The sequence below is a fragment of the Zalophus californianus genome, chromosome 13, assembly GCF_009762305.2.
Source record: "Zalophus californianus isolate mZalCal1 chromosome 13, mZalCal1.pri.v2, whole genome shotgun sequence".
Classification (NCBI taxonomy): Eukaryota; Metazoa; Chordata; class Mammalia; order Carnivora; family Otariidae; genus Zalophus; species Zalophus californianus.
In genome coordinates, this window is record NC_045607.1 from 44,773,814 (window position 1) to 44,917,992 (window position 144,179).

Here is a 144,179-nt window from a genome sequence, read left to right on the forward strand (position 1 = left end):
CAGTGAGTACAGTTGGAGCTCAGAATAGGGGAAGTAGTTAAAAGTACAGAATTGCAGTTTTAAGAAAACCTGGCTCTGTAAATAGGGGTTAGCACCATCTGAGTTACATGGCTTGGATATAATGCTTCCTTAACCTAAATTCCTCTTGATAACTTGTTGTAAAGACAAAACAGCATAACCCATGCAAAGCAATTAACATAGAGCTTTACACATTGTTGGTACCCAGTATATGCTACCTTATTATTTTATTAACCAAGTGGAGATAGAACAAGGGTAGTTCTGACTTGAATGAAATATGTGTTGAGGGCGCCTGGGTGGCTCAGTCGTTAGGCATCTGTCTTCAGCTCAGGTCATGATCCCAGGGTCCTGGGACCGAGCCCTGCATCAGGCTCCCTGCTCAGCGGGAAGCCTGCTTCTCCCTCTGCCACTCCCCCTGCTTGTGTTCCTGCTCTTGCTATCTCTCTCTGTCAAATAAATAAATAAAATCTTAAAAAAAAATGTCTTGAATTGGTCATTGAAGACTTGAGAGGATCTTAAAAAGTAACCTGAGTATGACAGCTAAAGGAGAGGTATTTCAAATGGAAGGAAGAGAACAAACAAAGGCATGGAAGTAGGAATGCATGTGTTTCCCCAAGAGATAACAGAGAAAATTGTCCAATTAGCAAGAGATTCTTGGAGGGAACACAAACTTGATAATAAATTTGGATGTCAAATAGACCACCTAATAAAGATCATGTAAAATAATTATTTCCCCCAAATTATCTAAATCTTTTGTCAAACACAATTATATTCATAGAGTCACTAATCTTAGAGAAAGTTCTTGCAATAAATTTCACTTTTAGGTTATCTGACATGACTAATCCTAGAGAAACTTCTTGCAATAAATTTCACTTTCAGGTTATCTGACATGTTGCAATAACAAATTACACACCCCCCAAAATCTCAGTGGCTTCACACAACAAAAGTTTATTCTCACTAACAGTACATATGTAATATATTAGTTAAGGTCTCTGAATATCATGGTCACTCAGAAACAAAGATGAAGACTCAGTCTCTACACACATTTCCATTAATGCTAAGTCAGAAAAAGGGGTCTGGAAGACCACACACTGTCTTATAAAATTATAGCTGAATCTGAAACATGCCATTCTGTTACAACTGATTGGCTAAAGTAAGACGCAAGGCTTCCTGACAAAGGGAGTAGGTAAGTACAATTCTACTCAAAAGGAGAACAGAATATTTTTGAGCCAGCCTTAATTACTCCATGATTATAAATAATCATTTTGAGTCAATACTGCCTTTTACACTAAAAGCAAATTTATAATTTAAATTTATCTTCTCATCTGGGAAAATAGTTGCTATCTATTTATATTGTATGTTATATACATCCTTTTTAAGTTAATATCTTAGTGGTTACTGTGGGGATTACAATTAACCTTTCAATTTGTAACAATGTAGTTCAGATAAATATCACCATAATTAGAAGAGATACCAAATTTTTCCTTTTACATAACTCCCTTCCTTCCTCAAATCTTTGTGTTGTTATCATATAAATTGCATCTTTGTACATAATAACCTCATCAACATAATTTTATAATTATCACTTTGTACAGTTGGGTTTTTTTTTTAAATCATGTAAGAAAAAAATTACAAATAAAAAATACATATACACTATCTTTTATATTAAGTTATATAGTTATCTTCACTAGTGTTATTTCTTTGTGTGGAACCAAATTAGTGTCTAGTGGTACTTCAGGTTAGCCTGAGGATTCCTTTCAGTATTTCATGTAGAGCAGGTCTGCTAGAGAAAAATTTGCTTAGTTTTTCTTTATTTGAGTATGTCTTAATTTCTCCTTCATTTTTGAAAGATGGTTTTGCTGGATATAAAATTCTTGATTAACAATTTTTTTCTTTCAGGACTTTGAATAGGTAATCCCACTGCCTCCTGGCCTCATAATTTCTGATGGTAATGCAACTCTTCATCATGCATATGTGTTGAGTCACCTCTGTTGATGCTTTGAAGATTCTTTGTCTTTTCACAGTTTAATTTTGATGTGCCTAGGTATGAATTTCTGAGTTTTCTTTCCTAAAGTTTGTTGAGCTTTTTCAGTGTAGATCAGTATTTTTCATATTACTTCAAATATTCTTTTTGCCTCTCTTTTCTGCTCTTATTTTCCCTTCCTCTGCCTCTCTCCATTATGAGTATGTTTGTTTGATTTATGGTGTCCCACAGTTCTCTGAGGTTCTGCTCATTTCTCTTCATTCTTTCTTCTTTCTGTTCCTCAGATTGTATAATATCAATTGACCTGTCTTCAAGTTCTTGGATTCTTTCTTCTGCCAGCTACAATTTTCTTTGGGCCTTCTAATGAATATCAAATTTCAGTTATTTTATTTTCAATTGCATAATTTCTATTTGCTTCCTATCTTTAAAATTATAATTTCAAAAAATATAATTTCAATCTCTTTACTGATACTCTCTATTTGGTGAGACATCATTCTCATGTTTTCCTTTATTTCTTTAAACATTATTTCCCTCAGTTCTTTGAACCTTTATAATAGGTGACTTAAGGTCTTTATCTCTTAGTAAATCTGATGCCTGAGGTCTCTCAGGGACAGTTCTTATGGAATGCTTTTCTTCCTGTACATAAGCCATACTTTCCTGTTTTTTTGCATGTCTCATAATTTTTGTGGAAAATGGAATAGTTTAAAATATATGTTCAATGTCGGGGAACCTGGGTGGCTCAGTCGGTTAAGCATCTGCCTTCGGCTCAGGTCATGATCCCAGGGTCCTGGGATCAAGCCCCACATTGAGCTCCCTGCTCCGCGGGAAGCCTGCTTCTCCCTCTCCCACTCCCCCTGCTTGTGTTCCCTCTCTTGCTGTGTCTCTCTCTATCAAATAAATAAATAAAATCTTTAAAAAAAATGTATGTTCAATGTCAAATTCTCAATACTTAGAAGAGTAAAAAGCCGACAGAAGCTTGATATTTCTTGCAAGAGTCAGTGCATGAAAGAATATTTTCTGAGTGACTTTTGACTTTCTTTTAGCTCCCTCTGTGTCTTCTGTACATTCTTTTATTCCATAGCTCTGAACCTGACACCATCATTTCTTATGAACCATTCCAAAGCCGAAAAAAAGAGTTATTCAAGAGGGAAAGCATTACTGAGCCAGATGTCACACAGCCTCAGTTCTAGCCCCAAATCTCTCTCATGATACTGGAAAGTCACTTTAAGTTCTCTGAGTCTCTTTTTGTCACTTATGTAAAATAAATTGGCAAATAATTCTTAGGTCACAGAATTGCGGTAAGGCTAAATAAGGTTATGGGTAAGCACTTTCTGAAATACAACATGGACACGAATGAAGTATGCTACTGAGCATAGTACTACTAGTTTTTCAGTTTAGGATAAAACTTTGATGATTCACAGCAAGCAGTAACTATTAGGATACCTACTCATTTTGCAAACAGGTAACCAGGGCATTTTCACATTGTACCATTGGTAAATTAAATCCTATACAGATAATACTGATATTCATGAAGAATTTAGGCTTGCTGAATTGTGCTGTTATATAAAATAAAATTGCATTAATAAAATTATTTCTATGCTTTAATCTTCAAAGCAGCTCCTAGGAGAAATTCTTTGTACTGTACAATTGGAAGAAAATTGGACTGTGATAGCTAATCACAATTACAAAGAAAGGCCATATGTAATAAAATAAAAAAGCTTTCAGTGTGCAATCTAAGGGAGGTAACTTTCTTTAAAAATATAACTTACATTAGGTGAAATTTATTAGGATTATACTGGTAATACTAAGCATTTCAAAAATTTGTCCAAACTGCTATGGATTTTTAAAATGAATCTACTAATTATGAGATTAAACCAGATGGATTAATAAAATGTTTTTTATGAGGTTATGTTTCTAAAATCATAATTCCCTTTGAGGTCTTTTGGCACTCAGTCCTCACATGAGTCTTTCTCCTATTAGACTCTTCTTAACATTGGATTCTCACCCACTTCTATTGTTAGCTCCATTTTTAAGTTAATTTTGGGAGACCACAATTCATTGTGCATCTGGTACTCACAGAGTGTCCATTTATAAGGGGCTCACAGTTGAAAAGGCAAAACTGAACAAAATATAGTCTCCATCTTCTATGTTGGAGCTAATCAACATTTAAGAAATTATTTGGAGGGTTTTGAGAATTATTATCATACTGTCAACAGAGTTTGGCTTAAAATACAGATGGTCCATAGAAAATAGGGTGAATCACCTGTTCTGTGGTCTTGGAGAGGTGTTCAGAGGGGAAGAAACACTAAGTTTGAACTTAAAAGGTTTCATGCAATTTCACCAAGAAAGAAAGAAAGATTTAGATTGGTTCTCCATGCAGGAAGACTTGCTTGTGCAAAGACGTAGAGACACAGAGTGCAAGAACACGACATGAAGGGAAATGGAAAGACATTCTGGGTAACCAGACCATACTGTGTATAGGAGAACAGTGAGGATGTTACTCAAAAAGAGGGTGGACAGGGATGCCTGGGTGGCTCAGTCAATTAAGCATCCGACTCTTGATTTTGGCTCAGGTCATGGTCTCAGGGTCGTGAGATCAAGTCCTGCATCAAACCCTCCATCAAACTCAATGCTCTGCAGGGAATCTACTTGAGATTCTTTCTCTCTGCCCCTCCCTCCACTTGCATACTCTCTCTCTCTCTCTCAGAATAATAAATCTTAAAAAAAAAAGAGGGTGGACACTATGATGCAAAAGACTTTTTATGCCATATAATAGCATTTGGTGAACCTCTGAGGATTTTTTTAATGAAAAACTTCTATATGAATTATGTAAAAGTAATAGTTATAATAATAAATTTTTTACTAAGTCAGACCTGTCTTAGTTTATTTATTGACAATTTCCAAAGTATATGAGGAAATGTGTGATATGTATTTGAAATTCTGCTTTTCCTTATGAGTTTATATTATTTTTGTCTATATATTTATTTCCCTCTGATTTTATTTTTTTATAATGTTATATACATGCATCTTTGTAAATGATCCCAATTCCAGTTTGAAGGAGGTGTAAGATAAATGCATATACAAATAGAATATATGTGTTAGTAACAAGATAGTGCTATGGCCCAATTAATTTTATACATATATAAAACAAAGTTACAACAAATGGAATTCATCTATATCTCTGGTTATATGTCTCACAAATCCAGATGATTGTCTGAACTGCATAGGGAAATGTGAATGATTCAGTGAAACCTATTATTACTTTGAGAGATATAGCCCTGAAGCAATCTATGGTTTGTCTTTTTCTATGGTCTACGAGAAAATACACTGTATTCAACATACATGAATTTTGGGTATTATTCCTTTATTCTAAATTCCTTTTATCTACATCAAGTCAGTAGTCTTATTAGATGTTATATAACACACACTCATGTGCACGCACACACACACACACACGCACACACATATAATGTCTCTTAGAAGTGAGGGAGAGAGGGGGGAGAGGAAAAGATGGTGGAGGAGTAGGGGACCCTATTCCAACTGGTCCCAGGAATTGAGCTGGATATCTACCAGACCACTCTGAACAGCCATGAAATCAGCCTGAGATGTAAGATCTGGATCTCTACAAACAGAATATTGCAGGCGGTTGGTTTCGAGGTACAAATTGGGGAGCTGTGATTCCATGGGCAGATATCGGAGGATAAATGGCAGCGGGAGGGAGCCTGGCCATGGGGATCCTACACTGCCAGTGAGTGATAGCCTCCCGTGCTGGGGACGGGGCACAGACTTGCAGACCAGTAGCGGCAGGGAAAGGACTTTAGGGCAGCCCCTTGGACAGAAAGCCGGAACGGCGGGGCTGCATGTGCAAACTGGGGGCAGCTGGCGGTTTTAGAAGCACAAAGGGCAGAGACATGCCCCAACCTGGAGGTGAGGACTAGGAGCGCTGCTGAGGGGCACACAACCCAGGACTGCAGTTTATAGCAGCACGGACAGAATCGGAGATAGTGTGGCCTGGAGAGCTCACTGAAGAACAGACTGCGATCTCTGTGCTCCAAGGCAGAGGGTTGGAAATGGTCTCTTCTGCTCTGACTCTCGGAAAAGACATGGAAAGCCACCAGGGAAAGCCGCCAGAGAACAAAAGCCCCAAAAAACTGGTTACCACTGAGCCCCTCTCCCACCACAGGGGGGCAGGGCAACTCTGCCCAAACAGGGTTGCCTGAGTAACAGCACAGCAGGCCCCTCCCCCAGAAGGCAGGCTGGGAAAACAAGAGGTGAGCAACCCTAAGATCCCTAGAAGACAGGTCCATCTTGCTTGGGTTCTGGTCAATAATTTGGACTCTATACATTCCCTCAAACACCCATCAACAGAATGACTAGGAGAAGGAGCCCCCCAAATAGAAAAGACTCAGAGATTATGACTTATGCAGCAGATTTACAGATGGATGCAGATATAACCAAGATGTCGGAGATGGAATTCAGGCTAGGAATTGTGAAGACAATGGCTAGAATGGAGAAATCAATTAATGGCAACAAAGAGTCTCTAAGGGCAGAAATGAAAGCTGAATTGGCAGAACTTAAAAATGCTATCAGTGAAATCCAATCCAATCTAGATAATCTAACAGCTAGGGTAAGTGAGGCAGAAGAACGAATAAGTGACCTGGAAGACAATTTAATAGATAAAAAGGGAAAAGAGGAGGCCAGGGAAAAACAATGCAGAATCCATGAAAATAGAATCAGAGAAATAAGTGATACCATGATGTGGTGTCAGAATTTTTGGAATCCCGGAAGGGGTGGAGAGAGAGAGAGGACTAGAAGATTTATTTAAGCAAATCGTAGCTGAGAACTTCCCTAATCTGGGGAATGAAACAAACATTTGTGTCCTCGAGGCAGAGAGGACCCCTCCCAAGATCAAGGAAAACAGGCCAACACCCTGGTATGTAATAGTAAAACTCGCAAATCTTAGAACCAAGGAAACCATCTTAAGGGCAGTTAGGGGGAAGAGATTCCTTATGTACAGAGGGAGGAACATCAGAATAATGTCAGACCTATCCACAGAGACCTGGCAAGGCAGAAAGGCCTGGCAAGACATATTCAGCGTACTAAACGAGAAGAACATGCAGCCAAGAATACTTTATCTGGCAAGGCTGTCATTTAGAATGGATGGAGAGATGCAGAGCTTCCAAGACCGGCAGAAACTGAAAGAATATGTGACCACTAAGCCAGCCCTGCAAGAAATATTAAGGGGGGTTCTATAAAAGGAGAAAGACCCCAAGAGTGATATACAACAGAAATTTACCGGGACAATCTACAAAAACAATGTCTTCACAGGCAACATGATGACAATTAATTCATATCTTTCAATAATCACTCTCAACGTGAATGGCCTAAATGCTCCCATAAAATGGCACAGGGTTGCAGATTGGATAAAAAGACAGGACCCATCCATACGCTGCCTACAAGAGACTCATTTTGAACCTAAAGATACATCCAGACTGAAAGTGAAGAGATGGAGATCCATCTTCCATGACAGCGGACCTCAAAAGAAAGCTGGGGTAGCAATTCTTATATCAGACAAATTAGATTTTAAACTAAAGACTGTAGTTAAGAGACACAGAAGGACACTATATCATTCTTAAAAGGTCTATCCAACAAGAAGATCTAACAATTGTAAATATCTATGCCCCCAACATGGGAGCAGCCATCTACATAAGCCAACTGTTAACCAAAATAAAGATTAATATTGATAACAATACGTTAATTGTAGGAGACCTTAATACTCCACTCTCAGCAATAGACAGATCTTCTAAGCAGAAAAATCAACAAAGAAACAAGTGCTTTGAATGACACACTGGACCTCATGGACCTCATAGATATATAGAGAACATTCCACCATAAAACAACAGAATAGTCATTCTTCTCGAGCGCACATAGAACTTTCTCCAGAATAGACCACATATTGGGTCACAAATCAGGTCTCAACTGATACCAAAAGATTGAGATTATTCCCTGCATATTCTCAGACCATAATGCTTTAAAACTGGAACTCAATCACAAGAAAAAATTTGGCAGAAATTCAAACACTTGGAAGCTAAAGACCTCTCTGCTCAAGAATGTTTGGGTCAACCAGGAAATCAAAGAAGAACTTAAACAATTCATGGAAACCAAGGAGAACGAAAACACATTGGTCCAAAACCTATGGGATACCGCAAACGCAGTCCTAAGGGGGAAATACATAGGCATCCAAGCCTCACTCAAAAAAATAGAAAAATCCCGAATTCACCAACTAACTCTACACCTTAAAGAACTAGAGAAAAAGCAACAAACGATGCCTAAGCCATGCATTAGAAGAGAAATAATTAAGATTAGAGCAGAGATCAATGAATTAGAAGCCAGAAACACAGTAGATCAGATCAACGAAACTAGAAGCTGGTTCTTTGAAAGAATTAATAAGATCGATAAACCACTGGCCAGACTTATCCAAAAGAAAAGAGAAAGGACCCAAATTAATAAAATAATGAATGAAAGGGGAGAGATCATGACTAACACCAAGGAAATAGAAACAATTATTAGAAATTATTATCAACAACTATATGCTAATAAACTGAGCAATCTGGATGAAACGGATGCCTTCCTAAAAACCTATAAGGGGCCAAGACTGAAACAGGAAGAAATTGACAACCTGAATAGACCAATAACCAGTAACGAGATTGTAGCAGTGATCAAAAACCTCCCAAAAAACAAAAGTCCAGGGCCTGATGGATTCCCTGGGGAATTCTACCAAACATTCAAAGAAGAAATAATACCTATTCTCCTGAAGCTCTTTCAAAAAATAGAAACAGAAGGAAAGCTTCCAGACTCATTCTATGAGGCCAGCATTACCTTAATCCCCAAACCAGGCAAAGACCCCATCAAAAAGGAGAATTTCAGATATCCCTGATGAATATGGATTCCAAAATCCTCAACACAATCCTAGCTAATAGGATCCAACAATATGTTAAAAGGATCATCCACCATGACCAAGTGGGATTTATCCCCGGGTTACAAGGGTGGTTCAACATTTGCAAATCAATCAATGTGATAAAACACATTAATAAGAGGAGAGAGAAGAACCATATGGTCCTCTCAATTGATGCAGAAAAAGCATTTGACAAAATACAACATCCTTTCCTGATTAAAACTCTTCAGAGTATAAGGATAGAGGGAACATTCCTCAAGTTCTTAAAATCCATCTATGAAAAACCCACAGTGAATATCATCCTCAATGGGGAAAAGCTGGGAGCCTTTCCCTTAAGATCAGAAACACATCAAGGATGCCCACTCTCGCCACTATTGTTCAACATAGTACTAGAAGTCCTAGCAACAGCAATCAGACAACAAAAAGAAATAAAATGTATTCAAATTGGCAAAGAAGAAGTCAAACTCTCTCTTTTTTCAGATGACATGATACTTTATGTGAAAAACCCAAAGGACTCCACCCCAAAATTACTAGGACTCATACAGCAATTCATACTGTGGCAGGATACAAAATCAATGCCCAGAAATCAGTTGCTTTCTTATACAATAACAATGCAACTGTAGAAAGAGAAATTAGAGAAACGATTCCATTTACAATAGCACCAAAAACCATAAGATACCTTGGAATAAACCTAACCAAAGTGGTAAAGGATCTTTACTCCAGGAACTACAGAACACTCATGAAAGAAATTGAAGAAGACACAAAAAGATGGAAAAACATTCTGTGCTCATGGATTGGAAGAATAAACATTGTTAAAATGTCTATGCTACCCAGAGCAATCTATACCTTCAATGCCATCCCGATCAAAATTCCAATGACATTTTTCAAAGTGCTGGAACAAACAATCCTAAAATTTGTATGGAATCAGAAAAGACCCCGAATTGCCAAGGAAATGTTGAAAAAGAAAAACAAAGCTGGGGGCATCACGTTGCCCGATTTCAAGCTATATTACAAAGCAGTGATCACCAAGACAGCATGGTACTGGCACAAAAACAGACATATAGACCAATGGAACAGAATAGAGAGTCCAGATACAGATCCTCAACTCTATGGTCAAATAATCTTCGACAAAGCAGGAAAAAATATGCAACGGAAAAAAGACAGTCTCTTCAATCAATGGTGCTGGGAAAATTGGACAGCCACATGCAGAGGAATGAAACTCGACCATTCTATAATACAATACACAAAGATAAACTCAAAATGGATGAAAGACTCAATGTGAGACAGGAATCCATCAAAATCCTAGAGGAGAATATAGGCAGTAACCTCTTTGACATCGGCCACAGCAACTTCTTTCAAGAAAGTCTAGGGAAACAAAAGCTAGGGAAACAAAAGCAAAAATGAACTTTTGGGACTTCATCAAGATAAAGAGCTTCTGCACAGCAAAGGAAACAGTCAACAAAACAAAGAGGCAGTCCACAGAATGGGAGAAGATATTTGCAAATGACATTACAGATAAAGGGCTGGTATCCAAGATCTATAAAGAACTTCTCAAACTCAACACCCAAAAAACAAATAATCAAGTCAAAAAATGGGCAGAAGACATGAAAAGACACTTCTCTGAAGAAGACATACAAACGGCTAACAGACACATGAAAAAATGTTCATCATCATTAGCCATCAGGGAAATTCAAACCAAACCACATTGAGATACCACCTTACACTAGTTAGAATGGAAAAAATTGACAGGGCAAGAAACAAGAAAAATTGACAGGGCAAGAAACAACAAATATTGGAGAGGTTGTGGAGAGAAGGGAACTCTCTTACCCTGTTGGTGGGAATGCAAGTTGGTACAGCCACTTTGGAAAACAGTGTGGAGGTGCTTCAGAAAATTAAAAATAGAGCTATGGTCTATTTTGGTCACTACTATGACCCAGCAATTGCACTCCTGGGTATTTACCCCAAAGACACAGATGTAGTGAAAAGAAGGGCCATATGCACCCTAATGTTCATAGCAGCAATGTCCACAATAGCCAAACTGTGGAAAGAGCCGAGATGCCCTTCAACAGAGGAATGGATAAAGAAGATGTGGTCCATATATACAATGGAATATTACTCAGCCATCAGAAAGCACTTCTACATCAACATGGATGGGACTGGAGGAGATTATGCTAAGTGAAATAAGTCAAACAGAGAAAGTCAATTATCATATGGTTTCACTTATTTGTGGAACATAAAGAATGGCATGGAGGACATTAGGAGAAAGAAGGGAAAAATGAAGGACAGGGGGAAATCGGAGGGAGAGATTAACCATGAGAGACTATGGACCCTGAGAAACAGGATTTTAGAGGGCAGGGGGGTGGGGGGATGGGTTAGCCCAGTTATAGGTATTAAGGAGGGCATGTACTGCATGGAGCACTGGATGTTACACGAAAACAATGAATCATGGATCACCACATCAAAAACTAATGGTGTACTGTATGGTGACTAACATAATTTAATAAAATAATTTAAAAAAAAGTGAGGGAGAGAGAAAAAAAAAATCACCCTCTAGTCGTGATTTGCATTGTTGCTACAACTAATCAGATATTTGCATGAACCATGTGTAATATTATTTTGAAAATACATTGTCATTTTGGAAACCTATTCCTTAGTAGGCAACTTCATTTATACTTCTTTGAATATTTGAAACATGTAAACTTCTAATAATTAGTCAAGCTGAAGTAAATAACTAAATAAATAGGAAATCATATTAACTGTTCTGTCCTCATGAAAATTATAACTCTATTCATCATAAATCAAACCAACTTGAATACTTGGAGAAAATTCAATGCCAGGCTTCAAAGAGATTTATTCAAAATGCATATGAATTCTCAGAGTAAGAGTTGAATATCTGTGAATATTCTCCCTCATACAAACCAAATACAGTGGTCATAACTACTGATGGACTATTTAGTGTGAATTCATCACTATTGGTCTTTATTATAGTTTCATTTTATAACTCTGTGTATATATGATGTTTATTTCAACCTTCCTAAGTTTCTCTAAGTACTTATTGTGCCCTAAATACATAAGTTAGAACAGAGATGGCATTTTATAAATATTTTCTTTATTATTCTGGTCTGAACATGTAACCCTGAGAAAAGGGATATAAATAAGGTGAGCCCTACCACCGCCCCAATTTACTTCCTGGAAACACTTTTCAGGCAACAGTAGAGAAGGCTAGAATCTGTGAAACAGAATACCAGAGAAAAGGTACCTTCACAGAATAGAGTGACCTTCAGTTTTCTGACATCTGAAGAGGAGTACTCTTCAAGACTTTTGTTGAATACTAATCTGTGCATGCATGACAGGTAACTACCTGAGGCTGGGGGGAAAGAACTACCAGAAAGCAAGAGGGCAAAGAATCATTAAAGCTTACAGAGGCCTTGGAATAGTTAGTGTTCCTACCTGACAGTTGCTTGGAATCAGTTTGATATTTTGAGGTGTGTTTTAAAACATTTTTTTAAAGAATAAGTTTAGAACAGACTTTAGTAGAAGTATTTTAGTCCTACTAGTAAGGCAATATCCTTCTGAAGAGTCTACCTGATGCCTGTATTAGAAAGTCTTTCTACTTGCTAAAGTCTACAAAATAAATGAGTCTTGACCCTTGTCTCATAACATATATAAAAACTGACATAAAATGATTCATTTACCTACATACAAGATCTAGAACTATAAAACTTCTAGGAAAAAAATATAAGAGAAAATATCTGTGACCTTGGATTAGGCAAAGATTTCTTGAATAAGACACAAAAGCATGAATCGTAAAAGTAAAATTTGTTAAATTTCATTCCATCAAGATTAAAAATGTTTGCTTTTCATAAGACACAATTAAGAAAATGAAAAGTCAAGACACAGTTTGGATGAAACTATTTGTAAACATGGATCTAACACAGATTTAACATGTAGAGTATATAAAGAAGTCTTACAATATGATAAAATAAGGAAGCAAACAACTTGATTTAAAAGTGGGATAAACCTGAAAGTAATGAAGGTTCAAAAACAAAAGGACGAAGTCATATCAAAAGGACACTGTAAATATTATAAAAGAATACAACAGAAATAAGATCAAGTACCTCGACTATGATGACTGTGTTAAATACTATTAAAAGAAAGAATTTCAGATCAGGTTTTAAAAATCCAGCTATGTCTTGCTAGCAAAGAGTAAAATCCAGGTTTGATGGACTTGATGCTTGTAAAAGTTTGTGGCTGTTTTTAAGAAAATGAATACACCATTATAAATACAATCTGTCACACAGTTTTGGAAAGTCCTAAAACTGGTATTTTATTAGTTTGATATTAAAGCTGCCTCCAATCTCAAGATTTGCATATAAAACAAAATGAATAGGAATGCTAAAACTAGAGATTATCAAAGGCAAAACTGAAACAAAAAGAATAACACTTCTTATAGATAAAATTCAATACAAAAATAATTAACAAAAACTAGAGGGGCAGTTTATATTCACAAAGTCATGATAACAATCAGGAATAGTGTTGTACTGAATGAGGCAACATATATTTGGCAAAATGTGTCTGGAACAAAAAAAAGACTTGGGAGAAAAAATATTTTAATATGGAAGTATCAATCTATTAGAGTTTAAGGACATACACATATAATTAGGAGGTTAAAAATTTGAATGATATAATTTGATTTATGTATATTATTGAATGATACAATATATGCTATAGAGATACTAAATTTGAGTATAATATTAAGTATATATATATGTCTAATGTTCATACAACCTTTACTACACATGACCCAAGGCTAGGTTTTACTTATTCTTAAAATCTTTAAAAGGCCAAACCTTTTATCTAGAGGTAGTAGTTATCCAGTTTCTTAATGTTTTTATATTTATTTCTCCTCTACACTTTTATTTTCTTCCAAACTTTACAGGAGACATTTTCTTTTTTAAAAATTTTATGTATGTATGTATGTATGTATGTATGTATGTATGTATTTTATTTTATTTTATTTTATTTTATTGAGAGAGAGAGAGAGAGAAAGCGAGCATGTGCCAGTGTGCATGGGGTGGGGGAGTGGCAAAAGGAGAGGGAGAGAGAGAATGTTATCTTAAGCAGGCTCCATGCTGGGCATGGAGTTAACCCAGCCTGAGATCATGATCTGAGCTGAAATCAAGAGTCCAATGCTTAACCAACCGAGCCAACCAGGTGCCCCAACAGGAGACATTTTCCATTGTCCTTCTGTGATGGGTTAGAGATGACCTCGCCCCCTTTTCAATTCTGGACCACTACAAAGTGGCTTTCTCTATTACCCATTATGGAGCTTACATAGTTATTTGGCAGAAGTCAGCCAACATGTGGCCTTAGGTAAAACCTATCTCTGAACTGAATGTATAGGTACCCACTCAAAGCAACTCATAAAAACACCTGACACGTTAAATTATGAGAGTCTGAAAATTTTAACCATCCCAAAAGTGCTGTTCAAGTAGGAGTCTATGACTGTAATTGTTCCTATTTCGTTCTCTGCTGTCATATTCATCTTTTCCTGATATACACTGAAAGGGAGGACTCCTTTCTTTTCTGATATATCTGCAAGATCGTACATTTCTAACCACTATGTACTACTTCACAGCTTGTCATATAAATGAGGCCTTATCTCATTATGAAATATGAATCAATTGTTTAAACACTCAGTGGTCTTCAAAATCTCTCAGTCCCATTTCTCCACTGAAAGTTGGAGAAACTTTTGGGATCCCAGAGACTTAAGCATCACAAAGAGATATTCCTGTTTCCAAATGCCTCATTGTTGATAAAATCCTGGCATTAACACTAATAATTCAAAAGAGGAAACCACATTTTCTACTATTGTTACTGCAATTTCTGCCACACATTGTCCCTCTTAAAAACAGATGCAGTAAGAGGTATACTTACTGACTGCTAAGATGATCCCAGTACTGCTCCAGATTCTTACAGAGCCACTGGGGCAGTCCTCTTAAGACAGGATGATCCCACTCCTTTTGAGTTATACTCCTAGGCTTTGCAAATGTTTATATCTTCTTATCTTCCAGAGGCAAGCCCAAAAAGCTATTTGATATTGGGGAAGATAATCCTCTTTAATATATAGAAATGATTTTGTTGTATGCTGTCCCCAGGTAATTGGTGGACTTACAATTAAGTAACAAAAGATGCCACAAAGGTGTTCTAAAAGAAGTTTAATTGATTTCTCACAGCTTCTTTCCGTGAAATTTCAAATTCTATCAACTAGACACTGCTCTATGTAAGCTCTTTGAAAGACACCTGGTTTACTTGGTCCTAGTATCTATCTGGACAAAACAGTAAAACCACTCAGGAATATGTAGATTTATCAAGTCAAGAATGATCTATTTTATCAAGAGGAATAAATCTCATAGGAGAGTATATGGTACTAAATTTAAATTAATCCATTTATTACCACAACTCTTAATATCAATTAAGATATAGAGATTTTATTGAGAACAGCACCTTTACCCTCAAATATCTAGTCCAGGACTAGTAAAATTATCGATCATTAATTAGTACTTAATATAGTCAGGAGCTTACTTATATGTAGTACATACATAAAACTTCAAAAAAAATTCTAAGAGATTGTCCGAACATGTCAATAATCAAAATAAATGTCAATCTATTAAACTCACCTACAAATAATAGAGATGGGCTTTGTTCACGACAATATGTTGAACGAAAATTGAAAGACTGCTTCCTTCAAAGCACTGAATATGCTTTTAAAAATATAACAAACAGTAATTAAAATGCCCAGTTTAATAAAAAAAAAGTTAGGAGAAATCCACAGAGGGAAGAGAAAATAGAAAGCAAGTATGAAAATAATGATATGTTTATACTTTCTGGGGTATATTTGTCAGTCTTAATAACTATAGTTTTGAGCTTTAACAGGGGTTAAAGCATTTTGTCTACAAAAGTGAGGGAGTTAGAACTGAGGTATATAAAAAAAGCTGCAACTCTTAAAGTACTACAGTTTCTATTAAAGAACAGACAAGATAAAATCTGTCCTTCGGCAAATGAAGGCTATACAGAAATTTCTAAGCCTCAGCTTGACCTCTGGGTAAAAAATGAATAATAATTTAATAAGTTTTTCTTGAAAACTTGAACTTTAGGCCTGCCCTCACATTAACTTCAAGATAGCATTCAGGTTAACTTTCTAATGTGGAAAGTTAAAAGTGGTGTCTAGCTGGGTCACCTGGAAAAGCTAAATATAAAATTTTCTAGAGGGATTCCCACAGATAAAGCTAATCTAAAATGAATTTACAAGCGAAAATTATATAATACAGTAGAAAACAATTTTTTTTTTTTCAAGAATGATTAGAAATCACAGACAAAAGAATAAAAACCCTAGGGGTGCCTGGATGGCTCAGTCGGTTAAGCATCTTCCTTCAGCTCAGGTCATGATCCCAGTGTACTGGGATGGAGCCCCACATCCAATTCCCTGCTCAATGGGGAGTCTGCTTCTCAGTCTCTGTCTGCCCCTCCCCCCCAATTTGTGCTCTCTCTTTCTCTCTCAAAATAAATAAATAAAATCTTAAAAAAAAAAGGAATAAAACCCCTGGAAATAGAAATCTCCTTAAACTGGGGCACCTGGGTGGCTCAGTCGTTAAGCGTCTGCCTTCAGCTCAGGCCGTGATCCCGGGGTTCTGGGATCGAGCCCCATATTGGGCTCCCTGCTCAGCAGGAAGCCTGCTTCTCCCTCTCCCACTTCCCTTGCTCCTGTTCCCTCTCTCGCTGTCTCTCTCTCTGTCAAATAAATAAATAAAATATTAAAAAAAAAAAAAAAAAAGAAATCTCCTTAAACTGATAATGGATGTTAACCAAAATGAGAAAATAGTATACTTAATAGGGAAATTATAGAATTTCCCTTATAAATCAAAATACCAAGACAAATTTTCTACTGTTTGTTACTCCTAATATATCCACTGGAGTCATAATCTAAATGATAAAGCCATAGACAGTAGTAAGAGGCATAGGACCAGATATATGGAAGATGAATGAAAACCTGTCATTCTTTACATATAAAATTCAAGAAATTTGTTTGGACTTTAAAACAGAAATAAAGTTTACTAGATACAAATACAAGTAGTGTTCTCATATTCTTGCAATAACCAAGCCAAACTGGAAAGAAAATTAAAACGATTCAAAAATTTCCAAAGGCATATAAGAACCATAGGTAGTTAGAATAAATGGCAAAACTATGGAAATAACTATAAATTTTTTTGAATGATATAAAGTAGAATTTAACCTGAACAAGCAGAAAAATAAACAATGTTTCTGCATTTAAAAAATATATAAAGATAACACATACTTCTAAATTAATCTGCAAGCACAATACAACTCTACACAAAGTTTCAAGAGAATATTTTATAGAACTTGACACATTCATTCTAAAATGCACTTGGAATGAATTGTGCTGAAAACCCTTAAAAAGAAGACAGAGAAAGAAATTGCCCTACCATAAACAAAGAATATTTACAGTCATAGCAATGAAAATTGTGTATAATATGCAGGAATAAACCATTTGAATAGGCAGCAGATTGGAGAGCACAAAAAGAGATCTACATCTCAAACAGATATGTAAATAAGTCAGAGGTAGTACACTACAGGTCACTGAGAAGAGGATTACTCTGTAATTAGTAACATTAGGAAACTTAGTATCTATCAAAAAATTAGATCTTTTCCTCACACCATACAGAATTAAATCCAAGTATCTAAATATATGACCAAAGGGATAAACAACAACAACAACAACAACAACAACAGCTTTTAGATTTTTTTTTTAATCTGTTTGACAGAGAGAGATACAGGAATGATCTCGGTGATAAAAAATTGCAAACAAGGCCAAAATAGAATACAAAGTACAAAGGGAAAGACTGATATATTTAATAAAATTAGAGTAAAAACCTTTATGACAAAGACACCAAAAATAAACTGGCGAGCTTCAGACAAAAATATAAGGAAGACATATAATCTGTGTGCTCTTAGATTTCACTGGGTAGTTTTGAAACTTGTCAAACAGTTGGAAGCTGGTAAAGCCATTTTATGTCTGTTAAGGGTGCTGGCCTTACAGTGATGATGACAAAGCAAAGGATGGAAGAAATGTGAGTTCTTAATGTTGCCAAGATGCTGGTTTAAGCAATCTTTGAGACTCACTGTCACGGGTGCTTTTGAGGGATGCGTTGTTTACTATGGCTATTGTAACAAATTACCACAAATGTAGTGGTTTCACAGGACAAATATTTGGTATTTTATACTTCTGGAGTATATTCAGAATCCAAAATGGGTGTCAGTGGGCTAATAGCTGCCCTACTTTCTGAAGATTCCAGGGGGATTAATCCATTTCCTTACCCTTTCCTGTTTCCAAAGACTGACCATATTCTTTGGCTTGTGGCCCCCTTTCACCTTCAAAGTCAGCAATCACACCTTTCCAACTTCCACTTCCATTTTCACCGATCTTTCACCCTGATTCTCCAGCTTTCTTCTTTCACTTAAAAGAATCCCTGTGATAAAATTGGGCCCACCTGGATAATCTAGAGTAATCTCCTCATCTCAAGGTCAGTCAATTAGCCACCTTAATTCAATCTGCAACCTGAATTCCCTTTGGCCATGTAAATAGCCTATTTATAAATTTTTAGGATTAGAACAAAGACATCTTTGGAGAGCCATTATGTTGCCTAGTGAGAACAAATTTCCCTTATCATTTAAACTAAATAGTTGGTATCACTTCTTAAGTCCTTTGTGAAAGTGAGCACTTTAATCCATTTAACTGTGAGCTAGGAATTAACATCATCCTTTCCCTCTGTAGAGGGAAAATTGAGGGGTAGAGAGAGTAGGCCACTTGCTGAAGGTCCCCAGAATTTGGGGCTTTAGTAACTATGCTACACTGGTTTGTTATGTGTTTGAAATTTACATAAAGAAAAAGAAACATAAATGAAGTTCAAAACCTACAATGATAATAAAAAACTAAAATATAAAACCTCAGTAAAAAAATAAATTAAATTAAAAAAAGATATATTTAAAAAAAGCCCTCACTGATATAACTCTTGTCATTTTAAAAATATGGCCTGAACTCATCATCACAGGAGTCCACACATGTACATGTTGGTGTGAAAATAACTGTCACAGAGTTCCCTTTGTTTTCTTTTCTGCATTGTCGAAAGAGACTCCTCTTAATTGTCAGTGAGCCTGTCAAGAAGAGTTCTTGTTTGAAGATCTCATTCCTTTGCATTTTCAGTGTGCTATCATGGTTCTGCTTGTCTGGCCATCCTGATGGATGTGTTATGTTTTGCATTTAGTCAACAGTATGTTTCATTTGCTAGGTGTCAACTTCAGTTCCTTAGAAGATCCATGTTTTCCTCAACTTGTGCTTGCATTTCAATCTCTTTGATTATTTCCTTCATTTGAGGTTCTTTTTTAAAACCCATTTTCAGGCATCATCCATCTCAGTTATTTAATTAATGTATTCTAAGAGGTCAATTTATAATTGGGTGTCTCTTGACTATTAAGAGAAGTCAAGAAAAAAATTGTAAATGATTTAACATTAGAAATGATTACTAAATATACCAGGCTCCTTAATTTTTGCAACACAATGTCACTGGGATTTAATTTATAGTAAGCGTTATATTAATATGTTTTATATATTAGAAATGATGAATAAATGAAGTTATCCTACATTTAGTTAAAACTTGTCTTTTAAACAAATTATAGCTTTTGCATCTCTTTGACTGTGGAGGGAAGACTATGCAGAGCATGTGTAATGATGCCACTCAACAAACATTATTTGTAAGACATTGTGCTCTATTATGGTGAATCCAAAATCTGACCCAAACTCATTTCCAACTCTTAAGGGGGTACAATTTCATAGTAGAGTTAGTCTTTACACATAAAAGTGAATTTTATTTTTTTTAAAGATTTATTTGAGAGAGAGAGAAAGAGAGAGAGCATGCTAGGGAGAGGGAAAGGGAGAGAGAGAATCTCAAGCAGACTCCCTGCTCAATGTGGACCCTGACACAGGGCTTCATCTCATGACCCTGAGATCATGACCTGAGCCAAAATCAAGAGTCAAAAGCTTAACCAACTAAGCCACCCAGGCACCCCCTAAAAATGAATCTTAATTAATTAATTAATTAATTTTTTATTTATTCATTTATTTTTAGAGAGAGAGAAAGAGAGCAGGGGAGGGTCACAGGGAGAAGGAGAGAGAGAATCCTAAGCCGACTCCACACTGAGTCAAGGAGCCCCATTCAGGGCTCAATCTCATGACCATGAGATCATGACCTGAGACTAAATCAAGAGTCTGACGCTTAATTGACCACCCAGGTGCCCCTAAAAGTGCATTTTAAATTAGAATGCTAGAAGTACTCTAAAAAAGTTACAAAACTATTGGAGAAGAATATTTTTCATTGGCATGTATAGATTTCATGCAATTCAACTTTTCTGAAAAGTGCTTGGTCACAAGACTCATCTGGTATGCTTGTAAAAAGTACAGAATCCCCACCTTTTCTTGGAAATTCTAATTTGGTACCTTCAGAAGGACTTGAGAATTTTTTTCTCTTAAGAAATCATTGTAACTCTTATGCCCAGTCAAGTTAGGTAATCACGGAATATAGAAGAAAACCTTTGCGCTAACCTTGAAGGATGGACAGTTATTCAAGGAAGTTACTGAGGGAAAAAGTATTTCAAGTACAAAACTTCTTGAACAAATGGGGTCAAAACGGCAGGATGGCTTCAAGCAATATTCATTCCTCCATCTATCCATTCATTCATCAAACAATGCAGGTTAGAGAGAATACGAATATCAATAAGACACAGAAACTCCTTATGAATCTTCTGTAAAGACTGAGAAATATATATATAAATAGTTATGCAAATATTCATCCAAGTCTACAGGCAGATATGGAAGAGCTAAAAGATCCCTTAGCTGGGGAGAATGACAGACTAAGTGATCAATAAAGTTTTGTTCATGAACTTCAAAGCTATGTATATCTTGCAGAGTGTCAGATTTCAAAGAAAAGCTGCCAGTACTAGTAAAATGGTAGTTCAAAAAGACAGACTGTTGAAAATTCTCGATATGATGACAATTTAAACATACACATCTCACTACTCCTGCTGCAGGCTCCAATAGAAATGAATATTGGAATATAAAAACAGCTATATATAGGAGAAGAAGGAAAAGACAAATGTAAAAGCTGGTGCAGTCATTTCTCACATTCTTGATGGCTGCAGTTGGAATTGGGTTCTTTGCTGAGTAAGAAAGACAGAATCATATGACAGCTGGGGTTGAAAGAGGAAAAAAATGTCCTTTTTAAGAAAATTGCTTTGATAAACATTTTGGTTATGAAAAGCAAATTAGGCCTGGTTCTGGAATGAAAAGATTAAGACAAAGGGAGCTGTTACATGAATGTTCTACCTAGATGGAGGTAATGTGAGATGGGTTTTGGTATCCTAAAGACAGTTTCTGGATAGGGTTTCATTGTTAGGAATTCTGGAACATGAAAGGGCAGGTGTTTCCGTGGGGATGCTCACTACTTTGTTTCTCTCTACATCAGACTTCCAAAGAATGGAATTGGTAATGTACCTCTTCATTACCAGGTCTTCCAATGAAATGACAATATGTTAAGGAAACACCAAAGTACATAGCATATGATCAACTAACTGCCTGAGGTCAAACCCCCCTTTGTGTGGTCTCAATGTGTGGGACTTCTAATAAATCTCTGAACCCTCTGTACTTCAGTTTCCTCATCTAACAAAAATGGAGAATAATTTCCACTATCTAGTTTATAGAGTTATTGAGATAATTGAACAGCTGTATAATGTACTTAGAAAGTTGACTATTGCTTTTGCAAATAAAATGAGGAGACACATGAAAAATCCACTCAGGCTGTTTAGAGCCAGATAACTTTTTTTCCCTTATTCAATGACAGTTAATAGAATAAAACATTAACATGGAATTAATAAATGATTCTGCAATAAGGAGGTAATCATAATACAAGAACCAAATGAAAAATTTATATTTGAGTAAAAACTGAAATGGAAAGATGAAATAAACTTTAGACATTACGCTTAGTACTCTCAATGAAATTTAAAATAAAAATAACTTGCGATAACAGATAAGAAAGATAGAATGATATGGCAACTGGATCAGTGAATGAAGTTAACAAATTCAAAGGACAAATGTAAGGGAAGAAGAGCAGAATAGCAATAAAAATCCCTTCTGGACAAGTACAACAGAAATGGTGGTGTAGTGAATAGGCTTGAGAGCTTAAGCAGAAACCGCAAGAACTAGAAGAAAATGAAATTGAATAATACTCTCCTGGCTGCTGGTGTATTTCTAAGATGGGTAGCAAAGGGAAGAACTTTATAGAAAAACAATGATGGGTTTCGTTAGATAACACCGAGAGGTGTATTTTACAAAATGAAGAAGCTTAAAAGGCAAATAAACTGGAAAAAATGATCCCCTCCTATATGAGGTTGAGATTTCTTGGCATGCTCCTAAACCTCTCTAGACAAATTCAGTAATGCCAATCAAGTTACAGTCAAGTTATTATTGGTTCATACTATTCATTTCATTAAGTAGTGGGCCAGATGAAAAGATAAAGTGTTTGTCAGATGTGTTAGTTTCCTAGGACTGCCATAACAAGCGATCACATACCTGGTAGCTTATAAACAACAGAAATTTGTTTCCATACAGTTCTGAAAGCCAGAAGCCTGAGATCAAGTTATAGGCAAGGCCACACACCCTCTGCAAGCTTGAGAGAACTGTTTGAGTTGGCGAGCTTCTGGTGGCCCCGGCTATTCATTCTTGGTTTGGGGCGGCTCACTTGCAATCTCCTACCCATTCTTCACAGGGCCTTCTCTTTCTCCCTGTCGGTTTCTCCTGTCAGTAGATTTAGATCATCTCATCCAGAGATCCTTAACTTAATTACATCTGCAAAGACTTTTGAAATGAGGTCACATTTTTTGACATGAGGTCATGGCGATGTGGCTATATATTTTTGGCAGCTACCATTCAACCCATTATACCAGCGCTGTTATTTACTGAACGAGAGGAATATTTTTCCATTATGGTAGATTATTCTATTCAAAGGAACGTGTGTTTTTTAATCCCAAACTTAGAGTATCCTACTTCTGTTCTTTCTTCTCTAACTAAATTATTTCCAGAATGTGTGCACATGTGTGTGCGCGTGTGTGCGTGCGTGCGTGTGTGTGCGCGTGCGCACACGCGCGCATGCGCACTTAAGGGAGGGAGTGGATACTGTCAGTTTTAACTACTGTATTTTAAAATTCAATATTAGTTCCAGGAAAGGAGAGTTGTTTACTTTTTGGCTTTGACATTTATATAATTCTATGAGTCTCCTTGTGCACTGGCATTTTTAATAAATCAGAACTGGATCACTTTATTTATAACAGAAAATTTAACATAACACTGTTTTGGCCAGCAATTTTGTTTATGAATTTTCCCTCCAAAATGTACTTATTTTTATGTTTAAAATCTCTTTCCTACTCTATGGATCACATTGTACATATCTTATATCCTATTTATATTTGATAAGTGGGCCCTGATGTCAAAAAACAATAAAAACTGACCTCAACTGGGCCAGAAACATAGTAAATATTCAGTTAATAGTCATCGAATGAATGACTGAGTGCTTTATTACAGGTTTGTATAAATATCAGAGCAAGTTCAGAGCTTCTAAATGTCGCCCAATTTTCCACTCACAGAGGAGAACTGAAGCAGGTTCTGGCATAGACCTTTAAGAGCTTGGAAATTCTTAATGTGATTTTGATTATAATGAAGAAAAATATCAGTGGCAAGTCAGACCATCAGACCAACACGTTGCAAGAATCCTATGGAGAGCTACTCAGTCATTTCAGAAAGTTGTAGGGTCTGCCATGCAGCTGCTCCCCTCAGGTACCGCAAGCACATTTTCCCCATACAAACCATCTCAAAGTCTATACCTCTACCCCTTCTACCTATAATGGCCTTAGGTCACAAACACACACGAAGTTTATTTTATCATGTAGCTCCAGGAAGGAAATCCCTTTTATTTGGAAAAAGGAAGTAAGCACAGACAGATTAAGTGATTTAATGAAGACCACACAGCATGCCTGCCACTGAATTAGGACTCAAAACTGTGTCTTTTAGTCTACTGATAATTTTTATGGAAAATACTAGGGAAACTCAGTACATATGCGGTGTGAAACTGTGCCTAATGGTAACTACTGCTTTGTTGAAAATTCCCTTTTTCTTATAATTGACAGAAATGGTAATGTAGAGCCAGACCACAAAATATATTATAGCCAGCAATTCATTAAGTGATGTTGCAGATTCAAGGAAAGAACATGTTAAAATTTATGAAAAGCAGAGGTCCAAGAAGATGTAGGTATCTAAATTCTGACAGTGCTCAAATGTTTCAGTGCCTTATTAATCTGCTCAGTCTACACTATCTTTGAGACTGCAGAAAAAAACATATATATATATATGTGTGTGTGTGTATGATTGATTGTGCTGCAGGATATGTGCTTTCTGCATTTCCGTTAACTATAAAACAAGCACCATTTTAATTAAGCTGCTTCCAAGCAATTCAGGTGCTCTATAAAAATATAATGAAGCAATTAAGATGTGTTACAAGTGACTGAGATATCCTTTCCATTTGAAAATGTGAAAGTGGAAGCCAAGACTTTTTTTTTTAACCCCACCCTCAAAGCCAGGAGGCCATTTAATCTCAAGAAAAAGAATATTGAATTTAAGTGAAATATACATTTATTTAATATATATAATTAACTTTTCCTAAATTTAGCACTAACTAAATACAAAGGAATTATTTTTACTATTATTTGAGGTTTGAAGACATGTAGGTGTTGCAAATCACATTAGGGCTATAAAAATACCCTTATATTATTCCCAAGGAAAGATTAATTGTAGAACCTAAATAGAGCATCATGACTTTTTCTAAATCATATGTAAGAGTGAAGTTGAGACAATGATTAGAAATTATATTTATTTGAATATTTAAAATTTTGAAAGACACGGAACAGTTAGGATCTTTCTTATCCGGTATATTAATTTATTTTGGATGCACCAGTATGACCAATATGTAGAATGATGTACTCTTTGCTTCCATTAGAACAAATGACTTGCTTGTTTCTAAAATGAGATGGTCATATATTAGATTCTATTTTTCATGCAGTCAACCAGCAGTTATCATACCATGGGTGATGTTAGGTTTGAGGAATATAAAGCAATCATTACACACTTAAATTGCCCATGCAGAGCTTAATATTGCAGTGTTCCAGAACTACCAAAAATAATTTAAAAAGTGAAACAAGAAAATAATATAGTCACACACTGTGGTAAAGTATTAAAAGGTGATATAAATCTCAATGCCAACGCTAGGGGCCAGTCAGAGTAGGCCACTCTGAGGAGCTGAGATTATGTAGTCCTAGAGGAAATATCTTTGTAGAAAGCCTTGGAGGAAGGGCAGGAAAAGTTGACATTTGGAATGATGGTCTAGAAGGGAACCAATAAACAAATGCATAAAATATAGATAATAATCTCTAAGAATTACAGAGAGATTCTATAATTCTCTTCTGTATCCTTTTCTATGAGCGTTTCTTTACTTCATTTTGAAAATTTCACTATCATAAAGTTCATGTTTACCTAGCCTCCGTGTCTTATGCTGCAGGTTAGGCTAGTTCCATCTCAAAGGAAATAGATAATTGCACATGATTTCCATAGTGTGCCATTTTTATTACAAGTTAGAGAAAATGCCAACTGAAACAAATACTGGCAGTGATAGAAAGCCAGCAATGAGCAGCACTATCACTGGTACAACAGACATCACCCTTGCAGGTGAGCCTACAGAAACTGGAAAGTTTAAATTAATTGTGTAGTATTTCAGAGGTGACTTATGGTAGAATCAGGATAAAAAAATCCCAAGGTAATATGACCATAGATCTTAGATAGGGAGATAGGTAGGTAGGTAGAGAGCCAGACATAAAATTTAGTGGTTATATTGTCTTTTCTCATTCTTGTTATTTTTCTACCAGTGGCCCAGCATGAATGATAACACTAAAAAACTAGTTTGAGCTGTTAATCGCTGTTGTTCTATAATGCTTTATTTATAATTAATGTGCTAATTCTTTGGTTTATTCCCTAGGGCATTTTCATCAGGAATGCAATTTTATAAAGCAACTGAATAACTAAATAAATGTTACAGCCGCCTTCTAGCTAGCAGGCTGGTCCAGATGGAATTGAATATCATGTTCCTGAACTTCTATCTGCCCAATGGCAAGAACCTGAGCAAAAGCCAAATGAAGATTTTAGTAATTCCATTTCAAGAATTCTCTAAAGGACCATTAACTGCAAATACATCAAGGGCAGGGTAACTGCCAGTGGAAAGTGACAAAATGGCTACTCTTCTGGAAAGGTAAAATGCTTGAACTCGTAAGACCTGAGCTTCCAGGCCTGGATTGAGGGAAGCACAGCAGAATGGACCGTTGAAGGAGCCATTGTGAATTGTGGAGGATGCTAATGCTCAATTTATCACATTTTACTCCCATGAGTTTTCTCCTCCTGCTGTGATAATTCTTAGAGAATGAGAGGGGCCAAGGAAAGATGAAAAATAGTTTGGGGCAGAGAGGGAGAGAAGGAGAGAGGGAGGGAGAGAGGGATGGAGAGAGGGAAACAAGGAGAAGCTTTAAGAGTAACTGGCAAGAAGACTAATATTATGCTGTCCTGCCTTATTAGTACTATAGGAAACCTGAAAAACAGAGATCTTCCTACTTACGTTTCTGCCTTCCTACCTTTCTGTACTGTAGTTCTTGCTGGCCTTCTTATTGAGTAGCATCAATTGTTGATTGTGTACATGGAACTATGCTAGTAAATGTGAATGTGGATACATGAGCCAGATCCTAAAACTAGCAAGAGTCAATTTTTAAAACATTGAAAAGTTTTGCAAGTTGCTGTTAAACGTTAATAGCTTGAAATTGGTCAGGGAGGAGTCTTAACATCACTAACATAGGCAAACACAACGAATCACTGTGTTTCTTCCTTTTTGGAGAGCCAGTTTACTAACATACCACTGTGTATGCATTTATGTGAGAGTGAGTGTGTTGTAAGTGAGGAAGGATCCAAATATTTCCCCTGCCCTCGGGGACTTAGAACTTAGGAGGTGAACATAGTTGAATAAAGGGAAAACTATAATATAAGACAAATTGTGGTTATAGCTGGGCGGCACATGGAGAACTCACATTTAGCTGATAAATAAAATATTGAACAGTAGTTAATATTTGAACCCGACCTTTCAGGGCTAGTAGTACTTCAGTCCATGGAGATATAAGAAGGAAGAAGAGGTAGGGACAGTAGGGACAGTGACAAAGGAAAGGTAAATGAACAGAGTTCCTGGGGCAGGAAAAGTAGCTTTGAATTAGCTACTCTCATTTGGCTGGAGCATACATGATGTTCAGGGAATATATGTAGGATAGGGAAGTGGTAGAGGATTTAGCTCACAGTAACTGTGTGACAAGAGGGTAATAGTCTTGATAGTCTTGGCTTAATCATTCATCTTAAAGAGGCAAAGTGGAAATCCACCTCACTAGATGACTGACCCTGGTCATGTTTTTTAAACTTTCTGCAAAATAGTGATTCTAGTACCTTCCTTGTAGTATCCCTAAAGAATTACAAACACAATCTTAGTTTTAGTATGGAAAATGACTTGCAAGCTTTAAATGCCAAGATATGGAAATGACTCTGGCATTTACTGAGCAGTCCATGGGTTCCACTAAGTCTCAGGAAAGAACCACGTGGAAATGTTAACAGTGTAGAGAAAACCTGATTTCTGTACGCATTGAAGGTATGTGATAACTTCATGAAGTTTTAGCCATTGAGTTCAAATCCCCATCCTTTCCAAAATAAAACAACACACATGTATAAAATGAAAGGACAAGTAATCAGTAGAAATGGTGTTATTCAACAACTTAGAAGGGGAAAAAAATTCATTTGGAGTCATGAAGACATGACTTCACATGAGTTTTATGTTTGCCTTCTGACATAAGATTATTTGGATATACATAGCCATAGCTCAATTAGACTAAGAGACACATGAACTGGCAAATGAGGAAAGGTTTAATGCTGGAGGTTAGCCTTAATCTTGGATTTACAACTATAAATGATGTAGTTTGGGAAAAAGAATGTGAGAAAATAAAGTGTTGATAAAACCAGTGACATGAGAATGATATTCCTTCAAATGAAGTTGCTAGCTCTCATTGACACAAATTGATTTTTTAAGGAGTTGAAATTCCATGCAATATATATAATGTAATTTATATCATGGATCTGGATGATAAGAGCAGAGTATTAAAAAAAATGCCCTCATAAATGTGCAAAGATCACCAATTAAGCTTAATTTGAGATATTTTTATTGTAGATAAATTCACACATGTGAGTGAGCTTCCTGGGGGCAGAGACACACAACGGGACAATCACTCAAAGAACATGAAACCAGTCTCTCTGGCTTCAAGACAGGGTTGGCCATTATTAGTTCCATGACCTTGGGAAATGATTAAACGTGTTTGTCTTTCATGTTCCTCTTCTGGAATACTGAAAGAGAAATACTAGTATCTACCTAGCAGGGTAGATATATTTCAAGGGTTAAATGAGAATACATATGTAAACCAGATAGTAAGCTCTATTCCAAAGACGTCTGTGCTCCTACTGTGTTTTGGATATATTTTAGGCACTTGGGGTACATATGTGATTGAAATAGACTTCTGTCCTAGCATATCTGTATTTTATCACATTTTAGCCAACATTACCATTATTTCCATTGTTATCTTTGTTTTCATAAAACCTAGCACAGTGCCTGACTAGTAGGTGCTCAAAAAAAGTTGCTGAATGAATGTTCAACTAAAGCTGGGTTGAGGGCATATAAACAGCACACATGAGTGAGCAGAATAAAGATAAATACTTGGGGGGGCACCTGGGTGGCTCAGTCAGTTAAAAATCTGCCTTCCGCTCAGGTCATGATCTCAGGGTCCTGGGACTGAGCCCTGCACTGGGCTCCCTGCTCAGCAGGAAGCCAGCTTCTCCCTCTTCCTTTGCTGCTGCCCCCTGCTTTTGTGTGTGTGTGTTTGGTTTGTTTGTTTTTAAAGATTTTATTTATTTATTTGACAGGGAGAGAGAGGAGAGCACAAGCAAGGGGAATTATAAGAGAGCAATCTGTTTACTAGAATGGAAATTCTAGTTGTTCATGCAAATTCTACCTTTGAATCTTTCTTTTTCTAATGGAAACAAACAAACAAAAAAGCCCAAAACCAAAATGAAACAACAACAAAAACAAACAAAAAACTAAGGGAAAATTGAAAATTTACATTATCTATGAGTTATTGTAGAAATACGTTGTTCTTTCAGCTTTATTGGTCTTTGAAATGTATCCTGACTGTTAGAGAATTAGTGGTAATAATTCAAATGTCTGATAGAGTAACAAATGAGACATTGGTTTACTTTTCACTCAATCATAAGGGCTGGAAATAGCTAAATAGGTGAAACCCCCAAATTCAGAATATATTGGTATTAGTCATCTCAAAGCAGACATTTCAGGATGAATTAAGAAATTGTAGCTCATAGAGTTAAGTATGTCTAATACTGTTAGGTGGAAGAGAGAAGCGCTGCTTAATGGTTCAATTCCATTAGGGGAGAAAAAAAGCAAAAATTGCAAGTGGTTTCATTTACAAAAGCAAGCCATAAAAGTCAGCTACCTGCCTGCTGAAGTCCTTTGCCCCTTCAAATGCTGTTTCTGTTCTGTCAGCATTGCTAGTATCTGCAGCTACTGTACTGTGGAAAGTAATTATATTATATGGCAGATAAAACAAGGGGGTATGCATCAGATTATAAATAACTTAATTTTGCAAAGGAATTTTACATCTTAATCTGCTGGACTATCACTTTCATTTAGGCTCTGAAACCAAATTATGTTATTGTGATCTGTGATATAATTTAATAACTCACCCATAAGGAAATGTCAGGTCGCATTTGCAACAATCCAGGGGCCATTAAGCCAGATGGAAGGTCATTCTGTTTGAGGATTGTAAATGAACCTGTCCAACAAAGTTTTGGTTAGGGACAGCCAAGGACTCATTATGTAGTCAATTTACCCAACTGCTCACAAGAACCACGCCAACACCAAGGCTGTTCTGTCCTTTGAAGTTTGAAATGAATTTGAATATATAGGAATTTTTACTTTCATCAGGCCAAAAAGGAAATTGCTTTTGCAAAAAGCAGTCATTTCCATAGATTGCTTAGAACATTAGAATAAAAATTAAATGTACTGTAGAAATGCCACTTGTGGAATTTTTGCTTTTTTCTTATTCATTTTCCTTTTTTTAAATTCTGCCTTTCTTTGGTAGTGGAAGACACACATACACACACACAGACACACTCATCATGTCACATAAACATAAATCATTCAAACAACGTATCAGGAATGAACAAAGAAATGTATGCTTTTGAAAGTAAAAATATTCCGTTAAAATAATTACAATATCTTTCTTCTTTTACTTTTTGAGTTCCTTTTGTATAACATGAAGTTAACGACTTCTGATTATCTACACTAAGTGATTTACTGTGAATACTCCAAAATGGATAGTTCAACACCAGCTTTTATTTAGATTTTTAAAAACACATTTTAAAAAATCTGAATGCCTTTAATGATATTTAAGTTAATCCCTAGAGCAAAGAACACAAAATTAGTTGTTCTATTAAAACATTATTTTACAACTAGTGTATTTCCATTTTAAAGATAAATAGCTAACGTATTTATCCATAACCCCATATCTATGATAAATTTTGACATTTGTCTGTGTTTACATATTGCAAAGCATATTTTACTGACTAGGGTTCACTGACTCAGTTATATAAATATGGGTTTACTGACGGGCTTACTGACCATATTTATTTGATCCTCATTACTCATGGGTTCTGTTTTTGTGAATTTGTCTACCTGCTAAAATTTATTTGTAACCCCCAAATCAATACTGATGGTCCATTCAGTCATTTGTGGGCATGTGCAGAGCAGTGATACATTTGAATTAGCCAGGGCCCAAATTCCCAACTGAGGTGGCACAGAGCCTTCTGCCTCTGCTCTCATAGAAAGATGACCAGAAGATGGAAAAAGTAGGGGGCAGTACAATGTAGTGAACAGAGTCCTGGCTCTGGGGATGGGGGGCAGGGTGTGAACCCACCTCTGGCACCTATCAGTAGAGACACTCTCAGGCAAGTCACTAATACCTCTGAACCTCATTTTCTTTTTTAAAGAAAAATGGAATCTACCGGGGATGAGCTATTTTTAGGATTTAAGATTATTATTTATATGAGCTATATATGAAATGTATTTATTTCTCATAGGAACAATAGTTCAGTAGTAGCTAATTCAGTGTTTACAGTGACTTACAGAACATAGTCACCTGGAATAATGAGAATCAACTATATATGTATATTTTTGTAGGTATTACTGATATGCATATATTTGTTCATGCTATCACATGGATTTAGAACAATCCACATACATATTTCATATAGAACATGAATATTTTCGCATGTTAATACCTTTGCCACTGTAAATTGTAATGAATATCCATACCCATAAATTATTGTACTTTTCAACTTATCTGAAGAAACAGAAATTTTACTTTTTGGTTGATGTCATAATTATGTAGTTTAGATGATATGGTTACAATTTTTCTCTGCTTCAAAGGTTATGAACACTGTTTTTAAAGATTTTATTTATTTATTTGAGAGAGAGAGAATGAAAGATAGAGAGCACGAGAGGGAGGAGGGTCAGAGGGAGAAGCAGACTCCCTGCTGAGCAGGGAGCCTGATGTGGGACTCGATCCCAGGACTCCAGGATCATGACCTGAGCCGAAGGCAGTCGCTTAACCAACTGAGCCACCCAGGCACCCGTGAACACTGTTTTTAAATATATTTTTCCTACAGAGCAGGGAGGAGATAACTATGACTCTTCTTTTGGTATGCCACTAGAGTTGAACTAGAGTCTAGCAAAGTGGTAAGGAGAGTCTTGGGACTGTATCTAGAACATCCATTTGTTTCATGTTAAAGAGAGGAAAGAAGAAGAAATGCAGAAATTTCTCATTCTGGCCTAAGAAAAGCAGTAAGGATGGATGATGGAAATGCTCCCTTGTTTGGGGATTCTAGGGCTTTTCTGCAAACTAGCTGATGAAGATCTTTACTTTGATGTATTTATCCATACAACTCTTAGTGGTAGGCTTAGGCAATCAACCACAGTTAATGCTTGTACAATTTGGAATTTTCATACAAGACCTACACCAGGCAGTACACACCATCAGAACTGCGCCTAATACATAGAAAGCAGAGACACATCAGTCAAATACCCTAGTAAAAGGAAAGCCAACATAGTGCCAGAACACTGGTCAGCCGAGTCCTGGGTTCTGGTCTTAATTCTGAAAATACCTAATTGGATGAAGTTGAGCAGAATTCTTGACTATTTGAATTGAATACTAACTCTAAAGATTACCTTCACGTTATTTTTTAAAAGTATGTTTCTTTGTAAATTCTGAAATAATGCAAGAAACCATGTATTTTTGTCAAAAGATGATTAAAATAAAATGTCTTCTTTCAGTACGAGTTAGTCAACTATTCTATCTTGTCTCACTTTGCTTGTTACTTACATTACAAGGCAACTAAAGAACAGTATCTCTTGATGCAAAAGCAGTTAAGGGTAATCTGCCCTCCCTCTTCCTATTAAGCTTGCTGATTTCCCACCCCCCGGCTCCCATCTTAGACATTTGAGAGAGGTCACTAAATCATTCTAGCTCAAACACCTCTTGCAGAGTCTGCATAGCAGAATAAAATAGAATAAGATGATTAATAGGTTGATATTGTCAGAAGGACCTTGAAAGCATCATTTGTAGATACCAGGCCTGCAGAAAATGGAGATATAAGTATATAATCAAATTACTATTTTGCTCTATAATGTTAAATTTTTATTTATAATGCTCAATAAGTAAATTCCTTCCTAAATTCACACAATGAAACAGAAGTCTGTACTATAGAAACTAAATAGTAATTAGAGATAATAGTATTTCTGAGTGAGACTAGATACCGTTTTGTTACAGAAACAATGAACTTAATCTGTATTGAAGCTTAGATAAATCCATAAAGAACCTATGGTATTTGAGCTTATGAGATTGAAAGATGCATGAAAGAAAGAAAGAAAGAAAGAAAAGAAAAGAAAAGAAAAGAAAGAAAGAAAGAAAGAAAGAAAGAAAGAAAGAAAGAAAGAAAGAAAGAAAGAAAGAAAGAAAGAAAAGGAAAGAAAGAAAGAAGGAAAGAAAGAAAGAAGGAAAGAAAGAAAGAAAAAGAGGGAGAGAGAGGGGGGAAGGAAGGAGAGGGGAGGGGAGGGGAAAGGGAGGGGACGAGAGGGGAGGAGAGAAAAGATAAGAAAACCTGGGTTAATGGGCTTTATGTTGTTGTCCATACTGTTACTTTGTTATCTACAGGACAGCAAAGAAACCACTTAACTACTAGAAACCTTTCTGATCGTTGCTTATATCAGTCAGGATTCAACCTGAGAAGCAGAAAGCAGAATCAGGAGGATATGTATACAGTGTATATACAATACAATACAATTGTGTGAAGTCTTTAGGGTAGACAGTGAGGAAGGGAAGCTCACAGGCAGGGGAGAATTCCAAGCTGAAACTTACTGTCCACATGAAGTATTGTCTTAACTCAGGGAAGGCCTAAGCCCTCTTTTAAAGACTTTCCAACTGATTAAATCAGACCCACCCATGATAATCTCTTTTTTGATTAAAGTCAATTGATTAAAGACTTTAATCACATCTGCACAAGCACTTTGCAGCAGCAACTAAATTACTGTTTGATTGGATAAATACGAGAAGGTGTATGCGTGCCACAAAATGACTCCTTTCCTTCTGTCTTCCAACTCTTCTAAGAGAATATCCCTTGTAGCCCACACAACTGGGAACATACTAGAAAGGGAAATCTGGGAAGTGTAGTACAAACTAGTAAATTTGACACAATGAAAGCCATCACAGTTCACCCCTTGTCAACTTAGCACCCATACACATCTCTTAAAAATCATAATTGCTCTCTCAATAAGATAGTTACAGAGTCATACTCCTGCCTAATATGATACAAATATCCCATGTTCTATCAAAAACATGTAAACTCTTCCCCAGAGAAGGATATGAAGTTTCTGGGTGATACTTATTCTTCTCTTTTGATTTCCTGTGATTTAAATACTTTGATGAATGATAAAGGGTAAGAGAGGGGAAAACACAGTTTTTGGTTAATATATATTCAAACATATTCATTTAAAAGTAAGGAAGAATTACTTGTAACTATTACAACCCTCTTTTCTGAAACTGGTCATATGGTTGCACCCGGTACTTAAAACTACTTTCTTCCAATTCATTTCATATTCCCTTTACCCTCAGCAACTACCTCAGCTGATCATGTTTCCTTGCTCAATGGGGTGACTTGAACATTCATGAATGAAGGGTCTGAGTCATTATCATTTCTCAACACGTAATAAAATTTTAAAAAACAAAAACAAAACAAAAAACACAAGTTTCATTGCCTGGGGAGTACCCTTCCATTGTGAATAAGACAGCCACCATATAACCAATAGTCTCAATCTACAGATTTCTTTGCTTTTACATAAATAAGAGCTGAGACCATGTCTATATTATTATAGGATAATAAATATTAGAAATAATTAAGTTAATTCTGTTTCCTAATATACAGCTTCATTTCTTATTATAGAGAATATGAGCAAGCAGTATAAATGACAATAGAAGTCACCATTAATTCTACAATCCACCACAGCAATCATCATACTAAATGGTGAAAAGTGTAAAGTTTTCCTCTAAGATCAGGAATAAGGCAAGGATGCCCAACTCAACTTTTATTCAATATAGTATTAGAAGTCCTAATCAGATCAATTATGTAAAAAAAAAAAAAAGAAAGAAAGAAAAGGCACTCAGATTGGAAAGGAAGAAGTAAATCTCTATTTGCACATGACGTGATAATAAATATATTATGCACATTGTTAATAAGTATTTAAAAAATAATATATTTTAAAATAAATATTAATAAATATTTTAATAAATATTTCAGCAAAAAAATCCTGTTAGAATAAATGAATTCAGTAAAGTTGCAGGATACAAAATCAAAATATAAAAATCAGTTGCATTTCTACATACTAATAATGAACTGTCAGAAAGAGAAATTAAGAAAATAGTCCCATTTACAATTGCATCAAAAATAATAAAAAATACCTAGGAAAAAAATTTAACTGAGAAGGCAAAAGATCTTTATACTGAAAACTATAAGACATTAATGAAAGAAATTGAAGAAGATACAACAAATGGAAAGATATTCCACACTCATGGATTAGAAAAAATAATATTGTTAAAATGTGCATACTACCCAAAGCAATCTACAGATTTGAAATCCTGATCAAAATTCCAATGGCCTATATCACGAAGTAAAAAAAAAAAAAAATCCTAAAATTTGTATGAAACTACAGAAGACTCTGCATAGCCAAAGCAATCTTGACAAAGAACTAAGATGGAGGCATCCCATGTCCTGATTTCAAACTATATTCACAGCTATAGCAATCAAAGTGGTATGGTATTGGCATAAAAACATACAGATCAATGGAACAGAATAGATAGTGCAAAAATAAACCCATGCACTTATAATCAATTAATTGATGACAAAGGAACCAAGAACATACAATGGAGAAAGGATAGTCTTTTCAATAAATAGTGTGGGGAATACCAGACAGCTACATGCAAGAGAATGAAACTGAACCACTATCTTACACCATACACAAAAATAAATTCAAAGAGATTAAAAACTTGAATGTAAGACTTGAAAACACAAAACTCCTAGAACAAAACATAGAGGCAAGCCCTTTGACATCAGCGTTGACAATAATTTTTTGTATTTGACACTAAAATCAAATGCAACAAAAGCAAAATAAACAAGCAGGACTACATCAAGCTAAAAAGTTCCTGTACAGGGCGCCTGGGTGGCTCAGTTGTTTCGGCAACTGCCTTTGGCTCAGGTCACGATCCTGGAGTCCTGGGATCGAGTCCCGCATCAGGCTCCCTGCTCAGCGGGGAGTCTGCTTCTCCCTCTGACCCTACCCCCTCTCATGCTATCTCTCTCTCTCTCATTCTCGCTTTCTCAAATAAATAAATAAATAAAGTCTTTAAAAAACAAAACAAGTTCCTGTACAACAAAAGAAACCAACAAAATGAAAAGGTAATTTACCAAATAGGAGAAAATATTGGTAAATCATGTATCTGATAAGAGGTTAATACCTAATAAGAGATTCATACATGCCAATAGCAAAAAACCCAAATAATCTAATTAAAAAAGTAGAAATAGGAACTGAATAGACATTTTTCCAAAGAAAACATACCAACAGGTACATGAAAAGATGGTGAACATCACTAATCATCAGGGAAAGGCAAATTAAAACTACAATGAGATATTGCCTCATACATGTTAGAATGGTATCATCAAAAAGATAAGAGATCATGGGATGCCTGGGTGGCTCAGTCAATTAAGCATCCCGCTCTTGATTTTGGCTCAGGTTGTGATCTCAGGTTCGTGAGATCAAGCCCCAGTTTGGGCTCTGTGCTCAGTGCAGAGTCCGCTTCTCTCCCTTTCTCTCTGCCCCTCCCTACTCTTGCATGCTCTCTCTCTCTCTAAAATAAATAAATCTTTAAAAAAAAGTTAAGAGATCACAAGTGTTGGTGACGATGTGGAGAAAAGTTAACCCTTGTGCACTGTAGGTGGGAATGTAAACTGTGCAGCCACTATGGAAAATAATATGGAGCTTCTTCAAAAAATTAAAAAAAAATAAGCTACTATATGATTCAGCATTTCCCCTTTGGGTTTATATCTAAAGGAAATGAAAACAGGATATCAAAGAGATAACTGCATTCCCATGTTGATTGCAGTATTATTCATAGTAGCTGAGATATGGGAACAACCCTAGTGTTCACCAGTGGAGGAATGGATAAAGAAAATGTGGTAAATATATACAATGGAACATTATTAAGCGATGACAAAAAAGGAAATCCTGTCATTTGCAACAACATAGATAAAACTTGAGGGCATTATGCTAAGTGAAATAAGCCAGAGTCAAATACCGCGGGGTTTTACTTACATGTGGAATTTGATGAGGGGGATAAAAAAGTAAGTCAAACTCACAGAAGCAGAAAGTAGAAATATGGTTGTTAGGGCTGGGGGGAAATAGGGAGAGATTGGTAAAAGAGTACAAACTTTCAGTTATAAGATGAATAAGGTTGGGGCACCTGGGTGGCTCAGTCAGTTAAGCATCTGCCTTCAGCTCAGGTCATGATCCCGGGGTCCTGGGATAGAGTCCCTCATCAGGCTTTCTGCTCAGTGGGGAGCCTGTTTCTCTCTCCCTGCACCCCGCCTTTTGTTCTCTCACTATCTCTCTCTCTCAAATAAATAAAATCTTTTTTAAAAAAGATGAATAAGGTCCAAGGAGCTAATATAAAACATACTAATTACAGATAACTTTGTACTGTATAATTGAAATTTCTGAGAGCTTAAATGTTCTTACCAATAAATAAATTAATTAATAAACTAAAATAAAATATGTGAAGTGATGATGTGTTAATTAACTAGATAGGAGATAGCCTTCTACAATGATAATCACCATGATCGATGCACACTTTAAATATCTTACAATTTCATATGTCAATTAAAACTCAATAATTCTGAAATTAAAAATAAAATTCTATAATCCACCTATAAATACCATTAACATTTAATATGTTTCTTCCTAATTTTTGTATGACTCATACTTATAGTTCTATGACTAAGATCATATAACATACATGTTTTATATCCTAATTTTTCATATAATAAGGATTAATGGAGTAATGTAAAGTGAATCTTTTACCCAAGTCATCTATAGGTCCATGATGGTAATATACATGGTAGAGAACAATGACCAGCAAAAGCAAAATCTTTATTTTTATGAGGCTTTTGGCCTCAAAATTCTGTAAATCCAGTTGAGCCATGTGGGAATTGTACAAGCTAATGACTACCTTCAGACTAGAATAGTGGTTATACAGTACGAGATATTAAAAATGCACCACAGTGTATACATACACACACACACACACACACACACACTATACCCTGTTACACTGACCTATTAAAAATACTGAAGCATTTGAGGGGTCCCTGGGTAGCTTGAGCATCCTGAGCACCCTGAGTCGGTTGAGCATCCAACTCTTGATTTCAGCTCGGGTCATGGTCTCAGGGTAAGGAGATTGAGCCCCTGATGGGCTCTAGCACAGAGTCTGCTTGAGATTCTCTCTCTCCCTCTCCCTGTGCCCTTCCCTTGCTCACATGTACTCTCTCTCTCTCTAAACAAATAAATAAAACCTTTAAAAAAATGCTAAAGCATTTGATAACAGAAATTCAGAATTTGGAAAGGATGAAACAATATTTGTTTTGTCTTGGGCACCTGGGTGGCTCAGTCGTTAAGCATCTGCCTTCAGCTCAGGTCATGATCCCAGGGTCCTGGGATCGAGCCCCACATCCGGCTCTCTGTTCCGCGGGAAGCCTGCTTCTCCCTCTCCCACTCCCCCTGCTTGTGTCCTCTCTCGCTGTGTCTCTCTCTGTCGAATAAATACAATCTTTTAAAAAAATATATTTGTTTTGTCTCTACAATATTGTTTTTTAATATATTATTAATGATAATAGTAGTAATGTTAAATAATAATGAAATTATTTGTTCAGCACTTTCTGATATAGCAATCAATGGCCTGGTTCTGAGTTCGGTTCATTTAACTTTAATAGCTCTCATAGCTAAAGTAAGTATTTTATGAAGAAAAGTGGATGCAGATTTAAGAATTGGATCACTGGCTGAATTTCTAAATCATGACACTCACTTTTCAAACTCATTTGCCAGTTATACAATTATTGAGGGAAACTAAATTTCCATTTTTTTAAGAAAATAGTTCTCCTTTTAAATAAACCCAGTGGTGTCATTTTATATATATCTATATATATAATAAATAGGTTCATGACTCACAAAAATTATCTATTTTAAATAATGTCAAATATTTGAAAAATCAGATATCCAATTTTCAAAGTACAGTTAAGAATATGTAAGACTAGTAAATGATTTTGGGCAACAAAAAAAATAATGATGGGTACATTTTGAAGCACTAGTCTTTAAAATGATCTTTCAAAGAGCATTAAGTCCTTGGTATTTTTAAGGCATTGTCTTTATCTTAAATGGGCCCATTAGTGTTGTTTTGTTTTGTTTTGTTTTTTACAAAAAATATCTGCTAGGTGGCTGGCAGTGTTTTTAATTGCAGAAAAAGGTAAGTAAATTTGGAATACTTGCTTTTGGAAAAAGAAGAATGAATACTTCATTCTTAAAGTCAGCAACTCTCTTAAGATTTTTTTTTTTAAGATTTTATTTATTCAATAGAGAGAGAGAGAGAGAGAGGGAGAAAGTGAAAGAGAGCAAAGCAGGGTAAAGGGCCAGGGGAGAAGCAGACTCCCCATTGAGCAGGGAGCCTGATGCAGGACTTGATTCCAGGACTCGAGGATCATGACCTAAGCCGAAGGCAGATGCTTAAGTGACTGAGCCACCTAGGTGCCCCTCTCTTAAGATCTTTACTGTGGGATAATCTAAACATTTATCTGTAGTATGATTTTTATGATCACATTGTATTTCATAACAAATTTATTTTAAAATTCAGCTGCATTTAAAATATCAAAGTGCTCACATCAATGAAATTTTGTAGCATTATTTATTTATTTATTTTTTAAAAAGATTTTATTTATTTATTTGACAGAGAGAGACACAGCGAGAGAGGGAACACAAGCAGGGGGAGTGGGAGAGGGAGAGGCAGGCTCCCCGCAGAGCAGGGAGCCCGATGTGGGGCTCGATCCCAGGACCCCGGGATCATGACCTGAGCCAAAGGCAGATGCTCAACCAGCTGAGCCACCCAGGCACCCCCGCATTTTTTATTTCTTAAACTCTGCTGCAAAAGTTTGCTATTAAGAACTGATGAATTCAACTGAAGTGTTAAATCTGCAAAATATCACAGGTTGTGCGTGTCCAGTAAAAAACAACTACTTCACAGTTTTATCATAACTTACTGTCTTCATTAAGTTAGTTATTTCTTGGTGAACTAGTATTTTTTCTTTGGGCTGTCACAAAAAGTAGTTTGTATGCGTTATAACTGAAAGAGAATAAACGTCTAACATAATACAAGGCACGTAGAAATTTCTTTAATCCATCCGTATAACAAACTTCACCCTACGTAATTGAAATTTGGGTTCGGATGCTTCCATTTTTAAAATCTAGCAGTGATGCTCTATATCTTTAAACACTATTAACTGCATTTCAATTTGTTGTCATACTGTTTTCCATATATAATTTTAGCCAGTTTTACCATACCAGGATGGATATGAATTTCTTACATGGTAGGTTGCTTTTAGTCTTTTGCTTTCAAGAAACCCTCAGAAAGATTTTAAAAAACTTATCATTAGCTTTAGAGTCATTTATAAAGTATTGGGTTATATTTCAATTGACTTAAAACATTAATGAAAAACTAAAGAGGTCTTATTCTATAGAAGCTTGGCAAATCAACCCAATATGGTAACTGCTATTTTACAATTTTGATATTTTTGGATTACTTCTTTTGAAATCTGCTTAGTCATTGCTGCTAACTTAATTGTGACTAAAGGGTTTTTTTTTTTTTTTCTGGTGTTGTTTTTACTAAGAGTAGAAGCTTCTTACATTCTTTGAAAACATAATTTTTGATGACTGGATAATGATGTTTATTTTTATGAATATTCCATTGTTTACTTTGCCATTATAATATTTTTTAACATTTATTTTTTTTAAAGATTTTTATTTATTTGAGAGGGAGAGAAAGAGAGCCAGCAAGAGAAAGAGCACGAGGGGTGAGAGCAGAGGGAGAAAGAGAAGCAGGCTCCCTGCTGAGCAGGGAGCCCGATGCGGGACTCGATCCCAGGACCCCAGGACCATGACCTGAGCCGAAGGCAGACCCTCAACCAACTGAGCCACCCAGGGGCCCCATTTTTTAACATTTAAATATTTTAATAAAAAATGGTAAGCTTGAAAATAAATACCTTCACATTTAAATCTTCATACAAATATCTTACCATTTCTTTATAATGAAGAAAATATTTCTTTAAAATTATGAGTAGTATTGTCAAATTACATCCCAGAGATTTTATTCCAATTTGTATTTCCCAGGAGTGAATAAAATTGAATGTTACATCAAATGCTTGATAATAATATGTACTTATTATTTAAAAATACTTTTTCTAATATTTGAAAATGACATCTCATGGATATATTCCTATTCCTTTGATTATTAGTGAGGTTGAGTCTTTCGTGTGTATTATTTTCCTTTGCTTTGACTATCTACTTGTATTACTTTTTTCTTTTTATTTATTATGTTATATTAATCACCATACATTACATCATTAGTTCTTGATGTAGTGTTCCATGATTCATTGTTTGTGTATAACACCCAGGGCTCCACGCAGAACGTGCCCTCTTTAATACCCATCACCAGGCTAACCCATCCCCCCACCCCCCCTCCCCTCTAGAACCCTCAGTTTGTTTCTCAGAGTCCATCGTCTCTCGTGGTTCGTCTCTCCCGCCGATTTACCCCCCTTCATTCTTCCCTTCCTGCTATTTTCTTCTTCTTCTTCTTCTTTTTTTGTTTAACATATAATGTATTATTTGTTTCAGAGGTACAGGTCTGTGATTCAACAGTCTTAAATCTATTTGTGTGAAATTTTGTACAGTGGGGGCATTAATTTCTTGTCGTATTTGTCACATACAATTCTTTCAGATTTTTTTGTCCTTTTTTCCCCGACATTTACTGATTAATAGAAGTTTTTATTTTTATGAATTCAAATCCAGTATTTTATTTTTCCTTATGATAAGACTCACTAGCTTTATTATAAAATGAAAATTACTCTTTTATAACAGTTGAAAAGTGAAAACAAATAGAAATAAATGATCGAGAAACTACTCCTAATAATTTGACTTGAATATATTTTCTAAGCAAAATTTATATATTTAAAATAACAATATATCTATAATTTTGTATCCTATTTTAGTCACAAAATATCATCTCCATTTTCTATGTCTTTAAGGACTCTTTGAATTTCTTTGTTTCCATTGTGAGGAGATAATTTATAAAGGAAATCACCTTAGAAACTTGTGAATTTAAAAACAAACCTAGGTAGGAAAAGCATTTTTGGATATATCTTTGTTATATATCAATATCAAGTTATTTATTAAAACAGGCATCCACAAATTAAATACTTTTGTCTCAATACAAAAAAAATTTTTTAATGCTGCAAAATGGGGAAATGGAATTTTCCCTACAGTCATCTTATTGCTTTTTTAAAAACTAACAATATTCCCGAATTAAGTCTTTCTAGACTTAATTGAGTTTTGTTTTGTTTTAAATTATCCTTTTCAAATAGATCATGTCCTTCACCCACGTGATTTTGAGTCCTTCAAGAACAAGAATTTCATCTTCTCCATCCATCTTTATATTCCCGTAAGTATGGTATATGGAAGATAACCAGGAAAATTTAATTCAATTCAGTTCTAATTTTAACCCTGATATCATTGAGTTGCAAATTCAGTGACATGAATTATTTTCTACAGCTCAGCCTGATTGCCTCTTTATCTGTCATCTTGATAAATCATTAACTTTAAAACTTAAAGCAAGTAATCTGCTAAATATCACAACCTTCTTTCTATCCACACACCTCAAAACACAACTCTGCATCTGGAACATTGAAATTTTAAATAAATTCCTGTTCTGAACATTTTAAATTATTGTTTAGGATTGTGGTTGTCTGCAGTCATTCAGAAATATCCCACAGTCTTTCTCAGAATTCTATACCACTTAAGCTTCTAACATATCTGGACTTAGAGGTTTGCTTTCCAATATGATAGCTGTTAGGCATATGAGGCTATTAAGCACTTAAAGTGAGTGTGGTCTTCATTGAGATATTCTAAACGTATGAAATATCAATCACCTATTTTTTTAACTGTTGTGAAATATAGCTACTAGAAAATTTAAGATTATATATATGGTTCATATTAACCTGCTACTCGACAGTACTACTCTAGAGGAACAAATCTCTTTGACTACCCGTTGCTCCCTACTAACATATTCAAATAGTGTTTAGACTGTTGAGCTTTGTCTAGAAGATCAAATTAAATCATGAGTATAGATACAACTTTACCGTTTACTCTATAAACATTTCTTGCCAATTATTTGATTTTTGAACAAAGAAAAACAAGTTGGGAACAGAAGTGGGAAAAAACAGTGGATTTTAACTGGGCAAGCTAATTAATATATTAAGTCTCTTTGTCGCTACACATGGCCTGAAGCAGCACACTGGACAAGAGGGGATGGGTCTTGCATCTTAGCAGAAAGTCAGGGCGAGGCCTCTCAAGGAGGTCCCAGAGCAGGCAGGCTGCTGAAAGCAGCAGCATATGCACTTACTTCTTACACCAGCGGTGAAGTCCTTGTTGACAATTTTCCCAGGAAGTTTCTGACAAATAGCACACGCAGTTGTTTACATTTTTGTGATTTAACGTCTCACTTAAATTTCACAGGTGCACATAAATGTGTTCATTTGAGCACGGTAATTCCACTGCTACTAACATCAGTAAGTAAGTGAATACGAGAAACAAGCCAGTACTAAATTTATCACTCTCCTCTCTGGCTAATGTACTTGAATAAAGCTGTAGTGATTGGTAGTTATGGTGAATATCATGTTTCAGCCTTGCAAGGAACAATAGTAGTATAATGCTCCTTTAAGTGCTTTCCTTTTATTTATTTATTTTTTTGTTTTATCAATTTTCTTTAGTTTTTCTTTTTTCCCTCCCCACTTTTTTTTTTTTTTTTTGGTACACCAAGGGCAATCCTAAATAGCTACATTCAGTAGTTATCCATTTATTTATTTTTGACCATTTTATGGCACACCACAAACACATAATTTGTGTTTTAAAATCATGGGCGATGACATCCTTCCATACAAATATCAAATATTCATGAATGAAAATAGATTTATGACACTGAATTTTGAAAACTGCTGTAGTAAAACCACATAAAACATATATCAAGTACCCTAATTCCTGATTTCATTTGCTTCGAGATATATATATATATATATATATATATATATATATATATATTAATATATAAAAATACTCATGCCTTACCGTAGCACCGTGGAACTTAACACCATAAACAGGTGTTTCTAAGCTGGATATCCATGGAATACCAGTCACCAAAGTACTAAAGTGAAATCATATATGGAAGTCTTACCCATAGAGATTAAGAACCTCAGGGCAAGGTGGAATATTAAAAAAACTGAAGGAAGGAAGGATCGCTACACTGTTGTGATCACCATGTACATGTCTCGGGATCACTGCTATCTATTTGATAGCAGTGTTCTCATTTTCATACAAGAAGAATAAAGCTAACAGAGGTAAAGTAACTCCCTGTTTCCATGTTTAGCCGTATAAACACTTGGCTACCAGGCATTCAAGCATTGCTCCTTTTCCTTCTGTTGCTAAGGTGGCAATTTGGGAAATAGCCCTAGAGCAAACAAGTATGGTCAAATGGTTTAGAGAAGCAGGAAGACCCCAAATGACCAAGTCACACCACTGTTACTGATAAGAATCACTGCTGAGAAGAACACAAGAAAACCTGGAACCTTTATTAATATCAATTCCAGGTTGGGTGGTCTGTTAGGGACTTCTAAACATCACTTATTTAATCCTCACAAAAATCTTGTGACACTGATATTATTATCACCCATTTATTCATGAAACAGATGCTCCTAAAATTTGAATAGTTTGCTCAAAATGCAAACAAGCGGTAAATGTCATAGCAAAGAGTGTCTGTTTGACTTCAAAATTTGTTCTATAAACCACTATGCTGTGTTGCTTCCAAATTAGCTGGTTGTTATCACAAAGAATGGCAAGAACAAGCCTGAAGAATTAAACAAATATAAAGAACTGCCTGACTGCCTTAGTCTAGACATTCAAAGAAAACACGCGGTGGGTGAGGGTGGGAACTATAAAAGTTAACGTCTTACTTTCCGGAAAACAAAAACTAAGGGATTAACTGCAATTATCTTTTGGGGGGAAAGCTTCAATCCTAAAGCAGTAAGAATGAAGGAGAAGAGGAAGCTGAGGCAGGAGAAAATAGTAACCAAAGCATGAAGGTATCCTGCCACGCCAGCCACCGGTTTACAGTGAGCCCTAAGACACATAGCAGAATAACCATTTCCTGAGCAGGAAGAGTAAGAGAATTTATCTGCCTAGATTTCATCCATTCTGCGCCTTCCTCCTGTCCCCAACTCCATTTCCAAAGTTTTTCCCCTAGGGAGTAAAACTCCTCTGCATTTCAGGGTTGCATCATGTAATGTTGCATTTCAAAGGGGCCTGGAAGTGGCAGACAAAGGACCAGAGACTCTGGGTATGTGAATGAACTCAGGATGGGAAAGTAGTTGGTTGACTGTGGCTGGCAGGAGACAAAGCATGTTCTTCAAGATTTGGGTGGGAATTAAGACTGAGAAAACCAGTGGAGTGTAAGAAATGGTTGGAGAGATGCTATGTCTGAGAGAAACAGGGAGATGGATGTGGCAAGAAGGGAGACATTAAGAGAAAAGCATCAAGAGAAGGAAAATCACAAAAACAGGGCTAATATTCATAGTATGTTATTTTTAAATTAAACTTTATTTTGAGGGATGCCTGTGTGGCTCAGTCGGTTAAGTGTCTGCCTTCGGCTCAGGTCATGATCCCAGGGCCCTGGGATAGAGCTCCGCATGGGCTCCCTGCTCAGCCGGGAGCCTGCTTCTCCCTCTCCCTCTGTCTGCAGCTCCCCCTGCTTGTGCTCTTTCTCTGACAAATAAATAAAATCTTAAAAAAAAATTCTTTAAACTTTATTTTGAAATGACTGTAGATGCAAATGTACATCTAAGAAATAATACAGAGAGATCCTATTTATCCTTTATCGTTTCCTCCAATGGTAAAATCTTGCAAAGCTCCTATACATTATCACATGAGGATATTGACATTGATACAGTCATTCAATGTTAAAAAAAGATACTTCTTTCCCTACAAGGATACTTCATGTCCCCCTTTTATAGATACACTCACTACCTACTTCCTTCCTTCCTTCCTTCCTTCAGGCTGGGTAACTCATCTGTTTTCCACTTTTATAATTTTGTCATTTCAAGTATTTTATTAAGATGAAATCATACTGGACATAGCTTTCCAGGATTGGATTTTTCACATAATTCCCAGCATAATTCCCTCAAGATTTACCCACCTTGCTGTCAACTTCAATGGTTTATTCCTTTTTATTGGTATGGATGTCCCATAGATTATTTAACCATTCATCTGTAGAAGGACATCTTGATTATTTCTAATTTTTGGCTATTATGAATAAAAGTGCTATAAACTTTCATGTATAGGTTTTTGTGTGAAAACAAATTTTCATTTCCCTGGGATAAATGCCCAAGAGTGCAATAGCTGGTTCAAACAGTAGTTGCAGGTTTAGTTTAGTTTTGTTTAGTTTTGTTTTTTTGAAGAAACTGCCAAACTAACTTTCCAGGGTGGCTGCACCATTTCCATCTGTACCAGGAACATGTGAGTGATTCAGTTTCTCTACATCTTCACCAGCATTCCTTCTCAGAATTTTTAAATTCAGCCATGCTGATAGATGTGTAATGATATCTCCTGTGGTTGGATTTTCAGTTTCCTTATGGCAAATGATGTGTAACTTCTTTTCGTGTGTTTATTTGCAGTCTGTATACTCACTTCAATGCAATGACTGTTCATGTCACAGCAAACAACTCAGAGCAGTAGTAATAATCGTAGCAGCATTGTATTCTCCAATGAGGAGATTTAATGAGAGCAACCATTGGTCTTTATCATTTGTCTCAGACTTGGTAATATCCCTCCAGTTTTTAACCACTTTGATTCAGATCAAGTTTTTGTGTTTTTCAGAATTTATTTCTTAGGATGTTCCATGTTTTCAGGATGAGGTCTCAGGAAAGACTGGATCTGGGAAGGACAAGGGGCAAATGGAGAGCAGGTTCAGAACCTAGTTACACGTTACTGGCTCTTACTTACAAGGGTGAAACCCTAAACCTGCTAAAACTAATTGGCATTTACGGTTTAAGCATCCCTGTTGACAGAGAGCACTGGCAGAAGTTGCTATTACACAACTGTTTGCTTTTGCTCTTGTATCGATTTCAAGAAAGAGGCTTCTTTCTAGAGGTGATTCTTCCTAAATGGATAATTACCACAGGAGATGCGAAGGAAGAGAGGCTAGGCTTTAACACATTTTATTAACATTATTCCTCTCCAAAATAAAATAAAACTGGTTAGAATAAGTTAGTAACCTATGCTTGTATGCAAGCAAATGGCAGAAGGGTCAAAATAAAATAACAGGTAGCTCATAAATTAATAGAAATGTGTTTCCTAGAGCAATATCCAGGGCTGAAGGACAAAGGAGTTCAGGCATTCAATAGTACTATTATACTTTAAAGAATGCGTGTCCTGTGGTTTACATTCTTCTTCTTCTTAAAAAAAAAAAAGAAATAACAATGTAAAAATAAGGATTTCTGCCAGACATTGACCTTCATAAAGAATTTAAAATACAACCTGTACGAAACCAAACTTCACATTTTGCACACATCTGTTCCTTTTCAGGAATCCCTATCTCACTTAATGAGCCTGTCATAAAATCAATTTCTAAGCCAGAAATCTTAGATTAGATGTATCTCCTCATCATCCATTGAATCAAGAGTGTGATGGTACTTGGTCCCCAAGTCTGGTTGATTTCTCTTTTAAACATCTCTTAAATCTGCTGCTGTCCTCTGTCTATGGAGCCAGCAGCTGAGCTCAGGCATTGAACGCTTCTGACCTGGACTACTGCAGTAGTCTCTGCTGCAGATCAGGTCGTTGCCCTGTTATCCTTCTTCCTTTCTGTCTCAGGAGCAATAGAAATCCTGAATTTTAGCATGATATATGACTTCCCAGAATACTAACTGCATTTCTTAGTCTCTTTTACAGCTAGCCGTGGTCATCTCAAGGCTAAATTCTGACCAATAGGACATAATTAGAAATGGTATGAGCAAATTTCGTGACCTGTCCTTCAAGGCAGCAGGGGGACATACTTTTCTCTTTTTCTTTTCTTTCTTTCTGCTGGCTAGAATACATATGTGATAGATGGAAATGGAACAACCATCTTGGACCATAACATAAATACCCAGTGTTGAGGACGATAAAACAACAATAATAGAAAATGCCTAGATCTTTGTCAACTGAGGAACCATTTTGATAACCTTAGACAGACAATGTTTACACTTCCTTTTGTTGGTTACTGTTATATTAGATCTTCTTAATTTGTAGCTAAACCAAATCATGACAATCAGAGCCTCTTAACCATTTCCTTTGCCTTGCTCTTATTTATCTCTACAAGAGGGAAATACTGCCATAAAATCATGCTTTCTGAAATATGTTAACATGTTATTCCTGTGTCTAAAATCTATCATCTACAGAGACAAGGTCTATCATCAAAGAGACAAGGTCCATCATAATCCAGTTCCTACAACCGTTGCACCCACTGCAGCACACTCCTAGAATACCCTTCAGCTACCCTGAATTACATGCTTTCTAAACATACCATGCTCTACTATCTATTCTTAGCTCTGCTGCAAAATGATCCTATTGAAACCTAACTTCAGTGTCCTCATTCTAGCTCAAAACCTCCGGTGGCCTCGTTTCAGAGTCAAAGTCAAAGAACTTACAAAGGCCTGTGGGACCTGAGTGGATTTAGGGAGCCATTATGTTTCTTCTGGTTCTCTTGCTTACTCTCTTCGGATGCTCTTTGCCATGTTGGACCCAAGATACAGTCCAGCTTCAAGGACTCTCCGCTGCCAGCTCTTCTACCTGGAAAGCTCTTTCTTAGGTATCTTTCCTTTCAAAACACCTTTTCAGTGAGCTTTTCCTTGGCCACCCTATCTAAAGTTACAGTCTCCCTTCCCCACACCAGTTCAAACACTCCTTATCTCACTTTGCTTTGTTTTCTCTACAGAACTTATCAGTGTAACATATCATATAATTTATTTCTTTCATTATCTGACTCTCTCAACCCTCCTAAGTAGGAGCCACATATGAAGTAATTTTTTTCTCTTTTGTTCAGTGCTGCTTCTCCAGAGCCAAGAATGGTGTTTGCCATATAGTAAGTGCTCAATAAATATTTGTTAATATTGACTAATGTCTCCCAAATTATGATGAAATGTTGCCTTGAACCCCAAACTGATAACTCTCTGAACACTTCCAGGACTATTTCCTCCCTCACCACAGATTTATAACCACAGTGCTCCTGTAAATCATGGTGTATATGTTTTTCTTGCAGGAACGAAGGTATTTTTATTTTTATTTTTTAATTGTTTTTTAAAAAGATTTTATTTATTTATTTGACAGAGAGAGAGAGCATAAGAAGGCAGAGTGGCAGGCAGAAGGAGAGGGAGAAGCAGGCTCCCCGCTGAGCAGGGAGCCCGATGCGGGGCTTGACCTCAGGACCCTGGGATCGTGACCTGAGCCGAAGGTAGACGGTTAACCAACTGAGCCACCCAGGTACCACAGAACAAGGGTATTTTTAAATAAAAATGAAATTTGGAAACAATTTAAATTAAAATTTATAAAGAGGTACTTATATTTCACAGTAGAGCTCTATGAGGAATAATTTACCTTTGTGTTCAATGATTGCCTATTCAAACTCTTGAGTGTAAGGGAGGTCATGTTCATAGAGGTCAGGTTTCCATATTCACTGATGCTGCTGCTTACTGAAGTCACTAAATGTGCATTTCATGTCTGAAATTGGGCCAGCCATGGTGTGATCATGTAGTCTGGTGTTGTCTTTCATACTTTACCTGCAATGTGATAGGAGAGTGTTTGCTGTCTGAGCATGGTAAACGTCTGCATTAACATTTATCCCATGGTTTTATAATTAAGTATATATTTTATATGATTTCTATATATGTATATTATATATGTGTATATATATCCCATAGTGACTATTTTATCTGAATATAATAATGTATATATCTGTTTGCTTCCTTATAAGCTCTTTGGGAGCTGAAACTCTGTATTTTTTTTTCGTAAAAACTTCAATACGTTGCAGAAAGCAAGTGTATCAGTTAGGATCATTTTGGCTATAAGTGGCAGAAAACATATTTGCAAACTGGCTTAAGCAGTAAAAGGTAAGGTGGATTCCAGATGTGTAAGGTTCTATAGGTAAATGATGTCGTTGAGACCCAAGTTCTTTCCATCTGTATACTTAGCTTACATTAGGAACAGCTTTATACTGAGGCTGACTCACCTGGTAGTTGCAACACAGCTGCCAGTAACATTCAGATTAATGTGATTCACTGTCCCTGTCCTTTAGGAAAGAGAGAGATTCATCCATGGAGGGAGAAAAGAATATTTAAAGGGTATTAAAAATAATACCCTCCTCCTCTAGCCTGGTGAATAAATCCATTCCTTCACAAGCTTGTCCCTGGACCAAAGGGAATGTCATAATCCATTTGATCAGCATATTCCATGGAGATATAGATGAGATAAAAACCTGAGAAAATTTATGTTCTTAAAAGAATAGAATGATGAATGTATGAACAATTAACATTAATTAAGCAATCAACAGTGCTTATTAAGCTTATAGGAGTATTCATTTCTTTTTGTGGTTGAACACTCATTGAATACTGCTTGCTCTTAGAGCTGTGTAAATATTCAATTTAAGGCCTTTACAGAAATTTATCAAACAAATAATATTGATATTATATAACAGCACCTTTCAAAGTCTCCAATTCCTTCATAAATGATACTTCTATTTATTACAATATTCTTTTGAAACTCACATAGGTTGGTTTAATTTTGTGCTATTTGTGATCAATTTTGCTTAGAACCCACCACATCCTACTTCCAAATTAATGTTTAATCTATAACATTTATATAATTTTATCTTGTCCCGTTGTGGAAAACTAAATAATGCTATCTAATTGAAAGCCCTGTCCTTGCATAAATTCAAAACAGTACCTCAGTGTCCAACGATTCCTCCCATTTGAGTCGCCATTAAACCTAATACTGATGTTGGCATCAGAACTGGTATTAGTACATTCTCACTAAGAATGGACTTTGTCCTTAGCACTGATCCTGCCCATGGCTAACTTGCTTGTTTTTGAACTATTCTTATGCAAGTTCAGGCATATACCATTCTATGGCTTCCACCCAGGACCTATAATATGTCACACATTCTTCTAGCCCACATGGTCACCTGGCTGTTGCTGCCTTACCTGTCCTGAGCCCACAGCTCAAGATAATACCAGATTCCACTTAACTTCATGTCCTATGAACTTCTTTAGGATCCCTTAACTCAATTCACCTAGAGAATCTATCTGGTATTATTATTTCTTGGAACTGAATCATGAAACAGCCAATCCACTCTTTTTCAGATTCGTATTGCCTATAAAGGACACTTAAACAACAACAACAACAAAGTTTAAAGATTTATTTATTTAGTTGAGAGAGAGAGAGAGAGGAAAACGCAAGCATGGGGAAGGGGCAGAGAGAGAGGAAGAGAGAAACTTAAGCAGACTCCTCACTGAGCACGGAGCCTAACACAGGTCTCCATCCCATGACCCTGAGATCATGACCTGAGCAAAAACCAAGAGTTGGACGCTTAACTGACTACACCACCCAGGTGCCCCAAAACAGAAACAACAAAATTTTATGCATTTAGAAATAGCCTCTGAATTAGGAGGAACTATATTTCTTTCACACTGAAGGATATGTTCTACCTGAACAATCAATATTACCGAGCAAATCATCTCTATAATTTTAATATTAGAACATAGAATGGTACAGTAAAATAGAATTAGAGACAAAGGCCTAGGTTCGCCTTATCCATGTGACCTTGTGAGTTATGTACTCTTAGGGAGTTCTCCTTTACTAATATTAAAATGGGAATGTAATTATTTTATTGAATGGCTGTGGTAAAGAAAGTCTTTTGGAGGACATAGAATCATGCCTGGCACAGAGGAGGGGATCAAAAAGTCACAAAACTATCACTAAGACAGTTATAATGAAGACTATATCAGGCTCCTCTTGGAGTTTACCCAAGACAAGGCTATTATTGGATGCATAGAGCAGAAGAGTTTCTTTAGCCTAAGGCTTTAAATGTCTATTGTAGATGTCTTCCCATGATAAACCATATAATTTTGGCTCTAAGGATAAAATTATAACACAAATTATTTTATTTTAAATGAAAATATCATGATTTTTACAATGGCAACTACTACTACAGTAGTAAGTTCTAGAAAATAAAGATTGCAAAAAATGTAATACTTTCCTAAAGGTTTCAGAGTATAGGTCAATGACCGAGCACAAAACCAAAAACATCTATTATATGTGTAGAATATGAACACTAAGGATATACCAAAAACAAGACATAACTTTTCATGAAGACAGGGATCAATCATCAAAATAGAGCTCAGTGTGTCAGCTTAAAGCTATGAATAAAATATCAAATCCTTAAGGACTAAGATTCAAAATGACTCCATTTAGAAATAGTGATTGCCAATGTCATCTGTTTACTGGGCTCCTTTTATATGTCAGAAACTGCACTGAGTCCTTCAATCTATGAGATCAATGAATCTATGAGATAGGTGCTCTCCTCACTAGTTGACAGAGGAAGAAACTGAGACTTGAGAAATTTAAATGACTTGTCAAGGTCTGACGAGTTGCTAGCAGCTGGCTGGAAATCAGGAATAAGTAGTTTCTCTGTTATCATACTTTACTGTCTCAAGTCAGAAAACTGAACCAGCCAAACCTCTAGGACGATACACAGGTAGATTATTTGGATAGGCTACCAAACCAGGTTGAATTTCTTAATATTTATTTCATATAATTTGCACACAGTCTCTTTTTCTTTGAAATTCTTATATGTCCTTCAAAGTTAAGTTTTATGATTAAAAGTAAGTTGTTTGATCTTTGGCCAAACACAAAAATAACACCATAATAATTTGCCCCCCTAAGTTTTCCACACTAAATTTCTTTATGTCCAGTTTGCCTGTGAGTTTGTGGGGTGTGTATATGTGTGTGTGCACATACCTTTGCTTAATATAAAAGCATGTGAGTGGAGTGGTAGGAGGGTAAGTCAGGAATCATTCTCCAAGGATGCTTTATTTCTGGAGGAACTAAGTTTGTTCAAAGGAAGTATGGACAAACAATTGAGGAGAAAAGGAAACTAGTTACAAATACATAGCATAGAATGCCCAAAGGGACAGGGCTAGACAAAAACAAAGCAAAACAAATACTACAGAGACATAAGTAGGAAGAATTAAAGACCTTGTCTTTCTTTTTCTCCTCTCCCTTTCCCTGAAACTACTATTAAGCAGTGTACTTCTGTTCAAATTCACCATTATTTCAGGAAACAAATGATATTACATGTTTGCTCTTTATTATTCTTTTTGCATTTAAATAGCACACATTCTTTTTTTTTTTTTTCTTAAACTTCCTGGAACTAAGACCAAGGGTTGACATTTACAGCTATAAGTGATCCAAGTGCTACATTAGCATCTATTTATTAAAGATGATCTTTCATGTACAGTACAACTAAGACATTTGGCCTAATTTACTATACTAACATTTCCAATTTGGCTCCAAGTAGGGAGTTGTGCCAACAGCACTGTGTCCTATAGTGAAATAGTGCCTAATCAGTATTTATGAATAGGGTTTTAGAAGTCACTAAAGAGCACAGGAAGAGATTTTACCTTCTTAAAGCACAAATATTGCTGAGCTCTGGGAATCTTTACAGCATATTACGATGGAATAGCTTTCCTTTTTTTTTTTTTTGAAATTGCGGTTAAAAATGTGTAATGTAATACTGTCAGTAATTTAAATGGAGTGTACCTCTTTCTTTCAGACATTAATGCTATTTGTTAAACTTTGTAATTACTATGCAAATGAAGTGCTGTACTTAAAAAATGGCAGTGCCAAGAGTACAACAGAGAAAAACAGTTTGAAATTCAAACTAACACAAAATAAACTTCAAGTTTTGTAGAACTTAAACACTATATTTTTTTATTCCTTTGAATGCAGCATTTGGGTGAAAGCAATGAGGACTTGTCTTTGTTCTTAACTCGTAGATAGCAAGAGGCTTAGAACCAGAGATTTGAAAGCTTCTGAGACATATTAGCTCCCTGATCTTCACAACAGGTGGCTGGTATTTTTATCTGTCTTTCAGAGATGAAGAAACCGAGTCCCACAGATGCTTAACTCATTTGCTCAGGGTCACTTAAATAAGCCAGTGACAGCCAGGAAAGGATCTGAGTTCTCCCCAACTCAAGGCTGCAATGAGAATCCCCAGACAGCAATCAGAAAGGAGCAGAATTTATGGCTCAAATTATGATTTCAGAATATTAAACACAGACTGAACCAGTGCAATTCAGTTTCATTTCATGCCAGGTAGATATTTTAGAAGAAAATGGACAAGTTTGGTTTGCTGAGAATTACAGGGAAATAGGTGAGAGTACTGAGCACCCGATACATGCAGAAACAAACATGGAGAAAGTGAGTAGGGTTTACACATTTTCGTATCCCCAGGACTTAGTGCTGTGCCTGGCAGCACAGTCACTCCAAAATATTTGGTGCCTCCAAGAATAAATGAATGATTAATGAATGAATGAATGAATGCCCATTTGTTGTTTAGGTGACTTTCTATACACATTGCATTTGTCCCTTTCAGTCACTCTCCCATCTTTACTTTCCACATTTGCAAAACAAACAATTGAACAACAAAAACAGCTTTACGTCCCTCTAGTAATTCTTCTCTTCCTGTCCTCTTTTCCTACCCTTGAAACTAAATTAGCATTTTTTCAAATATCCCATGTCCTTAGAACTTTGATTTAAACTTGAGATAATCGTATAAACGAGAAGGATCTAAGGACACTGCCTATTGATAGCAATGTGTTATCCTCTTTAGGTGATCCTCTTTATATTTTAACAGGAAACTTTCAAATTCTGGAGCCAAAAGAATGAGAAACAAACTGAGATGTAAAGTTGACTTTTCTTAGGGAGAGTGGGAGAGCTGGTAATGATAGCATTTTTGAGTTTGGTAAAAGGCAGCGACAGTCTACCTATGATGATAGAAGCTGAGAAAATCAGATACTCAATATGGCAGTACGTCTCGTGATTGGAGTACAGGTATGGGACATAAGCTCAACTAATCAGACAACCCCCAGCCCCACTTTAACTGTGAATTAGGAAATGGCAGGCAAAGAAAGAGAGGCACTAAAGAACCCATGTTGGTGGAAGGCTGCGGTGGAAGAGGCAAGTCCCTGAGTTTCCAGGGCAGTAATGACCAAGGACAAAGGCAGTATCTGGTGTTTAGCTGGTGCCAGTGGTGATAGGGGAGGTTCAAGCTGTGGCATCAAGTGGATTATGGTGGCAGCAATAGCCTAGTTCTGTGGCCTGATTATGGCTATGGTCTTAGGAGTGGTTCTTGTTCCAATTGTTTTTCCATGTCTCAGTCTGCTGCTCTACTAGTGATTCTTTGAGTTATCTAATGTCCTTTAAAATGAAGGGGTGGGGGAATCGGAGGGGAGATGAACCATGAGAGACTATGGACTCTGAGAAACGAACTGAGGGTTCTAGAGGGGAGGGGGGTGGGGGATGGGTTAGCCTGGTGATGGGTATTAAGGAGGACATGTACTGAATGGAGCACTGGGTGTTATACACAAACAATGAATCATGGAACACTACATCAAAAACTAATGATGTAATATATGGTGATTAACATAACATAATAAAATAAAATTAAAAAAATAAATAAATAAAATAAATTTAAGTGATCAGAGTCAGTTTCTGTTGCTTACAGCTAAGAACCCATGCACCATATCAAGACCAGCAAGGGAAGTGAGATCTGGGCAATATTATTGTGCATGAGGTATTTGAGGATATGAGGAATATAGTCTTGGCTCTACCAATTTACTAGTAAGAGATCTTATTGGGTAAATTACTAAACCTCAGTCTTTCCAAAGGTACAAATGGAAATAACATTACCTTTCTATAAAGACTGAAAAAATATGTGTCCAGAACCATGTTTGGCATAGTTAGCCACTACCTAAATTCTCCTACCTCACCACAGTGGTCTGGCCTAGATGGTAAAAGATGCTAAAAGAAAATGAATATCCAGAAATTGAAATAAAAAATGAACTGCTTGTGCCTTTAAGAAGGCACATGGAAATCAAGAATACATATGAGACATTAAGTTATAGATGAAACTTACCATTGTGAACATTTACTGCTCACACATACTCTAAGACATGACATCACACAATAAAATATCCAGAGATGAGGTCTTACACATGATATGCTTTCTCTCACCTCAGGAATGTTATTTGTGGTGTTTGAAGAAGCAAATGAGCTGTCAACATTCGCTAGTTAGGAAAACTTGATTTCTTAAAGGTTATCTAATTGAGAGAAGCAGCTAATGTGGAGGCCCCGGGCCACTGAATCATTGCCATTATTGCTCCAGTGGCATGATGTAGATCCCTTGATATGGAGGAAAAAGGTGTTTTCTTTTGCTGCATTCTCTGCATAGTCCTCGTTATGCTGTCTTCTGAGACTGATCGAAATTGGAGAAGCTTGACACACTCTCAAGTTAAGACTGTGCCTCTGGGAAAGTCATTAGCTCTTTTAGGTCCCCATTTTCCTTAGTGTTACATGTGGATTATGTTTTCTGTCTCTTAGGTTGTTGTGAGAATTCAATGAGATCATGCATGCAGACAGAGTTCTGAGCACAACACCCGGTTCACTCTTTTTAAAATAGCTGCCTTCACAGAGTGAGAGGCTCCCTCCCCTTTCGGTCTACTATACATATTCATAGAGAATAGGGTCACATTATTTCTGAATGACAGGCTTTTTCAGGGACATGGGTTTGCCAAATCCACCAGCTGTCTTCATGTCTTTCCATTCCCATGAGATTTCTGTACATTTTCCCTGCCCTTTTAGTGGCTCCCCAGAGGCAGGCTCCCTTAGGAAGGAATCAGGATATAGGGGGATGCTCCATTAATTTTCTTGTTGGCATTTTACAGCCAGTGGTGTGGATGACCCAAAGGCACCAGGAAAGGAGACAGCTAGACTGAGCCTGCAGGCCTCTCTAGAGTTCTTTCACTATCAGAACACTGTGAATGATAAACCTTTAAACAGTCCCGTGAGTTACAGAGAAGCCTCCAGTGAAGACAGTGGTATTGGCTGAGTCTAGGGAATGGAAAAGAGAAAAAACAGGACAGCAAGAGCAAAAATTCGGGAAACATCCTAGCATGTTCCCACATGAGTTTTTATTTCTTCCATTTTAAAATCTTAAATATTTAAAAAGTTTAAAGGCTATATAACATTTTAGGATATTTAAGAAATATGATAAATCGATGAATAAATAAATAAAAATCACTCAGATCTCTATCCAAACACATCATTCATTTTGAATTCTGCATAGTTTATCCAGTATTCATCCATATGGAAAACATAATTTGGATATTAATAAAAAAGTTTCATTTTTACTTCATGTGATATTACATAACTTTCAATGGTAACACAGATTTCATTATCATTACTTATAATCAAAGTGTTCATCAAACACATTTCTATTATTTGCTTAATCAAATGTCAATAGTTGGACAGTTTGATTGCTTTCATGTACTTATTATATATGATACATAAAAGAACATCTTTGTTCTTTGGCTATGGCGTGTTCTATCTTTTTGATAATTCTTTAATATAAATGCCTCAGAAAGATATTAGTCAACATACAGGTAAAAATATTTTTAATTTATGTTGAATATGACACGAAGAGATTATACTTATTTCCTATGTGTTCAATTTTCTTTTGGAATGCCTTAAAATTAAAAAGAAATCTTACAAGCCTCTAAAGTATTCTTGGAAGGTAGAGACATAGCAGGTATATAATATCTGTCTTGCACAAATGGAGAGATTCAAGTACAAAATATGAAGTGATTTTCTTCAAGTGATACCTCTAAGCCATTCAGAGTAATGTTCCAGGACCTAAGCCAAGCTTCCATTAGTTTCAGATCACTTCATTTGCCTTGATCCAAAAGACAGCTTTGCAAACAACTTAATTTCACTTCTCTCAAGTCATCCAGAGGATGTTCAGTGCTGTCCCATCATGCACTGCAAAATCCAAAACCTAAAGTGGTGCTTATTCTGATCTTTGTAATAGGAAAATTCAACACTTTTTTCTTGGCTCCATAAAATATGAACAAAGCCTAGAAAAATTAGTCCAAAAATGACTGGTATTTAGCAGCCTGCCTCTGGTTAGCCAATTCATATCTGTTTCTACTTTAAGTAACCTTTTTCTTCTTGTTACTGCATTAGCTTAAATTTGCAAAAATGAGAGAAGCAATTTAGGAATTAATAAGAAAACATGTTTCTATTTGGCATGCTCCCAATTTCATCAATATCACTGAGATCATTTGAAATGAAATGGTTTCAGTCAACATCTTTTTTCCTATTATCTGATAGAGACTTGCAAATTATTACAGATTTTAGTCCTTTGTGACCTCTAGCAACTCCCTTATTGTTTAGTCTTTTCCTAAAATTCGTTGCTGAAGAATTTTCAACAAGAGAGGAACAGTCATCCTTAAGATACAGGGAAGCCCTCTATGGAACTTTCTCTGTGTTATATGAACACTTCTGTCTCAGAAGGTAGAATCTTTCAACTGGACCTGATTTGTACTTGTAAAACCTCGCTAAGTAAATTTTTTATGATTTTAAATTTTGGGTGATTTCTTCTGAGTTTGTATGTAAAGTTCCAGTGGACTCAGCTGAAATGTGAAAATTAGTTTGATTTAGGTTTGAAATTTTGATTAGTTTGATTTAGGCTTCCAAAATTAGTTTGATTCAGCATTGAGTACCCAGTTCCCAGATAATTTGACCTTGAGATAACAGGGCAGTTACTGTGTAAGAAAGAAAAAAACTGTTGCTGACTGGTATTAGTTGGGTATTAATTTTCTTCATGGGTATTTACGGGGATGGTTTCTTGATCAAATCAAAAACTATGCTTTTATTCCCCCCAAGTATTCTAGACAAGACATTTTAAAAGTGTTTCATCCAACTACCATTCTTTGATTGACATATACAGTGTAGCAGGAGGCTCAGTGACACCTAGATTAAGAAACTTTTTATTTTTTATTATAATAATTATTATTATTTTTTTTTCATGGTAGCCTCTCATGTTATTCTTGGTGTGCTAGGCTTAAAAAGGCCACCAAAGATATCCAAGTCCCAGAACCCATGAATATATCACCTTACCTGGAAAAAACACTTTGTAAATGTTATTTAAGGATTTTGAAATGGGGACAATTATTCTGGATTGCCTAGTAGATCTGGTGTAATCACAAGGGTACTTATAAGAGGGAAGAAGGAAGAACCAAAGAGGAGAAAGCCATATGACAATAGATTTAGAGATTAATCTGTAATTAAAGCACAGCAGCTACAAGACAAGTTACACTAGCTGCCTCTAGAATCTGGATGAGGCAGGAAACCCTACAGGCTCCAGAAGGAATTGGCTGTGCTGATACCTTGACTATAGGGTTATAAGACTCATTTTGGAATTATGATCTCCAGGACTGTAATAGAATACATTTTCCAGGGCTTTTTAGCCACTAAGTTTGTGGTAATTTGTTACAGCAGCAATAGAACACTAATACTTTAGTTTTCCAAAAAGTCTGGTAACTACATGATGTTCTCCCATATGTGCTACAAAATCCAAACCCTAAAGCTGTGCTTACTCTGGAAATTCTCTTAATGGATCTTTGTGAGCAACACTTGCTCTCTGCAGTAGTTAAAATAACATATTTTAAATTGTGTAGCACTGTACAAATATGAGGTTTGCATTGCTAGGGCAGAGTGATCAAGAATAATTAAGAGTACAGACTCAGAATTCAGATGGTCAAATTTCAAATCCCAGCTTTTTGATGTGTAGCTCTGTGACTGGGGTAAGTTACTTAACTGGTCAGTACCCCAGTTTTACTCATCTGTGAACTAGAGATAATAATAATTTCTTGTTAGGGTTGTTGTGAAGATTAAATGAATCAATATGTATGAATTAATGAAGGAAATTAAAAGGGTAAAATAATCTAAACCTACTATGTGCAACATAAAGTTTGCTGTAACTGTTACCAGCAAGATTTGATCAGTAAGTTCTTTCATCCAGATCAGTATTTACCAAATTTCCATCATGTTATGTATTGCCCAGGAGTGCTTGCTAGAAATACAAATTCCTTAAGGATATTCCAAGGTGAAAAACTGTAATCTTCAAGACAAATGTCTGGAAAGCTGTATGTTTAATTAATACTCAAGTAATTCTTATCAAGAAGGAAATTTGAGACAAGAGCTAGAGAGTGCTGATTTTCATTCTTTGCTCTACATCAGTTAAATCTCTGGTTTCAAAACAGTTTCACAGAGGAGAGGAGTCAGTGACCCTTTGACTTCAACGATTTAACAGAAAATTTTGTTGACAATTATTAATTCCACAACTCATTCATTTATTCATTCACTTAGTATCTATATGCTTATACATACACTTTCATTTTCAAACATTTATTGACCATCTACTATATATCAGGCTCTGTATTGAACATGTGGGATATAACGATGAATAAAATGGGCTCGTCTACAGAGAAGTTATAAAAGGAAGTAGACAACAAATCAACAGAGAATTACAATTCACTGCAGGATAGAAAATGCCAGAGGATACTAAAGGACCACAAACAAGAGATGAAGAGACAGGAAAGGGGGGCACAAAAACACTTTACTAGGTTTTTTTTCCCTTTTTTAAAAAGATTTTATTAAATTGAGAGAGAGAGAGAACACAAGTTGGGGAGAGGGGCAGAGGGAGAAGCAGACTCGCTGCTGAGCACGGAGCCTGACCCGGGACTTGATCCCAGGACCCTGGAATCATGACCTGAACTGAAGGCAGATGCTTAACTGACTGAGCCACCCAGGCGCCCCTTTACTAGTTTTAAATGCAGATGATGCTAAGGTATTTTCCAAATATTACATATTTGCATGCTCGTTCCACATTTATAATGTAAATACATCATCTTTCATTTTGTAGGTCAGGAAACCAAGAGTGGAGTGCATAGAGCCTTGCCAATATTCACAAAGAGGATCAGGGTGAGACCTGGCATTGGAAACATGTTCTAAGTTCAGAACTCTTTCCATCATATCATGTTGTGTGTCACAGAATTATTTAGAGAATGTGCTTAGGTAGCCCCTTAGGGTTATGGGAAGGCCCAGCAATTCCACACCTTCCAGAAGCCATAGTGGTTTCTCCTATGATTCAGACTTTTTTATTTTATTTTATTTTATTTTATTTTATTTTATTTTATTTTTATTGAGAGAGTTTTTGCCAAGGGGTTGAGAAGCAGAGGGGAGGTAGAGGGAGAGACAATCTGAAGCAACTCCTTGCTGGTCGCAAAGCCCAAAGCCTGGTTGGATTCCACCACTGCGAGATCATGACCTGAGCTGAAACTGAGAGCCTGAGGCTCAACTAAATGAGCCACCCAGGTGCCCCCAGACTTGACTCTTTACAAAGATGCTTCGAATGACTGTATGCTATTCATCTTTGGGTCTCTAACACCGGCATGCAGTTTTACAAATAGTGTAAGCACATGTGACACCAGAGTGAATGGGGTTGACATTCACTCATTCATTAAATAATATTTATTGTACATCTATATGGCATCAGGTGTTCAAAGGTGACAGCATTATGTCTTCATGGGTTTATAGGTATGGAAGAGACTAATATTTGAGAAACTATCAAATATGTTATTCTCTTCTAGACTAGGTTTTCTTACTGAAGTTTTTCAATTCTTACAAAGTGATGTTTTGGGGACTATGGGAAGGAGAAACCGTCAAACTCTCTGTGGAGTACTTTCACTCCCATATCTGGGAAACAAGAGAATCAGAAAAAATTAAGCCCAGACACAACATAGCAGTGAGTTTTTATATATCTTTATCATCTATTTTGCTAACTCTATTATTATCATTTTCTTCAAAATGTATTAAAAGATTAAGACATGCTTGTCTTCCTTTCTATATTCCATTCATTCATTTAACAAACATTATGAAACAACCATGCTGTAGCAAAGCCTGGGCCTTAGTCAACTCTGTCTCTCAAATGCCTATCACACCACCTGACATTTCAATACTATGATTGCCTTATTGCTATCCAGTAATATTTGGTTTCCTGTCTTCTTCCAGGTGTAGAGTAGGCATATGTTAAATGCTTACGCTTCAAAAAGACCAGTAGAAAAACTTAATGATCAAGCAAAGCAAAGTTCCTTTGACCAGCTGTATAAGGAAAATACTGCTTTGAGAGTCTTTATATTGTGTCACAAGGGGGAAGTCAGTGGAGAATATTTATAGGATTTTAGGGCCTGAGCTGAATGATGTTAAGGTGGTCTTGCGAAATGGGAATTAGTTGAGCTCAGGAAGAGTATATGACGTAATAGCTTTGGATTGGTGGACACAACAAGGTGAAGGGCACGGAGCCATGTTGGTAGTGAGTGTTAGATTTGATCAGTAAGTTCTTTTATTAGATTGGTACTCATATCTCTTAGGGGCAAGTATTTTCTGGGATAAGTCACAAAATGATTTGTGTTTGTTTTTTGCATTATTTAACTTAGGGACAGGAAAGTATGCCTAAACACTTGGATAGAAAATTGGGTTTATTGTGTTTTTCATTGATAAACTCAAACTCACATCATATGTCTTGCACTGGCTGATGACATGTGTGTCACAGTGACATGCATCACTTCTGGGTGAAAGCTTTGAGAGACAGTACATACCTCAACACGTTCTCTTTCTGTTCTATCAGTGTGTGGCATGGTATGGCTGCTTCATCAGCCTGGGTCCCAGAGGAGAGGTGTGACATGATAACGAACAGAGATCCTAGTCATTCTGTCACCAACATGTAACTCGTATAGGAAATAAATCTTTTGTTTGTTTGTTTGACGTCAATAAAATAGGGGTTATTTGTTCCTGCAGTAATATCTACTCTACTTTGAACAAAACAGGTGCTAGGTATATGTTTGGTAAACATGTGAGATACAAATGAATGAATGAATGAATTCATTCATTCATTCATCAATGCATTAAACATAAACTCATTTCAATTTTCCATTTAGATCTCATACAGATGTGTTCTACTTTAATAAAACTTAACGTATGACAATCTGAATTTAAAAAATAAATAAGGCCATAATATCCCTCCCAACTTGAACTCATTTAAAATAATAAATCCTTGCCCTTCCATTTGCATGTTTATAATACAGAGCAAAGCACAATACATCCAGATTTATGTTCTCTGTCTTCATCCAGAATATGCTGCAAATCTCTTGCATAATTCCTCTTGGTTTCAAGAAAGGTATTTTAAAACCAAATAGCTTTATGTAGCAACATTTGCTGCTATAGGACACAGTGTTTTCTAGCTAAATTCCATAGGTAGACTTTTAGGAGGGCAACCAGGGTAATTCATTCACTGATGATTAAGTTCAGAATAATAGAAACTTTCATCTTTCCTCTTCTAGAAAAGCAATCCTAACATTTATATGACATTATAATATTGCAGAAAATTACCACCATAATTATGCACCTTACTAATGTCAGTATAATTCTAAAATAAATTAATGTATTACTGCACATGGAGATTGAGTGAAAAGTTCTGAGTGTTATTCATGTCTCTGCCAGCATACTCTTAGCTACTCATGACATAACTAGTACAATAGTTTGTCACCTATAATTGTTTGTTGAATAGCTGGGCACACCTCACAATGGAAAAGAAAAGCTAGAGGAAAAGAACAGGTAGAGGGAAGGGAAATACTTCACTATCATCTTTTACTGTGCTTGGTACACATACTATTTAGGAGTCTATGTGGGTCAATATGACTATAAAAGAATGAGATCACATGGACTCATTCTTCTGTAGTTCTATATTCCTCACCCTCAAAAGTTATGACTCCTACATGAGTTTAAATTAATTATTGTTGAGAAATGATTATCCAGTAAACCAGGGAATGCATCTATAGTAACAACACAGTCCACTAGGCCATTCTCTCTTACCCCATCTCTAAACTGAGCACTCACAAATCACATATTTTCATTCAGATATTTTGCTGTCATAGTAAAGATACTTTGTTAAAGACTCTGAAAGAAGTAGAGGCTATACGTTTATTGCATGTAATAAGTGAGTTGCAGATTTTGTTACAACCAAAATAAACTATACAAAAATAAGGAGTTCTTGAAATATTAACAGATAGTTTTGCTGTGCAAGTTTCTTATGTCAAGACCTTAGACACTTATAAGAAATTTGCCAGGTGTAAAATGTGGCCTTGGTGAAGTCACCAAGAGGAGCTTGCCTTCCACAGTGCCCTCACATCCACATTTAAGTACACCACAGTAACTTCTCAGATGCTGTAATTAGCGTCTTTGCTTATAGTCTGCTTTGGATTCTAAAGAAGACAAAACCGATTTTGAGGTATATGATGTCATATAAGCATGTCCACACCCACTCACCTGCTTTCCCTATATACCTCATTGATTTTGAATAAAATTCAAGGACAGATTAAAACTGGGACATTAACTCATTTTAAGTAGCATCAGTTTTACAGGTAAGGGAACAGAGACCCAGAAAAAGAATTACTTGAGGTCACAAAGCGAGGTTTTGTTATTTTAGACTCTGGTATGCTGGTTTTAATTAAAAATGCTTTTGAGGAACATTAGCTTCTTCCATATTCCTGATAGGCAACTTGTTCAGAGGGTAGTTATGGTCTGTATGCTAAATATAATACCAATTCTAAGACGAACTTTCTAGCTAATTGTTTGCCAAACAGTTACTTTGTATAAAGTCCTCACCAGTGAAATCACTTAAAGTGTTGTTTATAGCCTCTGTGCAATAGTCAAAATCAGTCCTGAAAACCAGCCACATTATATATATATAATATATAATATATATAATTAATATATTAATAATATTAATAATAAATAATAAACATAAATATATTTCCTATATTTAGGAAATCTTTTTGTTTTGTTTTAGTTTGTTTTGGTTTTGCCTGGCATTCCCAGAGAGAGATCTCAGATGCTCCCATAGTCCAGCTACAGGTCCGTCCCTTTATGAGGTAGCGTGCCTTCTGCTTCCAGAGAACTATACATTCAGGCCCACGTTCATTCACTGAACTCTGACAGGGTTTAAGCTGTGCACTGGCAAAAAACGTTAGACAATTACCCCCAAAAGGCAGAAAGAATGGGACTTGTAACTTCATCTGATGAATCTATTCTGTTCTATCCCAGGTTGTGTCATGAGGATGGTAACAGCGATGGTGATGGAGGCTGCAGAAAGCCTCCTGTAAGGTGCCACATAAAGGGATCAGACAACCTTCATAATTCTTTTCCCTAAATAATTTGGCTCCCTCTTCCTGAAGTCACTTTGAAATCAACCAAAAAAGTAATGAGGGTGCATGCTCTTGACAATGGATAGGCCTAGCCATATCAGAATAGAAAGAGGAGTTGGGAGATTGAAATTAGTTAAATTCTGTATCAAGGTTTGTTCCCTCAATAAAATTGCATTTTGGAAAGCCTCAACTATCTCCTAAAATTGAACAAAATGCAGTGGGAGTTATGATTCTAGCCCTTGCTTCATTAATGGTCCATGTATCATTAAATAAAAACTGTAGCAGGATGGTCCTGGAAAATCAGGCTTTTAGACTTGAGAAAATAAGGAAAGTCAAAGGGCAATGGCTGTGTATTTTAACAAACATTTTGAATTCAAGTAAATAAAAAAACCTAGAAAGAGAATTGATTGGCTACACTTTTCTGAGACATAAGCATGCTTTCCCTTACTTGGTCTTGTATCTTGGCCCCTAGGTTTCTTCTCTCTCTCTCCGTCTCTCTCTCTCACTAAGCTTAGCTACAACATTATTTCTCTTTTCATAAATGACAGATTTACTTCAGCATGATCATTATATCTGAGTTTCACTTTGAATCTGGTGTAGAGCACTCAGGAATACCAGTGTGATTTTAAAAAGAGAGAGAGAGAGAGAGAGAGAAAGACAGCACAGGAAACAAAAGAAAAAAAAATAAATAACCTAGACTAACAAATATAAAAATTGTTATGCATTAAAGGACACAATCAACACAGTGAAAAAGCAACTTACAGAATGGGAGAAATTATTTGTAAATCATATATCTGATAAGGGTTTAATATTCAGAATATATTTTAAAAAGTCCTACCATTCAACAACAATAAAACAAACAACTCAATTAAAAAATAAGCAAAGAAAAAAATAAGCAAGAACTTGAATCAACATTTCTCCAAAGAAGATACACAAATGGCCAACAAGCAAATGGAAAGATGCTCAATATCGCTGATCATTAGGAAAATTGAAATCAAAACCATAATGAGACATCATTTTATACCCATTATGATGGCTACCATCAAAAATCCAGAAAATAAAAAGTGTTGGTTAGGTAGAGAAATTAGATCCTATGTGTACTGCTGGTGGAAATATAAAATTGTATAGCTGTTATGGATAACAGTATGGCAGTTCCTCAAAAAAATTAAAGCTAGAATTACCATATGATTCAGCAATTCCACTCCTGGGTAAACACTCAAAAGTAGTGAAAGAAGAGTCATTAAGAAATATTTGTATATTTAGGGGTGCCTAGGTGGCTCAGTCAGTTAAGCGTCTGCCTTCAGTTTAGGTCATGATCCCAGGGTCCTGGAATCAAGACCCATGTTGGGGTCCCTGCTCAGTGGAGAGTCTGCTTCTCCCTTTCCCTCTACCTCTCCTCCCCCACTTGCACTAGCTGTCTCACTCTTTCTCTCAAATAAATAAAATCTTCAAAAAATGAAATATTTTTATATTTATATTTCATTGCAGAGTTATTCACAATAGCCAAAAGGTAGAAGCAACCCACATGTCCATCAACAGATGAATGGATAAACAAATGCAACATATACAATGGAATATTATTAGCCTTAGAAAGGAAAGAAATCCTGTCATATGATACAACATGGATGAACCTTGAGAACATTATGCTAAGTGAAATAAGCTGATAAGAAAAAGACAAATACCGTATGATTCCACTTTTATGAGGTAACCAGAGTAGTCACATTCAGAGACAGAAAGTAGAATGGTGGTTACCTGAGGCTGAGGGGAGGGAAGAATGGGGAGCTGTTGCTTAATGATTATAGAGTTTAAGTTTTGGAGATGAGTTGCACAACGTGAATGTACTTAACACTACCAAACTGTATACTTAGAAAGTTGTTATGATGAATTTTATTTTGCCACAATTAAAAACAAAAATAAATTAAAAAGAAACAACAGAAAATAAAATGTTGAAACAATTAGGTTCTTTGGATAACCAGCCTGATAAGTTTTTTTTTTCCTTTATCCTTCATTATTTTGAATTTGGAGCTTGAGCCTAATTTCACATACTTAGCATTAAATAAGCCCCCATCAGCATAATGGTACTCCAGTGCTAGTAAGGCATCTCAAAAGGTATTAGTGATCCTTAAGCCTAACAATATTCCAAAGAAACCTCCACCTTCACCAAGATATTCTTAATCTGTGAAGACTGATGGTTTTACTTGTATTAGTTCTCTGTGCTGAATAACAAATCATCACAGACTTGGTGACTTAAAAGAACAGATTGCCTTTATTATTTCACAGATTCTTTGGGTCAGGAATCTGGACACAGCTTAGCTGGGTCCTCTGCAAGGCTGAAATCAAGATGTCAGCCAAGACTGGTTTCTTATTTGGAGGATCGATGAGGAGAAGAAGCACTTCCAAGATCACTCTGGTTGTTGGCAGAATTAATGTCCTTGTGACCATACAACTCATTTAAGCTTGCTTCTTCAAAGTCAGGAAGGAGAGCAAGTTGGCTAGCAAGACAAAGTTTTATATAGCATGACTTAGTCAGAGGAGTGACATCTTATCACCTTTGCCATATTCTATTGTTAGAAGCAAGTCACAGGTCTCCCTCACAATCAGAACAGGATAACACAAGGGCAAGAACACCAGTAGTTGGAGTCCTAACACCTGTTCATCACCTTCCTCTAACTATGTTTTTCTCTCATTTATGTTGTTGACATAGGGTGAGAGTATTCCTATGAATTATATCCCCTGGTTAGATTGAAATATGGCTACCATTGATCTCTTGTTAACCTTGGGGATTTAAGTACGTCCATTTTCTTTTCTCTTACTTGCAAGCATACAATTTTTTAAAAACTTTCCTTCCAAAGTTTGGGTCTTTGAATAACCCACAAAGCTCCTGCTTATTTTCTTTAGCAATCTATATTAAACTCAGGACACTGGCTGCTAGAAAACTAATGGTCTATTGTCCTCCCCTTTCAGCTTTCCACATCAGATGACATACTTCATTCTCTAATATAAATTTACATTAATTAATAGGCTGGACTCAAAGGTTATCTTTGAAATAATCAGGGATTTTTAAAAAAAATTATAGTTCTAAATTTTTCTTGTTATAACATATCATGGATACTTCACTTCCTTGGAACAGATTGGCACCCAGAGGTCTAGTAAGTTACTTTTTTTTTTCTCCTCATCTGCCAGTCCAATCCTGGCTGACACCTTTACAATTGAAGAGAAGCCCCACCATTATAGTCACATATAAATCTGTCTGTCACGTGTTAGGGAGTCTTCCTAGTTCTTTGTCCTTTCATCTGTTGGATCCTGTGCTGAAATCACCCAAACTTTTTCATGAGTCAGGTTTGGTTCCTCTTACCATTGAATTCCTTCTTCATAGATTTCTAAACTGATACAGTATGTGTTGTTGCCACTCAACCAAGATGTGTATTTATGACAACTTTTTTGTAAACTTAGGAAAGTTCTTCCTTTTTTTTTTGTCCTCCCGCCCCCCCCCCCCCCAATACGCTCAGTATGTTCTCTGGGAAAAAAATTCAAGTCTTTACATTCTTTCCCTCATACATATTCACTACAAGCTTCTACTTGCCAGACATTTCTGGACCAGTTTAAATGCAATGGTTAAGATAACTATGTACCTTCTTGCAGTCCTAACCCAAAAGATTAGTTCTGATACATTTGCTTTCTAATACAGACTACTTTTTTATAAAGGGATCTTGTTAGTTAGAAGGACACCAGAAGCAATTTCTTTTCAAACAAAATATAATAGGATTTTAAAGCAGAATTATGAAAGGAAACTCCCTTTGTCATCTAAATAACCAGTACTGAGGACTCACATTTTTTTAGGACCACACTCTTAGTAGAAGTGACCCCCTTTTATGTTCTCTTCACTAAGAAATTAATCTGGTTCTATTTTTATATATAATAACCAGATGGAAGTTTGTCAATTCCTGATTCCCTTCTGTTTCCTACTTCCAAAGTATATTTTAAAAAACCTGGAGCTTCGACATAATGTTTGCCTCAGGTTTTGATGAAATATGTATATTTTTTAAATAGGTGAGACTATCAAAGCTACTATTAGCTATTTCCATTGAGTGACTACTAAAGGTTGGTCATGCTACATCATAGACATACGTTGTTTCATTTCATATGGGAAGGAGTGTGGATTTAATGAGCTGGACACTTTTATTTCTTTAATAGAAAAGGAAAGTAAATTCTAGGATTTTAAGAAATTTACCCAAGAATATGACTATTGAGATAGTAGAGCTGGGATTTGAATCCAAATCTATTTCACTCCCCACCCCCCATACTCCAAGAAGATAGGCTAAGATTTGGTGAGCAACAGATGGAGAGGGCAGGTCACCAAACAGGCCCTGTACAAGCAAGGGCATATAAAAGTAGAACTAGTAACATTCTTGGAGCCCTTCCAACAAAAGAGGATGTCACCTCCAGATTATCAACCTATTTCAGACACACCACTGGTCACTTTATAGGCATCACAGTGCGAGCTCAGCATCACATCTGCCCTCTTTACCTCATCTCCAACTATGTGGCAACAGGCCACACGAAATTCAGGAAAGAAATCTAAAGACATATCCAGTAGATAAGGCTTTTTTTTTTTTAAGATTTATTTATTTATTTGGGAGAGAAGAAGAGAGAGAGACTGTGGGGGGTGGGGTGGGCAGAGGGAGAAGGAGAGAGAAACCTAAGCAGACTCCATGCTCAGCGTGGAGCCCAAATTGGGGCTTGATCCCACAACCCTGAGATCACAACATGAGCCAAAACCAAAAGCCGGTCCCTTAACCTATGGTGTCACCCAGGTGCCCCCCAGTAGATAAGGTTTTAATAAGCTCAGACCAACTCCTACCTCTATCCTCTATGACTTAAATTCTCCTGAATTTAAAGCCTCTTTATTTTATAATAACTTGTTAATTTAACAATATAATTTTCTGATACTGTGATCTGCCAAGCTACCATGGTGAACAAAAGAAGCAGCCCTAAAATAGAACAACTAGTTCTGATATAACTGATCAACACTATGTGACGGATAGGCTGGAAATTAACAGTGAATGAAGTTTAATATTTTATGTCCTAAGCACACAGATTCACTTAAAAAATTCCAACTTTACATTTCATGTCAGATAAACAATTCTTTATGCATTGAGGAAAAATTGTGTGTGGGTGTTCATAGGGGTACGGGTGTGAAATTAAATTTCTGAGAGCTTACTATTCAATAGAAACTTTACATATACTATAGCAATTAATTTCACACTAACTCTACAAGACATTTAATATCAGCCCCATTTTGTAGAAAATGATACTGATGTTCAGGGAAGTTAAATGCATGATACAGGCCACAGAAATGTTAAGTAGAACATCTCGTTCCAAATTCTGTACTCTTTTCTTTACAGGTATTAACCAGTTGTGGTGATCATATCCATAATATTAAAATATTTTAGCACAAGTTTCTTCAAACATGCAAACATGATAGATAAATCCATCTAAAACACTCTGTAAAATTAATGTGTATTTCCAAGGAGACTCTTTTCGATTTAGATCTACAAATAAGTATGCAATTCTGACCTAATTAAAATATGTTGTCATGCAAGTAGAATAACATTTTAATTATTTATTAATAATTGATTAATATTTAATTAATTAATATTTAATAATAATTAATATTTAAATATTTACTTTCTTTCTCTTGGGGATGCTGTTGCTTAGTGGGTAAAAGTTAAAAATTTTTAAAGTTTAGATGCTTTTAAGAGATACATATGTAAAACTGGAACTACCAAGATATCCCTGAGTCACTTTAACAGGGACAGATGCCACCCCAGGGTGTCAACACTTCATACAGACCACTCAGTATTTCACAGACATCTGTATATAGCCAGCATCCTACTCGCCCTCCTCACAATCAGGAGATTGAACTGGGATGTCTTTATAGCTGCCACACTTAGGCTTCCTTTTGCTCACAAATATTCACTCTATTTTCCCATGTGAAAAATACTCAATTCCTTTCCAAAACATACCCAAGGTCCTATGTTTTCATGGCATCAGGCTTGATCAGGTGCAGGTGTTGTGCCTATGGATCTAGAAAGCTAGGTAAGTTGTCTATACCTCACCATTCCCATGCATCCAAAATACAGTAGTGGAACAGGGGCAGGATAAGCATAATAAACACTCCTACTCGAAACGGAAAGAAGAGGAGGGAAATAACAGTTACTAGTCTATAGAAATTCTGAGATCCTATTGAGCAAGTATTGCCAGAATCCTATAGGATTCCTATAGGTATAGGAAATGTCCCTTGACTAGGCCTCAGTTCAGTTCAGTGCATCGTCCTTTAGAGCTCTTGACTCCAATCTCCAGAAATTTCTCCTTTGCATCACTCTCCTTGGCCATTTTTGAAAAGAACATTGAGCAGATTTCTTGGTTGACTTCCTGTTGAATGTTTTTTATTCTCAAAACTCTCATATTCTTTTAGTGTAGGCAGGTGGCATCTTTGCCAGTAAATTCCCTTGAAACATTTGTTTCCGTGTATTTGATTCCAGTCAATCCCATGTGCCAAAAGTCACCTCTCAAATTCTTTCAAAAACTACCTCTCTCTCTTTTTAATTACTAGGAGTTTGGGTACATCATGATGCTATGTGCTCACACCACTAGGTTTCCTAGCATCCTTGTTTGGCTTAAAAGTTCTGCTAGATGCATCTTAAACCTTTCAGAAGTTTTGGCAAAGAATGTCACAGCCACAGGCTTGATTTGGCCTTTGCTCTGAAGTCATGACTTACTCTAATATTCAGAGTAATTGTCCTTTATATGAGGTTGTTTTTCAATAGACTGTCAAAGAAAAATTGCACTGGATGAAGTTAAACAGACAAGGAAGGCCTTATTTAGGATTATTCCAAGAGATGAAAGAGATTGAACTCAACTCTGCTGAAACAAAAGGTGGGATTTTTTTTTTTTAAGGTAGGAATATTTTTAAGTGGTGGGGTGAGTGAACCAGTGGAAAAATACTGGAGGACATTAGGGAAGAAGATTGGTCAAAGAGATGTGTCATCATATTGAATTCTTCTGAGTTTGCAAATGTTTTTCTCTGTGTTTAGGCCACCTGTGTCTGTTAATTGATGTCCATTGAAGAAGTTAAGCTCCTCTCTTCCCATAGAGACTGAAAGATGGGAATACTATCTTCCATGATAATTATATTTTAAAAGGATGGCTCCTGGTCTTTAGAAAGACATTTCTGGGTTGTAAAACTGGCAAGAAGCTGGGAGAACATTTATATTTCAAAGGGGCAGAGAAAGAATTTACAGTAGAAAGTTTTCGAAAGTAAATGTCCTAAGAAAAAGGAGACCAGAGACCTACAATCAGGAAAAAACCTGTCTAAAGTTTAGTCAAACTGAGGGGAACATTAAAGCCACCTTGGTTGAGATACATCATTGATTTGAAGATAAACATATCTTTTTTCTCAGCCATTCAATCTCTAAGCTTTCTCCATTGTCTCTAAATTTTGCTTGCAAAGTGGCCAGCTTTGTTTTGAGTTGTGTTCTTTAATGAGCTCATCACTTTCCTGTAGCACCTTAATAAGTAAAATCAACTTATACAGTCAACATCCTGCCTCAATTTTTTTCTCTCTTTTTAGTAACTATAAAAATTTATTGAATGCTTCACCACTCTATAACATGGATTGTTCTTTCAGCCTCTCATGAGTCTCTTTGCTGCCCGCCAACTAATCCCAAAGAAAATAGCACATACTTTAGCTTTTCCACTTGCTTGTTTTGTTTTATGGTATCATCCCATCAGCAATTTTTCATTAGTCAGATTTTGCTGTGAAAAAATCCAACATAAATTCTCAGTGGCATACAGCATTAAACATTTTTCTTGCCCATGGTCCTTGAATAAGCTTGGGTAAGTTGTGGGCTCAACTAAAGGGTCTCAAGATGCCGTAGAAACCTTTCTCATGACAACGGTAGAAGCACAAAAGAGAAAGCCAAAACTGAAGCATATTTTAAGCCTCTGCTGTCATCAGTCCACATTATATCAATCTATGATATTCCATTTGCTAAAGCAAGTCACATGGTCAAACTTAAAGTCAAGGACAAAGGCAGTGAACTCTATCCACTATGGATAAAGGTAAAAGGAAATGAATAGTGAACATGAGAATGACTTAAGCTACAACAGCTATTTTTGTTTTGTCTTTTTAAATTCAGTTTTTAGATGGAAGAAAAATGTATGTTTCATAGGGCTGCTGTGGAAATTATATAAAATAGCATATGTGAAACATCCACTACAGACATTGGCATATGGAGAAATTCCTTAAATGTTACTTTTTTTTTTTTTTTACTGAGTTAAATGTCATTTATCAAGGACAAAACTGAGACTTTACATCTTAAATGTATACATATAACATCATTTTTTTTTCTTTAACTTGTGTCTTCATTTTCTCTTTCATAAGATAATTCACAGCAGTAAATTCATCACAAGTGTTTTTAGTTTCAGTGTATAGTTCCTACAGGTTAAAAATTTTACTAGAATATCTTGAGGTGTTCTGATTCTATTCTGAGTCAGTTACAATGTAAGATCCAGAATAGGGTATTTTTTCATAGGAACATATTTAAAAGAGTGGCTTGGAGAAGAGCATTTCGTGGGTCTAAGTGTTAGGACAGTCTTGACGAATGTTCCTACCAATAATTAATTCCTGATTCAAAGATTTAGGAAGGTATGGCACAATTTAATCACTGCAACTTGATCTGTATGAATTTAGCAGAAGGAACCTGAATTTCAGACTGGTAAGTAGACAGCCAGCTTTCCTCCACTTAGTATCCCTCAGTTCCCTTCCTTATTCAACTTACATCCACTATCTCACAGGTGTTTTTAGCAATATCCCCTGGAGGCTTTTAGAACATGTACTGAAGAGTGTGGCTACTCCCTCTGTTTAGATAGAAAATATGTGAGGAGAAAAATATGAAACTATATTGGCCCTTTATAAAACTGCCCTTTGCCTGCATACACAGGTTTTATCTGGCAACATTAAATGCATTGCTTGTCATTTAAGAATTATTTCCTTGAAGCAGCAAAGAATATACTTAAAAATAAAGTTAAAATAAATGTGCTGCCTAAATGCTTTAGACTTTGATATCTTAGGCAGTGTTTAAGGGTATATAGCTTTCTATTTATGTAAATATGTAACTAAACATACAAAGTAGTAACAATGGGCCAGAGTATGAGCTTTGGAGTTAGACTAAACTGGACTGGAGTTCCAGATGTGTGACTCTGGAAATCATGCCTTCTATGTAAAGTTCATTATCTGCCTTTGTTAAAGGGTTTAATTCTAGCACATTGGTTTCATGATTATATCCAGGATTAAATGAAATAACTCTGACATTGCAAAAATGGCACGGAAGAACTAAACAAGATAATGCATGTAACACAGGCATAGTACATGACAATTAGTGAGGACTCAAAAAATATGCACCCACGTTTGTACTATATGTCATGCATATTGTATATATGTGATAAGTATTAAGTATTTTGACATTACTAATGTGACATATGCACATACCCGTTAATATTCTTTCTTTAAAAAGTATTTTATTTATTTATTAGAGAAAGAGAGAGAGAATGAGAGGGGGAGGGGCAGAGGGAGAGGGAGAAGCAGACTCTCTGCTGAGCAGGGAGCCCGATGTGGGGCTTGATCCCAGGACCCTGGGCAGATTCTTGACCGATTGAGCCACTCAGGTGCTCTCCATTAATATTCTTACAGAAAGTTATAATTAGCAAATCTATGGATTAAAACAGGGGTAGACAAACCCATTCTGTAAAAACTCAGAAAATAAATGCTCTTTGTGGGCCATAAAGTCTCTGTCACAGCTTCTCAACTCTGCTGTTGTACCGGCCTAGAATCCACAGACCATATGTATAGGAATGAGTTGAGACTATGTTCCAATAAAACTTTATGGGCCCTGAAATTTAAAATTTCATCTAATACAGACATCAGCCAATGTTTACATTCTTAATAGTTTTTAAAGTATTTAAAAATGTAACAAACATTCTTAGTTCAATATTTATACAAAATATAGGTAGTGGGCCAGATTTGACCTATGGTCTCTAGGTTACCTACTCCTGAATTAAAACATTCTGTCACTGTTGACACTCTTCTTCTCCTGCTTATAGTTTTCATCTTATTTAATTTGGGGTTTGTTTTATGTTTTGTTTTGTTTTGTTTTAAATCATATTACTAGAGGATTTCTCACAGGAAGACTATATTGATTCTATTTACTAAATGGATGTTACCTCTATGTGCTCTTTTCCCCAAGATTATTCTTTTAAATATCCATTTGATTCAGACAGCAATTATTAGTTGGATAAAAAAAAAACCAGATCTTTAATAATTACATATATGCTCATGCTTGTACTTTATAAACTTTCCTATCATATCTAATATAGTTTCTAGTTTTTACCATGGCTTTTTTTTTCTTTTTGGGTGAATAAGAGTAACTATATTATCAATGAAAGGAGGCATTTAAAAAAAGTAGAAATAAGTGGAACATAGATCAAAAGGCCTTGGAAACCAAAGAAATCACTGTGAAAACTGCTCTAAAATGTTTAATTGTATTACTTCTTATCTTGCTATGGCATAACCATTGTTGGAGAGGTTTACTCACATCTGTAAAACTCAGTAGTGATATTTTATTTTAGTTGAAAAGAGAAGTTAATCTGAAAAACAACATAGAACTTGGTCCATAACTGTACAACTCCCAAGTTTTGCCACAGATCACAGAAAAATGAAGACATCAACTAATTATCTTTACTTCACACACAACCTGTGATGACTAATTTTATATGTCAGCTAAACTGGGCTAAGGGATGGCCAGATAGATGACAGAACTTTATTTTTGGATGTGTCTGTGAGAGTGTTTCCAGAAGAAAGTAGCATTTGATTCAGTGGACTGAGTAAGGAAGATCTGCCCTCACCAATGAGTGGGCATCATCTAATCTACTGAACACCTAAAGAGAACAGGAAGGAAGGAAGGAAGGAAGGAAGGAAGGAAGGAAGGAAGGAAGGAAGGAAGGAAGGAAGCAGAAGGGAGGAAGGAAGGGGGAGGGTGAATTCCCTTTCTCTCTTCTTGAACTGGAATGTCCTTCTATCTTCTCCTGGCCCTGGACATCAAAACTCCTGGTTCTCAGGTCTTTGGACTTGGACTGAATTATAGCACTGGCATTCCTGATTTGCTTGCTTGCAGATGGCAGATCCTGGGACTTAGTCCTGTGTAAGTATTTGAACCAACTCCTATGCTAAATCTCTTATATATGTTTATATATATCCTATTAGTTCAGTTTCTTTGGAGACCCCTGACTAATAAATTTCCTTTTTCTTCAGAGGAGATTCTTCCTGTTCACCAAGAGCCATCATCCTGGAGACAACAGGTTCCAACTGTGTGAAAAATATTCTGATTCTAAAATATGACTGTTCTACAACACAAAAATACCATTATTTGCATCGCAGCCAAAACAAAAACAAAAACAGGTTGATCCTTCTAACATTAAGTATTATGGTAAGACTTATGAACTTTCTTGTTCAAAAGGATCATTTGACAGTATTGTTAAACTATAAATTTCCTGGACCTAGTCCCAGAGAATCTGAATTTAGTAAGTTTACAAAGAGGCAAAAGTATCTTAATTTTTAGCAAGAACACTCAGTATTTCTCCAGATATTACCAGACCACATGGAAAGATGTTTTAGGTGGCATTACACTAGGTCATTCTATGTACCTTGGCTTAGATATTATATTCTCCAGAAATCTTTTCTGACTTTTGACCTTGTTTATCTAGGATCCTTTGCTATTTTTAAAACCTTCACTTTATTCATTTGTAATTTTACATTTACTGAGTCACTTATTTATTTAAAAATTTTTTTTATTGTTATGTTAATCACCATATATTACATCATTAGTTTTTGATGTAATGTTCCATGATTCATTGTTTGTGCATAACACCCAGTGCTCCATGCAGAATGTGCCCTCTTTAATACCCATCACCAGGCTAACCCATCCCCCTACCCTCCCCCCCTCTAGAACCCTCAGTTTGTTTTTCAGAGTCCATCGTTTCTCATGGTTCGTCTCCCCCTCTGACTTACCCCCTTCATTCTTCCCCTCCTGCTATCTTCTTCTTTTTCTTTTTTCTTAACATATATTGCATTATTTGTTTCAGAAGTACAGATCTGTGATTCAACAGTCTTGCACAATTCACAGCACTCACCATAGCACATACCCTCCCCAATGTCTATCACCCAGCCACCCCATCCCTCCCACCCCCCACCACTCCAGCAACCCTCAGTTTGTTTCCTGAGAATAAGAATTCCTCATATCAGTGAGGTCATATGATACATGTCTTTCTCTGATTGACTTATTTCACTCAGCATAACACCCTCCAGTTCCATCCACGTCATTGCAAATGGCAAGATCTCATTCCTTTTGATGGCTGCATAATATTCCATTGTGTATGTATACCACATCTTCTTTATCCATTCATCTGTCGATGGACATCTTGGCTCTTTCCACAGTTTGGCTATTGTGGACATTGCTGCTATAAACATCGGGGTGCACGTACTCCTTCAGATCCCTACATTTGTATCTTTGGGGTAAATACCTAGTAGGGCAATTGCTGGATCATAGGGTAGCTCTATTTTCAACTGTTTGAGGAACCTCCATACTGTTTTCCAGAGGGGTTGCACCAGCTTGCATTCCCACCAACAGTGTAGGAGGGTTCCCCTTTCTCCACATCCCTGCCAACATCTGTCGTTTCCTGACTTGCTAATTTTAGCCATTCTGACGGGTGTGAGGTGGTATCTCATTGAGGTTTTGATTTGGATTTCCCCGATGCCGAGCGATGTGGAACACTTTTTCATGTGTCTGTTGGCCATTTGGATTTCTTCTTTGGAAAAATGTCTGTTCATGTCTTCTGCCCATTTCTTGATTGGATCATTTGTTCTTTGGGTGTTGAGTTTGATAAGTTCTTTATAGATTTTGCATACTAGCCCTTTATCTGATATGTCATTTGCAAATATTTTCTCCCATTCTGTCAGTTGTCTTTTGGTTTTGTGGACTGTTTCTTTTGTTGTGCAAAAGCTTTTTATCTTGATGAAATCTCAAGAGTTCATTTTTGCCCTTGCTTCCCTTGCCTTTGGCGATGTTTCTAGGAAGAAGTTGCTGCAGCTGAGGTCGAAGAGGTTGCTACCTGTGTTCTCCTTTAGGATGTTGATGGACTCCTGTCTCACGTTTAGGTCTTTCAACCATTTGGAGTCTATTTTTGTGTGTGGTGTAAGGAAATGGTCCAGTTTCATGCTTCTGCATGTGGCTGTCCAATATTCCCAACACCATTTGTTGAAGAGACTCTTTTTTCCATTGAACATTCTTTCCTGCTTTGTCGAAGATTAGTTGATCATAGAGTTGAGGGTCCATTTCTGGGCTCTCTATTCTGTTCCACTGATCTATGTGTCTGTTTTTGTGCCAGTACCATACTGTCTTGATGATGACAGCTTTGTAATAGAGCTGGAAGTCCGGAATTGTGATGCCGCCAGCTTTGCTTTTCTTTTTCAATATTCCTCTGGCTATTCGGGGTCTCTTCTGGTTCCATACAAATTTTAGGATTATTTGTTCCATTTCTTTGAAAAAAGTGGATGGTATTTTGATGGGGATTGCATTGAATGTGTAGATTGCTCTAGGTAGCATTGACATCTTCACAGTATTTGTTCTTCCAATCCATGAGCATGGAACATTTTTCCATTTCTTTGTGTCTTCTTCAATTTCTTGCATGAGTATTTTATAGTTTTCTGAGTACAGATCCTTTGCCTCTTTGCTTAAATTTATTCCTAATTATCTTATGGTTTTGGGTGCAATTGTAAATGGGATCAACTCCTTGATTTGTCTCTCTTCTGTCTTGTTGTTGGTGTATAGGAATGCCACTGATTTCTGTGCATTGATTTTATAGCCTGCTACTTGACTGAATTCCTGTATGAGTTCTAGCAGTTTTGGGGTGGAGTCTTTTGGGTTTTCCACATACAGCATCATATCATCTGCAAAGAGTGAGAGTTTGACTTCCTCTTTGCCGATTTGGATGCTTTGATTTCTTTTTGTTGTCTGATTGCTGTGGCTAGGACTTGTAATACTATGTTGAATAGCAGTGGTGAGAGTGGACATCCCTGCCGCGTTCCTGACCTTAGGGGAAAAGCTCTCAGCCTTTCCCCATTGAGAATGATATTCGCTGTAGGTTTTTCATAGATGGCTTTTATGATATTGAGGTACGTACCCTCTATTCCTATACTCTGAAGAGTTTTGATCAAGAAAGGATGCTGTACTTTGTCAAATGCGTTTTCTGCATCTATTGAGAGGATCATATGATTCTTGTTCTTTCTTTTGTTAATGTATTGTATCACGTTGATTGATTTGCGCATGTTGAACTAACCTTGCAGCCCAGGGATAAATCCCACTTGGTGGTGGTGAATAATCCTTTTAATGTACTGTTGGATCCTATTGGCTAGTATGTTGGTGAGAATTTTTGCATCCATGTTCATCAAGGATATTGGTCTGTAATTCTCCGTTTTGATGGGGTCTTTGTCTGGTTTTGGGATCAAGTAATGCTGCCCTCATAAAATGAGTTTGGAAGTTTTCCTTCCTTTTCTATTTTTTGGAATAGTTTCAGGAGAATAGGTATTCATTCTTCTTTAAATGTCTGATAGAATTCCCCTGGGAAGCCATCTGGCCCTGGGCTTTTGTTTGTTGGGAGATTTTTGATGACTGCTTCAATTTCCTTAGGGTTATAGGTCTGTTCAGGTTTTCTATTTCTTCCTGGTTCCATTTTGGTAGTTGTGCATCTCTAGGAATGCATCCATTACTTCCAGGTTATCTAATTTCCTGGCATAGAGTTGCTCATAATATGTTCTTAGAATTGTTTGTATTTCTTTGGTGTTGGTTGTGATCTCTCCTCTTTCATTCATGATTTTGTTGATTTGGATCATTTCTCTTTTCTTTTTGATAAGTCTGGCCAGGGGTTTATCAATCTTGTTAATTCTTTCAAAGAACCAGCTCCTAGTTTCGTTGATCTGTTCTACTGTTCTTTTGGTTTCTAGTTCATTGATTTCTGCTCTGATCTTCTTATTTCTCTTCTCCTGCTGTGTTTAAGCTTTATTTGCTGTCCTTTCTCCAGTTCCTTTAGGTGTAGGGTTAGGTTGTGTATTTGAGACCTTTCTTGTTTCTTGAGAATGGCTTGTATTGCTATATACTTTCCACTCAGGACTGCCTTTGCTGCATCCCAAAGATTTTGAACAGTTGTGTTTTCATTTTCATTGGTTTCCATGAATTTTTTTTAATTCTTATTTAATTTCCTGGTTGACCCATTCATTCTTTAGTAGGATGCTCTTTAGCCTCCATGTATTTGAGTTCTTTCTGACTTTCCTCTTGTGATTGAATTCTAGTTTCAAAGCATTGTGGTCTGAAAAGATGCAGGGAATGATCCCAGTCTTTTGGTACCGGTTGAGACCTGATTTGTGACCTAGGATGTGATCAATTCTGGAGAATGTTCCATGGGCACTAGAGAAGAATGTGTATTCCGTTGCTTTGGGATGCAATGTTCTGAATATGTCTGTGAAGTCCATTTGGGCCAGTGTGTCATTTAAAGTCTTTATTTCCTTGTTGATTTTCTGCTTAGATGATCTGTCCATTTCAGTCAGGGGGGTGTTAAAGTCCCCCACTATTATTGTATTGCTGTCAATGTGTTTCTTCGCCTTTGTTATTAATTGCCTTATATAATTCGTTGTTCCCATGTTAGGGGCATAGGTATTTACAATTGTTAGATCTTCTTGTTGGATAGACCCTTTAAGTAGGATATAGTGTCCTTCCTCATCTCTTATTACAGTCTTTGGTTTAAAATCTAGTTTGTCTGATATAAGGATTGCCACCCCAGCTTTCTTTTGGTGTCCCTTAGCATGGTAAATGGTTTCCCACCCCCTCACTTTCAATCTGGGGGTGTCTTTGGGTCTAAAATGAGTCTCTTGCGGACAGCATATTGATGGGTCTTGTTTTTAAATCCAATCTGATAGCCTGTGTCTTTTGATTGGGGCATTTAGCCCATTTACATTCAGGGTAACTACTGAAAGGTATGAATTTAGTGCCACTGTATTGCCTGTAAGGTGACTGTTACTGTATATTGTCTGTGTTCCTTTCTGATCTATGCTGCTTTTAGGCTCTCTCTTGCTTAGAGGACCCCTTTCAATATTTCTTGGAGGGCTGGTTTCGTGTTTGCAAATTCCTTTAGTTTTTGTTTGTTCTGGAAACTTTTTATCTCTCCTTCTATTTTCACTGACAGCCTAGCTGGATATAGTATTCTTGGCTGCATATTTTTCTCATTTAGTGCTCTGAAGATATCTTGCCAGTCCTTTCTGGGCCTGCCAGGTCTCTGTGGATAGGTCTGTTGCCAATCTAATGTTTCTACCATTGTAGGTTACATATCTCTTCTCCCGAGCTGCTTTCTCTTTGTCTCTGAGACTCGTAAGTTTTACTATTAGATGTCGGGGTGTTGACCTATTTTTATTGATTTTGAGAGGGGTTCTCTGTGCCTCCTGGGTTTTGATGCCTGTTTCCTTCCTCACATTAGGGAAGTTCTCTGCTATTATTTGCTCCAATATACCTTCTGCCCCTCTCTCTCTTTCTTCTTCTTCTGGGATCCCAATTATTCTAACGTTGTTTCATCTTATCGTATCGCTTATCTCTCGAATTCTGCCCTCGTGATCCTGTAGTTGTTTCTCTCTCTTTTTCTCAGCCTCTTTATTTTCCATCATTTGGTCTTCTATATCGTTGATTCTCTCTTCTGCCTCATTTATCCTAGCAGTTAGTGCCCCCATTTTGATTTCAGCTCATCAATAGCCTTTTTGATTTCGACTTGGTTAGATTTAAGTTCTTTTATTTCTCCAGAAAGGGTTTCTCCAATAACTTCCACGCTTTTTTCAAGCCCAGCTAGTATTTTTAAAGTCATGATTCTGAACTCCAGGTCCGACATCGTACTAATGTACATATTGAGTAGGTCCCTGGCTGACGGTACTACCTCTTGTTCTTTTTGCTGACGTGATTTTTTTCGTCTTGTCAATTTGTCCAGAGGAGAATAGATGAATGAGAGAACAAAATGCTAACAGGTTAACAACGTCCCCAGCAAATATACTGTATACAAATCAGAAAAGACCTGCAACCAGGGGAAAAGAATGATCAAATATGATCAGGCTAGTGCATAGGTCAGTGCCACACACTAGATTTGGGCATATTTTGGTCTGTTAGAAGAAAGTGCCTCCTAAAATTTTAAAGGAAGAAAGACTTATATGTACAAAATAAGGGTTGATATAATGAAGGGATGGAAGATGACTGTAAAGATGAAAATTATAAAAGATTTTATAAAAGGAATTGATAAGATAAGAAGTTTGAAAAAAGAAAGAAGAAGATTAAAAAAAAAAAGAAAAATGAAAAAAGGGATAGAATGTGATCAGGCAGGAGACTAGAACAAAGCCATACACTAGTGATTTAGGTTATATTTTGATCTGTTAGAAGAAACTGTATCTCAAAATTTTAAAGAGAGAACAACTTATATATATATGCCAAAAAGAAGGGTAACTACTATGAAGGGATAAAATATGACTCTAAAAATGAAAAATAAAAAATGTTTTTTTTTTAAAAAGGGATTGATAAGATGTTGGTTGAAAAAGGGAAAAAGAAAAATTAAAAAAAAATGGTTAAAAAATTAACTTTGATGAACTAATGAATCATGGTAAAAAAAGCCATGAATTCTATGTGCAGTATTCCCCTAGCACTGGAGTTCTCCTGTTCTCCTTGATCGGTAAACTTGGTCTTGGCTTGCTGGCTGTTCGTGCTGATCTTCTGGGGGAGGGGCCTGTTGCCGTGGTTCCCAAATATCTTTGCTGGAGGCTGAATTGCCCCGCCCTTGTCAGTCGGGGCTAAGCAAGCTGCTCGGGGTTGCTCTCAGGAATTTTTGTTCCCTGCAAGCTCTCGGTACAGCTTTGGAGGACCAGGGCGAAAATGGTGGCCTCCCAATCTCCACCCGGAGGAGCTGAGAACTCGGGGCCCCGCTCCTCAGTGTGCCCCCAGAGAAAAGCAGTCACTCCTGTCTCCCTGGTCTCCGGCTGCACTCCGTGCTCACCCGGCCTGTGACTGAGCATTTGTATCTCTGGCACCCGACCCCGTGTGTTGTCTCCAAACCCAGCAGATCCCTGCGGTGCACTCACTCGCCGCTCCTCCTGGGGGAGGAAGGGGAGTCTCCCCGCATCTGCCGCTTGTTGGGTCCCTGCTGGATAAGCAGTGGCCCAACTGGGCTGTGGATCACAGTTTATGGCAACCTCGACCTGAGAGCCCGTGCCTCGGCTCCATCTCTGCAGCCAGCTTCCCCGCTCCGATACCCGGGAGCTCTGCTGCACTCAGGCGCCCCCAGTCTTTCTGTGACCCCAAGGGTCCTGAGACCACACTGTCCTGCAAGAGTTCCAACCCCCACTTAGCCACTGGAGCGATGTCCCTCAGCGGAGCCAGCTTCTAAAAGTTCCGATTTTTGCTCCGCGGCTCTAGCACTTGCCGGAAGCAGCTGACGGAGACCCCCTCCCCCGCCGTCTATCCTCCCGAATATTGCCTCGGATTCACTTCTCCGCACGTCCTACCTTCCAGTAAGTGGTCGCTTCTCTGTTCGGAGAGTTGTTGCTACTCTCCTCTTCGATCTCCTGTTGAGTTCGTAGGTGTTCAGAATGGTTTGATCCCTATTCAGCTGAATTCCTGAGACCAGACGAAATCCAGGTCTCCTACTCCTCCACCGTCTTGCTCCGCCCCCGAGCCACTTGTTTATCTAATATCTGCTGGACTAGATTGTAATCTTCACAAGAGTAGGGGCCAGACTGTTGTTTTTACCAATTTGCACCCAATACCAATCATCATATCTAGTATAAACTAGATTCTCAATAAAGAGTTTTGTTCGGTGGCTGGATAACAAGGTTTCTAGGAATGTCTAGTTCCTGCTTTTTCCCAAGGAATGTTCCTTCTTCCCATGTTTTTCCCTCAGGAAATCCATACCTAAAATGCCTGAAACAGTGCCAGGCATTGAGCAAACGTTTAATAGATATATGTTTAATGAATAAATCTATGCTAAAGATGTTAGCATAGCTCACATGTCATTATGAGCTTTCTAGAGATCTAGATGATCATGTACCTCTAGTCACGGTTTACTTTTATTTTTTTTTATTTTTTTTAAAGATTTTTATTTATTTATTGAGAGAGAGAGAGAGAGAATGGTAGAGAGAGAGCATGAGAGGGAAGAAGGTCAGAGGGAGAAGCAGACTCCCCGCCGAGCAGGGAGCCCAATGCGGGACTCGACCCTGGGACTCCAGGATCATGACCTGAGCCGAAGGCAGTCCTTAACCGACTGAGCCACCCAGGCGCCCCCATGGTTTACTTTTAAAAGCCATATATAGTAGGCAGAATATTGTCTGCCCCTCCAGAGATGCCCATGTCTTAATTCTCAGAATCTGTGAATATTATATTACACGGCATGGGGGAATTAAGTTGCAAATGAAATTAAAGTTGCTAATCAGTTGATCATAGGTAAAAAGATTATCCTGAATTTTCTTGGTGGGCCTGATGTAATCACAAGCATTCTTAAATGGGGACGAGAACAGTAAATGAGTCATAACCAGAGATGGAATTGTGAGAAAGACTCTGTCAGCTATTGCTGACTTTGAAGTTGGGAGAGGGTTAGGAGCTGAGGAATTTGAGCAACCTCTAGAACCTCGAAAAGGGAAGAAAATGGATTCTCCCCAGAGTCTCCAGAAAGGAACACGGTCCTGCCAAACCTTAGTTTTAGTTCAGTGAGACTGACTTTCGCCTGCAGAACTCCAGAATTATAAGATAATAAGTTCGTGGTATTTTAAAACTACTAAGTTTGTGGTAATTTGTTTCAGTAGGAATAGGAACCAAATATACCATACAATGACTCTAATGATATGTAGAATATACAAGGGCAAATAAGAATAGAAAAAGAAGAAACAAGTATATTAACTGTGAGGGTTAACATAATTAATATAAATCTTCCTTGTAGGCAAGGAAAAATGAAAATTATTTTAATAGATTATTATAATAAAGAAAAAAAAAACAGCCATTTTCATTTAGTTCTTTCAAAATCCCAGGTATTAAGTTGTACAAAAATAAAAATAAAAAAAAAACCCAAAAACCAAAATCCCAATATTTGTATATTCAATACACCTGAAAGCTATGACAACATTGTTACTGTAACTGTTGATACCAGGGAAAAGATTCCTGGCTTTTGGGCAAAAGATCAAGGTACAGTAGCTGAGTATCAGAAAGACTAGGAATATAGTTTGAAAAAAAATAATGCAGGTAAATCTGACATACTTTTCTTCCACAGTTGTGAACCAATGACAAGGAAGATATAGGTGATACTTTTTTGAAATTATGTCCTCCAAAAATGAATCAAATACCTCCTATTTAAAAAAGAAAATTTTAAACTATAATTCAATAGAGATAAGTTTTAAGGTCCAAGGAGGTGGACTCATTGTGGTCAAATTTTATTCAAAGTTAAAAGGCAAAAGGTCAAAGTGATATCAAGATGAAATGCTTATCATCTTGAAAATCTTTATAATCTTTGCCAATATTTCTTTTAGTTAGGCATTTAGTAGGAGAGTCGAATTACATTTTCTGTTAAATTACTGGGTTAGGTTTTTCTTTCTCAGCTCTCACTAGGCACTGTTTATGTTTCTTTCAGAATATCACTTGTGATTACTTATATATATGTCCGATTTCTTCACAAAAGCACCGTTTCTGAGTCAAGCATCATGCCTCTGATCTTTGTATCTGACTGTACTGTTAGGCTTGATAAATGACTAGTGAGTGAATGAATCCACTTTCATAAGACAGTTGAAAACTTAGACTCACACAAACTTACATGAAAGGTAAGATGCATCACAATGTTTTTCAGTTGTTGTTTAATCAACACATCAAGTACTTTTGTATGTATTTAAGAGTCAGGTAGCAAGCTTTTTCTAACAAGAAGTTTTGAATGATAAGGTTACAACATTTAGAGTATTTTTTCCCATACAGTTTATTATATGCAGATTACTAACTCTTATGGTACATTGTGTGACTACCCCTTCAGAGAAGTTCCCCAAATTTCGTTTTCATTCTGTGAAACATTTTTCAGTTAATTATTATTAAATTAAATACCTTTTCTCCCCAGTATGTCTCAGTGGAAACTAGAAATATTTTCACCATTGGCTTAAAAAGTTAGTGAATCAGGGCTTTAAAAGGGCAGAAAATGCACAGATGCACAATAAAAGTTTAAAGAGCAGGACCTGACATTTTTGAAATACTCTAGTGAATATTAAATAGAATCCTAAAGCTAGTACTAACTCTTAGGTTCAGGGCTTCATTCTCTGCTGTAACTGGTGACTCAGCAGAACTCCCAGTTTTTCCTTCATTCCGAGCAATGCTGTACTGGGATGTTACTGACTTGAACTCTTCCTGTTTACTCTTTAAATTGTTTCAAATATTTTGAAGACTGAATTGGATTCTCCATGCAATCATCACATTGCTGCACACTCTTGTATATCCAAGGACTCAAAACCCAGGTAAATAAAGCACAAATATAATGAAAAATGTTTTGACAGAGTCTATAAGCTGGAGGTAGAGTAAGGGTAGAGAAAAGCTGAAGGAATTGAACCAATTATACAGAAAGTTTTCATTGTCTGCAAACTCTAATTTTTTTTTTAATATTTGCACTAAAATACACAAAATAAAAATCAGGCTCAGCATGGTTAAAAGAAGGCTGACCTTCTTCTGTCTAAAACATTTCATAAAATCTGGAATTCTGAGCACTTGACACTCAAATCTTTCTTTAAAAAAATTATGAAAACATCTTAGTGCTTTCCCTCTATAGACTTCATATTGCTTTAGGAGCAACCCTTGGAATTTGTTTTGATATTACTAGAACAACGTTTCAAGTTCATTGTTTTTTAACTTATATGTCTGTCTCTGATATTTTTACATTTTTATTTTTTTTAATTTTATGAGTGGCTCATTCCATGGTCTTAAGGAACTCATAAATCATGTTAGAGTTTGTGTTATGCTTCTTTTTCATGTTTGCCATCAGAAAGCTCAGAGCAACATCTGTGGCTCATCTCCACTAAGTGTGCAAGATCTCACAGGATGTGGTTTCTACCGTTGTGGTTCAGGAAGCTTCACAGCAAACCTTGATTTTACCCTACCCTTAGCATCTTTCCAGCACTTCTGTTTCTTTTCCTAACCACGTAGTGTGGGTAAAAACTCTAGGTGGCAATATGTCCCACTCTGGACCTCTTATTTTTAGAATTCCCCATTATACATGAACTGTTTATCTTGAATGGATGATTACCTTCTTCATAAGATAATTATAAATTTAAATTTGATAATTAGGTAAAGCACCAGGCACAGTTCTGAAACATAAGGGGTATTTTATTAGCAGTAGGAAGTATACCTTGGTCATGTCATTTCACCATAATTTAACAACCCAAGTCCTACAATAAAGCAGTATTCTGGGAAAATAGTAGAGAAATGCTCAGTCTCAGAATGTTGTACCTGCAACCTATTTTTAAAAATAGATTTGTTTTTCTATTTTGGGGGGAGGAATACCATTTTTAATTAAAAAAAAAAATAGCCACAGGTAGGGGCACCTGGGTGGCTTAGTCGTTAAGCGTCTGCCTTCGGCTCAGGTCATGATCCCAGGTCCTGGCATCAAGCCCCACATCGGGCTCCCTGCTCGGCAGGAAGCCCGCTTTTCCCTCTCCCACTCCCCCTGCTTGTGTTCCCTCTCTCACTATGTCTCTATCTGTCAAATGAATAAAATCTTAAAAACAAAAACAAAAACAAAAACCACAGTTAGATATAAAATATACAGGAAGGAGTCATACAGAACATTCCCTTTCCTTTCTTTTTCTAGCAAGAACATTTAAGATCTACCCTCTTAGCAACTTTGAAATATATAATACAGTTTTGTTAACTATAATTACAGTGCTGTGCCTTAGATCTCCAGAATTTATTCATCTTCTAACTGCAAGTTTGTACCCTTTGACGAACATCTCCCCAGTTCCCCAACCCCCAGCCCTGGTAACCACCATTCTACTCTGTTTCTATGAGAATGGCTTTTCCAGGGGCTCCTGGGTGGCTCAGTTGGTTAAGCAACTGCCTTCAGCTCAGGTCATGATCCTGGAGTCCCAGGATCGAGTTCCTCATCGGGCTCCCTGCTCAGCAGGGAGTCTGCTTCTCCCTCTGACCCTCCCCCCTCTCATGTGCTCTCTCTCTCAAATAAATAAATAAAATCTTCAAAAAAAAAAAGAATGTCTTTTCCAGATTCCATGTATAAGTGATTCCTATAGTATTCAATTACTCGATACTATTATACAAATTAGTGTCACAGCATCAGAATTATTATACAAACTATACTAACATATTTCTGATATTATAGAATTTAACTTCGATACATTCCAAAAATATTTATTGAGAATCAACTTTGTACAGGAAACATTCTAAGACCATTAGAATTTATCTCCTATAAAATGTATAATTCAGACATTGTATTATTGTTCCCAGTTTTCAGATGATTCAGTTACCACTCAGTCTAAAAATACTGAAATGTACAAAGCTGAAAGTGATGCTACAAGAGTCAAACTTAAGTCCTGCTAACTCCAAACCTTGCTCTCTTTTCCATCATCTTTGCTTCCACCCACATTTAATTAAGGGTAACATCAATCATAATTTTTAAAAATGTACAAAATCACAAAATTTATATGAACACCAGTAAGCGAACCAGTATCTATACTCTAAGCACATTTCCCTCACAGGGAAAGGTGACGGGGGTGATGTTGTATAGGCTACAGGACAGCCCTCATTTTTTAGATCACAAGACATATGGGTTTCAAAAGGTGAAAATATCTAACTCAAAAAACAAAAGATATTAGACAAAAATTATCCTGGTCTTTGAATTTCTAATCACTAATTTGGTAACTTTCAAATTTTAGTTTAATATGTTTCAAAAAACTTCACAACCACAATGTGATATGAATGCATTTAAGACAGATTATCTTTTTGGATTTAAAAATGAAACAAGTGTAAATATTTAATATACCTTTGAGCGGCTTTTATGTCATGGTTGCCATCCAAGTATGTACATAGTAAAAAATTAAGAAATCATGCTGAGATGCAATACACAGACTATGTGTTAAAAGAGTATGAAATATGGCAGAATATTAACAAGTCAAAGAAAACATATTTTCAGTTCCAAAATGACTGTGAAGTTCAGGAAGCTTGGAACTGTAGCTCCTCTCTTTTCAGTGATTTTATAGTCTAAAGGTCATAATCAATTGTTCTCAATTTTATTAAGGAAATTGTCCTTTTGCTGTACTTTTTCTTCCCAATGGTTACAAAATAGCTATCTTAATTAGAACCAAATCATAATGACAACAAAGTTTTATAGTTGTGAGGCATTCAATATTAGAGGGATGGATGAAGAAAGAAATGCTTATGAGATACTGGCCTTATTATGTGCATTATATTATTTGATTTTTCCAACAAAAGTAAAAGGGACTACTACCAGATTTTCTATCTTATTTCTTCTTTTTATTAGACATTCACCTAATCCACATTTTCCAGCCTCTTTCATAGTAAGGATTAGTCATGTAGCCCACTAATAAGCCAAAAGAATGTGGATCTCTATTAGGTCTGGCTGGTAAGAACCTCTTATGCTAACTTTCACATTCCTTTTCCTTAGGCCTACTTGGTATAATTGAGTAAAACAATCCTGGAAGCTACTTATCAAAGATAGCAAAGCCCCAAGATGGGAAGAATCAAGATCCCTCAATCTTAGAAGAGGATAGCACCCCACCATTTTGAACTTGCTATTGTGTGAGAAATCAATTTCTATTCTAATAAACCTCTGAAGTTTTGGGACTTAATTACTATAGCAGCTAATGTTACACTAGCAATATAATCATTCTCATTTTAACAGCTATGGAAATTGAAAACTAGATCAGAGATAATGTTCTTGTCCTGGTGGATTCTACCAGATTTTCTCCTTAGACTAAAGAGTAAGAAAATGCCCTTCTTTTTTCTCCTCCATTCACCATTCTGGATAAAGTGAGGCGTTAGCTTAACAGACACTCTCTATAGGCCTATCACTTTATGCTTCTGTGTGTGTGTTTGTGTGTGTGTGTGCATGCTTACATTACGTGGTTATTTTTATTTATTTTGGTCAGTATAGATGTACACAAATCGTAACATAGATAGCTATTATCTGTATCCCAATACTCTTATGTGTTTCTTACTTGCTTCTTTGATTTCTCTTAGTCCACTTTGTGTGTTTTGCCCCTTCAACTCTATCATCAGACTCTCTGATTATGTACAGTTTTATTTCCTTCCACATCCTGATTCTTTGTCTACCATTTTCAATTCTCTTTAATGATCTCCAGTGGCCATTGCTCACAGATTATGAAGTTTTTATGAGTGGAAGGAATTAAAAGTCTTATAACCATTCTCAGGATCAGTTTTATAGTTGGGATTCTGCTAATGAAGGGACAAAGAACAAATAAAGAAAAAGGGTAATGCTAAAAATCCTGATGGTTTTATTTCTCATTGATAGACTAATAGATTGAGAACAATTGCATAACGTATATAGAAGGAAATGCCTTCGCAAAATCATGTAACTTGATAATAATTTAGAATGGAGGCATAATAAAGCCACACATCCTCAATTTGTTTATTTATAAACTTTGCCCCATCAGCATCTTTCTCTATCTTCTATTCCATCAGTGGCATAGCTACTTCCTGAGTTAGAAAACCATAATGGATCTCTATATCATACAGAGTTTGGAGGACTTATTCATTTTTTCTGCAAAAGTTAAATAAAGTGCAAAACTTTGAGCCCATCAATCCTTTAGCAAGCTGTCCAAGGTGACATTTCATTAGCACATTTTGTCAGTGGATAAATCGTACAGCATGCTCTGAAGGGAAGGTGGAAAACATCTAGTCCTTTTTCATTAGATCCATCTGAACTTGAACCACTGGAGATTACATACAAAAAGCACATGAGACAGAAGAAGCGCTATCCTGTCTATAAACTGCATTAATCATTCATTCCCTTCAGAGTGTCTAAAGTCAGTGCCATGTCTCTGGTTAAACCCCAAACTGGCTATTCAATTTTGAGCTGCATGACAGATACATTTCAAGGAAAATCAGAGACATAACGACTCCTGCCAGGCTTGATAAAGTCTTCATTCATCAATTAAGAGGTTCCAATAAACTAAGATGGATACGGAAAAATAAGGTAACTTGCATGAAAACACTTGCTGATTTTCTCTCCTTTTTCTTGGTTTGCTGAATACCTGGGAATAGGGATCACAAAGGCTTACTGAAAAACCTGGATTCAGAAGGAAGTCCTATTATCTGAGGAAAGTGTTCCTTTCTTATTCCGCCTAGATCAGCATCTGTTTGGGATCAGTTGTCAGGGAAAAGTATTATGGGCACCTTCATAATTCTCAGATGAAGTGGTTTTAATGCACTTAAAAGTTCTTACTTTTTTTTCCTTTTGAACATGAAAGTCTGTGGAAATAAGAGTTTTACCCTTTAGTCTCCTGACTTCAATTTTGTTGGATCAAATCAGAATCCAAAGAGTGTTTCCCAGTTTTACATAGCGATAGTGTCAAAATATTTCTGAAACATATGCTCAAATATAAATTTTGGTTCTAAATACCAGTTGGAGTATATTTCAAACCAACAATTTTTGTGTCTATAAAATGGGGAGAATGTATCTTTATAAAATGTACAGCATTTTCATTAGGTAAATTATCAAAGTGAATGAAAATGGATTGTAAACAGAGGTTGTTATATTAAACACAATAATAAGCACAATGTCTGATCAATTTCTAAGTGTATTGTGAGAAGTAGCTAGTGCCACTAAAGAGTATCTGCTATCGCTGAGGTCAGAATTTTTAGAAGATAATGTTAAATCAATGGGAACTTTGAGAAAAGAAAATGCAATTTGCATTGCTTATTTATGTGGACCCACTGAACTTAATCAATCAACAGATATGTCCAATATCTTACTGTGCCAAAGGCAACATTTGGCAATGTTGTGGAATTGCAACATGATTAAACTTTATTTCAAATTACTTCAAAGTACTTGGTTTTCAGTAAACTAATGGCTTGCAAACTGTGCTCCTAAGAGCCACATCTGGCTACTCCTCAGGTGTTTTTAGAGCAAAGGGGGCAAGTGGGACCTTGGGTGGCTGTTTGTGGGGAGCCCTTCAACATCAACTGAAGCAACAGGACTTTCTAGTAAAATTTCCTTTGAACAAAAATTGTGCACCTAAGAACCATCAGAAAACTCCTATAATAATTAAACTGAGAATATCTTTTCTTCTTTCACTGTCACACGACACAATTTATTGAAATAACACAACCAGAGATTTCCATATTTGAATTTAAGCCAACCACTAGCTCAGAAAATTTGGATGAAATACGTATCTTTATCGCATTGATGGAATTACTGAAATGGGTTTGATGATCAGCACCATAGCCAACACCAACTAATTTATTAAAGTGATTAATCACAGTTTTTTTATCAAGCAGACTCTCCAAATGCACCCCCCCAACCTTGGAATTTTTTTTTTTTATTAAATAGAACTTAAAAGAAGTATCTTAGATGATCTCTTTTTGTTATGAGAGTAAGTAAATATTTACTCCTTTTGATCTCAGTTAAGTGTCCTGGGGCCTATAACTTACATTTGCTGAGTGATTATTTTTTATAAAGGGCTTTCATGACAATTTCATTTGATTTTCACAACTGTGTGAATTTTATACGGATCTCAGTCAATCTATAAAGTCTTATTGCCCACGTTCATCTCATCAATAAGGTGGCAGAGCTAGAACTTGATCTGGATCATCTGTCTTTCAGGTCTTAGACTGTCCTCACATACCCAACTACTCCCAAATGTGTCTCACTCCAGAAGAAGATGTGCATGTGTAAGTATTATAAAAGATAAGGTTCTATAGCCTAATAGATATGGATGTAAAGGAGAGGTAAAGTAGCGATCACAAGGGGAAGCCTAGGATGCTCTGGCCATACCCACACTCAAATTCTTTTAGTCCACATCATAGAGCCACTCCCAATAACAACATCCTCTCATATGGACAATTGACATTTTCTTCATGTCTTGTATGTGCAAAGAGAAGTCTTTTCACTTAACACTCCAGGCAAAAACAGTCGCAAAATAAGATGCTCATTAAATGTTATAAGTAGATTCGGCTTGTAAGTACCTTGGAATACTCTCATACTTTTAGATGACTGCTTTGACTTATTTATTTACAGTTCATAGGTATTCATTAGAAGAGACTTACTAAAAAGGAAAAGAATCTTACGTCACTTGAGGACAGGTTATTTGCACTGGTAAGTGGATTTAAATGTTATTATTGTTGTTACTTTGAGTGGATGGATAAATATATCCAATGGAGTCAGGTTGGATAGTACCAAAGAGAGGGAAGTTGCATACAATTAAATGCCTTGGGTCAGGGATCAGGTTTTGCTTGCTCTTTTTTTTTTTTTTTAATTAACATATAAGGTATTATTTGTTTCAGGGGTACAGGTCTGTGATTCACCAGTCTTACACAATTCACAGAGCTCACCATTCACTTGCTCTTTTAAATGCTTTGGGTCATTGGGGCACCTGGGTGGCTCAGTTGGTTAAGCATCTGCCTTCAGCTCGGGTTGTGATCCCAGGGTCGTGGGATCGAGCCCCGCATCAGGCCAGCCTACTTCTCCCTCTCCCCACTGCTCATGCTCTCTTTCTCTCTCTCTCAAATAAATAAAATCTTAAAAATAAAAAAAGATAAATGCCTTGGGGCATTTCAAGTTTGATATGGAAGGATACTTTCCATTTACCATAAATATGGTTTCACTATTAATAAATAAATTGGGTGTTTGCCAAATTGATATACCTAAAATAACCACAGTGGAGTATCAGATAGGAAATCAGTACCTCCAAACTCTGTTCAGTGGTAGATTTTGATTAACTTTTAATCTTGGGTTGATCTCTGGGCCTCCGTTTCTTCACCTATAACATGAGTTGACTGTACTCCATGATACCTAAGTTCCCTAAAACTTTAAGAATCTTGCATAAGTTTTGAAATCATGAAAAAACACAAACCTCATATTCCTTCTCCCTACTGTCAATTCTGTCAATTCATTAAGTTTTCGATTATGCCAGGCTCTTTATAAGCAAAGTGATCAGAGCAGCATAGACATATATCCTTCTTGCCACATTGCAAAGATCATCACAATACATAAGTACCAGAATGAGCAATAAAGGAATTATAAAGAAATATCCTGAGGAGAGATATCACAGCAAGGGTAGGAGTTGGTAAGGGATAGGATTTACGTGTGAAAGTCTCAGGTCATTTTAAAAACCTTTGATATTGCCACTTGCTTCTTCTTACTGGATACTCCTCATCACAGATGTCAGCCGTGAAAAGTGAAAACTTAATATGTGGTTTGGGAGATCACCATAAATGTTGAAACATGCTCAGTGATTAAAATACTGACTTGTCTCCATAGGCAGATAATTTTTTAAAGCTCCTACTCTGAGAAGTGTGTTTTACCAGTTGAAATTAAGTTCAGTTATTTAAACAAATAATTTAATTTTCATTTAAATAACACCAAGATTAAAAACATGCTAAGCAGACAACCCCACTCCCCCTTCCTTTACACGACTAGGATTTAAACTGTGCCATCCTTGTGCCTTTGTTAAAACCACCTATTACGACCTGGTGGCAGCACAGAATAATGAGGAAAAATCATTTGGTTGAGAATTACAGCTCCTTAATTGTTGACACAGCAAAACTAAAAGTAATAAGTGATGGTATGTTAGTTAAACATTTCATTACTGGTAACAAAACCAATTTTGATTAAGCCATACAGCCTATCAATATAAGAGAGAATGTTCCATTGAACCCAAGAGAAGAAACACACATGATCTCAAGGTAGGATTATGTTGGTTTTTTTATATGTCAATATACTGGGTCACAGAGTGCCCAGATTAAACATTATGTGAAGGTGTACCTGTGAGCCATTTCTGGATGAGACCTGCGATTGGCAATTGGTAGATGCAGTAGAGTAGACAGCCCTCCCCAATGGGGGTGGGCAACATCTAATCGAGGAACCAAATAGAACAAAAAGTGGAAGAAAGGTTCTGTCCCCCTCCTGCCTGCCTGCTTAAACTGGGACATCTCATCTTATCTTCTCCTGCCTTTGGACTTGAAATTACACCATCAGCTCTCCAAATGTAGACTGGAACTATTGCCACCAGCCTTCCTGGGTCTCGAGCTTACAGATGGAGAATCATAGGACTTCTCAGCCTCCATGATCATGTGAGCCAACTTCTCATAACAAATCTCGCTCTCTATTATGAGAAATTGGCTGTGTGTGTGTGTGTGTGTGTGTGTGTGTGTGTGTATTTATTTATTTATTTCTCTGGAAAACCCTGACTAATATAAGGACTACAATGAATTTTTAAAGATCTGAGCAAATAATCCCTGCCTTTCTCTCCTCTTCATTCTGGCCATCTCACTTCCTTCCCCCTGGATTCTGGCTTTTCCTTTTCTCCATATTCTCAGTATTCTCCAGCATATTGCTGGTCTGCAATTTCAACTCTATACATTAAAACTCCAGGTACACACAGATACTCTCTAGTTAGTGCTAAGTCTCAATTTCAAATTCCTAGAAGAGAATGACCAGATCATTTTGAGTCAGCCATCAGGGTATGGTCGTTTAATCAGCTAGGGGTTCAATGTTATGGTGGAGCTGTGGGGCTCATTGTTATGGCTACCGGGGGCTTACTCCTTCACCTGGGAATAGGATGCAGAATAGGGTCTGGGGGAAAGCAACCCTAGGAGAAGAAAATGGGAGATACAGTCCCTGGCTGAGTAAACTGACTGAAGTTATCTAAAAACTCCACGAATGCCAAAATCTCCTTGGTGATGTATCCAGAACAAATATCTATTTTCTACATTGACATAATGCTTGCTCCATCCTTACTGTGCACGCTCCCTAATTTGCTGGTACTGTGGTAGTGACACAGAAAAGAACACTGCAGATTTGTACTCTGTCTGGTGGAGGAGCCAGGCTTCTAGCAAGAAAATTACAACCAAGTGGGATAAGCTCTGTGATAAAGGTAATCACAGGGGTCTGGTGAGGCCAAAGAAGAGAACCAACTGAAGTCAGGAGGTTGACACGGTGATTCTGGAGGGATGACCCCCAAGCCTTCCCAGCATTGCAAAAATAGCCCATCAACAAAGTAAAAAGGCCCTGCCATTATGTCTCAAATAATTAGTACAGCATTCCTTTCAACTGGATAGACTTTAATGAAAGCTAAGTATTTGGGCTTTATTTAGTGAATTACTTGCAACTTACAATTCTTATTGTGGAACTGAGGAACTGCCTTACATAACTAAAACTACCCCCGACTGCTCATATATCAAAGGCATTAATGTCTTAATCTGTAAACCGGGCTCATAATTCTTTAAGTTTATTTTTACTGCATAATTATACTTTGCTTATACATGTTGCAATAAAATTGTGGCAACTCTGCAGATGCCATTCTTCTGCAATTCTTTTTTGCCTCAGTCAGGTTATTATAGCTGGGTTTGGAAAGATTTATGATAATTGTAAATATGAATAAGCTACAGTGGAGTTAGGGAAATATCTGTATTTTCACAATAATTTACTCTAAGAACGATACATTTCACTATAATACAAAATAAAAAGTATAGTAAAACATTGCTTCGGCATTCTCTTCCTTAAGGGTAGATATATTGCGTGTCATACATACCTGATGTAAAATAGAGGCTTCGTTTCCAAATATGTACCTGCTGGATGTTTTCTAGACTCACTAAATTAAAAGCTTGGGTTGAAGGTAAAGTTTAACCTTAAAATGCACTTTACACAAAATGTCAATGAGCTACTGGGACAAGTGTTAGTAGAAAAACTGTTAAATGTACATATTGAGAACTCATGTCTGTCTAACACTGAAGATGAAAAAAAACCACTAGAACACATGGTCTTTATTCTTATAGCAGCTCATTAAAGCATTGCATAGCCCTAATTTATAATGTCCTCCCTTTATTCTGCTTTCCGAAAATATCTGAGCATTGTTTCAGCTGTTTCTTAGACAATGTGTAAACACTCCTAGAAGCATGTGGGAGAGTAGCAGCTGTCCAGGTATGTCACCAGATGAAAATGGCACAGCATCCTGAAATTGCACTTTACTCGAAGCTTTGGTGAGAGAAATATTTAGTAAATAAAATGAAAATATTACTCTTATGTACTAATAGAAAATACTGGTTAGAAAGTAAAGTCTCTTAGAGTAAGTCTCAGAGATTTCATTTTTTAAATTTTTTATGTATTTATTTTTAAAGATTTTATTTATTTATTTGAGAGAGCAAGAGAGAGACCGCAAGTGGGGAGAGGAGCAGAAGGAGAGAAAGAGGGACAAGCAAACTGCAGAGCATGGGGCTGAAGCAGGTCTCAATGCCAGACCTGAGATCATGACCTGAGCCAAAACCAAAAGTCAGATGCTTAAGCTTAACTGACTGAGCCACCCAGAGGCCCAAAACCAGAGATATTAAAGAAATGGGGACTTAATTTAAAATTCCAAACTCCCTACGTGTATTAATTTACTCTCTGCTTTTCAGATAAGCTTCACCAGGACACTGTGGGGTATCCAGCTTACGTTACATTCTTTCACATGTTCAGGTCCCTGAAAGTTGTGATGTGGGAAAATTTTTAACAAATAAATTATTACTATCTATTAATGTTCTTCTGTTTACCACACATCTGTTTGAATGCTTACTTCATGTGAGTCTGTGTGCTCAGGTTAAAACATATATCCTGTCCATAAGAAAGCTTCAGAATTAGTTTCTTAAATAATTGACTTCAGGTAAGCTGGGCCAGACCTAGTAGAAGAACATTTAGAGACTTTTTTATTTAAGCATGACAAATCCTATCATTTCCCTAATTCTCCCCTAGGCTTTTCTCTAGAATCTCAAATTTTCTGGAAGGGCATTTTCAGTCTCCCACATTAAATGCTTCCCATTAGTAATATATCCAGTATTTCAATTTTCACGATCACCATTATAACAGCTTGTAAAACCTCATCACACTTTTTACCAGACACTCTCCACAGCCTCAGATCCATAAGAACAGAGGACAGCAGAGTTATCTTTTTTTTACCTGTACCTCTGAAACAAATAATACATTATATGTTAAAAAAAAAAAAAGAAGAAGAAGAAGGTAGGAAGGGAAAAATGAAGGGGGGGAATCAGAGGGGGAGATGAACCATGAGAGACTATGAGCTCTCAGAGTTATTTTAAATCACTGCCTGTTCCTTAATGACATGTATTCTTGATATTCATATCTTCCTTTATTGTGTGATCTTCATGCCTTTATTGCTCATATGTTGCTAAGGAATTTTGCTTTGATATGCATGAGGAATTTTATTCTGTAATTTTCTTTTTTTAAAAAATGTCTTTGTTGGGGGGCACCTGGGTGGCTCAGTCGGTTAGGTGACTGACTCTTGGTTTTGGCTCACATCATGATCTCAGGGTTGGGCTCCACGCTCAGTATGGAGTATGCTTCAAGATTCTCTTTGCCCCTTCTACCCCTCCCAGTGCCCATGCTCTCTCTCTCAAATAAACAAATAAAATCTTTCAGAAAATGTCTTTGTTGGTTTATGGTAATAAAATTATATGGGCCATTATTGTTGTTTTCTATGTTGGTTTCTGTCCTTATTTTATTTTTTTTGCTATTTTAGATTTCTTTGTTCTTTGTTCTTTTTCCTCCCAGCTTTTATAGTGGGATCTTAGAACATAAATCTTTCTTTTTTTATATCTAAGCATTTAAAGCTATACATTTTCTGCAAAGTATTTTTAGTTGCATTCTGTAAATTTTGATGTTGTATTTTCATTCTCATTCAGGCAAAAATACTTTTTAAATTCTGTATGTGAATTTTTATTTGACTTGTAGGTTATTTAGAAGTGTATAGTTTAATATCCAAATATTTGGGGGTTTAGAAATAGTTGTTATAAAATTTAGATTTAATGGTATTATGGTTAGAAAACATATTTTGATGTCAATTTTAAAAATTGATTTAGATTTATTTTGTGGCTCAGCATATAGTGTCTATCTTGTAAAATTGCCATGTGTGCCTCAAAAAGTATATATGTGCAATTTTGAATATGGTTCTATGAATATTGATTCCCGGTACTGATGGAGTTGTTTAGATCCTTTGCATCTTACTGGTCTTTCAGCCTAGAAGTTCTCTTAGTTGCAGAAAGAAGGGATTTTTCTAGCATGATTCTTGGATTATCTATTTCTTCATTTATTTCTGTCAAACACTTTTTCATGCATCTTGAAATTCTTTTAATAGGCAGATACATATTGTCTTGTCTTTCTGACAAATTGACCATATAATTGTTATGAAACATCCCTCTTTTGCTTTAATCATACAATTTACTTGGTCTTGAAGTCTATTTTAATTAATATTAATATAGCCATTCTAATCTTCTTAAGCTTACACAATTTCTACATTACCATTTTCCATCCAGTTATTTTCAACCTCTAAATGTCTTTTTATTGAAAGTGCAATCTTGTAGACAGTTTATAGTTGGAACTTATATTTTATCCATTCTGATATTCTCTACCTTTTATTTGTGTGTTCATTCCATTAATATATAATGTAATATTAATATGTGATTTAGGTTTATAACTTTTGTTTTCTGTTTGTCCCCTTTGTTTACTATTTCTCTTTCCTCTTATTTTTTTTTATTTGGAAGTTTTGGGGTTTGTAATTTATTTGTCAGTTGGCTTTTTGGTTACATTTTTTTGCATGAATATTTAGTGTTTGTGCTAGGAATTGACTATTCCTTATTAATTCACACAGTCCCTTTAGAGTTAATATTATAGAATCGCACATAAAATGTAAAAATCTTGCAATATTGTAGGTACATTTACCTCCACTCCACACTTCATGCTGCCGTGGTCATATGTGTCACATCCATATATATTCTAAGCCTCTCAAGATAATGCTGTACATTTTGCTTAAAACAGTCACAGGTGTTTTAAAGAAATGAAGATATAGTCTTACCATTTGCTATGTATTTCTTTTTCCAATGGTCTTCATTCATTACAAAAGATTTGAGTTTCCTTCTGCTGTTATTTCCCTTCAGCCTGAAAAACTTACCACTTATTGAAGTGCAGGTATGTGGGCAAAAAAAAAAAAATCTTTTACTTTTCTTTTTTTCTGAAAATGGCTTTATTTACCTTCATCATAAGAGCATTTCCACTTGATACATAATGCTATACTGACTCTTTACTAGGCTCTGTTGTTTCTGATGAGAAGTCGGTGAGGTAGAAGCAGCATATATGGTAGCGAATTAAGTGCCAGATGCCAAGTTCAGAGAAACTACTTCTAGTCCAAAGTATCAGAAGAGGAAACAGTGATTTAAAAGAATGAAGGTAGGGAGAAATTCTAGAGTAGAAGAGTGAAGACTTCCACAGATGTTCTTCACAGTAGAGCAATTTAACTGTTGAAACTATATATATACACACAGAAAAAAAATCATTCAAAGTCCCTGGAAATTGTCCTCAGGACACATACAGAATGGAAACATCTATTCAGTAAGTCTATTTAATCTTGGTAAGAATAGGGAGAGTCTCTGGCTTTTGGGCCACTCTTTCCCTTCACCCCTCTGTGTTATATAAACTCTGCTTCCAATGTATACAGCCAAGAAGACAGGAGTTCCTTTTCTCTCAGCTCCCAGTCTGGGGCTACGGTTTCACCCCAAAATGGGCAGGCTGCTGGCCTTTCTCATCCTCTGCCAGTCCCATCTTACAGAAGCTTTAATTCCAGACAAGCAGAGCAAGCCTAGAAGATTGGGTCTCTCTTGCCCCCACTCAGCCTTTACTTGTAGGAGAAAAGGGCTCCAGGCACAGCAGACCTATACTACTGCAGAAATTGGAATTCTCTCATCCACTACTGGTGGGATTTTAAAATAGTGTTGCTCCTTTGGAAAACAGTCTAGTAGTTTCCCAAGAGGCTTAATATAGTTGCCATAAGACTCAGCAATTGTATTCCTGAGTCTATATCCAAGAGAAGTGAAAGCAGACATTCACACAGAAACTTGTATGCCAATGTTTATAGCAGCATTCATAATAGCCAAAAAGTGGAAACAACCAAACGTCTATCAGCTGATCAACAAATAAAATGTGGTATATCCATACAGTGGGATACTATTTGGCAATACAAATAAATAATACACGCTCTAACATGGATGAACATTGAAATACTATGCTAAGTAAAAGAAGACAGTCACAAAGGCCGCAGTCTTTATGATTCCATTCATATGAAATATCAAAAATAGGCAAATTTATGCCCACAGAAAGTAGATTGGTAGTTGTCCAGGACTGATGTTTGTGGAGCATAGAGAGGAATCAGGATTGACTGCTACTGGGTATGGGGTCTCCTTCGAGGGAAAGAAAAGATTTAAAGGTTGATGATTGCAGTGATGATTGTGAATGGAATAAGAAAACATTTAGTTGTGTATTTAAAATGATGAATTTTATGTATGTGATTTATATCTAAATAAAACTTAAAACTGGTGAAACCCCTCTATTTTCAAATATGTAAAAGACATGAAAAGAGGAAAGCTGGCTGACATTTTTGTCCCAGTTTTCAACACAGATTCAGTTTCAGAGAGAACCTATGATTCTTTGTATAGGATAGCAAATATTAATCAGTGAGTATTTATTGACTGCCTATGAGTGTCCAATTCTGTCTAAGCACTGTAGAGGATACAAGAAAATCTAGATGAAAACCAAAAGCTCATCCAACTATATGTTTTATCTACATGACTGCAAATATCCAGATGGTGAAAGCCACTTTTGAAAATATAAATGCTTAGATAAAATTCTCCCTTTAAGTCTCTTCCTCCATTCTGTTCTCTGTCTGTCAACATTTTACACTGACATTCAATTAACTGTGCTGCAAAATCCCACTTGGTAAGCAAGAATGTTGACTTCATTATGTTTTCATTACATTTCCAATAGTTTCTTCTGCAATGGAAATTTAGTTTATTGTATGATCAAAGACATTAGCACACCACCTGTCATATGTCATAATACTTACCCTTTTTAATGGAATAAAGGTTATAGTGGGAATTCTTTTAAACAACCAAGGGGAGATGTGCATATTATATTGGAGATTTTGAGACACTTTGCCTGTAGAGTTAGCTTTTTGCCTCCCCTTTCTCTTTTTTGCTTTTATTTAGTTATTTAGTGTGTTGATTTTTTTCATCAGAACAAATATTATTTAATCCAATATTGTAGTAAAAAGATTTAACTTCAAATTTATTAATAATTACTTAGGGAATAATGTAAATTTTTTTCAATACAATACTGCTTTAGAATGTGTAAAAATCATGAAAATTTCTTAAACCCTAAATGTAGGTTGGATAATTCAACTGCTCTGCAAACATTATATAACACATTTAGTAAACTTCTTGAACCCTAGAGTAGTTGTTTTTATATATATTTCAAGATCAAATGTATCTTAAACAGGATTAACACTATTAGAGTTACTTCTTTCCTGTAAAACAAAGAAGTTTTAAATGCAAATGATTGCTGAGACTGCATTAAAAAAAAAAGATTTATTTATTTATAGGGGGGTAGAGGGAGAGGGAGAGAGAGTCTTAAGCAGACTTTGCGCTGAGCACAAGATTGACACGGCTTGATCTCATGACCCTGAGATCAGGTCTAAGCTGAAATCAAGAGTCAGATGCTTAACTGATCGTGCCACCAAGGTACACTGAGACTGGCGTTTTTTTTTTTTTTTTTTTTTTTTTTTAGATTTTATTTATTTATTTGACAGAGAGAGACACAGCGAGAGGGAACACAAGTAGAGGGAGTGGGAGAGGGAGAAGCAGGCTTCCCGCGGAACAGGGAGCCAGATGTGGGACTTGATCCCAGAACCCTGGGACCATGACCTGAGCCGAAGGCAGACGCTTAAAGACTGAGCCACCCAGGCGCCCCGAGATTAGCATTTTAAAGAGAAAATAATTTCATTGTGGATAAACTAGATGGAGACAATATCTCATAGGGTTCTGGTAATGATTTGATTAGCTAAATGTCTTTTAATTTCTTAGCACAGTGCCTGGAATACAGTTAGTACTCAACAAATAATGGTTAGTTTCTACACATTTTATATTGTTTATATTTTAGCAACAATTGCTAATATGTATAAAGTTGACAAAGCTGAGCTTCTTAGAGTTGTAAACTCTCCTGGAGCTGGTGGATGCCTGGCTTTTCTTCCACCATGCTTCCTCTCACCTAGAACAGGTATCTCTAATGGATCACAGCACTTCGACTTTAAGATACATACTTAAAGTATGTTGTATCAATATCTTCTCAGCACTGCTAGTTGTAGCCACTCACAATGGATCTAATTTAACACATGAGACAGAAATTACTTGCCATTCTCACTTTAAGTTGTAAATAGACTCTTTCAGGTAATGTGGCAAGCTCCAGTGGCAGGGGATTTGGTGATGGAAGCACTTCCACTGTGTCACTAACATTTTCTTATCTGAAACTATGTCAACAGTTTTAGGAAACTGTGCTTTGAAAAAATTCTCACAATGACTATTGTGGACCATTTAAAAAGAGAACATTTCCTTCTCCTTTTCACCTTTGACCTAAGAGATCCAGAATCAAATTTATTCATGATTGAACTAAGAACCTTAAGGTTGGAGAAGAGTAAATTAGACTAATAGGTATGACTAATTGATGACTTCTTAAAATACCATTTGTTTTGATTATCTGGAAGAGATGACTTTACTCACTATCTAGCAAGAGAGTGCAATTAAGATAAAAGGGAGCTACTCTCATAGTATTATGGTAAATACGGAGCTTCCAATCGTAGGTCCGGGCCTATAAAATACTGGTATTTGGTAAAAAAGATAAAAAAAAAAGAAACTCTGATGTATGAAGTAGTATCCAAAATGCTAACTGGAAGTGGCTATTTCAAATTCATCTATAATAAAACTAAAAGTATCCTCCCATCTTTAAACAATCTATAGTATTCAGGCAAGTAAACTTTATTTTGTGTCTCTGATACAAGCCTGGCCAAGCAGAGTGTGGGACAGTAGATACCAGAGAATGAGAATTGATAAAGAATGTCAAAAGCCTCATATTCTTCTGTAGGACACTTTCATTATTATTAACTTTATATAACCAATGTTAACATTCCCAAAGTTTATAAATTAAAAAGAAACATTTGAGGGACTAGTGTGTGTGCATGTGTGTGTGTGTGTGTATGTGTGAGAGAGAGAGAGCATAATACAATCACAAGGTCCCAAAATAAAGATATTGTTTAAAATGTTGAATTATCTAATTCCCACCTCATTCCCTGTTCATTCGGTCTCTCTCATCATCTTAATCCTTGCTTCCTATAAGTAAGTACTTTTAATATTTTCTTGGATATCTCCTCAAGATTATTTATGTTTATATAAGGAAACATGAAGATGAATTCTTATTTCCCCCTTATTTTACATAAACGGTCATTTACTACATAATTTTCTGGAAATTACTTTTCATAAAACAATTTAACCCTAGAGATCACGTTTCTTTGTCCTATACCAGAAATTAGAACTATCCTCTCTCTTTTTTTAATAACCATGTAGTATTTCATGAGGTGGATATACATAATAAGCATACTGTAACCAAACTTCTAATGATGGAAATTAGTCCATAAAGTTCAGAACCAGCCATCAAAATACTAGACATTCTATTAAAAATGAATCCAGCATATTTCTGGTTTCAACCGTGACATTTAAAGCTTAAAAATTACCACCTTCATTCTTAAAATAAGAAAAAAGCTGAACTGAAAATCAATGATTTTCTTGATCCTTCAGAAATTGTGGTCACAAGGCAAACAATCACTGAGACATCTGGAGAGATAGAAAAATACAGAGAGACATAGCTAAGATCAGCATACCTGAAGCAGAAGCCTCTGGGAACATAAACTGATAGAAATGTTTAAACGGTAATTTTCACCAATTGCTGGAGGTTGAGTGTGGATTGGCGTGAGGGTGAGAAACTCCTAAGGCCCAGTCTCAGAGGAAACCTCACACTTTTATGATTTTAAGTCAAGGAACTCTAGCACGTTATCACAATGAAGAGTCAAGAAAAATCCACCTGCATTTCTGAGAGGGTAAGAGAAAAGTGACCATTTGAAATATGCCCTGAGAGCTCTCAGAAGAAACAGAGCCCAACTCCTAGCCAGATTAACACAAAATCTTACACTCAAGGTCTATTTTTACCCAATATATCCTATTATTCAATATCATGTCTTGTTCGGTTTTTACAAATAACATTCAAATGTAATAAATACAAAAAAAACTGCATTCAGGCAAATCAAATTCAAACAACAGAAAACCAAAGACAAAGAGAAAATCTTGAATGAAGCCAGAAGAATAAAACACTTTACCTGGAAGAACAAGGAAAATAATAGTGGACTCATAAGAAACCATGCAAGCGAGAAGTTGGAGTGATATACTTAAAGTGTGGAAAGAAAAACAACAATAAAAAACAGAAGTTCGACTTCTATATACAGTGAAGTCATCCTTCAAAAGTGACTGAGAAATAAAGGCATCTTCAGACAAACAAAAATTGAGTGAATTCAACACACATGATCTCTAAAAATGTTAAAAGAAGTTTTCAAGAAGAAGGAAAATGATATAGTCAGAAACTTTTATATCTATATCAAAGAAGGATGAGTTCAGAGAATGAATAAAGGCTAAAATAAAATCTTTTATTTTTCTTATTCTTAATTCATCTAAGAGAATCTTCAAAATGATATTTTTCAAATAATAGCAAAGATGTATTGCATGATTTTAGTACATGGATAAGTGAAATAAATTATAGCAATATTATAAGGGGCAGAAGGAGGGATTGGGAATAATACTCTATTATAAGTATCTACACTACCCATGAAATTTTATAATGTTATCTGAAAGTGGACTCAAAAAGTTGAAAATGTACATTGTAAACCCTCTGGATGCCACTAAAAACTTTTTAAAAGAAGTATAATCCTTATGCTAAGAGAAGAAAGAAAATGGAATCATATATATGTGCCCAAATAAAATCAGAGAAGGCAGAAAAAGAGAGGAAAATATAAAAATAAAAAACAATCACAAGGATGAGAAAACTGATATAAACATACTATATTTTAATTCAGGCATATAAATAATCACTTTATTTTTTTTATTTTTTTTTTAAAGATTTTATTTATTTGACAGAGAGAGAGGAAACACAAGCAGGGGGAGTGGGAGAGGGAGAAGCAGGCTTCCCATGGAGCAGGGAGCCTGATGCAGGGCTCGATCCCAGGACCCTGGGATCATGATCTGAGCCGAAGGCAGACGCTTAACAACTGAGCCACCCAGGCACCCTAAATAATCACTTTAAATGTGAATAATCTAAACATACCAATTAAAAGACAGAGTTTGTCAAAGTGAAAAATATGCATAAAGACACATTTAGTTCAAAATAAAAGGAAAAAGAAAGAAATACCATGCTAACACTAATCAGAAGAGATTGGGGGAAGCTAAATTAATTTCAGAAAAGTCACATTTCAGAACAAGGAAAATACCAGAAATTAAGAGGAGTATTACATAATGATAAAGGGCTCCATTCTCCATGAAGACACAAGAATTCTTAACATGTATGTACCTAACAACAGGGTGCCAAAATACAAGCGACAAAACTGATAGAACCCTAAGGAGAAACAGACAAATGCACTATTATAATTAGCTACTTCCACACCCCTTTCAGTAGTTGAAAGATCCAGCAAGCAGAAAATGTAAAAGAACACACCTGACCCCAAAATCACCATCAATCAACTTGATTTAACTGATATTTATAGAATACCTCATCCAACAACAGTGGAATACACATTCCTCTCAAGTTCACATGGAGTACCCTCCAATACAGACCATGTTCTGGGTCAAGAAAGCACATCACAACATATTTAAAAACACAAAAATCATATAACATATTTTTTCTAGCTACAGTGGAGTTAACCTAGAAATCAAAAACAGAACGATAGTGAGAAAAATCCCCAGCTAGTTTGAGATTAAACAACACACTTATAAATAACGTATGAGTCAAGGCAGTGTCAAGATAAATGGTTGAATTAAATGAAAATGGACATAAAATGCATCAAAAGTTGTAGAATATAGCAAAAACAATTAGAGGGAAATTTATAGCATTAAATTAATTTACTAGAGAAGATGAAAGATCTGAAACCAATAAACTAAGCTACTATCTTAGAACGCAAGAAAAAAAAAATGAAGCTTAAAGCAAACAGAAGAAAATAATACAAATTAAGGGAGAAAAAAGTGAAATTGAAAATATGAACGCTGGCTATGGGGTATATGGGCATGTCATATGCTATCTTCACAACTCTTCTGTACATCTAATACTATTCTAAAATTAAAATGTATTAATAAAAAAAGACAAAAAAAGAAAATATGATCTCTATAGACAAAGTCAATAAAACCACAATCATGTTCTTTGAAAAGATAAATAAAATTGATCACACTCTATCCAGACTAGTCAAGAAAAAAAATGAATACTATTAAAATAAAAGAATCAAGGCATAGATTTTATACCTTTTACAAAAGTTAGCTAGAGATACATCATCTCCTAAATTAAAAATGCAAACCAATACAACTTCTAGAAAATAATATGGGAAAATATCTAGGTAACCTTCAGATGATTTGTTTTCAGATACAACATAAAAAGTAAAATCCATGAAAGAGAAAATAAACTGGACTCCTTTAAAATTAAAATCATCTGCTCTGCAAAGACATTGTTAAGACAATGAAGACAGGCACAAGATAGGAAAAAATATTTGAAAACATATATCTGATAAAGAATTTGCATCTAATATACACAAAGGCCTCTTAAAACTCACACTAAAGAAATACACAATCCAACTAAAAAAAAGAGCAAAAAAATATGAACACATTTCAGTAAAGAAGATACATAGATCACAAATAAGCCTATGAAAAGACCCTCAGCATCATTTTTTATTAAAGAGTTGTGAACTGAAAGAAAATGAGTACCACTACATACCAATTAGAGTGGCTAAAATCCAAATTCTGACAATATCAAATGTTGACAAGGATGTGAAGCAGCATGAACTTTCATTCATTGCTAATGAAAATGCAAAATGGTGCCATCACTTTGGAAGACAGGTTCGCAGTTTCTTGCAAAACTAGACTATCATATGATCCAGCAGTTATGATCTTAGGTATTTATCCAATTTACTTCAAAAGTTATACACACACAAAAACCCGATTACATTTTTTATAGCAGATTTAATCACAATTGCTTAAATTGAAGCAACCAAGATGTCCTTCAATTGGTGAATGTAAAAATAAACTATGGTGCATTCATATAGTCGAACATGATACACCTGATATATCAAGTCTGGTAAAAATGATATATCAAGTCACAAAAAGATCTAGAAGAACTTTCAATGCATATTGCTATGGGAAAGAAGATAGTCTGAAAAGCCTACATACTATGTGATTCCAAATATTTGGCATCCTGGAAAAGGCAGAACTTTGGAAACAGTAAAAATATCAGTGATGTCCAGGAATTGGGGGAAGAAATAGTCGAAACATGGACAATTTTTAGGGCAGTGCAAGTATTTTTAATGGTACCATCAGGAGAGACACAGAAGATAGTTGTTAGAATCCATAGAACTGTACACCGGATAGAAACAAGGCAGACTAATCTCTGGGAACCCAATAAGGACCCCTCCTGATGATTCTGATCCAAAACCTACAACTTAAGAAGATTCTACAGAATGATAGCTTAAATGATAAGGTTGTAAACTATAGTCAGTATAGTGGGTATAGAACAAGGGTGAATTCTGAGAAGTCCTTATCCTTGTTAAATTTTATATCACAGTGATTTCATACCACTGTTTCCATTACTTGAATGTTATTCTTATATGGAGAAAAAAGATAAGCATTTTTTCCTCTTTATAAGACATGGTTTTATTATTTCCACAAGCGTGAATTATTTTGTCTAATTACTGCCTGAAGAAGGACTATAGATCATTGATTATAAAACTAATCATGATTTTTGGCAGCTATTCCCCAAATTTTGACTGCTTTATGGCTAATAATCTTGATATTTATAGAGCAAACAGAAGAATAAAAAAGCACAGTAGGCTGGGACAAAAAGCCATATGCACTTGAATGACCCTTGAGGATGTAACTCTAATGCAGTATAACAAATGGGTCTCATCATAATAATAATCATAGGTGCATGATTAAAAATTGGAAGGGAGCTAAAGAAATATATAACCCAAGCAGTGACAAATAACAATCAACTTATATCTCCAACACAAATGCAGTGTGGAACAGAATTTTGAGTCCCCATCCCAGAAGGAAGGAGCTTTGTAATGGATCAGATATTTCTGTTAGATGCTCTGGAAGAAGGAGCAGGACCTTGCATTTCTAACATGCCCTGAAGTATTACCTAATACTTCATTTTACTGAGTTAGGAAACCATACAGATCAGCCATAAAACTTGCCTAAAGTCAGGGAGCTAGCAGAATCCTCTTTCTCTGGAATCTAGTGGTTGTTATTTAAGATTCAGCTGATAAATATTCAGGGCCAGGTTCTCTGGTGCTTTTAAATACACTATCTTACATCCAAGGTCAAGGTTCACTTTGTACTTAAAAAAGCACAGAGTAGGCAAAAGGTGAATGCTCAAGTCGTAAATCCCTGAGTAGCCCAAATGTCCTCTGCTGTCTCCAAATGCAAGAGGTCATGCTCCTATCCAATGGCTCTTTAAAAAGCAGATACAATGGCCCAGAAGTGAGGTCTGAGGAAAAGGTGGGAATTAGCATTCACTTAACAACTACTTGGGTCTGACACTAGGCCGGGAACTCTACATATATATCTTATATACCTCTCACAAAACAGAGAACAATGACATTATTAAAAAATCTGAGGCTCATAAGTTTAAATAACTTTCACAAAGTCTTAAAGATAAAAAATGCCAACATGGATCTGGACTCAGATGAGTTAAATCCAAAGACTGTGCTTTTTTTTTTTTTTTTTTTACTTCATCTTAGTGCCTTCCTAATAATGGGCAGAGACACTTTTGCTAACTGTTCTCATGTATGATACGAGAAGGTAAAACTTGTATACTTAGCTTTCTGCTTTCAATATAGTACATACAAATAAATGGGAGTAATTATGGGGGAGATGACAGAAAAAAGACCAATGACAGAAGCAGATAGTTGTAAAGAATCTAACAATTACACAGTTCTATAAAATTAAAATAAGTATAAATATATAAAAGCATCATCCTTATTCTTAAGATATACTGGCTCAGAAACAACAAAGACGTCATAGTCATACAGTCCCTCATAGTTTGGGATGAATCAGTGCCATTAGTATTGACTTTCCAAATAAAGGGACATTTGAATGGTCTTTAATCTGAAATCTCTATAAAGTGCCAAGAGTTCAAGGTTTGAAGATCTAGAAATTGGAAAAAAAATACATTTTTGGTATGACGCCATCATTGAATAGTAGTGGAAATGGAGTAAGTGATTTGACATTTCTAATTTCTTGTCTTATTACTAAGTTATGAAATAGTCATATTCTGCTCAAATGCATGTAAATTAGTTATATAGATGCTCTTTTGGTTACTTATTTATATGGTGTGAAAACACTATCTAAAGACCAGCATAAAGATATGAGAAATATCTGCTCCTTAATTTCACAACTTTGGAACTGGTAATTATATTTTAGTTTTGGGTTAAATAGATCCCTACCCCAGGGTTCTTGTTTAATTTCTGGGACAGGTGTTTCTCTGAAATCTATCTGCCAATTTACCACCTTGACAGCATGCTAAATAAAGCAAAAACTTTAGATAACCCGTTTAGGCTCATTTTTTTGTGTGTGTGGTATGTGGTGTGTGTGTGTGTGTGTGTGTGTGTGGGTGGGTGTGTGTGTGTGTTTGGTCTTTTTTTCAAATTTTCTGAATTTACTTTCTCCTTTTCTATATATTTTTAGATTTCTCTTTATAAGTAATTCATTCTCAACTCTCTGGGATTTCTTCCAGAAAGCCCTTCGTTGGAATTCTTTTTGATTCTTGGTGTCTATCTACATAAAATGAGATAAAATATTTCCTCCTTAAGGTTAATGTTTAATTGAAAAGCAATAATGCTTCTGGCACATAGTAAGTGCTCAAAACAGTTCACCAGTATGAGATTCTAGAGGGAAGGGATCATGTTTTATTTATTTTTTAGCTCAGTATTTGTCCTGTAGAACTTGTTAAATGACTGTTGAACAGATAAGGATACAGGTTGAAAATTTAAAACAAACAAAAACATAAGCAAATGTCTTACTTTCCTGCACTTTATAGTAAAGAAGGCGAAAGAAATATATGCAATAAAATAACTTCAATACAGAAACATGGACAATATAATAGAAGCATGCATTAAAGTGCTATAAAACACAGACACATAAAAATTACAATAAATCGTGTTTGCAGTATTGCTTCAGTTGGAATTTCCCATGCTACGATGTATGCAGAATGGTGAAGGCTACTTCAGGGATCTGAATCGGCTCATGGAGCCTTGATATTCTTACAAGGACAAGCTATCAGTAAAGTGTGATTCTGTTTGTATTTGTGGAGTGGAGGGGGGGATGTAAGAATCCCACCCAGGCTCTCCTATGTCCATTGTTCTCCCCATACTTCCCCATGATCCGTCAGGTTAAGTGCACTGGGAAGGCCATGTGCATCCATCATATTCTCATAAAAATGAAATTAGGTAAGAAACCAGATGTAGGAAGAATTAACTCATCTCTTTGGACAGTCTTCCTCTAATCACAGGAAGAGAAGTATGCTAAGAGTGGAAGATCCACTCTATTCGTTATAAACATCCTCCCCGAATTTCTCAACTCTCTTTTTAGAGGAAACACAACAGGGCCTTCTTAAAATAAGGAATAACACATCCTCTTCTTTAGGGTTAGACTATAAAACATTTTAGCATCAGGAGAGAAGGAGCTTTAAAAAAACTTCTTCTTCCCACACTTTTTTATACATTTCCTTTTCTGGAATAATTGTCATGAGGTGGCAAGACTTGGGATTTGGTAAGACATTGGCTTCTAAGAGCTGAAGTTCCTGGAAAATACCAAAAAGAGGAACATGGCCTAGGGAAAACAGAGTAATAAAGGATATAAAAAGATTAAATGGTTCTAGGCTTAGAATAATGAAGGCTGGAGGAGCTAACAGAAATTCAGGATTGTAACTCTATTAGGAATTTGAAACATAAATATAGGTCAGTTAGCTTCAAAGATCTAATGTGGATATTGGGCTTGATGGGGAAAATATTTGGCTGAAGTAAGGGAAGTTATGGCTTTCTTCTACCACTACTTTCAGAGCCATCACCAGAAACTTCTCAGGTAGCAAGAGATAATTACCAGAACTTTATTTTCTGTGCTCACAGACCCTACTTCCCAAGACAGAAAACATTCAGCCTGAGGAACTAGGTGTTTATTGCTGAAAAGAAACAAGTGGTATTAGCCACAGTGATGAAAGGGAACAGTCCCAGACAGAAGACCTCCATGAGCCAATGTTCCACCTTGATAATGCCCCCTTCTTTTTGTAATGCAGTATTTACTATTGGGGGGGGCAATATCACAAAGTAAGTCACCATTATGTTTCATGGCTTTTTCTTTCTGCTTATACTATATTCATTTCCTATACCATCAGATAAGGGGTCAGAGGAAGGGAAGAGAATAGAGGGAAACATATTTACTTTGTATTTACTCTGTACATGCGACAATACATGTATTGTCTTTAGTCTTCACAGCAAACAGGCAAGATTTATATGCTTGTTCCCACTTTATAAAAGAGAAAACTGAAACTCAGAGATAAGAAAGAAGGAAATTTAGCTGATTCAGTCTAAATTCAAAACCTGGATTCTGACTTCAAAGATTGTGAATTTATTTTATAGCTCTCTGAGATATTCAAAATACCTAAGCATTTTAGAAAGAAAGATTTTTAAGGGACAAGCTCTTGAAAAGTGTAATCTGAGGTATAGAGTCTTACTTTACCTAATTTATTCTGGTTTACATTACTGCCTGTTTTTGCCAGGTCGTTGTACATTTCATCTCCAATTTGGTACCTCTTCTAAGGCCCAAATAGTCTAAACTTGGGGATTATTATCCTATCTTGTCTTCTATAGGCATTCTTATTTTAAAGTTGTATGTTGCATATGAAAACTGTTTTTCTAAGTTCCTCCACGAAGTAATCATAAGTGGAAACTCTTAATCTTGCTCATTAGCCCTTTGCTATCTCGGCTCCTACAGTGTCTTTACTCTTCTGTCTTCACAGATTCACTAAAACCTCAGAGTCACAGCATGTCTACTTCTCTTCTTAGGTTATCAGCTGAAATTGTAATTTACGTCATAAATAGGAAATATTACAAGACTATTTAAACTGCATTAGATCATAGCCATAAGCTTTCTTCAGACATATTCAACTTCCATAAAGTGGACCCTATGCATGTGTAGTCTTACCAAGTTAAAAGTCTAGAAGGGCCTTGCTTCTTGGTGTGTATGAGCAGAGTCCTGGTTAAGAGGACTCCCATGCTGTGTGTATGTTCTGTATATTGTCCCTTCCTTTCTTAACTGAGCTCTTGGTCAACGTCCCTCTCCTGCTCTAACTCTAAAGGTAATGCCAAATCCACCAAACAGGGGCCATGTGCAACCCAATTTGAAAATGTCATAGGGCCTTGGAGTATTGAGTTAATGCTACTTCATAATGATTTTAATGCATCCAAATATGTAACACTTTAAGTATAAACACCAAGTGTGATTGTGTTCTGTATGACTGGCATTTTCTCTCCATAAATGATGATTATTATAACACGCTGTTGCCCTATGGGTATTTTTCTTTCGCAACATATGTTCATTAACAGCAGAGGGTGTAGAAAATATGCACAAATGAACGTAGATGACATAAAATGTAGCAAATTGTAAAGGAGAGTCCACACATGCTTCTCACTATTCTTATTGCTGTTTCTAGCTAAATAGGTGACGATAATTTGACCCAATTTTTTGTTCTCATACTAAATAGTATTTTCCACTGCATTTTGAAAGAGTGAGAAGAAGATTTGGGAACCAGGGTGAAATTGCCATGGAAACTGCAGCCACACTCAGCCAATGAAAAGCTTCCAACATGCTCCTTCAACTTCACTCCACTTCCAAATTTAGTGATTTAAAACACCTGTTCTCTAGCACATGATTACTGTGATTTAATGGGGGTTTATTAGAGCTGTAAATAGGATGGATTTTTTATGAAGGTGTTGAATACTGGTGTGCATATCTATTTTTGAAAAGGGTAAAAATTCTTTCCAACTGTATTTTCAGATCTTTGAAATTCTTATTCTCTTATATTTAGTGATTTAAAAAGGTAGAATGAGGTGAAAAAAGCATTCTTTGATCTTATTTTGTTGATATACTAATAACTAAGGCTACATTCACTACTAAATTCCATTAAAAAAACAACGTATTTAGATACAGCTAGGGCATTAGATGTCTGCAGGGCTGACAGCCACACAAAGATGAACCCTTCTAAAGTCTGCTGTGACTTCATCCATTTTTTTTTACCTCTGATCTCTACCCCTGTCTTAGTAGATAGAAAGCATGTGTATGTTTCCTTTTTTGTTTTACATATATTTAAAACCAGAGACTGTAGCATGCATTTTCTCTTATGAAGTGCAAAGATCATTTTGATTTTGATTGTTTTTGATGTTAGTTTAAAGGCTAAAGTTTTGCAAAGGCCAGCTAACTGTTTGCAACTATTTGCCTTACTTTATAAAACTGAACAATGATGTATGTATGTGTGTGTGTATAATTTGTTTTTGCAAAATATTTTAATGAAAAAATAACCCTTCCATGTAATAGAAGGGGTTCAAGCATATAAATACGAGGGAAAATTTGAAATTAATAACTTTTAATAAAGCTATAAGATATTGGAAATATGCCCAGAAACAATGTATAAAAATATATTTGATATTCATAGATATTAAGGCTGCTTTTAATAGTATAAAAAGCATTGTAATTATTGTGATTCTTCCAAAATATAGAAGACAGGATAAATTACAAACTTTAAAAATGTTACAGAAATTTTATGGCACCTGGCTGGCTCAGTTGGTACAGCATGTGACTCCTGATCTTGGGATTGTAAGTTTGAGTCCCACGTTGGATGTAGAAATTACTTAAAAAAAAAAAAAATTTTTTTTAAAAGTTACAGAAATTTAGAAAATGTGGTCATATATTAAGAATGTGATAAGAATAATTGCATTTACAATAGGACAACTGACACTGAAAAATGATTGCTATTTATATGTATATTAATGATCCACTTAGCTATATAAAATAGGATTGCCCTTTGACATTGCCTCATAGGCAAATTACAGTATATAACTAGTTCATTTTTATCTTTAACAAAGACTGAAAAACCAAATGTTCATGAAAAATAAATAAGTTAAAAAATTGAATCGAATTTAAAAAATCTAAGAAATGTGAGACCAATGTATTTAGTCTACTCAGATTTTCTGGAGACAAAATAATGACCTTTCATGAATAAGAATATTATCCAAAGCATTACTTCTGTGGCATATAAAAACATAACAGTAAAAAGTACAGCAAAAACACACAGTAAAAAATATAGCAAAAACTTTCAGGTCTTTACAAATAATTTCACTAAAACTCTCTTGACAATCTAATTCTTAACTGGAGGGAGTATGTGAACGACTAAGATTTTTTTTTATCATGACTATTTTCTTCTTAAATAAAATAGGATATTATTTCCATAAGATAGTCATTCTTTTTCTTTTCTTTTCTCTCTTCTTTCTCTCTCCCTCTCTCTCTCTCTCTCTTTTTCTTCTTTTCTTTTCTTTTTGAGAGAGAGAGAGTGGGGCTGCTGAGGAGGGTGGAAAGGGGAGACATAGAGAGAGCAAATAAATCTTAAGCAGGCTCTACACCTAGCACAGAGCCCCACGTGGAACTCGATCTCAGGACTCTGAAATCATGACCTGAGTCAAAATCAAGAGCCAGAAGATTAATTAACTAAGCCACCCAGGTGCCCCATAAGATAATCATTCTTGATCAACCCTTTTTCATTATCTATCCTTGGTCTCTATTCTAGAAGCCCATTTCTAAGTTATTTCCATATTCTGCAATTAAGAATCTTTTTAAAACGTTGCCAGGCATCCAACTAGCTAGTCATTTGTTAATTCATCTCTCCATACATCTAACAAATACATTTTATTGGATATTATATGTCAATGCAATGACCTTATTAGCCCTATGGGTATAAAGATGGAGAAAGAAAAGCCTACAGGTGGTTCAAGAGAAACTGCTTTCAGTGTAATTCTAATAAGGATTAATTAGAAAACTGTTGGCACTGGGACACCTGGATGGTGCAGTCAGTTAAGTGTAGGAATCTTGGTTTCTGTTCAGGTCTGATCTCTCAGGGTCGTGAGATCGAGCCCTGCCTTGGGCTTGGCACTCAGCAGGGAGTCTGCTTAAGACTCTCTCTCTCTCTCCCCCCATTGAAATAATAATCTTTAAAAAGAGGGGCACCTGGGTGGCTCAGTCAGTTAAGCTTCCTACTCTGGATTTCACCTAAGGACATGATCTCAGGGTTGTAGGATCAAGCCCTGCATTGGGCTCCATGCTCAGCAGAGAGTCTACTTCTCTATCTCACTCTGTCCCTCTGCCCTCCCCACCGTACTCTTGCTCTCTCTCTAAAATAAATAAATAAATAAATAAATAAATAAATAAATAAATAAATAAATAGATAGAAATAAAATCTTTTTTTAAAATGAAAACTGTTGGCATTCTTCTCTAAGAAGCTATATTTATTTTGGGGTGTGATCTTATGTTTATACAGGTATTTCTAATTATCATGGAATTAACAGTTGAAAAGGATTATTGAAAGAAGTTGTCTTTGTACTGAAGACCTATGTCAGGATGAAACACGCATTGTACATTTTCACATTATGTTTATATATTCCATAACTTTTGGTCCCCATGCTTTAAGCTGAGAAAAAAGAGGTTTGGTTCACTGATGAGTCTAGGTTATCAAACAACAGAATACCTTCTTTCCTTCTGTGTTCCCATACTACATTATGGTCCTTTTCTTAATTTTATTTTACTAGCAAATTGTCTTGATATATAAACTATATTGAGGTTTAGAAAGGTGTACTTTGATATCTATTGACTTATATATATATATATATATATATATATATATATATATATATATATATATATATTGTTGTGGGTAGGGAGTAAACAAATCTGATGGTTACACTGGAATTATAGGAAGCAATGTGGTACAGTGTGTAGACAGACCTCATCTGTAATGGGCAGTTTGTAACTTATCTGTTTAATCCTTTACTCCCACCTAATTCTTTGGGCATCTAATTCTTTTCTTTGGATAGTGAGAATTCCTCCTGGTGTTGTATAGTTTTTCACCATTCCCAAGACATTTAAATTTTTAAAAATCTTTTTTTTATACGAGTTGGGCAATAGAGGCAGGCAAATTAATCATTGTCAGCCATCAGTACTGAAAAGTCCTGCAAACATATAAATATGAAGAAATTGTTTAAATGGCACACAACACAAAACCAAGTGATCTTGTATTATAAGGTTTGCTTCAACTTACTCGCAGTTTATAAAATTTCGACCTGGCTCAGGTACCTCATTTGATTTTCTCAATCCATTGTTCTTGCTAGTAAGATCATCTTTAAAAGCTCCAAATAGGTACGCTGGTTTTTGAGAAATGAAATTCTGATAGCCCTTTCTGTTTATTAGCAATAAAGTCAGTTCATTTAAATCTTAGTTTTGTGGCACTTGGCATATAAAGAGAGAGAAAGAGAAAAAAGAAATATATTTTGAAAGGAATTCCCTCACTATATGATGAAAACTGAACATTAGTCTATATTCCATTACCAAAGGCACTAGGCACTAGCCTTTATTATTTTTGAATTTTACACATATTAAGAAATACATTTCACAACATAATCCAATATGCATACATTTCTATGTATATGTGGGTACCTACAAATACATATATAACTATATATAAAATCAGTAATAAATTTCCCCAAATCATGCTCACTCTTACTATGATAAACTCTGATATTTTGATATTTCCTATTCCTAATTATCATAATTAATTAAAATGTATTTACTGAAACCCACTAAATAAATATAATGATCTAGGAAAGACGCATAGTTTGAAAAATGCTGGCCTAAAGTATGACTGCTACCCAGTCTCTCTTAACATAAATTGCAGGTACAAACATCCCTGAGTGTTTCTCAACTTTCAGAGCAAGTCTTCACACTGGGGCAAGTGTATCATGGGAATATTGCCATGTGAATATTTAGGGAATCAATGTTCAGATCCTTAGCTTTCATAATGTTCTTTTCTAAATTTGATTTGTCTAAAAACAGGCATAAGATGGTCCCTGTTTTTCCTTTCAAAACATTCTTTTTGCCCATTTTTCAAATGAAAGACAAAACCCTTCAAATAGCATGAATCCATGCACTGTCAAAATTAAACACACACCCCCTATTCCAATACACATACATTGAGACATGTATGTTGGTTTAGGAAGGCTCTTTTAATGGTTTCTTAATGGTTTTAAATTTATTGTAAATTTGGTGATGATAAGATCACTTATTGTCAAAGAACAAATTACTCTTGGAAAGGTTTATAAAAGTAAGACAGAGCTTCAGATCTTCACACAGAATTTTCTCCCCATGTATATGCTGGACATACTGATTACACTGATAAAATTAATTAAGGCTCTGTCACAGTATCTATGACCCAATCCTAATTTTTTGAAATAATACTATATTTTTCAATTTCCTACAATGCAAGATATTATCAAAATTCTTATAGCTTAAATTTCACTTACAAAGCATAACCAATGAATCCAAAGAATATATTACACATTTTGATAATTATTAAGTATAAAAAGGTAATTTATAAAAAACTGATTTTTAATGAGATATATTGAACTTTATATAACTTCATTATTTATCAATTTATGAATATTATTTATTGGTAGAATGAAATAGGGTTTGAATGCAATCAATTCCATTCCACTTTCTCATTTTAATAAAAACATTGATTTTATTTTCATAAAAAATTAGATAGGAATATTAAAAGCACATGGAGATAGACTTTTTAAAATAATTGCTGGGTTGCTCTGATTTTGAAAACAATCTTAATTGCATGACACTGTCATAAAAATAATTTTTAATAACCTTTCACCTGACTAGGTTAAGAGACAATTCAAAATTTTTGGAAGCAATGGGATGGGAACCACCTTGCTTATACAAAAATATGTTAGCCATTAAGTTCACTCACTTTCTTAATATGGCAGAAATATTCTAAAAGGGATTAATGAGCCTCTTGTTCTTACTATTAGGAGCCTCTTTTTTAAGCCTAAACTGTTCAGAAAGTGTTAAAAATAATAATTTAAATACATTTTCCCATAAGATTTTTTTAACTTTAATGCCTTAACTCATATTATGCTTAAAATGGTTTTCTAAGATTATACTCATTTATCCCAATTGGCACAATCAATCCTGTTGTCAAAACATCAGCTATATCAGACTTATTTTCTATTAGAAACAGTCTAACAAGATTTTCTACTGAAAAATGTGTTAATACATGTTTTAAACCATATTTAAAAGAAAATCCTACTGAAAATAAACTTTAAAATGCTCCATGTAAGACAAATAATGAAAAACAGTGTAATTATGATCTAAACAAGTTAAATCTAATATAATCGTAATTATATACATAGTTTAAGAGGAAAAACTTTTTTCATTAATTCAAGTGTAATGTCATAAATTGCTTTATATATATCATGTTAGCTGCAAACCCCAAATGTTCATATGTTGTATTTTTATTTTAAATTTCAAATTATTCTTAAATGCCCATTGTCATACAATCATTAATTTATTGAGGATTTGGGGAAATGTTTTTAAATTTCTAAACTTATGGGCATTTTGTATGTTTGGTTTTTACATTGGTTGGACTGTCATCAGCAACATGGTCTACTTCAAATCTTTGGAATTTCCAGAGGTTGGTTTTATGATCTAGCATATAGTAATTTTTGTTGTTGTTGTGAATAGTCTATGTATTCTTTAATGCGTATTCTGTGTTGATAGTATATGGTAGTCTACATATGTCAATTAGGGCATTTGTTAACATGTTGCTTAAATCTTGTATATACTTACTGGTTTTTGTCTATGGATTCTAAAATTACTGAGAAGAGTTTAAGTTAAAGATATTTCTCACTATAATTCCGGATTATATTGTGTATTTCCTCCTTGGTCTCTGTCAATTTTATTTATATATTTTTGAGATTATTTTAATAAATATATATATTTAAAATTTGATATCTTCCTGATTGAGACATTATGAATTAAACTTACAATTTTTCTTTAATATCTATTTTGTGTGATATTAATACAATTATGTAAATTTGATTTGGTAAGGGTTTACCTGACTTATCTTAAAACTATCTTCTAGTCTTGTATTTTTTTTTGTATTCTTTTATTGTTGTTGTATTTCTTGTAAGACCATAAAGTGAGCTTTTGTTTCTGAATCTGCTCACTTTTTAATGGGAACATTTAGTCCATTTGCATTTTATTTAACTGCAGTTATTTGGTGGTTTAAATTGTCCAGTTTAAGAGCCTTTCTCTTTGTTACACCTATTCTATGTTCCTTTTTCCTTCCTTTCCTGATTTGTGATCCATGATTTTTTATATATTATGATTTCTGTATTAGTTGTTGAAGACTCTTTCAGTTCTAGAGATTAAAAATTCCTTGATTTATCAAATTCTGGTGTTAACTTACAATTTTGCTCTCATCCCCAAGGGAAATGCCAAGAACTTAGAAACTTAGAAAATTCACTCATAAAATGCATTATGATGAATATTAGAATACATAAGATGTGATTATTATTTTAAGCAATCCATGTTCTTCTAAAGCATATAATCACCTTTGCATTCCTATTTATTTCTTCCCCTGTGTCTGTTTTCTATTTGAATTCATTTTCCTTAAGACTAAAGCTCAGCTTTTAGTATTTATTTTTATGTAAGTTTCTATTTGTTTCACTGAATATTTATATTTTACTCTCATTCTTAAAAGATATTTTCACTTCATATATAATTCTAGGTTGGCAAGGATTTTCTTTGGCTCTCATGATTATAACTGAAAAGTAATTTATAAAAATAACCTGATTATCCTTGAACACGATCTCTTTATTTTTTCTGGCTGATTTTTTAAGGGTCCCTCCATCTACCTACACCCCACAATGTCTTTAGTTTATAGTACTTTCACTAAAATGTTTATAGGTGCAAATTTTTTCTTATATATCTTTCTTGAAGATTATTGGACCTTTTGAATCTATGAATGATATCCATCAATTTGGGGATGTTCTCATCTCTTGTCTCTTTATATACTACTTCTGTCTCATTCTCTCTCTCTTGTTGTCCTTTTGAGACTCTAGTGAAATAAATCTTAGACTGTATTAATTTATTTTTTAATTTTCTCTCTTCTATATTATTTCCCCAGACTTCATATGAGATATTTCTTTTGTCTAACCTACTGTGAAATCTATTCATTGGGTTCTAAATTCAGGGCATTATATTTTTAATTTTTTAGAATTTCTAGATTTTTTAAAAATCTTTAAGCATTCCTTTTTAAGTTTCCAGTTCTTTGCTAAAATTTTTAATGTAAGCTATTATTTCCATGAACATATTAACTATAACTGCTTTAGTATCTATTATAGTAATTCCACCATTTGTGGTACATGAAGATCTGTTTTCTGTTATCTGTTGTCAGGGCTGGTTCTCATTTCTATTGTTTTATCTCTTCATAGGCCTAGATATACTAGAAGTTATAGGAAAATGTATTTTTTAAAAAAAGTAATGTGAAGGCTAAGGTGATGCTATTTTATATATATGGAGTTTTGTTTTATTCTACACACAACGAGGCGCACTAGCAATCTGGCATGGTGTAAATGTGAAGCCCTGAGATTATTCTAGGCCACCTAAGTGAATCAAAGATCAGTCACAGTTCATGTAAAAGCTGATTTATTTTCAAAGGACATTAACTTCTATACCCTTTCAAGTTCCCAACACTAGGGCCCTCATCATTTGTAAGCTTGAGACAATTTTCAGAAGACTCTCTGTGACTTTTTCAGTCTCTTAGCTACTTTTTTTTTAATCAGAAAATCTTCTTCCCCAGTAATAATTTTAATGGATGTCTGCCCCTTTGTACTTCCTTCTCCCAGACAATGGCACAGTACTCACCCTTGCTCCTAGTTTCTTAGCTCAAATTGTTGTAACAAAACACTAGAGACTGAGCGGCTTAAACCACAGAAATTTATTTCTCACAGTTCTGGAGCTTGGACGGTCCAGGATCACGTGCTGGCAGATTATTTGTCTAGTAAGGGCCCTCTTCTGATTTCTAGACAGCTGCCTTTTGTATCTTCACATAGTAGACAGCTCAATCTCCTATGTGTCTTCTTATAAATCCCATCCTGAGGGCTCTGGACTTATGATCTCATCTAAAACTAATCACTTCCCAAAGGCCCTATCTTCAGATACTGTCACCATCAGGACCAGGGTTTCAATATATGAATTTGCGGGGTGGGGAGGACAAAATTTAGTCCATAGCACTTTGTAAGTATTATGCTTCTAGGAAGATGGGTTTATATTTTCTTAAGTGTTCCTAATTGTCATGCTTTATGGATGATGAAGGTTGGTCCAAAAAAAATACTATTATTACTACAAAAGTACATCTGCTCCCAGGGGAGTTAATTCCACTTCTGTGCAGCTTCATATACAATATCATTGTTTTCATGCTTCTTACGTGTAAATATGGACTGACTTATTTGTACATCCCTCAAGATGCCTATATGTATATATATTTTAAGGTAATTTATCCAACATTAAAATAATAAATTTTATGATGGAAAATATGGATAAAAGTGAAAAAAACTTGCAGTCAAACTACCAAGTGATAACAATTGTTAGTATACTATAATTTATTATGATAGCATTTTCTGCACACTTGTATACACATTCCCTCCTTCAAGTATGGGTTTTTAATCATGGATGCTTTTTACCTTAAAATAGCATGATTTCTTTCTCATGTCTTCAATATTATCCTGTAATCCATATTGGAATAACTACAAAATATGTCATTTCATGAATGCACCATTTATCAATCCCAGCTGTTAAATATTTAGAAATTTAGAGCTTCTTAAAAAGTGTCTATTACAATTGTGTGTGTATGTTGTGCTGATTTCTAGTTGATTCATATTTTTTTCTTTGTTAAAGTAAGACTTTTGCTTGTTGGATTCCACCTTGGGCTAAATTTAATAATATATTGCTTGTAGGATTTTGATTATTTTATTGACCCATATGTTATGATTATAACTTTACAAAACAACAGGAGTAAGTTTTTGATTGAGTAAAATGAAAGAAAGTATGCCATGGCATCTTCACCCTCTTAAATAGATTAGGTTTTACTAAGCTGTGGTCCTTTGCATTTATTTTGAATGTTTTTAAATAGAAAAAAGATAGGGTGAGTTTCTTCTTATTGTCAAATAAATATATTATGTAGTCCCTTCAAAATTAAATAGAGTTTTGATCAGTCACATAATATGTCTACCATGATCATTTTCAAACAACAAAGCATTTTTCAGCTCAGTGAATATGACTGTAAGAAATGTGCAGACTTATGGGAAAGGCTTATTTAAAGTTCCTTTGACTATAAAAAGACATCCTGATCACCACCACTGCCATGTTTCAAATCAATAAGTCCAGAGATGCAAATAGAAGAGTTATTAAAAATTAATCTCTACATTAAAATGCCTGTGTGACTAATAGCAAGTAAAAAAATATATGGTGTCATAAATCTTTGTACTGGCACTAAACTCCTCTTCTCATAAAAACATTGTGATTTGCATGCACTGGTTATGCCTTGGAATTTATGAACAACAAATAGCAACATGACAGGAAAAAAATATCATACTATGAAAGAAAAATGGAGAAAGCAGAAGGAATTTAAATAGCAGGATTGGCTCAAGGAGATGGACCTAAGGTGGACCTGTGATACAGTCTTTTTACTTTTCCTGAGTGGGACAGTGGGAAGATTTTATACATGCTAAGTAATTTAACTAATAAATGCATCTGATAGAAAGACAGGATCATGTAATTTTTCTTCCTTCAATTCCTTTGTATTTGCAGAGGATATTAGAGACAGCAGTCATGTGGTTAATTTAAAGCCAAAATATGAACATTTCTACAGAGAAAAAAAATATATATATATAAATTTGTGATGGGTTGATTGTGATATTGTTTTCATGCAAAACTTTTTGTAGATATGATTTATTATACATTTGCTATAAAAATTTTATATACCTTTTTAGGATATTTAACTGTTCAGTGTATAAGGGCAGAAGAGGGTATAATGATCAAATAAAGGGAATTCAGTGTAAATACATTGATATGGATTTACAACAGAGTCTTTCTGAATTGTGTAATGGAGCAGTTAGGATATTTTTATCTTAACTGCATAGGACTCAAATTGGGCAACACAACAAATAGAAAATGAATTTATTTGCTAGGCAACTAAGAAATCTATAGATAGATTAAACTTAAAACAGGCTTATCCAGGAGTTCACTTATCTCTCTACATTCCTTGTCTTTTTACCTTCTGCATGTGGTGTGTTCCACCAATTCTAGCCTCACATTGCTCTATGTTAAAAAAGTGCCTGCAACATATTCCAACAATCCCAGAGAGAAGGCTCTTTATCTTTTACTGATTCTGAATGTGTATCATTGATGTGTGTATCCCTGAACCAATCATAGAAGGCAGACAAAATCTACATTCAGAAGTACTGGGTCTAGATTACATGTCAGAAATACATGAACTGAGAAGGGGAAGAGAGAGTGATTACACTGATGAAAATAAGAGTGAATATAATGTACTATGAATAGCAAAAAAGAGGTCCATTGTAATCCAACTCAATACTCTTACACACATTTTTTTAATTTACAAACACCTTTAAAAGATAACCCAAAAGACTCCACCCCCAAACTGCTAGAACTCATACAGGAATTCAGTAAAGTGACAGGATTAAAAATCAATGCACAGAAATCAATGGCATTCCTATACACCAACAACAAGACAGAAGAAAGAGAAATTAAGGAGTCGATCCCATTTACAATTGCACCCAAAACCATAAGATACCTAGGAATAAATCTAACCAAAGAGGCAAAGAATCTATACTCAGAAAACTATAAAATACTCATGAAAGGAACTGAGGAAGACACAAAGAAATGGAAAAACGTTCCATGCTCATGGATTGGAAGAACAAAGATTGTGAAGATGTCAATGCTACCTAGAGCAATCTATACATTCAATGCAATCCCCATCAAAGTACCATCCACTTTTTTCAAAGAAATGGAACAAATAATCCTAAAATTTGTATGGAACCAGAAAAGACCCCGAATAGCCAGAGGAATGTTGAAAAAGAAAAGCAAAGCTGGTGGCATCACAATTCCGGACTTCAAGCTCTATTACAAAGCTGTCATCCTCAAGATAGTACAGTACTGGCACAAACACAGACACATAGATCAATGGAACAGAATAGAGAGCCCAGAAATGGACCCTTAACTCTATGGTCAACTAATCTTCAACAGAGCAGGAAAGAATGTCCAATGGAGAAAAGACAGTCTCTCTTCAACAAATGGTGTTGGGAACATTGGACAGTCACATGCAGAAGAATGAAACTGGACCATTTCCTTACACCACACACAAAAATAGACTCCAAATGGTTGAAAGACCTAAATGTGAGACAGGAGTCCATCAACATCCTAAAGGAGAACACAGGTAGCAACCTCTTTAGCTCAGCCACAGCAACTTCTTCCTAGAAACATCACCAAAGGCAAGGGAAGCAAGGGCAAAAATGAACTATTGGGACTTCATCAAGATAAAAAGCTTTTGCACAGCAAAAGGAACAGTCAATAAAACCAAAAGACAACCGACAGAATGGGAGAAGATATCTGCAAATGACATATCAGATAAAGGGCTAGTACCCAAAATCTATAAAGAACTTATCAAACTCAACATCCAAAGAACAAATGATCCAATCAAGAAATGGGCAGAAGACATGAACAGACATTTCTCCAAAGAAGACATCCAAACGGCCAACAGACACATGAAAAAGTGCTCAAAATCATTTAGCATCAGGGAAATCCAAATCAAAACCTCGATGAGATACCACCTCACACCAGTCAGAATGGCTAAAATTAACAAGTCAGGAAATAACAGATGTTGGTGGGGATGCGGAGAAAGGGGAACCCTCCTACACTGTTGGTGGGAATGCAAGCTGGTGCAAACACTCTGGAAAACAGTATGAAGGTTCCTCAAAAAGTTGAAAAGAGAGCTACCCTACAATCCAGCAATTGCACTACAGGGTATTTACTGCAAAGATACAAATGTAGGGATCCGAAGGGGTACGTGCACCCCGATGTTTATAGCAGCAATGTCCACAATAGCCAAAGTGTGTAAAGAGCCAAGATGTCCATCGACAGATGAATGGATAAAGAAGAGGTAGTATATATATACAATGGAATATTATGCAGCCATCAAAAGAATGAAATCTTGCCATTTGCAATGACGTGGATGGAACTGGAGGGTATTATGCTGAGCGAAATAAGTCAGTCAGAGAAAGACATGTATCATATGATCTCACTGATATGAGGAATTCTTAATCTCAGGAAACAAACTGAGGGTTGCTGGAGTGGTGGGGGGTGGGATGGATGGGGTGGCTGGGGGACAGACATCGGGGAGGGTATGTGCTATGGTGATTGCTGTGAATTGTGTGAGACTTGTTGAATCACAGACCTGTACCTCTGAAACAAATAATACATCATATGTTAAAAAAAAAAAAAAAGAAGATAGTAGGAAGGGTAAAATGAAGAGGGGGAAATCAGAGGGGGAGACGAACCAGGAGAGACTATGGACTCTGAGAAACAAACTGAGGGTTCTAGAGGGGAGGGGTCTAGGGGGATGTGTTAGCCTGGTGATGGGTATTAAAGAGGGCACGTACTGCATGGAGCACTGGGTGTTATATGCAGGCAATGAATCATGGAACACTACATCAAAAACTAATGATGTAATGTATGGTGATTAACATAACATAAGATAAGGCAACCCACATGCCACTGAAAACACAATAACCTCTTTTCCAAACAAAGAAAAATTGCAGATATTAATCTATTACTGTATTCATCTTTAAATCTTGGATCTTTGTGGAATACATATTCCTCTTCAAGGGAACTGGATAGCGTGCCTACCTGTCTAAATGAAACAATTTATCACTCCCATTACACCCAGTATTCACTGGTAGAAAAAGAAAAAGAAAAGACGAAATAAATGAGGAGCAATTAAAAACAAAACAAAAAAAGTAATAAGACCAACCTATTTCTTTCCTATCTAAATGCTTAATGATTAAAAAATGTTTCTTGTTTATCTATTTCTCTATCCCCTTGATAATAAATATGAATTCAAAAGATTTAGTACCAATTGTTCACTTTTATTGCAGACCATAATGGTTGTATGTGACTTGAACTCAAGGTCAGGAATTGTTCTTTAAAATTATTAAAATGAAAACCTGAATTAAAGCTCTAGCTTTGATTTATCAACTAAAAATGAACATACCTTATTAACCATACCCACTCTAGATAAGTTATCTATCACTAGATAAATAACTTCACACGCCTCATCTCCTTAAAATTCTCTAAAAGTATCCCACTCATTCCCAATAAAATTGACATCTTTGCAATTACCTATATGTCCTACCCAAATTTGGCCCTTTTAATTTTTTTTTTCGCTTCTCCTGTCACTCCTCTCCAGCTAAAGTGTTGTCTAGGCCGTTACTCACACATGCCATACAATCTCTCACTCAGGTATTTGCTGACATGCTTTTGCTTAATGCACCATTCTCTCTCTCGTCTTCCATGCCTTCACTCAAATAGCACCTATTCAGTAAAACTTTCTTGAAAATTGAAACTCAATTCTGGAAATCTTTGTCCATTTAAAATTTCTCCATCATTCATATTACCATATACATACTATACATTTTTCTTATTTATGACCTTTCTATTTCCATTACATTGAAGCTCTTCCAAGGAAGATACTGCTATATCTATAGTGTCTAGAACAGTGCCTGAGAGTATTGATGCTCCTCAGTATTTATCCCAAAACAGACAAACAAACAAAAAACAAAAAGAGGGCGCCTGGGTGGCTCAGTTGGTTAAGCGAATGCCTTCAGCTCAGGTCATGATCCTGGAGTCCCAGGATCGAGTCCTGCATCGGGCTCCCTGCTCAGCAGGGAGTCTGCTTCTCCCTCTGACCTTTCTCTCTCTCTCTCATTCTCTCTCTCAAATAAATAAAATCTTAAAAAAAAGAACTTTATCAGTATAAACCTTGGAATACTCTAAGAAAAACTAAATATGTTCTTTTTTAAAAAATTTTATTTTATTATGTTAATCACCATACATTATTACATCATTAGTTTTTGATGTAATGTTCCAAGATTCATTGTTTGCGTATGTTCTTACAAGAGAGCAAATAACTAAACTTTTATAAGCCTTCATTATAGTATTTTAAAAATGGGAATCATATCTATTTTACTACATTTGTATAAAACTTAACTTAATGAGATACATTTGAAGGTTGTTAGTTCAGGGGCACCTGGGTGTCCCAGTTGGTTAAGTGTCTGACTCTTGATTTAGGCTTAGATCATGATCTCAGGGTCATGGGATCAAGCCTTGCATTGAGCTCTATACTAAGCATGGAGTCTGCCTTAGATTTTTCTTTCTCCCTCTCTCTCTGTCCCCCCCACGCTTGTGTGCTCTTTCTCTCTCTCTGAAATAAATAAATAAAAGCTAAAAAAAATTGTTAGTGCAAAGGTTGTACTACATACTCAGTAAATATTAGTTTGCTTTCTTCATTTTCTTCTGTTCCATTATCTATTCAAAGGCCATCTCTATTAGTTACTTATATATATGACTGTTTTTCTTTTACTAGGGTTACCACAGCAAACCCAGTATCTCACAGTGGATGGCTTAAAACAATCAAAATTTAATCTCTCATAGTTCTGGATATTCTAGGGCTTATCCTAATCCAGTATGACTTCATTTTACATATCTTACATCCATTACATCTACAAAGATCTATTTCCACTATGGTCACATTTACAAGTATAGAGGAATAGGACTTGCACATCTCTCTTTGAGGGGCACAATTCAACCTACTACACTAACCTTCCCTTGCTTACATCTTTATTTCTGATTCAACACAGGAGAGTGTCACTCTTTTTCACAGTATTATCCCTCTCAGAATGACTGTCTATATAGCAAGGATGGTGAAACTAGAAAGCTAAAGTAGATAAGAGATAAAATCCTCTCAGATACTACCAATAATATTTTATATATAAAGAAGCTTGTACTTGCTTTTGGCTACCTTTTAGAATTTTCTGATATTCATTTGATAAAATAAACAGATTACAATATTCCCTGTAAATTTAAATGCATAATTCACACAAAATTTAGGTAAATATTCAGCTTTGCAAGTGGTGAAATAAATACAAATCAAAACAATTTTGTTAATAGATGAGAAAATGAAGTATTTGACATTCAACTTCTATTCATTATAAAAGAAATCTCAACAAAGTGGGTGTAGAGGGAATATGCCTCAACATATTAAAAGGCATATATGAAAAATCCACAGCTATCGTCATAATGGTGAAAAACCAAAAGCTTCCTCTCTAAGGTCAGGAAAAAGAAAGAATGTCCATTCTTGCCACTTTTATTCAACATAGTACTGGAAGTCCTAGCCACAGCAATCAGACAAGAAAAATAAGACTTATCCATATAGGTAAAGAAGATAAACTATCACCATTTGCAGACAACATGATACTATACATAAAAAATCCTAAAGACTCTACCAACAAACCACTAGGAGTAATAAATGAATTCAGTAAAGTAGCAGAATACAAAATTAATAACCAGAAATCAGTAGCATTTCTATACATTAATAATGAAGTAGCAGAAAGATACATTAAAAAAAAAAAAAAGCACACAACACCATTTACAATGGCATCAAACAGAAAAAAATACCTAGGAATAAACTTAACCAAAGAAGTAAAAGACCTGTACTCCAAAAACTATAAAACACTGATGAAAGAAATTGAAGATAACACAAACAATTGGAAAGATATTCCATGCTCACGAATTGGAAGAATTAATATTGCTAAAATGTCCATATTACCCAAAGCAACTTACAGATTTAATGCAATCCTTATCAAAATGCCAACAGCATTCTTGACAGAACTAGAACAAATTATCCTAAAATTTGTATGGAACCAGAGAAAACTCCGAATTGCCAAAACAATCTTGAGAAAGAAGAACAAAGCTGGAGGTATCACAATACCAGATTTCAAGATATACTACAAAGCTGTAGTAGTCAAAACAGTATGGTACTGGCACCAAAAGAAAGAAAAAAGAAAAGAAAAAGATCCATAGATCAATAGAACAGAATAGAGAGCTCAGAAATAAACCCACTATTATATGTTTAATTAATTTATAACAAAGAAGGAAAGAATATACAATGGGGAATAGTCTCTTCAATAAATTTTGGTGCTGGGATAACTGGATAGCTACATGCAAAAGAATGAAACAGGACCACTTTCTAACACGATACACAAAAAATACACTCAAATGTATTAAAGACCTAAATGTGAGACCCGAAGCCATAAAAATCCTAGAAAAGAACACAGGCAGTAACGTCTGACATCACATATAGCAACATTTTTTCAAGATGTGTCTTCTCAGGCAAGGGAAACAAAAGGGCAAATAAACTATTGGGACTTAAAATAAAAAGCTTCTGCACAGCAAAGGAAACAATCAACAAAACAAAAAGACAACGTACTGAATGGGAGAAGACATTTGCAAATAATATATCTTATAAGGAGTGAATATCCAAAATATATAAAGAACTTATACAACTCAATACCAACAATGCAATCTGTCTAAAAAAAAGTATGGGCAGAGGACCTAACTTAGTTATTTTTCCAAAGACACTCAGAGGACCAACAGACACATGAAAAGATATTCAATATCACTCATCATCAGAGAAATGAAAATCAAAACCACAATGAGATATTACCTTACACTACTTAGAATGGCTAAAGTAAAAAAGACAAGAAATAACAAATGTTGGTGAGGATGTAGAGATAAAGGAACATTTGTGCACTGTTGATGGGAATGGAAATTGGTACAGCCACTGTGAAAAACAGTATGGAGCTTCCTCAAGAAATTAAAAATATGATCCAGTAATTCCACAACTGGGTATTTACCCAAAGAAAAAAAACACTAATTAAGAAAATATATATGCACCCCTATATTTATTGCAGCATTATTTACAATAGCCAAGAGTTGGAAGCAGACCAAGTGTCCATCAATAGACAAATGAATAAGGAAAATGTCACACACACACACACACACACACACATACACACACACACACAAACATTTTGGAGCCATAAAAAAAGGATGTGATTGTGCCATTTGCAACAACATGGATGGGTCTAGAGGGTATTGTGTTAAGTATAATAAGTCAGACTGAGAAAGAAATACTGTATGATTCCACTCATAAGTGGAATGTAAGAAAACAAAGAAACAAAATGAAAACAAATAAACAAAAAGCAGAATCAGACCTGTAAATATAGAGAATAGAGTGATGGTTGCCAGAGGTGAGGTTGGGAGGGGGCTTGGGCAAAATGGTTGAAGGGCAGAGGAAGATATAGGCTTCTAGTTATGGAATGACTAAGGGGAATAAAAGTCACAGAGTAAGGAGTACAGTCAATGATATTCTAACAGTGATGTAACAGGACAGTTGGTAGCTACACTTGTAGTGAACGTAGCACAGGATGTATTAACTAAAAAAATCACTAAAATGTGCATCTGAAACTAATATAACCTCATGTCAACTCTACTCAAATAAAAAAATAATATTTTGGAGTAAGTTTTTTTTTTCACCAAAAAACAAAGACCAAAAAGAAGAAATATAATCTGGCAAGTTATATAATCTTGTCCAGCATTCATTAGAGTTGGTGTTTAAACTAGAACCAACTTTCTGAAAAGCAATTTGACAATACACACTGAGTTTTTAAATGGGAGTCTATCCTAACCATATGACCCCAAATTCACACAAAGGCACAGGGATATTACAGTTGTGATTATAGTAGTGAAGATATAAAGCAACTTAAGTACTAAAAAATTAGGCACTGGTTCTATAACTTAAGACCCTATGGCATGCTTTTAAACAGGCAGAAATTTTGTTTGTGGATGCTTTATTTCAAAATGACAATAACTTGGTAATTTTATGGTTATAAATATATCCTCATGTAAAAATTTTAGTTGTGTCTAATACAGAGATAGAAAAATATTCATAATGCAGTGTCCATTAATAACTCATAGTTAACATAGGAGAGAATTGAGATGTTTAATGACAATAGGGACCTTGTTTTGGTGTATAGGTGGATCACCTTGCTTTAAAAGCACATCTGAAGAGTGGACACCAATTTACTAGTATCTCAGTGTTTTCTTCTGTACTTCTAAGAGTACTATCTTTTTAATTTGACTTACGTTGCTTTCTTCACAACTATTTCTTTTAGAAGTTAGAGAAATCCGAACCTCTGTCAACCCTGAGCAGGGCCATCAAGGCAGGTTTTGTTGACATGTTCATTTACTTTGCTTTTAATATAAATGTTGATGAGCTCATGTTAGAAAATTTGCAATGCACATAAATTTATTTAAAAAGCAGGGGAAAAGATTTAATCCTCACAATTTAGGGAAAAGCAGTTATATATTTTTCATCTCTTTTTCATCTATTGCCCTTAAAATTCTTGTAACACAAAGATTATCTTTCTAAGATTTTATTTATTTGACAGAGAGAGAGAGAGAGAGCACAAGCAGAGGGAGAAACAGGGAGAGAGAGAAGCAGGGAGAGAGAGAAGCAGGCTCCCAGTTGAGCAAAGAGCCCGATACGGGACTCTATCCCAGGACCCTGGGATCATGACCTGAGCTGAAGGCAAATGCTTAACCAGCTGAGCCACCCAGGCGCCCCATCTTTCTAAACTATTAATGTCCTGATGATTTTACTTAATACATAGACTAGGAATTTTCCTGAGTTTTAACATTTTTACTACACCATGACCTACAATAATTTCCAAAGAGATTAAAAATTTAAATTCCAAAAGCTAAAATAAATATAATCATGAATACTTTGACATGCGTATTTAATAAACATGCTTAACTAAGGAAAGCAAATAAGTAAAATCAACAGTTAAAAAGTTTGTATATAAGGATATTTATCTGTGTGTTACTTATAATTAGAAACAATTTAAAAAACACCAACCAAATGTCTATAAAGGGAAAGTGCTGGATCAACTACCAGACTCTACATCTATTACAACAAAAAATATTACAAATAATTTTATATCAGCAATGGCAAACTTCAAAATATACCTAGTTGGCTGAAAATTCTTGATGAAAATGCAGCACATACAGTTTGGTCCTACTCTAAACTATGGGTTTACAATGTACAATGTACTCTTCAATCACTTCTCCCTTCCAGCTTTACATTATTATGACCTCATTTAGAGTGTCTTCACAATTCTGATCCTTTGCTCCATATTACATTGCCAAATTTACCTCACTAGTACTGACCTTTCCCTTTCCTCCAGATCCCCCTGTTCTTAATGATTCTGCTATTCATATTTGCCCATGTTCATGCTTGTGAGTCCCACAAAGTCACTGACTTACCAGCTTGGCACTCCTACCATGTGTGCTTCAACTGGTGTAGAAAATCATTGAAAGAATTTCATTCCTTTAAAATAATTTAATTAAAGAGATTGAACCAATGCCTAGTAATCTCTACCAACAATAACTTTGTAACATATTCAGAGTATATTTTAATTAAGAAAAATATTGTGGCAGTCATCTATAATTCTACATGTGTACTCAAACAAGGTAAATATTGTAATTCAATAGTTTGGACATCCACACTTCTTTGTAAATGTTTCCTTTCTGAAATTATGCAAGTCCTGGTTTACAAGATAACTGATACAATTCAGTAAGGATGGCATTTTAAGGAGTCCTTCAATGTTACTTAAATCATGAAGTCCATCAGTATACTGGACATCTTTTGATATATTCATATTAATATAATTTATTTAACAAACTGAACTCTGTGAGGTATGAGAAAAATAAAAGAATCATTCATTTAATCCCTGGTTTTCCTTCCCTGTATCCTGAAACACTCCATAGCTTTTCAATCATTTTAAGTTATCAAGGACAATTTCCATTTTTTAGGTTTTCAAATATCAACCCAGTTTTATCAAAGCTTCAGTCTCTCATTCATTTTAAAACTTCTCCCCAGTCAAAAAATGACTCAGACTATGGAGAGAAGAAATGTATGTTTTCTTTTTTAAAAAAAATTATTATACCACTTCAGGGGCACCTAGGTGGCTCAGTCAGTCAAGCATCCAACTCTTGATTTTGGCTCAGGTCATGATCTCAAGGTGCTGAGATTGAGCCCTGTGTTGGGCTCTGTGCTTAGCGGGAGTCTGCTTGGAATTCTCTCTCTCTCTCTCTCTCTCTCTCCCCCTCTCTGCTTCTCGGCTCTCCTTCTCTCTCTCTCAAATAAATAAATAAAATCTTAAAAAATAAATTAACAAATTATTTCACCACTTCATTGTTCCAGTCTTCCTTCCATATATGGGATGCTATCCATGGGTTGTTTGTAACTGGAAAGGAGTGGTCTTGAAGAAAGGGGTAAGGCAGAGGTGGAAATGATTCTACTGCTGCAGTTGTAATCTGACATGGACCTATTTCAAGTGTGATCTGAAGACTGACTCTCTCTTTCTGTCTCTCTCTCTTTCTCTAAGATTCTTATGGTTTTCCTGTTGAAATAATGCCTGTAGGCAACAATCATCAATAGCTGCTAAAACTACAACCTAATGATTGAGTTGATGGAGAAAATTAATTATGAATTGATTAGGCTGACAACAACCAAAGCACCAATCAATCTTGATATTACTAAAATTAGGAAAACCAAATCCTTTATGCCTCCTGATATTTCAGAATAGAAAGTACACTGTATCACCTACACATATCACCATATCACCTATGTCAACACTATACACCTAGCCTTGAAAACACTGAACTTAAATTTAATCCAGTTTGAACTTCTGCCTGTTTCTGCTGCAAGGGGGCGGGCTTCCACCTTTCCAATGCAATATGGGAAGAGATAAGAACAGAACTTAGGAGTTCTTTCCTATTATGGACTGAATATTTGTGTCTCCCAATGAACAAAATTCATATGTTGAAATCCTAACCCCCATGTGACTGTATTTGGAGAGAGAGCCTTTATAAGGTAATTCAGGTAAAACAAGGTCATAAAGTATAGGGTCCCAGTCCAATCTGATTAGTGTCCGTCTAAGGAGGGACTCCAGAGAGCTTGATCTCTCTTTCTCTGCACATGCAGAAAGAGGAGGTCATGGAGGATACAGCCAGAAGGCAGCTGTCTGCAAGCCAGGAAAAGAGCTCTCACTAGGAAATTTGGACTCCTGGCACGTTGACTGGAATCTTGATATGGGATTTCTCAGCTTCTGGAAGTATGAGAAATAAATTGCTGTTGTTTAAGCAACTTAGTCTATGATACTTTGTGATGGTGATGTGAGCCATAGTATGAGCCATACTAATATACTCCCCACCTCTCTCATAATCAGTGCCACCGACGTCAGCTCCTAATAGCCTTTGATCTTCCCAGTGGCTTTTTATTTTTTATGTTCCTTTCTCAAATTCATGCTCATGCTTGCATTTATAGCTTCTCTAGTTTCTATTTGCAGGAAGGGAGCCAGCTAGGCTAGTTCTCCATCTTGTCAGTGCCCTTTGCTTTTTCCACATGCATAATGGTGAAGATCATATAGCCCTAATAAATAATTGAGTGCAGTGATTAAATATGCTTCTGTTCCTATCAGAAGCAAACATTTCAGCAACCCATGGACTTCAGGGTGCTCTTAAAAGCTCTGGCCAGCATGATTTTTGTACTTGTTCTTGTTATTATCCTGATTAGGGCAATTGCTGGTTACTGTTTATTTTCCTCGGAAAGATCATCTTATTTAAGAACCATCTATGAAAAACACTCAGAAAAAATATAAATTACTCATCAAGTATTATGTGTACAAAACATAATTGCTATTAATATAATTATGAAATTAAAAGTTATCATTTTTAATAGTAAACTCCATATATCTCATTTGGGGATTGAAATCAACCATAAACATTTTGTCATTTATGTAGGAAATATGTTACTCCTCTAGAGTTCTAATTCATAATGTCTTCCATAATAGCTACATGGTGAGGGATATTCTTTTTTTTTTTTTAGGTCATATTCTCCTTTTTTATATCCTTAAGTGCACTCTGGATTGCAAATACAAGTCCTTGCCTGGAGTTTTGTGATGTGAATATTTAAGCCAATATTAGTAAGAACAAAGATTCATGTTTTGGATATAAAAAAAAAAAAAAGATCATGTTTGGGCCAGCATTTTGGATGATGCCAATAACCATAATTTCTCATGATTGACTGACATTCATTTATTAAGAAAGTTTATTGCATAGTTATTATGTATCACAGATTTTTCTAGCCAGTATATTGAATATGAAAATGTATAAGGTATGAAATACTACTTTTAATAGGTTAAGAGCAAGCAATTTATATAATGGAGGGTAGCACCTACAAAAACATATACATCCCATGTAATTATTATTTTTAAATGCGATTGCATTTTTTCTTAAAAATTGGAGAGATTGAAATCAACTTCAGAGATCAACTGAGATATGAAAGATGTACGTAAGTGTTCTAGAAAGAGAAGTAGGGTAGGAAATGCTTAGTAGAAGAACTTATAACTGTAACATAGAATGTTACACGTTGATGAGGGAGAGAGAGAGAGAGAAAAGGAGGGAGGGGAAAAAAGGGAAGGAAGGAAAGGAGAGAGGAAAGGAGCAAGGGAGGAAGACAGATAAGGAGGAAGGAAGGCAGGAAGAAGGAAGAAAAAAGACGGACTATTTGGAAACATTGGGTAGGTCTGAATGCAGACATTATGATGCAGACATTATGATAGAAAAATTGATCTGCATATAACAGGAGTTGTGAACATTATGATTAGGGCCTAGGAAGAATGTTAGTTAACTGAACTAATCCTAAATAGGCCTTGTGAAGGACAAGTCAAGATGCAAAGCCATATGCCTCAAATCATGGGATGCTCATGAGAGGAATGGTAAGTTGGAGGGTAAAGTGGTAGGAATTGCTTGAGAAGATGAGCCAGGAACCTCAGAGTTTTCTTGGGCTGTGAGTGTACTGTAACAGCTAAAAGGCATATATTCAGAAATGACACTTTAACTCTTAGTTCTACACTAAATCGAGACATAGTGAAGAGCAGGGCAGAGGTGCAATTTTAGTAGAAGTCTGAGAAAAATTTTCTGAACGTTGGTCATTTGTCAATTTATAGCACCCCATCTACTACACCCACCTCAGTTTCAAGAATATGTGTTAAAAAGAATCTGTCTAATATTCTTCAAAAAGAATTTTCCAAGTGGAAATACTGTGTGTATTATGAAATGCATTAACACTGAATTTACCTTAAATATTTTAAAATATATTTGTACAATCAAGGAAAAATCATGATAAAGGACAGACTTACTTACTATAGGTAAGTTGAACACACACACTTAAAAAATTCAGTTTAAGACCGGTCTTCTCTTCCTCATCTTGTTTCTTGGTCAAGTTTGATGAAGAACTGCACTTGGAATCCTGCTCCTGACTCTGTTTTGTGACCTTGGATAAGTCACCTTACCTCCCATACTTAGCCATCATCGATAAAATGGAAACCATGGTAATACCTATTTTGTAATGTGGTGTAAGGATTGCATGTATAAATACATGCAAAGAATCTGGGATTTTGCCTAAAATACAGTAACTTCTTTTTTTTTTCTTTTTTTAAATATGTATATACATTTTATTTTCAAGTAATCTCTATACCCATCCTGGGGCTCAAAGTTGCAATCCTGAGGTGAGGAGTCATATATCCTACATACTGAGCTAGCCAAGCACCCCACATATGGTAACTTCTTAAAATGTAACTCCTCTAGCATCTCTTTCATATTCAAAATTTTAATATGTGGCACTCTTCAACTTCCTTTGTTTTACATACCATATATCCTTGCCCAGGAAAAATTTTGTTTCAGGAGAGCAGACAACTGTCAGGAAGCCCATTTCCCTAACTGTTCTCTGCAGCTTCTCCCCTTATGCTCCCTTGTGAATTGCTAACTTCCAGACTCAAACTTGAGGTAGGTGTGATCTTCAAACACAAATTATCTTCCTATTAGAGATGATCTTTGCCTTTTCTAGCAAAACCAATTTTCATTCTTGAGCTATGGTCCAGGTATACTTGAAAATCCCCTCTGGGCTTTTACCAGGGAGGTCCGCTTCTCAAACTTCCCAGTCTTAAAGGGATTCACATATGACTTGCATACTGCATAACAGGCAGGAATGCCTCTTTTCCTTCCTGAGCCTCCTTTTTGAGAGGGCTTTGCTATGCTTTTGCTCCTGCTGTTTTTGCTCCTCTGGCAGAATGGATTAGCAGAAACTCACAGTGATATTATGCTAGTTGTCTGTAAGCATTCTTGTTACCCAACATCTGAGTCAACACTAGCCTACAGTGCATAAGGACCCAATTATCCTTGTTACTTACTTCCTAGCCTTTATCATCCTGGTCAACTCTAAGTTCACAAACTGTAGTAATTTAGTTTTCCTCTTCCTCTGTCCTTTAGTAAAGGTCTATGCTCTCTGGCAAACTTCCATCTGTTTGTATGTTTGTGAGAGGGGTGGGGGTGTGTGCCCAAGTTACAATAAGCGAACTTCACCACTATAGCCCCAAGACCCTACATTTCACCCCTGTATGCCTCTCACCAATTAAGCTTACAGGAGCCCATCTTACTACTCCCCTCCACCAATAACCACCTCAACCCTACATATACCCACTGACCTTCCTTTCATACATAAGAACATAGCTAGATAGCTAGCTAGCTAGTTAAAGATATCTATCTATCATCTATCATCTATCTCTCTATCTATCTCTATCAATCTATCTATCATCTCTCTCTCTCTCTCTCTATCATCTATCTATCTACCTACAACATACTATAATACCTGAATCTTTTCATGACAACAAATAAAGATCTATACTATAATTTTCATTACTGAAGTATATTCATTGATTGTACATTTTTGCTTTTGTAAGCAATCTGATTTTGTTAGTAGTTGGCTTTCAATATTAAAACCTATCAAATAGCACCCCCAGAAATATTTTTGTAGACTTTATATATTTTAAATAATCTTTAAGGTATATTAAATGATTAAAAACACTTAATAATGTGGTTTGTACTGTAAACTGCTTCCAAAAAGCTGTATCAAGTTATACTCCCAATAGCAATGGATTTTTTTAATATATTTTTTTATTATGTTATGTTAATCACCATACATTACATCATTAGTTCTTGATGTAGTGTTCCATGATTCATTCTTTGTGTATAACACCCAGTGCTCCATGCAATACGTGCCTTCCTTAATACCCCTCACCGGGCTCACCCATCTCTCCCACCCCCCTTCCCCTCTAAAACCCTCAGTTTGTTTCCCAGTTAAACCATGAGAGACTATGGACTCCAGGAAGCAATGGGTATTTTTAATCTTTTAAATACTTGACACGATTGGAGTACCTTGAACTTTAAGGAAGGGACTTTACTGGACAATTGAAAGAAACACAGTGTATCTACTGTCAAAAGTACATATCCTTTTGAATGTTTGGGTTAATTCAGGAAATTCTAAATTGCTGTATCAAATGTTTGATATATCATTTAAGAGAAGATTATTTGACAGTAAGAGAGTAATGACAAATGCGACAACAGGAATGAAACTTGAAAACATTATGCTACGTGATAAGAGCCAGTCGCAAAAGACCACATATTTTATTATCAATTTATATGAAATTTATAAAATAGGAGCATATATGTAGACAGAAAGATTAGTGGTTGCCTAGGACAAACAAGGGTGGTCAAAGGGGAGTGATACAAATGTTCTAAAATTATAGTTACATTTGCACTATGCTGTCAATAATACTAAACACTATTGACTTGCACACTTTAGACCGGTGAACTTGATGGTATATTAATTATATTTTAATAAAGCTGTCAGAAATATCTTGCTTTGGCTGGATTTTTCATTATTGTGAGTTGCAGTTTTTTTTAAATACTTGTCTTTCCTTTTAGAACGTATGGTCTTTGAGGGCAGAGACAATTTTATCCTGTTCATTTTTATGTCTCTAAAATTCAGTTTATGTTTGATGTATAATTCAAGCTTCATGAATTTGTTTGGATGAATCTGTTTTAAAAAATATCATTAGCCAATAGATAAGTAAGGAGGTGGACTAGGTCCTCAGTGGAGAGTTATGATTAAGCTTGAAATATATTGAGTTTACATTCTCTATTGTACAGCAAGGTGACTTGTTCATTGAAAGTTGTAATTATGATCCTGGTTATCAAGAAAGCATCAAGAGCAGTAGCTTTTTACTGTAATGACTGTTCGAACTTAAGCATGGAAAATTGAGAAAAGAAGCATATTATAAATCTATGCAATATTATTTTATGGGAAAACAGAAAAATTTAAAAAGTACTCATAATCTTAATTATGTTAGTATCATCTAATTAGTATCATCTAGTGATATATCATAAAAGGTTAAATTACCAAGATTGAGGTACTAACGTACTGGTATTTTATTGGTAGTTAATGAAGTCCTACTTAAAATATTTTGGCTCTACTGAGCTTATGATATAAGGAGATACAATCTTAGAACACTGGCTGATTTTAGGCAAACCAACTTTTGTAGGTTGCCTAAACCTGCTTGGAAGTGAGTGGCCACATTCTTGTGAAAGAAACTTATAAAAGCAGACTCTTAGTCAAAGTCATTGTGTGCATTATGGTTAGCACTTTCATTCATAATTTTGGTTAATATCCATGACTCTATACTCAGATATTTTAGATAAGAGAACAAAGACGTAGAAAGGTTCAAGGGACTATATATCCTGTACTTATTGATACCTCTAAGAAGCAAAGCAGGTCTTCTGATTCCAAAGCCCTTGTGGCTATGATTTGTTTGAGAAATTGACTAGAAGGATTTCCTCAATTTGACAGGCCTTTGGAGATTTCAAACCCTCCAAAATCCAAAAATAAAAAGAGAATTAAATAATGTATAGTCCATCAGGTGAAACCAGATGTTGGACAAAATTTCAGGCAAAATTCCATTAAAGAACAAGGAACTGTGCGGCAGAACACAGCAAAATTTGTGTGTGTGTGTGTGTGTGTGTGTGTGTGTGTGTGTATTTGTGTATAGAAATTTATATATATACATTTCTAATATTTATCTACTTTCTTAACTTTACCATCCTCAGAAGAATCTTCATGGATAGAATTTCATACTATGCTCTACATTTCATATGAAGCAGGTAGTTCTTGTTTTCATGAATTCCCAAAACCCAGAAGGCGGCTCATTTCATTCCGAGTGAACAGATACCTGTACCTTAAAATAAGGCTAGCAAACTGGGTACTGCAGGGGGCAGGGCCCAGAGCAGCTTGGCAATTTTGCACAGATTTTAAAAAGCCAGTAAGTTCCTTTTGGCCTTTCTAAAAGACAAACACTTCGCAGAAAAGCTGTGCAGTAAGGGAAACTATCAAAAATCATTCTTGTAGAACAGTGAGGCAGTGAGGCACACACTGTCTCCCTCGTGGTTTTAGAGTCTGTAATAGAAATTAACAGTGCCATCTGCAGCCCGATTATGCACTTTAAGATCCCCGCATGGTTTATAGCATGCATTATGGTATACAGCAGCAATTCTCGCTAAGCTAGTCACAGTTATATTCATTTTCACAAAATTAAAAGATCCTAAGGACATAAAGAATATCAACGCAGAGGTGGGGGAGAGGCCATGTGAGCATTAAAAAACCTTCTTCCTCTGGGTTTCTCCGACATTCTCCAAGCCACTGTGGCATCAATTCTCTCCAGTTCCTTACTGCCATCTTTACCCTCCTTTAGAAATAAATTTTCTGCTGCTAAACTAAATTATATTATCTGCTCCAATGGTCTAAGTTAGCAATTTATTCCATATGTTCACCATCTTTGTGCAAAATAAGTCTCCCTGAATTTTCTGTCTGCTCTTAAGCAATCCAATTTTTGAAGGTGGCCAAAAACTCTGCAGAGCTGGAACAGACAGAAAGAAGTTGGTAGTCCATCAGTGATGCTCATCATGATACATAGATAGGAAACTTAGGGGATTTCCTTCGAAATTTAGTTTAAAATTAGAAAATTAGTAAATTGACTTAATTTACAAATTGTGCCAGAAGGTTTCTGGTCACCAACGTTCATTTATGAGATGGAGTAAAATGGGTACTTAGGCATTAAAGCAGAAACAGGTGGATCAGAGGCAAGTGTGCCATATGACTGGCACTGCAAAGTATATTTTACTCAATCATTCCAGATCAAAATGTGATGTATATTACACAGCCTGTCCATATGAAGCAATCTGGTTTACTAAGAAGGGAAGAAACTAGCACCTACTGGACTCTCACCTTAATAAGTACTTGACAGGTACTTCACATTTAATTTATTTAAGACTCATAGTAATTATCTTATGTAAAATCATCAATTTTGATTTTTCAGATAAGTGGAGACCCAAGAGATTTAGTAATATCTTGCTATATAATATCTATTGCCAAGGTGATCACCAATGTGGTTTCCATTCCTTTAAGAGAAATATCACACTTATCTCTCTGGGTTGCAACTCTCCCCAAGCTTTAAATTCAGTTAAAGGGGATTATTTTCTTTTTTTTAAAAGATTTTATTTATTTGAGAGAGATAGAGCGAGAGAGAGCATGAGCTGGGGGAGAGGCAGATGGAGAGGGAGAAGCAGACG